We start from the raw sequence: 120,000 nt of genomic DNA on the forward strand, positions 1-120,000 counted from the left end.
TAAAAAAAAAAAAAAAAAAGGAAAAAGGAAAAAAACCCATTTGATACCTACATTGTACTAGTCAGGATCCGTTTAGGAGAGAGAAACCACGAAGGAATTTGAATACGGAAAGTTTCACATGAAGAATTACTAACTATAACAGCAGACTGGAATAACGGGGGAATGGCTAGTAAGGAGTAAAAGGAACTCTAAAGAATACAAAATAGCAGAAAAAGGCAGAAGCCTCTACACCTAGGTCTGAGACAGAGGAACCAAGAAGAGGTCCCTCATCCCAGGGCTGAGACTAAGACCTTGGGAGAGGACACAGCTGTGGCTCACTGAATGGTGAAGTCAGCTGAGGCTCTGAAGCCACCCAAGGGGATGCCAAGGGAAGCTCCCCAGGGGGAGGTGCTCTGTGCTGCTGATCACCAGGCACAGCTGGAGCTAAGAGCTGCATGCGCTGCATTAATCTGGTGCATGAGGCACGCTGGAGTGAAGAAGGGAAGCCCCTTCCTCCTCCATTGCTCCTAGAGCGCCCTCTACTGACAAAGTTTAACATTGGGCCAGCCCTCAAAAGGAAAAACAGGTACAGGGTCCACCTCCATGACTGCACAGAGTAAAGGATGGCTTTGGGAGCTGAGACACAATAGATTAATAACCTGTACATATTAATGTACATATCATGTATTAAAAGAGTACGTGATATACCAGAGAAAACTGACTCAGAATGAGCAACACCAAGACATATTTTAGTAAATATACTGGATATTAAAGGGGAAAAATCCTTTAAACATCGATGGGGAAAGGAACAAGTGACTTATGAGAGGACGAAATTAGATCATCATCAGACTTTTCAACAACAATGCTTGGTACCAGAGGAAAATGGTGTGACCCATCCAAGAGGGCAAAAGTGTGAGCCAAAGAAAACTGACTTTATATCCAGGAAAACTATCGAGTATAAAAGGTACAAACTGTTATCAGTGTACAAGAACTCAGGGAATATTGTTCCTATGAAATCTTCCTGAAGAATTTACCAGAAAACAAGCCTCAGACTGACAAAATTACTTGACACTTCAGCATAAGAACTAGTGGACAGCATTATATACATAATTACTTGGAGAACCAAAACTATATGAGGCTTAAGAGGAAGAGAATATAAATGTGGAATCTAAAAAAACAAAACAAATAGACAAAACAAAACAAAAACACACTGTTGGGCACAGAGAACAAACAGGTGGTTGCCAGAAGGGAGGCGGGTGGGGGGAAAAGAGACAACAGGGATTAAGTGGTACAAACCTCCAGTTAAACAATAAGTAAGTCACAGAGATGTCACATATAGCATAAGGAATATGGTCAATAATATTGTAATAACTTTATGGGGAAAGATGGTTACTAGACTTACCATGGTGATCATTTCATAACGTACGCAAATGTCAAATCATTATGTAGTACACCTGATCTAACATAATATTGTATATCAACTATATTTCAATAAAAAACATAAAATAAAATGGAAGAGAATATGGTATAAGAGGGCTATAAGCTCGACTGATGTAAATATAGAATAGCTATAAAAAAGGGGGTGAGGGGGCTTCCCTGGTGGCGCAGTGGTTGAGAGTCCGCTTGCCGATGCAGGGGACAGGGGTTCGTGCCCCAGTCCGGGAAGATCCCACATGCCGCGAAGCGGCTGGGCCCGTGAGCCATGGCCGCTAAGCCTGCACGTCTGGAGCCTGTGCTCCGCAACGGGAGAGGCCGCAACAGTGAGAGGCCCGTGTACAGCAAGAAAAAAAAAAAAAAAAAAAAATGGGGGTGAGAACTTTAAAACTATTTTCGCTTATCATTCTGGTGGTGGCAGCATTAGTATTCCCTGTCGTGTGTGTAATGTTGCCTGAAACAAATGAATAATTGTGGGATATTTTAACTACCATCCCCTGTGTCCTAAAAATCAGGATTCTCAGTGTGGAAGAAAGGAGATGCAGCTGTAATTTTTTTAAAGATTAAATATAAAATCTATAGTCCTGAAATTTAATTGGAAATAACAGTATGACCTTACGAGGGATTTCATCCACGATTCTATCTATACCTATTAGCTCTGACCACTGAAACGACCTAGAAACCATGACCAAGCCAGTAGCAGTGAGCATCCCTGGAGTACACATTGTGGTCAGGAAATGCCATTTCCCACTAAAAGTCAGGGCTGTGTGGAAAATGACTGACTACTGGTCTGAGGAGAAAGTGTACAGAAGGAGCCTGGAACATCTTGACATAAAGGACAGCACACAAGCCATCACAGAAAGGTTATGTGTAGACTAGGGTAGTCTCAAAAGAACACAGGAGCCCACCCACAGATGCTCCCACTGGTCAGAGACAGGCCAATTTGAGCTTTGAACATAGTAATAATTACAACAAACTACAACTCACCAAATTTAGTTAAATCCATGAGTTCACAATGATATTGAAAAACTGAACTGGTCACCTCCAGAGGATAATAAGGAGCCAGTCTATTATTTTGCAAACTGGCAAACATAGCGAAAGAGGAAAGCATTTATCCTGCCTCTCCTATGTGAGCTATACCATGGGGTAACCTCATGATAGGTGAAAGAAAGCATCTGTTTATAAAGAATTCCAGCAAGTAAATGAAAAAGAAATGATGGAATTAGAATATCATGATCATTTTGTAGCAGTGGCAGCTGTGGTTCTTTTCATTACCTTATGTAAAACACGGGAACAGTCTCATCAATGTTGCCATCATCTGTTTAACTCAGTATATTTCCTCAAAGCCTGTTTACTCATAAATTGTGTGGAGTGACAAAATTAATAGGCAATAAAATGTGAATCACAGCACAGTGAAAACAATGTATGTCACCCTTTTGGACCCCCAGGGAAGTAATGGATCTAGGGGCTGAACCTCCAAGGCTAAGAACACCCAGAAAAAGAGGCAGTTGATGAAGGAACACATCACACTAGAGTCTCGTCAAAAGGATAGAAGCTGGGTCTGGTCGAGCCTCTAGATCCAGCTGACAATGGGCAGCAAACACAGCAGGCAGCAGAGCATGCTGAGAGGCCCCATGAGTGGGCAGCCAGCAAAATCCAGACTGTGGGAAACACTGCAGTCAAATGGCCTGGATTCCTCAACCAATAAAATGAAAGGAAAAGAAAGGGATGAAGGAAGAACCTGTGGATTAAAAGAGGTAAAATATGTGGGTTTTTTTTAAGGGGGCAAGACTGAACCATAGTCTAGGGATGCACACTTGGATGAGGAAACTGTAAAGAAACAAAAGGAAGTGACTGCAGTAAAAGCCAGGTAGTGGTTACTCTGCAGTGGCAGAGAGGGGCTGGGACTGGGACAGGGAATGTGGAGGAGCTGCTGGGGGCGGGGGGGGCTGCAACGTTCTACCTCTCGGATTACAAGAGCATTTGCGGTGTTTGCCTTATTATACTTCATTAAGCTCTACGTTTGTCTTGTAGAGTTTTCTGTATCTATTTCATTTCACAATAAAAAGATTTTTAAAACAAGGAGTGTTTAAGAATTGATGCGTATCTATTAAAATACATCGCATACCACAATGGTATGAACAGCATGCTTGGAGAAATGCTGACCTTTTCCATAAACCTGAGTATCTTGGGGTGCTAGAAGCCACCCTGCCCCAGGAGAGCCTCTCTCTGAAGACCTCTGTGTCCACTTGGAATGGATGGACTTCATGGTGGTGAGTAGGGAGTACAGCAGGAAACTGTTGTCCGTACTGGACAGCAGGAGGGTACAAGGGGCAGCCAGTGGGCATGGTGTGATAGGGTCGGGGGGGTCCTATCGAAATATATCCCCAGCCCTACCGAACATATGCAGCTGAAACCCAGGATCCTGCTTCAACCATAGCATCTCCTCTGCCGCCCACTGGGCCCCTGCAGACCTACACCAGGCCAGTGGGAGTGACTAAAGATGCCATAACCAGGTTAACATCCTGAGGCGTGTGGAGATCTGCAGCAGAACGGTGTTTTAGAGACATAAACTGCTACTGTGGTAGAGACCTCCTATCCAGCAATCACTCCCCCTGATGCAAAAACTGCACACCCATCCCAGTAGTCATGTCTCTACTATATGGTCCTGTCCTCCTGGTCATAGCTGATTTGACCAGGGAGGGACTCAAGACTCCATGCCAAAGATGGAAGACGTCTGTGGTTTACTGTCCAGAATCTATTTCCCCTCTCTCTGGTAACATCACCTCAAATTCCTTTTCAGACACTTCCCCTGTCCCATGTGGTCAGGGTGGACACTTCCCATCTGAGATTAGATTAAACCAATAAATTATCCCAATCACGAAGTGTTCATGGAGGGGTTAGGAGTCCAGGCATGAGCCAACCAATGTATCTTATTCTCTTGGCCCTGCGATTGGTTGAGACATGGGCACTTGACCCAGGCTGGTCTAATCAGAATGAATCTTACAACTTCTATAGGGAATGATGAGATCGCCCCACTCCCTCTCTTATTCTGGGGTGAGGATGAAAGGTCTGGAATCGCCCCTGCCACTGTTGGGATCTTGAGGGAGGGTGCCTGAGAAAAAAGCCAGAACTCAGAGGTGCGCAGAGCAGTGGCCGGTACAGAGCAAAGGAGTGAGCTCTCTGATGACATCCTGAACCGCTGGCATCCGTTCAGTCATTCCTCTGGATTTTATTACATGAACCAATATTCCTCCCCTTCTTTTTCTTTCTTTTTTTTTTTATTTGCGGTACACGGGCCTCTCACTGTTGTGGCCTCTCCCATTGTGGAGCACAGGCTCCGGACGTGCAGGCCCAGCGGCCATGGCTCAAGGGCCTAGCCGCTCCACGGCATGTGGGATCTTCCCGGACCGGGGCACGAACCCGTGTCCCCTGCATTGGCAGGCGGACTCTCAACCACTGCGCCACCAGGGAAGACCTCTTTTTTTTTTTAAAATTGAGCCGGTTTGCATGAGGTTTTCTGCACCTTGTAATTGGATGTTAGGAATGTTGAGGCTTCAAGTAACAGAAAACTCTACTAATGATGACTTAAGCAAACATGGGTACACCTTTGGCACAGAACACAAAGTCCAAAAGATGGTGATCCAGAGCCTCTCGTATAGCTCAACAATGTCATGCGTGCACGCACACGCATGAGCACGTGGAATCCGAACAAGGCCTGAATTATATCAAAGTCAATTTCCTGGTTAAAGTTATGTGAAATGTTATAATTGGGGGCAAGTGGGTGAAAGGTACACAGAGCCTCTCTACTATTTTTGAGACTACTTCTGAATCTACAATTATTTCAAAATTAAATGTTTTTTAAAATAAGATATGTAAGTGCATAGACAATTCTGCGAATGATTTCAGGGGCTTCGCATCTCTCTGAGGCTCACCTAGCTTCCTACAGTGAAAGGCTGGGGCAGCATTCACTGGCTCTCTCCTCTCTAAAACCTCACATTCCTGCATTACCACCCAGGCCCTGCCTATTAAGTTGCTTCAATTTCCCAATGAGACAGAGAACAAGACAGCTCAAAGAGAGAGGTTGGCATATGTGAAATTTATTCAGGTACCTTTCTGGCGGGTGGGGCGCACATTTGTATGCACACACACATCCCATACTCTGGCAACAACCTGGGTCTACCATCAGACAGAATTCATTTACCACTCTGGGACCTACAGTTTTATCCCTTCAAAGTCATCTTCTTGCCCCAAGCCCACCTACAGATTTTCAGACAAATAACTCAATTTGGAGAGGAAATTAGCCACATTATCTGTTCTAAGTTCCCCTAGTCCATTGATGCCAAGGCCCCAGGGCCCAGTCTGTGTCTTTGTCCAAAATATACTGTTCAGGTTCAGGCTCCAGCACTATCCCCTTGGCACCCTGATGCACTGCTGCCCTCTGCTGGTTGTTTCTAGGTAGTACTTAAAAATTCATATAAAAAAAGCAACGACCCCAGTGGAGAAATGAGTAAAGGACAAGGACAAGAAAGTCACAAAGAATAAATGCAATGGTATAATCAGCATATGAAAAATAGCCTCACTGGTAATTAAAAAGATGTAAACTACAACATCAAGGAGATAATACTCCCCTCAGTCAGGTAGGTGTCTAATGGAAAAGAATGACAATGTCTATCTAGTGCTATCCAGGGCTGGGAACACATGGTTCGTCACAAGGCACACATAGAAGTGATCACCTCAGCAAGGCACCCTGGGCTCCACTGAGTCTCAGGGGTGGGAAGCGTTTATGCTCTTGGCACCTGTAACTCACTCGGGCTCTGGCACCCTGGCACCCTGTTGTGAAGCTCCGGCTTGCACAGTTTGGAGGGATGTAACTGAGCAAAGCTTTCTGGAGGAGTAGCTTGGTTCCCTGTAGCAATGGCCTTTAAAATCCAAACTACTCTGAATCTCAAACATTCCACTTCGAGGAATTTTTCCTAAAGCAGTTATCAGACAATTGAGTGAAGGAATTATAACCAGAAGAGCCAATCTTCATGCCTCCACGTTCTCAGGCAAGGTGCCCCCATTCTCCCAGAAGCCAACCAGGAAGCCATGTCAAAATTCACAACCAGGCATGTGGTTTCTTTAAGGCTGACCTCCGAGAGGCTGTCTTTGCTGCTTGAAACCCTTCCCCAACCTTCCCTCCACGCTCACAGGAATGGGGCCAGTTTTTAGTTATTTTTCTCTTATTTCTTGCCCATCTCCCCACAGAACAAAAGCTCTATGAAGTCAGAGATGCAGTCCAGGAGTTCCAACGGGTGATCAGCAGCGGGATAGTGACCTGAGGCCCCAGGAGCCAAGTGAGCGCTGAGGAGCTACAGTGTTAAACTGACCCAGGTGGGTGAAGGACCACGCGCTCGCCTCCCAAACATGCTAGAGGAAGGTGACAACCTGCGAAAACAGAAGCGTGACTTCTGTGTTATGTGTGTGTAAACCCCTGCGTGAACAGGGATTTTTTTCACAGGGTTATTTATAATAAAAGACAATACTGGATGACCCTTTACAAATTGACATCCACAGGTGGAATTCAAAACAAGGGAGTAGCATTATTCTTATTGACAACTATTCCAGGTAGCCAGTGCTGAGTAACAAGCCACTCCCAAGCTTGTAGCTTAGACAACAGCAGCATTTATTTTCCTCACCAATCTGCAGTCTGCAAGGGCTGGGCAGGGAGACCTCGTCTCTGCTCCATTTGGCCCTTGCCTTGAAGGCTGGATGCTGGAATCACCTGAAGGCTCACTCACTCCCAGGTGGCACCTGTACTCTGAAGACCCTTTGGGCATCTCTCTCCCTCCTTCTTTCTCTCCTCTGCTCCAGCCCTTGCCCCTCCAGGCGACGGTCCAGCAGGGTAGCTTCAGCAAAGCCAAGGGACCCCAAGGCATGCATCCCATGAAAGACAGAGCTGCATGGAAGCTGCGTCGCCTTTTCTAATCCAGCTTCAGATGTCATTCAGCATCACTTCTGCCACATCCTATTCAATAGAAGTGTGTCACTGAGACAGGCCCACATTCAAGGGTAAGGGAATTGGGCTCTCTCTTTTGTGGGAGGAGTGTCCAAAAATTTGTAGACATATTTTAAAACCACCACAGCATGGAAAGACGTTCACAATACATTAAGAGAAAAAAGCAAATTACAGAACAGTGTGAACAGCCTGGCAGAGCTAGTAGCCCCTTTGCTGTCCAACCACACCTAGTCCCAGGACCTAAACCCGGCCACCTCAAGCCTCCCTGCCTCCCAGCCTCTGGAGGTGCGGCCATGCCTGAGCTTCAGGCTTAGTCTCGGAGTGGGATCTGGATATAAACCCAGCTCCATCATGTCGTTACTCAGAGCTGTTTCCTTAGGAGTAAAACCAGAGTTATAACAGAACCGACCTTAGAGTTGCTGTGAGGGTCCAGTGAGCTACCCTAAAAGCATTTAACCCAGCACCTGGCACATAACAAGTGCTCAAGTGCTGTGGCTCCACCTACACAAGCCTCGCCTGGTGGAGGCTACACAACTGGAGCCAAGCCCCTGGTGAACAGCTTGCGGCAATGACAGGATGCCGCGCCACTGCTGTAAGCCCCCAAACGGCGAAGTGCGACTCCCACTCCCCGGAGCTCTGGGTAAGCAAAGACGCCACCCTCCATCCACAGCAGGACCAGATTGTGCGTCCGCTAGTTCCCTCCCATAGGACAGGCATTGTTCTGCGTGCTGAGCACCCCACCACGCAACGCAGACAGCAGAGGAGAGCACAGCCCCTGCCCTGGAAGAGTTCACACTCTGGCAGCGGGTGCAGATGACTGAACACAGGGCTATACTGTAGGCAACAGGCGGGGGCACAGAAAACGATGTGGGGCACCAAACGTGCAGAGGGAGGCACTATCCTCAGCAGCGAGAGGTTACAATAGGGCTTCATGGATGAGCATGTGCCAGGTGGACGAGGAGGAGGGGAGGCAGGAAACCCAGGCAGACGGTACAGAGGCACAGAGGTCATACGGGCAGATGGGCACCCAGGCAAACGGTACAGAGGCACAGAGGTCATACGGGCAGACGGCATGGCACTTTCTGAACAACCGTTCAGGGAGACTGGAGACTTGGGGTGAGGAGAAGAGGGACACGTGACACACAGCTCGAGGGATTTCTCAAGCTCTGACAAACTTGGACTTCATGGAGGGGAGGACGCTGGAGGGTGTGCAGCAAGGACTAACACTGAAAGAGGACTTGGGAGGCAGGGGGAGGCTGCACTGTCTGCAGGAGAGGCTGCCGCCATAGACAGGGAAGTACGGAGGGGCTGAGAGACGAGGGAGGCACGGGGGGAGCGGGGGAAGGGAAAGGCAAGGAGGTGAGGGTGCAGGGCTTGGGGAGGAGGGAGGACCAGCCAGCACAGGGATAGAACACTGGGACGTGGCAGATTTGGGCTTGCACAGCTATCAGCCTATTTCCTGGGGTCCACATTGTTGAAAGATCTCCATTCTAACCCGAAAGCATCAAGATAGAGGGTTCTGAAATGAAGTGTGCCAAGATCCTGACCACCAGTGGAACCCAAACATCTACAACAAAAATACGAACATCAGTTAACAACCACTAACACCTGTGCTCATGGCAAGTCTGGCTTTGCCTCCTGTAATCCTCACAATCCCCCTTAGAAGGGGTGTTACTATTGTGCTCCCTTTGCAGAAGAGGGAAGAGGCCAGAGCGGAAGGTCACACTGCCTGCTACAGGTCTCTTTCCCCTAACCATCAGGACACACTGCCTCTCACTGGCTCTGCTTCACCCAAGACTTCAGGTGTTCAAGAAACTTGTCAGGTGACTGAAGGGCGCTTTCCCTGCACCATCAGTCACCATTCAGATTCACAGCTCATTCTGAATGGCCAGCAGCACAGCATGACCACTGCTTTAGTGGGAACACCCTGGTGTATTTACCGAAATGACAATGTGGTCCCTGGACTTACTATACATAGTACTTTATCATGTTAAGGAAGCATCTTTTCCTTAGCTTCCTAAGAGATTTTATTAGGATTGTATATCTAACTTTAGAGAATTCTTTTCATCTATATTCATAAACCAGATTAAGAGAAAAAAACCTATCTTTGTTAGATTTTGGTAATAAGGCTCAACTAGAAACTTTTTTTTTTTTTTTTTTGGCCGCATGAGGCAGCTTACAGGATCTTAGTTCCCTGACCAGGGATCAAACAAACCTGGGCCCTCGGCAGAGTCTTAGCCACTGGACCACCAGGGGATTCCCTAGAAACATTTTTTTTTTTTTTGTGGTACGCGGGCCTCTCACTGCTGTGGCCTGTCCTGTTGCGGAGCACAGGCTCCGGACGCGCAGGCTCAGTGGCCATGGCTCACGGGCCCAGCCGCTCCGTGGCACGTGGGACCCCCCCGGACCGGGGCACAAACCCGCGTCCCCTGCATCGGCAGGCATACTCTCAACCACTGTGCCACCAGGGAAGCCCGAAACATTTTTTTTTAATTGAGTTTTCCATTCCTTCTTTTTTTACAAAAACCTGTTTAGCCTATGATGATGAAAGGAATCACTGAATCCTTTAATAACAAGAATTCACCCAGTAAACAACATGAACCCAGAGCCTTGTTAGATACATCCTCAGTAGCTTTTACATTTCATTTCTTGATTTTTAGCCAGTTCCAGTATTTTATTTCTTGAGTGAATTACAGTCACTCAATTTTCCAGAAAATTCTTTTTATCATTGAATTTCAGATAGATTGATAGTGGGTAACATCTTACAGTTTTAAAATCCTAACTGTTCCCTTTATTCATTTATTGTCTTTTATTAATTAGATTTTCCAGGTATATATCTTTTTCATTATTTAAAAAACCCCTTAGACTAACTTTTGATCTTGCCGGTTAATTTGTTTCTGCATTTATCTTCATCATTTCCTTCCATATACTTTCCTTAATCTTGTATTTTTTAGCTTTCTTTGGCTGCCTTCCTAGTATATAATGGGTATCCAAAGAGTATACTGAATGAATGAATGAATGTTCAAAGACGTGAAGTGGCAGAAAAATGGGAAAAGGATGGGTTCAAAAAATATAAAAATAGAATTGTCAGGATGTGGTGAATCAGACACAGGGTAGGGAGGAGTTAAGGATGAACCCCAAGTTCTGGCTCAGGTAACTGTTTTATGGACTGAATTATCTTCTCCCCAAACTCATATATGTTGAAGCTCTAACCCCAATGCGACTGTATCTGGGGCTAGGCCTTTAAAGAAGTAATTAAGGTTAAATGAAGTCATAAAGGTGGGGCCCTAATCCAATATGACTGATGTCCTTATAAGAGAAGGAAGAGACACCAGGGATGCACATGCTCAGAGAAAAGACCATGTGAGGACACAGTGAGAAGGTGGCATCTGCACTCAAGGAGAGAGGCCTCAGGAGACACCAAACCTGCCAACACCTTGATCCTGGACTTCCCAGCCTCCAGAACTGTGAGGGAATAAGCTTCTGTTGTTTAAGCCCCCTGGTCTGTGGTGTTTTGTTATGGAAGCCCTATAAAATAATACACTTGGTGAACTGTGGGCACCATTTGCTGACTATGTAAGCAGACCTGGGAGACAGCAAGTAGAAATGCCCAGTTGTCTGTTGACCATACGTGTTGGCAGAATGAGCCAGAGATAGAGATTTGGGTGTTATAAATGGAAGTGGAACACCATGGGATGTTTACACAGAAGTAAAATAAGACAGTCACAGTGAAACTCCAGCAGACATCTCCACAGGACTCTAAAGGAAGAGACGCCCCTGAAGAAATTTTAGAATAGGCAGAAAAACACATGGAAAACCTAGAGAGATTATTGGGGCCGTGAAAACTAAGAGAAGGACACATAAAGAAGTGGACTCAACATTGCCAATTGTAACGTAAAGATCAAGCCAAATAAAGACCAAAAAGGTTAGCAAGTTGGAGATCTATGGTCTCCTTGACAAGAAAACCATCAGCAGATGGCTGGCAGTAGGAGTCATGTGGCAAAGGGTTCAGGTGTGGATGAGGGAGGAGGTAGAGACAGAAAGGGTAGACAACTCTCAGGAAGCTTGTTTTATAAGAAGAAAAAAAGTGGTGGCTGCAAAGGGACATCAGGCTCAGGGAGGGTCTCCTTAACGTGTAAAGTTCTCCATCACATACAGCCACTAGAGGAGAGGCCAAAGACACGAGTGAAAACCCTTGGGAGAAGAGGTGAGGCAGATCAATACCACACAGGTGGACAAACGACACTCCCATGGAAGGAGGGTTGCCGTTTCCACTGTGATAAGAACAAAAGTGTAAAGGGTGGATGTAGATGATTCTGTAGGTGGAAGACAGAAACTGACAGTTTCCCCACCTAGTGTGATTTTCACTCTGAAGTAGTAATAGTCATCTGCTTAGAGTGAGAGGTATGGAGTAACTGGTTTTAAAAAAACAGGGAGGGCTTCCCTGGTGGCGCAATGGTTAAGAATCCACCTGCCAATGCAGGGGACACGGGTCTGGGAAGATCCCACATGCCGTGAAGCAACTAAGCCCGTGAGCCACAACTACTGAGCCTGTGCTCTAGAGCCCGCGAGCCACACCTGCTGAGCCCACGCGCCACAACTACTGAGCCCACGTGCCTAGAGCCCGTGCTCCGCAACAAGAGAAGCCACCGCAATGAGAAGGCCGCACACCGCAACTAAGAGCAGCCCCCGCTCGCCGCAACTAGAGAAAGCCCGCATACAGCAACGAAGACCCAACACAGCCAAAAATTAAATAAATTAATTTAAAAAAACGAACAGTGAAACTTAACAGCTATAGGGAATGAATGAGAGCTGACAAGGGGCATATGACGTGATGGCCCAACAGCTCTGAGGAGCCAGTTTAGAGACGAGTGTAGTGGCACCACCCTGCGGTTGTGTGATTTCTCCAGCGGTTGTATGAGGGTGTTGTATGAGGCCCCAATCTCTTTAGATCTTCCTGTGTTTCTCTGCCTGTTTTAAAATTTCTTCACGGGCATCACTTCCTTTAGAACCCAGCTGAAGGTATTTGCTAGGGTTCTGCTGTGACCTTCTTATTTTACTTCTATACATTCTCCATAGGTTATATGATTCACCCCCATGGTTCCAGCCCATTTCCTATGACTCAAAAGTTTGTAAAGGTAACTAACTGGATGAATCCATAGTAGGGTTTTGCTAGGAAAAAGCAATGTAAAGACAGGCACAAATGACCCCAAGAAGATCTGGGCTGCCTCCTATCTTGGCTCTCCCCATCACTGCATTGTGGGTTTCATCCTTAACCAAAGGACAACAGTTCTCATCCCTAATAGACCCAACATTCTTTTTTTATAATGAACACGCATTATACCCACTTTTATTGCCCTGAGGTCATTATAAATAACCTGCTTAACAGACACAGGTTTAAAAGATCCATTTAATGCCCTCAGGGTAATGTAAAGGAAATGTAAAATGAAATTTATAATAAAAAATATATTTCAGGGCTTCCCTGGTGGCGCAGTGTTAAGAATCTGCCTGCCAATGCAGGGGACACGGGTTCGAGCCCTGGTCCGGGAAGATCCCACATGCCATAGAGCAGCTAAGCCCGTGAGCCACAGCTGCTGAGCCTGCGCTCTAGAGCCCATGAGCCACAACTACTGAGCCCACGTGCTACAACTACTGAAGCCTGCACGCCTAGAGCCTGTGCTCCACAACAAGAGAAGCCACTGCAATGAGAAGCCTGTACACTGCAACAAAGAGTAGCCCCCGCTCGCCCCAACTAGAGAACGCCTATGCGCAGCAACGAAGACCCAATGCAGCCAAAAATAAATTTTTTAAATATATACATATATTTCAATCTGTAAATCTCAAGCATAACTACAAGAAAAGAATTAATAAAGCAGTCAGATGTTCATGGCTGTATACAGATCCCCAGGAAGACAGGTACAATCAAGTACTGAGCAGGGTATGCTATACTTGAAACTCAAACACAGGAGCACTGTGACATTCCATCAGGTCCAGTAAAAATCAGCCAATTGCTACATTAAAAAAACAAAAAGTGGGCTTCCCTGGTGGCACAGTGGTTGAGAGTCCGCCTGCCGATGCAGGGGACGCGGCTTCGTGCCCCGGTCCGGGAAGATCCCACATGCCACGGTGCGGCTGGGCCCGTGAGCCATGGCCGCTGAGCCTGCGCGTCCGGGGCCTGTGCTCCGCAGCGGGAGAGGCCACAGCAGTGAGAGGCCCGCGTACCGCGAAAAAAAAAAAAAAAAAAAAAAAAAAAAAAAGTTTTGAAGTCTCAAGCTATGAGAATAATGACTTTTAAGTACAAAAACTGGAATGTGGTTTGGTTTCAGGCAACCCAGCACATGAAAGATAGAGCAAACAGCAAATACGTAAAGTATCACAAGCTGTTTGTCATATTAGTTTCTTTGATAACTACCCTTTCCTGCCACTCTAAAGTTTGGGGATGGAAATCCGTGGCCAGTGGTGGTCATCTTGGATTTGGAACACAACAGCCTGTACCTGGGGGCTTTGACCACCTCCCTAATGTTACCCAAGAAGAACCATAAAGCCTCTCATCTGGAAAGAGAGTAAAGAAGGCCAAACAGGCCCTCAGGGAGCAGACAGCTTAGAGTAGCCACAGCCAGGCGGTAAGCACTGCTACCAAGCAAACTGTTCATACTGCAGTGTCTCCCTCCTGACCTAAGATGCTTCCCTGTTGCTGAGGACACCTCTTCTGAACACTGTATTTTTATGTCAAACACCTATGCACATTTCAGACCCAAGCCCAGCTGTCACAGCATACTAGACGGGAAACTGCAGAGCTCGGAGGCCAGGCCTCCTACCAGAGTCCGACAGAGCAAAGAACATTCCAGCTGTTCCCACAATTCCTGGAGCCCCACTGCCACACTCTCTGCTTTCATATAAAGGGGCTGGGTGGGTTTGGGAAGCAGAGGCTGCGATGTGTTGGGTGTCAGTTAAGAGCAAGATGAGCCCTCAGAGGAATAAGCAGCTAGAAGGGTACCAAGGGTCAGTCTGGGGAGCAAACTCTAAATCAGAATGCAACACAGAGAAGATGGCAGGGCACATAAGTAAGGAGATCCAGGAGGCTTCGTTTTACCACTGAACACCAGGGTACTTCTCACATGTAAAGTGAGGATGACTGTAACAATACTTACCCTTACCAACCTCAGGAGATTGTTTGGTGGAAGGGATTCAATGACTTATTGTAGATGAAGACATTCTGTACAGCACTTTATGAATGTTGTTCTTATTACTGTCATTACTCTTTTTTAAGGAACAGCAGACCCATGGAGAAGGTGAACCTAGAGCTTCCTAGGGCCTGGGGCAGTCAAACAACTAGTGGTCACACATTTCATACCAGTGAGTCACGCTTCCTACCTAGTCCACTCCCCAGTGGGAAAGATAAGGATGGAAGACCACTTGCAAGAGTGAGAGTGACTGTTTTGTGTCTGGAAAGAATAGCTGGAAAAACCTATAAGGCTGGGAGGTGTTTTTGAGAAATACGTTTCCAAAAATTTCCCCAAAATGTGTTCCACTAAGTATTACCAAAAAAGGATTTGGTGGTGAAATCAGTGTTGGGAACAGGCTTCCTCCCCCAGGCCTTCTTTGAGACCTTAACAATGAATTTCCAGTGAGGATATGGGATGCAGGATGTGCCGAATTTATTTAACAACAGAACCCCTTTTCCACAGAGCATCTATCAAAGGGTTTCATGAAACATACTTTGGGAATTAAACCCTCCAGCTGGGCATAATGTTATATGGGGACATAAATCATAAAAAGGGAAACAAGAGTATTTTGTTAACATTTGATCAATGGTAGGCAGCTGTTGGACATTTTGGAAAAAGGAGAAATCCATTTTTTAACCATGGCACTGAAACAGTATCACATTTTCCCTGAACCACCCTAATTCTAGCCCCTCAAGATCTACCAGCTATGCAACCTCACATTCCACAGTCACATACATTAAATCTACTTTTATTTTGTTTTCTAAAATGTGCTTTTTCTCTCTTTAATATCAGTCCAGGACCTCCACCTCCCCTTAAAAAAAAAAAAAAACACCACCACACGCACACATACACACACCCCACCCTCCAACCAGGTGAAACTCCCCGGCGATTACTCTATAACAAATATTGACACGAGGGGGGAAAAAAGCATGTTGAAATGTATTAGAATCAGAACCTGTACAAAAAAAAAAAAAAAAAATTAAAATATAACCTGAAACTGTTCAAGTTCAGAAAGGCTAGTCAAGTCCTTTTCTCTTGCCAGGAGAATGCCATCATCAGAGGGCTCTGGGTCACCAGCCAGGGAGGGTGGGAAGAAAGAAACAGAAGCAGCAACAGATCCTTCACCAGATAGAGGGGCCTCAACACCACCATCCCCACCACGGATGCAGCCGGGAAGAATTAAAAGATCTCGGGAGAACAAGTGTTGGCAGACAGCCCCAGTGGGCAGCCGGGGTCTTGACACCAAAAACCAGTCTGAGTAGTCAGAGGCAGCAGGGAGCGAGGCCAGCGGAGAACACCAAGCCGGAAGAAACTTCCGCCACCCAGCAGACCCGCAGCGACCCCTACGGGTGCTCAAATTCCAGAGGTTAATCAGCCCGGTGCTCCCAACTAATGAGAGACTGGAGCTGGGCGTAAGAGGCTGAAAACCCGCAGGTTTAGTAAACATAGCCCAGCATCACATCCCTCCATGGCCTGATCTGAGCTGCCAACAAGGGATAAGGCAGGAGAGGGAAAACAAAGCATTCTGATACCTGGCTAGAGCGCCTGCACCATGGTGGGCACTGTGGCACATGGGGCTGGAGAAGGAGTGCCTCCCGTCACTCAGAGAGGGGCCTCCTTCGCAGTCATCCCTGTGGGCCAGTTAAAGCTGCTTCCAGCTTATGACCAGCCTGACAAAATGACACGAAGCAAAAGAAAAACTGGGAGGGATACAAGCCCTTAGACAGAGACAAGAACCTCCTGGAGGGAAGCTGGGCAGTGTCTGGCCCTGTTGGGATGGCATCCGTGGAGCCCCTGAGTCTGAAGGGAGCAACTGGGGAAGAGGGAGTGGGAGAGGGAAGGGAGTTAACGGTTCTTCTGGAACAGTACCAATGTGGGGGGAGGCGCTGGTGAGGGGATGGGCAGGTCTGGAACTCATGGAAGGTAGAGAGGGGAGGAAATAGGCCCTTGGTGTCCCCTCCCCACCTGACCCAGGCCTGGTGAGTGCCAGCTGCCCCAGCCGGCCCTAGTGGCGGCTGGAGACCAGACCTTTCACTTTGGACATCTTCTTAGTGGGCTGCCTCTGCTCAGCATGGGGGGGACACTCTCGTTCAGCCAACTGTTGCTCCATCTCCTGAGCTGAGGAGGACGCAGTAGCTTTGAGTGTCTTCTTGATGTTGGTAACCTGGAGGGAGACACAGAATTGGTATGGTCAGCTTGTAAGCGCCAGAAACTCACTGCAACTTGTTCTCACTATAAGGGGGGCCACTCAAGGGAAGAAGCCAGAATCCTCTGCAAGAAAATCTGAGATTATCTTCAGAAACTCAGATGAGGAGAAACAAGCAGGGGCTGCTCATGGAAGACACATGGAAATGAGTCAAGCAAAACAGTGGAACTAATGCTTTCTTGGTTGAAAATGGGGAATAAGCCAAGTGGTAGTGGACCATTTGGCAAAAAGGTACAACACAGCAAGTGAAAGAAAGCACTGGTTAAAATGGCCATAGAAAAAGAAAGGGTGACACAAGATGCTATACTCAGCTCATTACTGTTCACATATGAAACCACAGATATTTTCACCAGAACTTTGGGAATACAATTCCCGAATTCCCACAAGCCCTTCTTGAATAAGCAACTAGAGGAAAAACTTCAGCCAACTAAGTGACAAATGAGAAAAAATGTAGTAAAAGAAAAATGCGACCACAGTACTGTTTTCAGCATTCCTTTCTTCGATTAACAGAGAGGCTCCGAAATATTTAAGCAACTCCTAAGCATATCCTATGCAGTATCTGTGTACTGCTCTAGGATGAGTGTTCTACCATTTTTTAGTTAGTTCCCAGTTTGTTTTTCACTTATGTATGGTGCTCCTGTGAACAGCCCCCCATGTTTAACCTTTGCATACTTTTGTGAACACCTGTGGAGGACATATTCCTAGAATTGAGCTTTCCACATCAAAGGGTTTACACATTTTACTTTAGTAATGATTGCCATACTGCCTTCTGAAAAATGATTGTACCAACTTGTCCTTCTACCAATCATGTACTCCTGTGCCCGTATTTATACACATTCCCCAACACCAATTCTAATGGATTGTTCATGCCTTTGCCCTTCAGCTAGCTGAGGTGTATTGGTGCAGAGTGAGGTGTATGTTTGTCGGTAAGAAAGTAAAGGCGGGGACTTCCCTGGTGGTGCAGTGGTTAAGAATCTGCCTGCCAGAGCTTCCCTGGTGGTGCAGTGGTTAAGAATCTGCCTGCCAGGGCTTCCCTGGTGGCGCAGTGGTTGAGAGTCTGCTTGCCGATGTAGGGGACACGGGTTCGTGCCCCGGTCCAGGAAGATCCCACATGCCGCGGAGTGGCTGGGCCCGTGAGCCATGGCCGCTGAGCCTGCGCGTCCGGAGCCTGTGCTCCGCAAGGGAAGAGGCCACAACAGTGAGAGGCCCACGTACCGCAAAAAATTTAAAAATTAAAAAATTTTTTAAATTTAAAAAAAATTTTAAAAATCTGCCTGCCAATGCAGGGGACACAGGTTTGAGCCCTGGTCCGGGAAGATCCCACATGACGCGGAGCAACTAAGCCCGTGCGCCACAACTACTGAGCCTCCACTCTAGAGCCCGTGAGCCACAACTACTGAAGCCCGCGCGCCTAGAGCCCATGCTCCGCATCAAGAAGCCACCGCAATGAGAATCCCGCGCACCGCAACAAAGAGTAGCCCCTGCTCACCTCAACTAGAGAAAGCCCGCATGCAGCAACGAAGACCCAACGCAGCCAAAAATAAACAAATAAAATTTTTAAATAAATAAATAAAAGATATTTGTTTTTGTTTCACTTCAGTGTATTCTGATGGCCTTGGGGGAAAGGTTAAGAAATGTGATTTCTCCGTTATCACCGCTTTATAAAATAACAAGGTTTGTCCAGTTTGATATGTTTTCTAAGCATTCATTCAAATGCCTATTTACCTCCTCAAGCAGCTTTTTCTTATAGAAACTATCTCCCAGTAAGCTATTATTTCAGGTACTCAGTGACCCTGGTAAGCCAGAAAAAGAAATGAGACTTACCCCAAGGAAAAACCTGGTTTGTTCTGCACTTCTGACACGCCACTCAAGACCCTGTACCTTCCTTCCCTTCCACAACATGTGCCCTCCACTCGAGCCACGCTAGTCCCCGGCCTCACACCCGGAAGCAGTCATTTCTTCTGCCTTGTTGCCTTTCCTGCACCCTGTTATTCCAGCCTGGGCAAGCCTCCTCCTTCGCTAGCCACCTCTGACCCTACCTCTTCCACAAACCCGTCCTGACCACTAGCCTCCCCTCAACCTATATTGCCTGGCAGCGCCCTCTCACTCTCGGATGGCGGCATCCTGTGTGCTGTGTCTCCTCTGTGTTTCAGGAGTTCACATCTAGCTTCCAGTAAGACTACGTACTGACAAAGTTGAATCCTCCACAGTCAGGTAAACATGCCATAGGGAAAAAGAGGGCTTCTTGGGCAAGTGTCTCTTAGCCTAGGAAATGAGGCCCTTTATCTTAAACAAGGCCTCAGCCTGGATGGGGGGGATGACATGGCTCACAGGGGCCCTATTATGGATATGTCATGCTCAATCAGTTTGACTGTTAGCATTTTAAACACAGGGAACTCACAAAGTAGACTGCCGAGCCAATAACAGACTCTCATAGTTGAAGGGGAGTTAAGAGTCAACTAGCTTTTTGTAATAGCTGTGCAGGTCTACCTGCAGATAGCTCCTTCCGGGACCCAAGAGTGGCCACTCATGTAGGTCCACCAGTTAAGCCCATCTCAGCTTCAAGAAACAATCCTGAGAAGTCTAACTCCTCTTTCACAGAGCCGCCCTTTAAACGACGACTAGTATCCCGCAGACTTGCCTTCTTTGGCCTAAATGCCCCTGATCCTTCTAATTTTCTTCCTTGAGTAGTCTGGCTTGCAGGCCATCCCCATCCCATTACCCCAGATGACCTAGAGTTTGTCAAGCCCCTCAAATCATGGGCCTCAGGAGTTTTCAGGTGGGACTGCGCCTGCTAACAAAATCACAGCCTAGTTCTACTAGAGACTTTAAATATTCAGGCAAAAGGAGAAAGAAGAGAGTCTTAGGGTAGGAAAACCTCTTTGAGCTATGGGGCAGAGCAAAGGGAGACAACAGAAGTAGAGTGCACAGTGGGGAAAGGGTTACATAGAAAAGAAGAACGGGGAGATGGAGAGAAGCACTCCCGGAAGCACCGAGAAGCACACTCTTGGCGCACCACACAGCCAACAGGCTCAAGATCTGTCACTAACTTAACTCCTGGGGCATTTTCTACATAAAGAAAAACAGGGCTTACTTTGTCCAATTATGCTCTATTACCTACCTGACTGGAACACAGCCTATTTTGTGAATGCAGCAAGAACTACAGATTGACATTCCAGAGAACATCAGACTTATAAGCACACTGAAATATAAAGAAAAATACACTCCAAAATCAAATGCAAACGAGGAGGTGCTTTGTGGAGGTGATCCTTACCTCCCCTCCAGGGTATCTGCTCAGAGGTAATGACACAGCTCATAACGTTATTGTTCTATCTCCTCCAGGTATGCTGGAATTGTAACTAATTATGCGCTATTTCTGTGAAAAACTAAAAGGAGAGAATATTCTTAGGCAGTTTGTGATAGGGCTGACTTTGTTAAGAGGGAAGACTCTTAAAGCTAATACTCAACAGAAGATAGCTGCTGTTATAAGATTTTGGGAGAAAAACATCAAGATTTCCCCTCTGGGAACAAGCAATCTAACTTAAGGGCAAGTAAAGAAAAGATCAACTCAGTTGAGAAAATGACTATAAAAGTTAAGTCAAGGGCTTCCCTGGCGGCGCAGTGGTTGAGAGTCCGCCTGCCGATGCAGGGGACAGGGGTTCGTGCCCCGGTCCGGGAAGATCCCACATGCCGCGGAGCAGCTGGGCCTGTGAGCCATGGCCACTGAGCCTGCGCGTCCGGAGCCTGTGCTCCGCAACGGGAGAGGCCACAACAGTGAGAGGCCCGGGTACCGCAAAAAAAAAAAAAAAAAAGTTAAGTCAAGAGTAATGGAAGCATAAATACAAGCAGAATAGGACAGAATTACAGCTGTGTTTGTGGTAGATCTGTTTTATTTTCAAGTCAACAAATACTTAGTGAGCACCTTCCATGTGCCTTCAGCTGGGGGACGGTCAGCATCCCTCACATAGTAGCCAGATCATGCATCTGTGAATGGAAAAACTGTCAAGGCTCTGGGCTTTGACCACGCTCCCACTCTTCTCATACCTGTCTGTTCTAGATTTCCTAGAAGATTATTAAATTAGTAAACTGTTTTAATGGGTAGTGGAGGTGACCTTGGAGGTTTCCTCAAATTTCTTTCTCAAACTTAATCAAATCCTTACTGCCACCTGGTGGCAGCATCAGGCTCTGCCAGCTGTGTTTTCCAGCAGTGGAGGCTGAGAGCTAATCCATGTGTGCTGGCTCTCATTTAATAACCATAACCTAAGGAGCCCACACTGTTGTCTACGTATTGGTCGTGCCTCAACATTAGGCAGTGCCTTTTTTCATCAGATGCCATTTTTTCTGGAAATAAACTTGAGCCATTCAAAATTCTAAAACTAGTATCATTCAGTTTTGCAAATGACCACAGTCAAGCCCACCACCTGCCACACAATTAGCAACAGTCCGAGCACAATGGGGCAGCCAGTAGCGATCAGACTCCTCCTCCTGCGCCACCAACCAGGTTTAAGAGTGTTTCAGGCTATCCCAGGTCAGGTGGGCGTTTCGCCTCCAAATCTACTGTTTCCAGGGTCTGATGTACAGGGAAGAATCAGTGAATACTGTCCTACTTTGCTCAGACATCAATCCCAGGTCAGAGAAGAGACCAAAATATTCAAGAGGGGGATCACAGAGCTTATTAGAGAAGCTGCAGGCTTACTTTCCTAATTGCATCTGTCTTTGACTAATGCTAAATTAAATATAGTTCACACTTCTTTGGCTAGAAGTAGAGTTAAAAATTTACAGTGGATGGAACATTCACAGCATAGGTATGCATATATATACAGGGATGTGTGTGTCTGAAATAAATGCACTCTAGTTCATGAAAGCAGAGTTCAGCAGTCCACTGACACCTATAGGGTGTGCCTGAAATATAAACACTCATTTGAGCACCTATTATGTGCTCATTAGGCATGGGACAAGGAGCTGGGCTTACAAAGACCAGGTTTTATTTTCAAGGAGTACATACAACAGAGCAGGGGAAATCTTCAAATTTTACAAATCCCCCTTAGAAAGGCACAACTACTTATTTCTTATGTTCCTTAGCTGTAACTCAGGGTCCCATTCTGCTACACTCTAGGATACCTGACTTCTAAAATTCATTAAATACCATTAAATGCTTCAAGCTCCATCACGCTAGAAAAGGACTTTCAGTGCTAAAATTCTGGTCTTCAGGGCTCCAAACAAATTGGGAGATGGCTCCACAGGTGTCCAGGCTATAGGCAGACAAACGCCCACTAACTCAAGGGCTGGAGCCTGCGTCTCTCCCAGAGGCTAAAAATGTCCTGAACAACCAGGCATCTAACACCACAATCACACACTTTTATCTTCACCTGCATTTCATCCACCAAATCGTTTCCCTTTTTTCCTTTTTCAAGATGAAACATATCATGCATTTTAAATGGTTACAACATACACATACAGATTAGAGAAGAATACAATGAACACTGTGTACCCACCACACAACCTAAGAGGCAGAGCAGCACCGGGGCCTTGAAGCCCCATGTGCCCCAGCCCAGCCGCACCCCGCCCTCTGCCCCGCCTGGTAACCACCATCCCTCCATCCATCTTTAAGACCCATCCCCAAACTCGTTTCTTTTGCTCTACAGCTGCAAGGTGCGTGTAAACTGAGGAATTACAACATTCCGCTCTCCGAGCCCGCTCACGCTCTGGTGACCAGGAATCAGAAACGAGACGGACAGCACCAAGAGGAGGGCCTGGGTCACACTCGCCTCTAGCCCAGCACCTCACCCAGTGCCCACGAGCGAGTGAGTGCTGTTTCATCTACGCCAAGATCACAAGACAAGGGACAAACAGGGATACCCTGGAGTGGGGACAGGCGTTCTCTTCCTCACCTCGGCCTCTACCTGCTGCTGAGTTCGGCTGTGGTTTTCCTTGTACTGGTTGGCTCTCAGAACTTGCTGCTCGATGCCCAGCAGGACTGCCTCGCAGCCATCGCACCTATATAAGAGATAACCAGCCCTGAGCCCCAGAAAAGCCTGGTAGTTGTCCTGCAGCCTCCCAAATCTCCCTCCCCGATTCCTTAGAGACTTCCTGTAACACTCCGTCTGCCAGGGCTCTTGCCCCTTCACTCCTTCCAAAAGACAGGTGTTTCTGAATACATAACATAGGGCATATGGAAACAAACATGGAGGATGTGGGGTGGTTTCTTAGAATACAGCTTTAATTTCCAACCTTTGTATCCCATGGGAAAGCTTCACGGACTGTGCAATTAAAGGGATTAGGAGGGACTTCACAGATGGCACTGATTAATCAGTTTTCTCAATAGAAAAATTTATTTTCTAAAAGCATCCTATTTTGAAGATTGCCCTTTTTCTCAGAAGTGTGTTACTTCCCAACTGCCACCCCCTCCTCATTATATCATTTTCCCCACGTTTTATTTTGAAAATTTAAATACGTTAAAAAAAAAGTTGAAGGTATAGTACAATAAATAGCCACATACCCTCCACTTTAGAGTCAACAGTTGGGAACATTCCACGTATTTGTGGTGCCGCTCTACATGCCAATTTTGTTTCAAATCTAACTCCAATGCATAAAAACAAGCTGTAGGAATTCGTACTAGTAAACATCCTGGAATGGGGGCTAGAATAGGCCCTCTGGATGCAAACACGTTGAAGCCAGACTATGGAGGTGAAAGACGGTGTCAGTCATCTCAAAAACGGAAAAAGACAGCCAACTTTAGCGGGACTGGAAACCTAGGTTTTGTATGCCAGACCATTTTCATGTTAGGGGTGTTTTCTAAGTTTATTTCCCATTTAGTCTGACTTCACCGTTTTAAAATCTTTTGAAAGTTACTGCTTGTGTCAGATGTTGTAAAGGGAAGGGGTCTGGAGTCAAACTTGGGACAGAACCTGGGGTAAAGGGTGGGCAAGTACATGCCTGGGGATCCAACAGTAGCTGAAGTGAGGGAAACTTAGGGGGCTGTGGACCCCCAGAGAGTCAAAGCTGGGCTGTACATCCCTGGATACACACCCCTAGAGGCTAAGCCAGAGAGTCAGTCTGTTTAAAGACAAAATGAACCCCAGCCCTCTGCACAAAGTCTGCCTACTCTGCCTCATGGCCTCCGACGTGCCATGTGCCGCCTGGGAACACACTCTCCTCACCTCCAATTATACTCTCACCCTGGCCCTCCTTCACAACTCAGCCTTGAATCACACCATGACAAATCCATGTAGAACGTGCAACAGCTCTTGCGAACATCAAATTCCATTAAAATGGAGTACATGCAAATGTTCCACTTCCTTTTATATACCAGAGTATGGTTATCAAATATTCAGTATATGAGTCTGTGTTCCAACTTAGAATAACCCATTCCTTGTCTTTAATATCCTTCACAATGTTTTACAAACACTAGCCCAATGTTACTGATGCCGAACTTGGTTCTCTTATCCAAAGAATCTTACCAACACTAATTCCCAAGCTTGGTCAAACACTGAGGGTGAGTCTGCAAAGCACAGGATCAGTGTCACACAGCGAGGCTTCAGAGGCTCCACCTGCCAACTCTGGGCATTTTACAGCCTGCTACTAAACAGCCCCCAACTGCACAGGACAAGAACTATTTTACAACCATGGCACTAGGAAGCCTGAAGTGATTCCTACTGCCACACAGCTGTAGTCACAAATGCAGCCCCACTCCCTAGCTTGCTGTCCCAAGGCCCCAGCTCCCAGGCAGCCCCAGCTGATACCTGGAGACCACATTTCCCCAAACAGAGGCATAGAGGGCATGCTAGGTATCCCCTCCCTAAAGAGGGGGGCACCTCCTTCTTTGAGCCTCACCATTCATGCAAGGTCTTGACAATATTATTGATATCTTTCTTTCGGATGTCACGGCCAATGCAGAAATCCACTTCTAGCAGCTGGTTTCGCTGATCCAGCTTGCCCTGGATGATATCAGTGTAGACAGCCTCGATGATGAGGTCTTCCAGTTCCCGGAGATTCCGCATCTCCAGGTCCTTCAGCAGCACGGAGTAGGGGATACACTATAGATAAGGTACATGTGATGTTTACAAAAACCATTGGTAAACATTAAAGAAAATTCAGGTTATTACTCAGATAGCCAACATATGCCTCAGGGCTTTGGGAAATGCAGTCTAGTGGTAATTATTAACATCTATGGCAACAAGAGATGGATAAATGAGCTGTGAGACCCGTGGGATCCAAACAAGACCCACAGCATCTAGGAATGCGTTCTCCTCCATCCCCTGCCTCCTGGACTTTGCTCAGCTTCCAGCTTTCATGCTCTGAAGCACACTCTTAGAGATCCCAAAGACTCTTTCTAGAGGAAAAAGGGATATCCTCAGTATGTGGCACTCTGCTGCCTTTTGGAAGCTGGCAGAATTTGTATAAGACGCCAGATCATCCAAAAAAACTCCAAAGAAATCTCAGACACTGGACACACAAACTGGCTGCTTGCCCAGCAGAGCACAATTAAAAATCTTACAGTCTAATGCACCCACCTACAGGTGGCCAGTGGATACTGCAAGCTCAGAGGTCATCCTGAAGTTTACATGTTTTCTTGGTTTCTGACAACCAATGTCAATTCCCCAACAGTAGTCTTGTAATGGACTGTACCGACATTCTGCATGACTCCAAGACAACTGGATATCTAAATACCAGTTTTCTGTAAATCCTATGACACATCACTATTAGTTTGAAAATTAACACAGCAATCAAATCTGCAGAAACAGGAGGAAGATGTATGAGGAGAAGAGGGCAAACATACCTGGGGGTTTTTCTATGACTAAAGGTCTGAAATCCAGGGTTGGTACAGGGGCTTAGAATGACAGGTTGGACAAAGGATTAATCTCCAATTATATAAGCAGCTCATGCAGCTCAAGAGTAAAAAAACAAACAACCCAATCCAAAAATGGGCAGAAGACCTAAATAGACATTTCTCCAAAGAAGATATACAGATTGCCAACAAACACGTGAAAGGATGCTCAACATCACTAATCGTTAGAGAAATGCAAATCAAAACTACAATGAGGTATCACCTCACACCAGTCAGAATGGCCATCATCAAAGAATCTACAAACAATAAATGCTGGAGAGGGTTTGGAGAAAAGGGAACACTCTTGCACTGTTGGCGGGAATGTAAATTGATACAGCCACTGTGGAGAACAGTATGGAGGTTCCTTAAAAAACTAAAAATAGAACTACCACACAACCCAGCAATCCCACTACTGGGCATATACCCTGAGAAAACCATAATTCAAAAAGAGTCATGTACCACAATGTTCACTGCAGCTCTATTTACAATAGCTAGGACATGGAAGCAACCTAAGTGTCCAGCGACAGATGAGTGGATAAAGAAAACGTGGCACATATATACAATGGAATATTATTCAGCCATAAAAAAGAAATGAAATTGAGTTATCTGTAGTGAGGTGGATGGACCTAGAGACTGTCATACAGAGTGAAGTAAGTAAGAAAGAGAAAAACAAATACCATATGCTAACACATATGTATGGAATCTAAAAAAAAAAAAAAAAAAGGTTCTGAAGAACCTAGGGGCAGGACAGGAATAAAGATGCAGAGGTAGAGAATGGACTTGAGGACACGGGGAGGGGGAAGGGTAAGCTGGGACGAAGTGAGGAAGTGGCATGGAAATATACACACTACCAAATGTAAAACAGATAGCTAGTGGGAAGCAGCCGCATAGCAAGATCAGCTCGGTGCTTTGTGACCACCTAGAGGCATGGGATACGGAGGGTGGGAGGGAGACGCAAGAGGGAGGAGATATGGGGATGTAAGTATACGTATAGCTGATTCACTTTGTTGTACAGCAGAAACTAACACACCATTGTAAAGCAATTATACTCCAATAAAGATGTTAAAAAAAAAAGAATGACAGGTTGCAGAAACGAGGGAAAAAGTCGCTCCTACTCTTTGCTACACTTGAGAAGTTCATGATCAGGACAAAAAAAAATTCAGGTCCTCATTTCCTAACAAAATAGGCCTCCCACCTTAAGTGCCCAGCTGAGAATCAGAAATTTGTGATTAGGCCAGATAAAATAATTTTAGCACGTGAAACAGCAATCCAAGAACAAATATACATCTCTCCAGCTCAATCACAGAGGGGAAATGCAAAAAGCAAACTTTTTAAAGGCACAGCCCCACAAAAATTTATAGACATTTAGGCTGGGATTGGGCAGAGAGCCAAAAATCAACTATAAATTAATCAAACCTGGATCTTCTTTGTTAATGGCTATAAGCAGCTGGTTGCACATCTTCTTCTAAAAAGAAGAACTCAGAGATATAGTGGAGTGGTATCTTACAGAAGGTTAGGGTCAGAAGTTAGCACAGAAGGCAAAAATTCCAATTAGTATAATTAACCTTGAAAATCCCCAGAGGAAGGCAGCATATTAAAAAATCTAAAAAAAAAAAAAAAAAAACTATCTCTCAGTAAGTTCAACATAGCAAGTTTTTCCTCCAGCACAGGAACAGTTCACTGTGCACTGAGCAACAGCTGAAGCAGTTAACTTGCCTTGAGATGCCTTGCTGTTTGAAAAATCTGTATCTTGAAACAGCAGTCTCCTTTAAGCATGGCAAAATGCTCACAGCACGTGGGGTACCATGGCATGCCAGAACCGAGACCTGCTGATTCACAATCACTCCTGGGCATACTTTTCCTAAATGGAATGGTGAGTAATTATCTACACTATTTTAACTGTTATCTTTTTCTCTCTTGTCCTTTGCCAGGCAAATTTTATGCATTTATGATGCAACTCAACTGTGTGTAGCTGGGAGTTCCCACACTGATGCCAACGTGACACCTGCCTCGAGGTAAGGAGGAAGACAGGAAAGGGTTTGGATCGTACCTTCATCCTTGACGCCAAGCTCACGATGGTAAGGTGTTTCAGCTTGTTCTGCTGAGCTGTGCTCAGTTCTGGCAGGCTCTCCTTGTTGGCTGTTCAGTCCCACCCACCACAAAAATCAAGACACAAAATAAAATTAGGATTTCTTCATGGAATAAGCACACCAACTCCCCACATCAAACCTGCTATTGAATCACTGTCATGACTCTGCACTTATTCACTAGGCAAATGTTCCAATAAGCACCTCCCATCTTCTCTGAAATACCATGTGCTACCAAAGAAGACAAAACTGAATCTCTACACACAAGAAGCTTAGTCTCCTAAGAAGCCGGGCATGAGTGCACAAAACGGCATGACAATTCTCTTACTGGAGTACTATTTTCAACATGTCTTCACTGAGCGTCTGTTATGTGCAATGCACTGTCTTAAGTGATGCAAGGGGAACAGACGGGGCTTGTCAGGGCTGCTACACTCCGCAACTCCAGGAGCACCAACTACCACCCAGAGTTGTGCAACTCAATGGCCCTGGACTTGTCCTCAGTCTTACCATCCAATGTTTCAACAGCTAAAAATGCAAGAGAACTACCAGAAGAAAGGTACAAACTACCAGAAGAGAACAAGAGGGTGAGGAGGTGGGGGAGAGGCAGAAAGGGAGACAGAGGGGGAGAGAAAAAAGAGAGAGTGCAAGTGAGTGCAGTCACACTGGGGAACTGGGGAGGTACAGGAGACAAAAAGAAAGAAAGGTGGACTATGAGATGATCCTTGAAGGACAGGCAAAACTTTAGCAATAACAATAATAGCAACAGCAATGGCACCAGCCAAGGCAACGTATATGGCAAGCTTTACTTAGTGTAAGTGCACACGCAGATCCGTTCATATACACACACATCCAGTTAGTCCTCACAACAGCCCCACAAGACAGATTCCAAATGTCTTCAATTCCTTATCCATAATGCTGGATTCCAAAAAGGTGAATCCACACTGCTTTTTCTCCCTTGAGCACGGTGCTGAAATTCATTTGGTGGCAAATCATGACCTAAATTGAGTTAGGCTTTTTATCCCACTTGTTGTGAATATTCATTTGTTTTGCTGCAAAACTGTGAATGTGTTTGACTACCGGTGCTGCCCACATCTCTCGAGGGTGTTACATAAAAAAGTATATGCATCATATTACCTTTTTAAAGTCCCCAAAATTCTAAATTATGAAACATCTAGCCCAAGAAGTGCAGATTAGGGATTGTGGACCTTTTTATTACTCCCATTTTACAGATAAGGAGACTGAGGTACAGAAGACCATTTAATTTACCAAAGAACACACAACTATTGAAGTGGACACAGAATATAATGCAAGAATCCTGGTTCTAGAGTCTGTAAAATGCTGCTCTTTAGTGAGGATGGAAACAAAGGATACACACACTGGAACAAAGTGAAGGTCAGAAAAAGCTAGCAAATGGCAAACTGTCCAGTCTGGCAGCAGCACCAAGTAAGTAGAAGTGACCATGGAGAAAGAAAATGAGAAAAAAGGGGAAGTCGAGGACATAGTAGAGAAGACCCTGAGTCATACCACTAAAAAAACCTGCCAGGCCTATGTCATTATCACTAAAATAAACTAGGGAAGCCAGACAAAAATGGCTTGGGTGGAAGGTAAGTTAGTGTCTGGACATTCATGCACCTCATTCCTGATATTTGAGATTCTAATTTATCAATACAATGACTCAAATGATCTACAAAAGAGAATGGGGTAAGTAGATTATGGAGTATTCGATTATGGAATATTAAAAATGACTACAAAGACTTAAAACATGGATAAATGCCTATGAAATAAGTGAATAAAGCAAGATATAAAATGGTATACATAATCTACTTACACCTACATATCAGAAAGCACAAGCACAAGGAAGAAAAGTCCAGCACCGTAATGCTAACAGTAGTTTAATGGGAGTACAAGTGACTTCTTTCCCTGTTTTCCAAACTTTCTTCAATATGATGATAGTATTTAGATAATATTTACAACGCTTAAATACTTTACAAAGTATTCTGACATTTCACAACACTCCAAGTGTTCTACAAACACCAGTCCTCAAGAATCTCATCTGGAAAATAAACAAGGGCTATATTTATGGATGAGCATAAACATAGTCCCCATTTACCCACTGGGAAATAAAAGGTGGGAACGAAAGTCCTCATGGGAGGTCACTTACAGAGCACAGTAAAATGAGAAACAGCCAGGTTAGGAAGATACCACCCCATGTTTTATATCCCAGACCTCAGTGACCCTCATGAAGGCAACATATCCAGACAGAGCAACAAAATTAAGAAAAGTCTTTGGAGGATCTTAACCAACTCACCTATGTAATCTGGGTATGTTCCATAGGCAAACAGATTCAGCAACTGCAAATAAGCAGCATTACCTCCTTCTGCAAGCTGAGGAAAAACAAAAGCAGTTCACAGACCGAGCTACCAATCACTGCAGTGTTCAAGAAGAGGGCAGGTGATCACATGCCACAGTTCTGACCGTTTTATTGCTTGGTCCCTGAGGTCCCTCCCAACTCTTTGAGTCTTAGGGAAAAAATAAATAAGGCCCCAAGTTTAATTTTTCTCTCTCAGGAATACATGCTTTATACTGCACAGAGCATGCCCAGGAGCTACTTCTGTCACACAGACGCGCACACACACAAAGCAGTAAGCACTGGGAGCAGTTCAGGTTTGCTCAGGATTCCCCTGCCATCAAAACAGACTGGAGGGACTTCCCTGGTGGCGCAGTGGTTAAGAATCCGCCTGCCAATGCAGGGGACACGGGTTCAACTCCTGGTCCGGGAAGATCCCACATGCGGCGGAGCACTAAGCCCGTGCGCCACAACTACTGAGCCTGCGCTCTAGAACCCATGCACAACAACTACTGAGCCCGCGCGCCTAGAGCCTGTGCTCCACAACAAGAGAAGCCACTGCAATGAGAAGCCCGCGCACTGCAACGAACAGTAGCCCTCGCTCTCCACAACTAGGGAAAGCCCGTGCACAGCAACAAAGACCCAACACAACCAAAAATAAATAAGTTAAAAAAAAACAGACTGGAGCAGTCTTGTCAATATACCAGCTTGGCGGGTACAGCACAAGCCACTATCAATCCAAACTGAAAAAAGTGTAGGGTTGGCTCCAAGCTTCAGGACTACATGTGGACTGTGAATGCTGGAGATTAGCACAGCATAAGGCGTGACAGAACAGCCCAGCTGCGACAGGAAACCAGGATACCAGCCCCAAATAAAAGTTTTCATTAGAATTACTTATTCCTCGCTAATGCTAATGGCAAAGAGCTCTCTGTAGAAGAAAAACGAAAGAGATACTGTTCTGCCAGGAACTGCTCTACTCTGCTCTGCTGCCAGTTACCGTAACTGGGTGTTTCCCTTACTCACAAATAATGTACCTGTTACTCTTCCAATTTACCAAACTCAATAAAGTCTAAACAGGAACCAAGTGGTATTCTGTGGACACCAACACCACCACTTGATTTTAACCATCTTTTAAAAAAAGCTTCCAAAAACTACATCTGTAATTTCTGACCACTGAAAGGCAGCTAGCTTATTCCCAGCTCACATATGGAAAAAAACAAACTATGGGAAGATAAGGGTGATTTGCTAAGCACTCCAACGAGAACTCTAGCATCTGAATACCCCAGTCTACTGTCTCAGGTTACCGAGAATCTCCTGAGGCCCTGAATCATAAGTGGAAGAGACCATCAAATCTAGCCCCCACTTTTCAGACAGACAATTACAAAACTAGCCATAAAAGACTATTTTCTCTAAAGCAGACACTCCAAAATTTCTCCCACTGGCCTAAGTCAACAAGGTCTTTCTGGCTTTAATTTTCATGCATCTCCTCTTACCCAAACTTCCATATGAAACAACCACCTGGCATATTCATTCAGGCTTTTCACAAGCTTGAAGAAACACACTACCCTTTGGTCATCTCTTCTTTTGAAAAATGATGAGCTACCAAGCCATGAAAGAGCAGGGAGGAAATTTAAATGCAATATTACTAAGTGAAAGAAGCCAATCTGAAAAGGCTCCATATGTATGATTCCAACTACACAACATTCTGGAAGAAGTAAAAAGATCAGTGGCCAGGGATTAGAGGGGAGGAAGGGATGAAGAGGCAGAACAGAGGACTTTTAGGGCAGTCAAATACTCTGTATGATACTGTAATGGGACATGTCATTATACATTTGTCTAAACCCATAGACTATAAAACACCAAATGTGATCCCTAATGTAAACTATGGTCTTTGGGTGATAATGACGTGCCAGGGTAGTTCCACACTGGTGGCAGGCTGTTCATGTATGAGAGCACAAGGTATATTAGAACTCTCTGTACCTTCCTCTCAACTTTGCTGTGAATCTAAAACTGCTCTAAAGAAATAAAGCCTATAAAAAAAACCCTCAGTTTTCTTAAATTTCCCTCACAGGATTCCTTTTCTATCTCTGGTAATTAAATTTTTACTGAAAGTCTACTGTGTGTCAGGCTACATAATAAGCTCTAAGGAAAACAATGGTGAGCACAATAGATCTTACCCTCACGGAGCTTACAATCTAGCAAGACAGGCTGACATTAAACAAAAATTTACAATTAAAAAATAAAACTAGGGGCTTCCCTGGTGACGCAGTGGTTGAGAGTCCACCTGCTGATGCAGGGGACGCGGGTTCGTGCGCCGGTCCAGGAGGATCCCACATGCCACGGAGCAGCTGGGCCCGTGAGCCATGGCCACTGAGCCTGCATGTCCGGAGCCTGTGCTCCGCAACGGGAGAGGCCACAACAGTGAGAGGCCCGCGTACCGCAAAATAAATAAATAAATAAATAAAACTAGGTCTTCCTGTTTCCAGCTATTGCAGGGAGAGGAAATGATGCCACTCCACACATCTGCAATGGATGATCATGGGGAACTGCTCAAGTTTACTAACCAAGAGGAATAAGCAGATGTACAGCAGCAAGTCCAGTAACGTGAAGACCCATACTCCTGCTACAACGGGCTGATTCACAGCAGGGCTACAGGCATGGAGCCGGCAGCCAATGGCAAAGGTGTCCTAGTGTCATGAAGAGAAGAACTGGCCAGCAAAAGCCAGCCACCCCATATGTGTGGACCACCATCAACAAGAATGCCTGGGCGACACTCAGTAGCATCGTGCACATGATGCGCAAGAACAAGTACTGCCCAGATCTGCACATGGTGGCCGTCAGCAGAGCAGGCACCACCCTGGGCAGCCAGGAAGAAGCTGTGATGGTGAAGAGGAAGCCAACCCACCCTACCAAGAGCTCCTGAGCACATCCTCCAAAGTAAAAAGATGTCACCAGACTTTTCAATCAATCAATATAAAAGTATCAATCAATAAATATAAAAATATCCAAAATGGGAAGTAGAGGTTGAAAAAGTATAGGTTGCTTTACATGTCTGTTCCACCTGGTTACTCTTCACCAGATCTTCTCATTTTTAAGGCACAACAACCAAAAGTGATACCCAAGGTTTTAATAACAACATCAAACAAGCAAACAAAGCAAAAAGGACTACTTCCCAGCTTTTCATGTCATTTTTTTTTTTTTTTGGCCAACGTTGGGGGAAGATGTGGAATCTTTTTTTATTTTTTTTATTTTTGGCTGTGTTGGGTCTTCATTTCTGTGCGAGGGCTTTCTCTAGTTGCGGCGAGCGGGGGCCACTCTTCATCGCGGTGCACGGGCCTCTCACTATCGCTGCCTCTCTTGTTGCAGAGCACAGGCTCCAGACGTGCAGGCTCAGTAGTTGCAGCTCACGGGTCTAGTTGCTCCGCGGCATGTGGGATCTTCCCAGACCAGAGCTCGAACCCATGTTCCCTGCGTTGGCAGGCAGATCCTCAACCACTGCACCACCAGGGAAGCCCTGTCATATCTTTTTTACACACCTTCTTCAGCACAACACTGCCCTTTTCACAGGAACAATATATTCTTTTTTTTTAAATAAATGTATTTATTTTTGGCTGCTTTGGGTCTTAGTTGCTGCGCACAGGCTTTCTCTAGTTGTGGCGAGCAGGGGCTACTCTTCATTGCAGTGCACAGGCTTCTCGTTGAGGTGGCTTCTCTTGTTGCAGAGCACGGACTCTAGGCTTGCCGGCTTCAGTAACTGTGGCACGCGGGCTCAGTAGTTGTGGCTCGTGGGCTCTAGAGCGCAGGCTCAGTAGTTGTGGCGCACAGGCTTAGTTGCTCTGTGACATGTGGGATCTTCCTGGACCAGGGCTCGAACCCATGTCCCCTGCACTGGCAGACGGATTCTTAACCACTGCACCTCCAGGGAAGCCCAACAATATATTCTTTATTCATGCCCATCTCATGTTCGATAAAAATTTTCTGCTATGTATGTACCTGACCAATTTTCAATGTCTATATTTGCACTGGAGGTTTTTTGTCCCTAAGAATGACTGAAACTACCCCTGTTAAACATCAGTCCATGCTTATACTCTACTTTTCTAATTCATCAGGTTCAGTTGGATTTTTTCCCCTATCTTTCGAATTACTAGCAACCCAATCAAAATTTGCCCCAAATTCAGATGAAAATATTGACCAGAAGGAGCCCAGGACATTATCCTTGCTCTCTTCCCCTACCTCACCAATTCCTCAAAAGGATATCTCATGGGTCCACAATGCTTCAGCATGGAAACTCCTTGGAAACCTGGAGAATCACAGGAAGGTTGAGAACAAAGAAGATAGAAAAATTGTTTAGAAACTGCTCTTACCTCCTGCACATTGGCCAGCTCCAGCAGTTCTCCAAAGACATATACTCCAGGAGCCTCCAAAACTTGGCTTATGAGAGCAGTGAGGGCTGAGCCACTGGTACCTTTGGCTAGTAAGATAAACTGTTCCAGGAGGTTACTTGAGGGTTTCTGTTCGCCTGCCATTCTCTGGTCTTGAGATCTGTCCAAAGAAAAGTATTTCATTCTTCCTTCTCCTTTGCAAAGTCTATGCCTATTTAATGCTGGATCAGACATCAGAATACTTTAATTTTACAGTAGTCAAAAAGGAAAAAACAGCTCCTCAGTCCAGATCTCACTTTGTGAGATGGGTAGCGTTTAACTGGGAGTTAAAGGGATTTTGTCCTTATTCTGAGGTTTGAAATACATTTAGTAAAAGCCACTTCATTCCATCTGGCCCTTTGCCAAAGGCAGCACCATCTAAGCCCTTAAACCTAACCAGGACCTAAAGAAACACAGGAGTATCTCAGTAGGTGTCTTATATCTACCTCATTTTTAGACTCTGGTTAAGAAGCAGAGAATCTTGCCAAAACACAGAGGCAGCAAATGTAAGCAAAAGCAATCAGTTACAGCTTCGGTGTGTCATTAGAATCCCACCTATAGCCAGATGCAGATAAGGAAAGACAAAAAGCAGACAAGAAAGATGGCCCATTTATCAAATAAGTCATTGATCAGATAGAAAAAGGGGGAAATCATCTTGAAAGATAAGCAGCAACATATTCAAACTAACAAAATACACACATACATGCTGTGTAAGTCCATGAGGAAAATCCCTTTATTTGGCCTCCTACTGATATGTGACATTTTACCAAACACGACTTCAGAATTTGTACAAAATCTCAAGAAAACAATAAAAAGATTTGAGAAAACAATGAAGATATACTATTGCCACCCTGAAGACATTAGGACAGGAGGGTTCCCTCAACTGTATAATCTACTTACTACAAGCTGGGTGTGTGAACACACACACTGCGTATCTATTCTACAGGAGCTCTCCATGAGAAAAGATTACTCCTCCAAAAATGATAATATACTGGGCAGTGTGACAAAATGAAGAAGTATAGTACAGCGAAAAAGACAATAAATCAAAAGAGGTTAGCTTCGTGAGAAACTAAGTTTTCCTCTGGAGGCAGGCACCAAGAGTGGCAGCCCTTTCACAGTACTACAAAAGCAAGTATGTCGCTTCATCCAGGATTACCTAAGGAGGTCTTGTCGGAAGCAGCAAAAATGAAGTGCTAGGGAATAAAGGTTGCTGAGGGAAGGGGAAACTGAGGGGAGAGGGTAGGAAGGAGATGTCGGGGGAAGGTGATGGTTAGGAGAGGAAAAACAAAAACCTCGCTTCCAAGTGGACACGTGCGAAGACATTGAATGACAGGGCGTGGAGATGGAGAAGGGGTAGAAAAACGGACAGAACTTCGGTCCCTCAAAAAAAAACCTCGGCCTAAGGAGCAAAGCCCGCGGGGGCAAAGAGATGAGGAGGCGCCGATAATCGCTTTCTTCTAGAGTGAGAGAGCCCGAGGAGGCGGCTAGGAACTCAGGGCAGATGAATTCCCGTCCTAGGGGGAGGCGCTATTTTGATGGACGGCAGAGGGGCAAAGGAGCAGCCTTTACGGGTGGGGAAGCGAGAGCAACCGCGGTGCGGATGCTGAGAGTCGCGGACTGGGGTGGACTTCAGGGTGGGTGGCGTGTTCCAAGCAGAGCCGCGGGTGCAGGGTGATGAGCCGCGGGTCGCGCTCCCCGGAGCGGGGGCGGGGCGGCGTGGCTGAGGGCTTTTCCCACGGCTGGCGCTAAGCCTGACGGCCCAGACGAACCTGGCACGCCGGGCCCCACCCTCTCGCCGGCCCCTACCTGTCCTCGCCGCCTCTCCGTCCTCTCGGTCGCTGGCTTGGCCTCCCGGCGCCTGCCCGCAGGTTGTCAAGCGTCCATGATCGGCCCGGCGTCCGACGCTTTTCTGCCTCCGCCGACCCGTTGCCCTTGCGGCTCCCCCGGAAGCCTCCCGCCGCTGCACTCGAGTTCCGCCCACACTAGGTTCCCCCGCCGCGTTTGCAGCCTCAGATCTCCAGGGCGGCCCCGGCCGGGGAAAGTGGGTCCCGAGCTGGGCTGTAGCCCAGGACAGGGTGGGGGCCCTGAGAAGAGGAATATAGCCTAGGCAGTACTTGGCCCCCCCCAACCATCGCCATCACCATCCTGGGCCCTAAATCCATCCTCTTTGGCCGAGCTTTACCCTCAGAAGTTCCGTAGGGCGACTGTGGCTACCCTCGGGGTACAGAGACATACTAAGCCTAATAACTACCGTTTACTGAGCGTTTTTCCATGTGCCAGGTGCTGTACATTGTCTCACTGAATTCTCATAGTAACTCTAGGCCTGTCTATATTATTCCCATTTTTCAGGTGACATAACTAAGCCTAAAAATCCAAAAGCCAGGGACTTCCCTGGTGGCGCAGTGGTTAAGAATCTACCTGCCCATGCAGGGGACACAGGTTCAAACCCTGGTCCGGAAAGGTCCCACAGATCATGGAGTAACTAAGCCCGTGAGCCACAACTACTGAGACTGCATGCCACAACTACTGAAGGCTGTGCACCAACAGCCTGTGCTCCACAACAAGAAAAGGCACCACAATGAGAAGCCCGCGCACTGCAAAGAATGGCCCCTGCTCGCCGCAACTAGAGAAAGCCCTCGCGCAGCAACATAGACCCAACACAGCCATTAATTAATTATTTATTTATTTAAAAAATCCAAAAGCCGGTAAGTATGAAAGTCTGCTTTGAGGGCTTCCCTGGTGGCGCGGTGGTTAAGAATCCGCCTGCCAATTCAGGGCACACGGGTTCGAGCCCCGGTCTGGAAAGAGCCCACATGCCGCAGAGCAACTAATCCCATGTGCCACAACTACTGAGCCTGTGCTCTAGAGCCTGCCAGCCACCACGGCTGAGCCCACGTGCCACAACTACTGAAGCCCGCACACCTAGAGCCGGTGCTCCGCAACAAAAGAAGCCACCGCAATGAGAAGCCCGCGCACCACAACGAAGAGCAGCCCCTGCTCGCCGCAGCTAGAGAAAATCCACGCGCAGCAACCAAGACCCAACTCAGCCAAAAATAATTTAAAAAAAAAAAGCCTGCTTTGAAACCCAGGCTATCTGAAGCCAAAGACCATGCTCTTCATCTTTATTCAGAAAATATTTTAAAATAAGCAGAAGATGGGTTGAGCCAACAATGGTTCTGTGACCAAAATGACATTCGTGGCGTTGCATTTGGTACTTACCAACTCCCCTGGAAGATGGATAAGAATGCCATGTAACTGAACACTTAGGCTGGTTCCTTTAAAGTATACACCACAGACTTTCAGGTCTTGAAGATGAGGAAAAAAACCCTATTACCTTTCGTGCATTCGAGTGCAGAAATTAGACAGATACAAAGGAGCCGAGCACCAACGCATTCATTTATTTTAAAATTTTCTTTAGCACATATTATGTTCTAGAAGTTTATATGAAGATAAGACAAGGTTCTTGCCCTCAAAAAGCTTCAATGTGTTAAGTGCTATGAGAGAGAGATGACAATACTTCGGAAGCACAGAAGAGAATGTGTTGAGGAAGAGAAAGTGGACATCTTATGGGCAAAAAGGGGAAGAAAAGAGGGCAGTGACCATAGTCACAGAGGCCTGCACTGTGCAGCATACACTAATGCAGAGAAGAAACCCACAGTGACTGGAACCCAGGGTTCAAGGGTAAGAAATGAGGGCTACAGAGCTGGAGTCAGGTCATCAAGGTTCTTGGAAACCACATGCACAGCCCTATACTCAGTAAAAATCTAAATACAGCAAAGTTCCTACCTGGGAGAGCTCAAGGTTCCTGGGAGAGACAGGTCCATCTGGCTAGGACAGATGATGCCACAAGGAGCCCCAGGGGTACAGATAAGGCTCTCCTGGCTGTGTCCTGGAGAGAGGTGGTTTAAGGAAGCCTTCTGGAGGAAATGAGGCTTGAGTTGAGCCTGGAAGAAAGAGCAAACTCTTTTAGAGTTTGTTTGTTTGTTTTACCTTAAGGGCACTGGGGAGCTATTTAGGGTTTTTAAGCTGTGGAGGGGTCTGGATAATTGCCATTTTGGACACTAGCTGCTATAGGAATGTATTGGATGTGGACAGAACTGGAGGCTGGGAAACCCTTGAGGTGACTGATGTATCCCAGTTAAGAGATTGTGAGATCTTGAACAAAGGTAGCTGCAGCTGGGCATGAAATAGAAGGGACATTGTTGGAGACATTTAGATACCTCAGAACCTATCAGACCTGGTGACCAGTTGAATGCAGGGATAGAAAAGGAAGATACCCCCCAGGATTCTGGCTGGGGAGGCCAGAGCTGTCTGGAGGTGGTGTTAGAGGACAGGGCTGCAGAGGAGAAGGAGCAAAGTCGGTGGTAGAAGGAGAACAACTAAGTTCTGTTTAAGTTCATAAATATTCCAGCTGTGCCTCCCCGGCCTCCAGAATAATGTCCAGACTCCAAGGCTGCAGTTAAGGCCCTTCTCAGTGTGCCTCCCTCCTACCTATCCAGCTTTGTCTCGCCCCACCTCATTAGAGCCCAAACTCCATGCCTTCCCGGCCTAACAGGACTCACATCTTCCGTCTCTGACACCAGGGCCTATGCTCAAACTTGCTCTCTCTTCCTCTTCGCAGTGCTCTTCCCTCATATTTCTCTGTTCAAATTCCACCAACCATGTAGGCAAAGATTTAAACAATGCAAAAAGCACTAATCATAAAAAGGAAGCACTGAACTACGGCACTTGACTAAAATGAAGAACTTCTCTTCTCAGAAGACACCAGTACAAGACTAAGAGGCAAGCCACAGACTTGGAGAAGATATCTACAAAGCATGTATCGGACAAGGAACTCCATATCCAGACTATATAAAGGACAACAAATCAATAAGAATTAGCCCAATTAAGAAAGTGGGCAAAAGACCTGAACAGGCACTTCACAAAAGAGGACATCAAGTAGCCAACAAGCATGTGACAAGGGCTCAACACCAAAGACAATGTAAATGAAAATTATAACGAGATACCACATTTAGCCAAAATGGCTAATATTTTAAAAACTGACACCACCCTCTATTGCCAAGGGTAAGAGTCAACTAGAACTCTCTTATGTTGCTGGTGAAGGTGAAAATTGGTACAAACATTTTGGAAAACTGGCAATATCTACTATTGCTGATCGTATGCCGTCCACACAAGCCAGCAACTCCTCTCCTAGAAATAAATGCATGAATCCACAAAAAGAAACATTTAAGAATGTTCACTGCAGCTTCGTTAATAAAAGCCAGAAACTGGTAAATGAAAACCAAAATGCCCATGAACACTAGAGAAGGTAAATGGTGCTACACACATACAATGGAATACTACTTAGCAATTAAAAAAAAAAAAAGCTACTGCTACATACAACATGGATGAATCTCACAAAAATATTGATGAAGGAAAAAGGCCAGACTCATATTGTACTTACTGTATGATTACATTTAAATGAAAGTCAAGAATAGCAAAATTGATCTATGGTAATAGAAGTCAGAAGAGTGGTTATCAGGATGGAAGGATGCAGCACTAACTGGGCAGGGGCACCCTGGGAAGGGTGCTGGAAATGTTCAGTATCTGGATTTGGGGGTTGGTGACAGGTGTATACATATGCCAAAACTGTGCTCTTGCTGTATGTGTTACACTTCATTAACAAAAAAATTTTACAGATAAAACTTTTTAACACAGAAAAATATCCTACCCATGCCACCTCCTCCATCAAGTTTTGCCAGCTGAAATATATCTTTCCATGGGGGCCTCTGTAGCATTCTAATGTCCTTTCTTTTGTGCCATTCATCACAGTTCATCTTGAATTTCAGTGGAGTCTCTTTTTTTCCCTAACTAGATGGTTATCTTGCTTGTGGCAGTGACCATGCCTTTCACCTTCTACCAACAGAGAGTCTGGCAAATAACAAAAGCTGAAAAAGGTGTTTGTTGAATTACATGGAAGGAAAACTTGGGTGGGTGCCCAGATAGGCGAAAGGGGTACAGGAAGAGGAAGGAAGGCCTAGGAAAAGAGATAGCAGATCTCCAAGGAAACCTTAAGATACCTAGTTTCTGAAATCGTATTAAATGTCACCTTGAGTAAAAAAGAACAAATCAAAATACCAAGTCTTACCTAGACTGTGGATAAACAAACATTGCACTCCTTCACTTGCAGGAAAGCCACCAAATAAATGTTTACCTAATGTCGACTGAAGAAAAATGCACAACCTAAAAGTTGTGAGTTATGTTTTATTTGGGGACCTTACTGAGGACTATAGCCCAGGAGACAGCCTCTCAGATAGCTCTGAGGAACTGCTCCGAAGAGGTAACAGAGGAACCAGGATACAAAGGACTTTTTGCTGAAAAGAAAATATGTAATTCAACACCAAAAGATTAGTACTAATCAACAAAAAACAGACATCTCAAATAAATGATTTTAGTGCTTTTCTATGTATGGGAAGATGCAAGTGTCTGAGCTCATTGAAATTATTCCTTAGATATGCATCTTAATTATCTGGGGCAAGTATCCTGTTTTTCTCCATCCTGAATTCCCCTCTGGGCCCATCTTCAAGGGTGGCTTCAGTGGCTGATGGCTTGATGGTGGCCAAAAGTTGTTGTTGTTTACTGGAATGGCAGGCAACATTGTTTACTGAAAATGGCAGACAACACCTCTGGGTGTTTCAACGGTGATGGGAAGACTTCACCAAGCAGAGTAAGATCGCATAGCCATGCTGCTAAAAATATCATCACCTTAGTGTAGTGGAAAAAGCCCAGACTGCAGGAGACTTAGAGCCGAATTCTAACTCTGCCCCAACTTGCTGTGATCCCTCAACAATCTCTTTGCCTCTCTGGGCCTCAGTTTCTTCATATATAAAAATAACAGGGGTTGGATTAGCAAATTCTCTGAAGTCTAACTGTACTGATATTCTGAGTATACAATCGATATCTCTCTCAGTCCAACGCAGGAGCACACCAGAAACCCCTGCAAAACACCTAAACGGCGCCCCAGGCCAACGAACAAGTACGACTTGAAGGAGTCATTTGTTATATTATCTTTCATAATTTAATCAGTGTTTGTGTTTGTTGTTTCGTCCTTACCATGATTTGCAGGAGATTTCTGAGTTCCATGCAAATAGAAGTTACCTCTCTGTGGGCTGTCATCTTTTGAGGCTGAAGAGGATCTTCCCGCCTGGTTTCAAGTCTAGGGATTCAGAAACCACGAAACCTACAAGCAGGTTTATGAACTTGCGCGCATTGCGCGGCACACTGGAATCTAAGTTACAGAGGAATTGAGTGCAGGGGATGCTGGGATTTGTAGTCCCTGGGCTTTCTGTTGCGTGTTGGGATCTGTGGTCCCCCGGGCTCTCCCCTGGAATTCTGGGAAGTGTAGTCTCCGCCACATCGCACAGGGCAACCTGCCGTTATCTCAGAGCCCTACTGTGCCCAGCGGCAGGAGCGGGCTCGAAGCGAGCGTCTGCAGATCTGAAGCCAACCCTCCGCAGGGTCAAACTCTAGGCAACACCACCAAATGAAAATTTTGTCCTACGGGACTTCCCGGGGAGGGCCCTTCCCATTGACGCTCTCCGTCCCCCTGCGAAGCCGCTGAATGTTTCTATTGGTTGATCAAGATGCCAATCGCCGAGGCAGGCTTTCCATTGGCTTCAGAGCGGGCGCTCCGAGGCTAGAGGGAAGGAGAAGGGATCAGGAGCGGGAGCTGAGGGAAAAGAGGTCGGTCCGGGTCTGGACGCTGTCGCTGCTCGCCCGAGGTCTGCAGGCCGGGCTGCGGCTCAGTCCTCGGCTCCTGGGCACAGTCTACGGAGGCTCCGCCGGGCCAGCGTGGGAGAGCCGCAGGCGGCGGCCGCCGCATCATGTCAACCAAGGACGAGCGGGCCAGGGAGATCCTGAGGGGCTTCAAACTGTATCCTCCCGGGAGCGGGGCTGGGCCGGGAGGACTTGGGAGGCGGCCGCTCACTGAGGAGACCGGCCGGGGGCGGGCCGCGCCAGGTGGGCACCCGAGGAGAGGGCGGCGGGAAGGGAAAAAAGGAACGCCGTCCCAGGCCGCCGGCGGGACCGGGCGCGGGAGGCGGGGAAAGGGGCGTCCGGAGGGAGGGAGGGGAGGTTGATGGGGGCCCCGTGGGTAGAAGCGGAGGAGCCGCGGAATTGGGCTGAGAGAGGGGCCGGGCGTCGGAGACAGGTGTCGAGAGGCGCGCTTGGGTCCGAGAAGAGAGGCCGGGAAGGGGCTGCGGCCCGCAGGGGAGGGCCGAGGGGGCGCGGTGGGCTGGCCTCGAAGCCTAGCTGCCTCTTTGGCGGGAAGCCCACCAGGGCAGCAGGGAAAAGTGACTTGGAGCGAGTGACCTTGTGTGGGACAAATGCAGGCGCTGGTGTTGAACTCTCTCGGGTTCTCCCCTCCTACCCCCCCTCCCACCCCGGTCTTGTTTCCACAACTTCTCTTGCTCACTTGTGGCTTTTTCCAGGGTTGGAGCGGAGGAAGGTGGGGAGTGAGAAGTCCGAGGTGGACCTCATCTTAACTCTGTCTTGGCCCTTGGAGGCACTGGACGGTCGCTGCTTCTCCCTCAGATCCTCAGTTTTCTTTCCAGCGGAATGAGAACCCTAAATTTGCGCGTGCGAAGCCTTGAGGAGTTATGGTTTTGCACTGGGACTCCTGGCAAAGGTGTCTGCTCCCTCGATTTTGTGTGGTTAACGGGTAGACATGGTGGAGCTGTCCAGCAATTATTTGATGACGTTGGGGACACGGTAGCATTTAGCAGCATATCGAAATCATTGCCTCAGGCCTGTGGTGGTGCCGCGGGTGCAACCTTCTCCCCTTCCGTAGTGAAGCTTTGTGTTTTAATGGAATGTTAATCTGTGACCATATGATGCAGATGAAAAAACCCAATCTCGTTCATTCCAGTCTTACATTTTCCTGCTGACCTTAATCTCTTCTTACATCCTATGGCTACAATATGGAACACTCTTAAATTCGTCTCTCAGTGACGATGTAGGGTTCCTCTCCTGGAGGTTTCGTCAAGCACCGTTCTCTGAGCTGCCAGTGTGTTTCCACAGTGACCATTTCACCCCTGCAAATTTTAATTGCTTTGTCATAATCAGAAACCAAGTTGGTAGTAAGTTTTAGAACACAACAGCAAAAAAGTTACAGGAAGTTTTGGATGTACAAATGAAACTTTTCAAATGGAAGCTGACCTGCTGTGCTTTTTTTTTTTAAGGGAAGGCTCTTAAAAAAGGCCTTTACATACTGCCATTCATGATGAACTTTCAGTACTTTTATGCAGTGATGTTTAGTAACAGCCTCTTTTATAGCTCCATGTACCTTCCCGTGTTTCTCTTCATAATAGTGCCTATAAGTAGATAGGCATGGCTGAAGTATTAGAAAAGCTATGACATGGATTTTATTTTTCCCTTAAGTAATTTATATTATTACTTAACGTTTATGCTGTAAACAGTAAACTGGAGACTGGAGAATTGAGAGATTTCACAAGCCATGTTTTTGTCTGGAGTTAACATTGTTGCTGAAAGTAAGAGTCTTTTTAATGGCTTTTGAACACCCCAAAAAGGGAAAGTTTGAGCTTCTCACCTTCAGTCTTGTCTCTTGAACCTTGTTCAAGAGAAACTTTGGCTCTTGAGAAAGAGGCTAAGGGACAAATATGGAAAAGAATAGAAAGCAGAATCTGTGTTGTTTAGTGCATCAAGAAGCAGGTTTTCAGGGAAAATTTGACCTGGGCTGATTAAATCACAAGGGAAGCAGCCACCAAAAAACAGTTAGCATGGGAGCAAAGGAATGCTCATCCTCTGGTGGCCTTTATTGGCATCTGAGAATTAAGAGAGAAAAGGAAAGGAGTTCTAGGATTTGTTACTACCTTCAGGAGAAAATAAAATTAACATTTTAGTAAGAAACTACCTGACTATTGTCCACCTTTTATTGCATAAATTGTTTTTCTGAACTTTCACAGCATCTGTTTCTGAAGAGTTTTTACTACAAAAAGAAATCGCCATTTTTTTATTCTGCCAACAATGTTGATAATCCTCATTTGCCACATTGACTATGTTGGGCTTTTTTATTTTTGTCAGTTTGAACAACAGATGACATCTTGTTTTAATTTGTATTTCCCTGATGCCTAGATCCCTGGAGAGGTCATATAGGACAGTGGTTCGGTGCTATACTGGCCTGTAGAGCTACACTCTCAGCATTGGAATTCTAGCCCTGCACTCCTGGTTGTGTGTCCCTGAGCAGCTTCTTTAACTGCTGCCACAATTTCCTCCACTGTAAAAAGGGATAAAAATAATACCTTATCTCCTAGGGTTGTTGGGAGGATTAAATGAGTTGATATTGAAAGCACGTAGCCAAGCTCCTGATGCCTAGTAAGCATTATGTATTAGCTATTATGGTTGTCGTTGTTGTTAGTAGAGAAGTCACGGAATCTTCTGTTTGGCCATTTCTTTTTCTTCGTGAATTGCTTGTTGATATTGAATTGTTTATTTTTCTTACTGCTTTGTAGGTGTTCTTTCTTGTAGTATCAATCCTTTGCCTGTATTGTACGTTGCACATCTTTTCTCTCAATGTATTGCTTGTCTGTTTTTTGTTGAACAGAAATTTTAAATTATCACTTCAAATTCATCAATATTATTCATGTGGCTTCTGAATTTTGTGTCTCGTTTAAGAAGACCTTCCTTATCTTCAGGTTAATTAAATAGCCTATGTTTCTTTCTCTTTGTAATGTTTAGCTCTTTAATCCATCTGAAATGTATTTACACAGATGGTATGTGGTAGAAATCTAACTTCCTTTGCTATTTGGATAGCCAGTTGCCCACTACTGTTTCCTAAGTAGTTAGGCCATCCTTTCCCCTCTGTTTTGAAAGCTATCTTTGGTGTCAAATACTCAGTCTTCATAAGACATGGGTTTATTTTTGGAATATTTCTGTTTCATCGGTCTGTTTATCTCTTCCCATTCCTTTCCTGTACGCATTAGTTCAATTATTATAGTTTTATAGTATGATTTAGTACAGTTTACAATAGGATTGATATGTCATGAACAGAGTTATGTGTTTGAAGTCATATTATAAGTTCCTTGTAAATATTCATGCCCTTTTTATACAAATAGAAGCTTGCCCATATGCCCATAATAGATACTCAGTAAGTATGAATAACATACTTCATAAATCAGGGATAGTCTTTGTGTCTGAGAGAATTCAACATAAACTTTTGTATTTGTAATAAGTCTTTTCAAAAATAAAATATTTAAAAAAATTTTTTTTTTCTTTTGGCCACACGGGCTTGTGGGATCTCAGTTCCCTGACCAGGGATCAAACCTGTGCCCCCTGCAGTGGAAGCTCGGAGCCCTAACCACTGGACCGCCAGGGAATTCCCAAGATTTCTTTTCCACATCATCTCCACCCCACTGCTTTTAGCTCATACACATTAAGAGTCTTACATTTATTTCTTGTTTGTTAAAAACATAACATTTTGTAGTTATAAACTAACGTTGTGAATGAAATATTACTTGAGGAACAAATATGATTCTCCTGCAAAGTTTTGAATTTGAGTATTTTAAGTAGCTGATATGGAGATTTTGTTTGTAAATCCTGTGTTCCCCATTTCATTCATTCAACAGAGGTCTTTCGGGAGACTTCTGAACAGGCACTGTGCGCTTAAAGGACATAAAAATGAATGAGTCACAAACCCTTATTTCCAGAAGTCTAACCATCTTTGTGTCTGTTTAGAAGGGATATCTTCAAAAGCAATGCATTTTTTAAAATAGTATTGAATTTTTCTTTTACAAACTCCAGCTACCTAGAAATGACCTTTGTTAATATTTCAATATAGCCTTCTGATGTACCTAATGTTTAATGTGTTTCCTTTTATTAAAATGGAATCATAAGTATTATTTTGAAACTTTTAAACTTAATAAATTTACCACGTTCATAATTTTCGAATATAGTTGCTTTCAGTTGCTTTCAGTGACATAGATTTGTCACTGAAAGTCTTATACTAGTTTTCTAGTATAGGCTGAAATGCCCTGTTCAGCCTGTTCAAATTACTTTTTCCTCAACATAAATCCATAATTTTATTAAATTAATACCAAGAAACTGACACATTGCCATAAGAAAGGATTATGCTTTTATGATTTCATTATTTTTGATCCATCTGGAATTTGCTTGGGTGTAAGGTATGAAGCAGATTTAATTTTTTTAAAGATTAGCTAATTGTCTCCATTTCTTTCTTTACTTATACTCCAGATATTAATATAATATCCAGAATATAATTGACTGCCTGCAAATCAATAAGATAAATATTTAACTCAAAATGGGCAAAGGATATGAACAAATAGTTCACAGAAGAAAGGTGCAAATGACCAATGAATAAATTCAGAGATGTTCAACCCTATTAAAACAACAGACTATCCCTTTTTTCCCAATTAACTGACAAAAATTTAAAAGACTGATAATATTCAGTGTTGGCAACTATTGCGGAAAAGGGATGCTTCATTTGCTCTGTGTGTGTGTGTGTGTTTGTGTGTGTGAGTGTGTGTGTGTGTGTGTGTGTGTGAGAGAGAGAGAGAGAGAGAGAGAGAGAGACCTTTATGGAAAGTAATTGATATCTATCAAAAGTTTACGTGTAAGTGCAGTAAAGCAGAGAGCTGTCATCAGTAGACTCTAGGTTCAGACTTTATTACCCCACCACTGTGACCCGAGGCAGAGCACTCAAACTCTGAACCTCACTATCCATTTCATTTCTTTAGAGGGTTGATATGAGCATTAAATGAGACTGCATATAAAATGCTTAGTACAGTGCCTCGCATACAGTAATAAATGTTAACTGCTGTATTATTTTTTTATTAATACTTAATATTATTAACGATAATAATAGCGTTAATATTTCTGTAAAACCACTTATTTTTCTGAGGTATAACCAATGACTTCATGCTATTATTCGCTTTCTAACTGAGCAACTGTAATATCTGTTTTGCCTCTGAAGAAATTAATCAATTGAGAAGCATTGTTGTGTACCTAGTGTTTAGCTTGTTTTCTAGCAACTAATCACATTCCAATTTATGGCAGGTGAGCAAAAAAAGAACCAGTTTGGCTCAGAAGGTTTCTGAAAGCACCTTTCACTTGTGTTCTTGCATTTCCTCTCCATAGTTTGCTCCTGGATCTCCCACATTCTCTTTCTCACAGCACCTTGATCTTTAACTACCTCCAGTCAAAAATAGTTGGCTTTACATCTTCTATTCACTTAGATTTCCTTGTTAAGAGTAGTAGACTGTTGAACTTTTCTTGAATGTCAGTATTGCCTGAGAGGTGCCTTGGCCAAGTGTTAAAAATGAGTCTGGGGTTTATAATTCCTAAAATATAGTTTTTATCTTATCAACCCAAATTTTGGGAAAGCAACCAAAACATACCACCCATACAGCCAGTAAATACACAGATTGTGTTGATCACAGATTGTCTAGTAATAGACTTCATGTAGATTGTGATCAGTAGTTTGTTCTCCAGAATCCTCCTGCATGGGCTCCGAGAAGTTGTTATCGTTATCCTAAATGGATTAAATGACTATAACATCCTATTGATTTTGTTATTTAGGATTTTTAAACAGGAATTGCTGCTTTTCATTTGGGGGAGGAATTTGGAATATAATTAGATACTTATAGTCTTCTTCAGACCTTCTAAATTTCTTTCCAGGATTGTGTTTCTAGTGAAATATTAACCTCTGGAAAAATGAAACAGAATATGGTAAGACTCTCATGGAAAATTCTGGTTGTATCATCACTATATTTGATAAAGGACTGTCAATAGGGCTGAGGTTTGCCAGCTCTAGATTCTTATTAGGCTTGACCTCACTTTTGCCTCACAGGCTTCACTTGTCAGCACTCTGCATCCACAAATCCCCATGTTAGAGGAGGCCTTGACTTCTTAAAGTATGGACCTGTCCCTATTCCTGAGCTTTAGCATCATAGGAAGATATTGTAAAGGCAAGGCCATCTTTCTAGTAATCTGACTGTTCCAACCATTGCTTGAATGCTTAAAACTCAAATTATCAAGATTTTAGGAGCAACATTCTTCTTTTGCTTTTGATCTGCTGATAATTTTGAAGCTGAGAGGAAAAGCAAATATATTTTCTTATAGTCCAATATCCATAAAGATCTCAGTGGATTGGACTAAATAAGCACGCTGTTTATAGAGGAATTTGCTTAGGCTGCTGTGGGCGGGGAGGGGTACAGCAAAGTGGAACTGGTCCAGAGGAGAGGCACTTGAAACATGTCAGTACAATAACTGGAGAACTGAGGAGGATTAACCTGAAGATGAGTTGGGCAAAGGATATGAGTGTTCTAAAGTTTAAAAAACTGTTCTAGGGGCTTCCCTGGTGGCACAGCGGTCAAGAATCCGCTTGCCAATACAGGGGACATGGGTTAGAGCCCTGGTCCAGGAAGATCCCACATGTCACGGAGCAACTAAGCCTGTGCACCACAACTACTGAAGCCTGTGCTCTGCAACAAGAGAAGACACCGCAATGAGAAGCCTGCTCACCGCAACAAAGAGTAGCCCCCACTCGCCTCAACTAGAGAAAGCCCGCGCACAGCAGTGAAGACCCAATGCAGCCAAAAAAAAAAAAAATCTGTTCTAAAGAAGAAAAAGTAAATGTGTTCTGTGTGGCTCTCAGAGGATACAAGGTTAGAAGTTACAGGGGACAGAGTGTAGCCCAGTTTTAATAATTAGAGTTACCTGAAGAAAAAAATTGTTTCAGAAAATATTTTAAGCACCAGATGGATGCCTGTCCATCAGGAGTATTGCAGAAGGAAATTATGTACGCATCAGATAAGGCATTAGAGTAGATAAACTCCAGAAGGACTCAAATCCTTTCAACACTGCAATTCTTTGATTTGGTGACAACCTTTCTTAGTTAACAAGGACTCTTTTCAGCAATATTTCTATTAAGGTATGTACTACACCTAAAATAGGCAAAACATTTTTTTGTGTGATTTGATATAATTAAAACATGATATTGTTTCCTTTTTGTTTTTCAGACAACTCTTTTTAGATTAATACTACTCAGTATTAATGATGTATTTTGTTTAGTGCATTGCGGATCCACTGATTTCAAAGTTAGGGAGAGCAATTTTTGCCTCTGAATTTGGATAAAGTCTAGAGAACTAAACATAAATAGCTCTAATATAAATAACACTTTAAATATAGCCACAAGAAGAAGGGGGATAGCCTAATAATATTTGACATTCTTGTAGTCTTTTTCAGTTTTTCAAAGCACTTTCACATATTATTACATTATTACAACTCTACACATTATTATCCATACTTTATAAATGGGGGTAATAAGGATTGACAAGGTTGTCACTCAGATAAAGTCAGAACCTTAATTTAAACCTTGGTTTGTCTTTCTACAAACTACTGTTTTCTATAGTATACCGTGATTCCTCTCTGGAGAATTTATTTTTGTTACCGTATTATCGATTTTGAGTTTAAAATTTTTCCTCAGTGTTTAAGTCACAGATTTATTTTTCATTTGAAAATTATTCTCTTCCATAGTGATCACATCCCCTGTATTCTTCTTTGTTTTTCCTCACCTCTCAGATACAGAGGGCAGGATTTAGCTTGGGATAAGGAAGAATTTTCTAACAATTAGCGTTAGCTGAAAAAAAGACATTTTCCAGAAACTATTGAAGCAGCATGTATTTTTCTGCTAGGGCTGCCACAACAAAATACCAAAATACAACAGACATTTATTTCTCAACAGTTCTGGAGGCTAGGAAGTCCAAAATCAAGGTACTGACTGATTTGATTCCTGGCTTACAGATATCCACCTTCTCCCTGTGTCCTCACATGGTAGAGAGTGGATGGGCAAATTGTAGGAGTCATAACTATTATACCATGTGTGGCACCGCTACCTGTCTGACTGTTCTACTTGGAAAGGGTGGTTCATAGATCACTGCAGGGAAAAGAAAAAAAATTTTTAAGGGACTAAATGTGAGAATCAAGCCTGATCACTTACTTTCATGGAATAAGAAGTAAGAGATTTAAAAGCCTTTGCTTTTGAGCCACCTTCTGTGAGAAGGATAAAGGCAGAGGCCTTACTGCTGCCACTTATCTGGTGGTTCATTCAGACATGTGTTAACAGGGTCTATAAGTGCCAGGTAATTTGCTAAACCCAAGAGATACGAAATGATAAGCCAGTTTCTATATCCTAAGAACTTTTATGAGGGAGGGAGGGAGAGACAGAGACAGAGATGATAACAATCAAAATATAGTGTGATAAGTGCCTAGTAGTATGAAGTACTGTGGAACCTCAGAAGTAATGTGGGACCCGCTGCTGAAGGTGTTCTGGAAGACTTCAGAATTATCATTTGAATCGCATCTTGGATAATGAGTAGCTGTTGAGCAGTTTAATTTTAAAGATACTGGGGAGGACTTCCCTGGTGGCGCAGTGGTTAAGAATCCCCTGCCAACGCAGGGGACACGGGTTCGATCCCTGGTCCAGGAAGATCCCACATGCTGCGGAGCAACTAAGCCCGTGCACCACAACTACTGAGCCTGTGCTCTAGAGCCCGCGAGCCACAACTACTGAGCCCATGTGCCACAACTACGGAAGCCTGCATGCCTAGAGCCCACGCTCCGCAACAAGAGAAGCTACCGCAGTGAGAAGCCCGTGTACCGCAACGAAGAGTAGCCCCCGCTCACCACAACTAGAGAAAGCCGGCGCGCAGCAACGAAGACCCAACACAGCCAAACATAAATACATACATACATACATACATAAGTAAAAATAAAGATACTGGGGAGTAAGAGAGAAAGGAAGGTGATGGCATGAAAAATGAGGGAAGAGAGGATTTCAGAGGGGAGTTGGGGTCAAGAATGAGGAAGAATGAGGATCAAAAACAAGTCCTTGAAATTGCTGGAAATTTCATTCACTCATTGAATATTTGAGACTACTGAAAGTCCCATAATACCTTGTAGGTCACTGGTGATCTTTTTGAGAATAGCAGATTTTGAGAATAGTAGCTATTTGGGGAAACAAATTAACTATCATTTGCCAGGATTAAAAAATGGATACTAGATGAGGAAATAAATTCAGCAAGAATAGATTACTCTTCCAAGAAATCTGGTGACTTGAGAAAGCAGATATTAGGGGAGTAGGTAGAGAGATTTTACTAAAGGATGGAAGTCACTTATTTAAGCTTATCCAGCTTTGTGCAAGTTGCTTAACACCTGTAAAACAAAGATGCTTGCTCTGTCTGCCTTACAGAGGTGTTATGAAATTTGAGTGGAATAATATATGCCAACTAACTTTAAAAACTATAGCTCTATAGATGTATTATGCTTACTATAACATTGTTAAAATTATTTAGTTATCTTTGTTTTGAAGTTCAGGGTTGCTTTCTATTTTGCAAATTTGTAGGTTTCAGGTTTCGGGGTGTTGATAAAGCCAGAGTCTTAGTGATCCTTTTTTTTACTCCAGATTAGACATCTGAAGCCTTTTTCACAATTCTGGGAAGTAATTATGGCTGTTGGAGTGATAGCAAAATAAGCCCCCTAGGGCTTCCCTGGTGGCGCAGTGGTTGAGAATCCGCCTGTTGATGCGGGGGACACGGGTTTGTGCCCCGGTCCGGGAGGATCCCACATGCCGCAGAGCGGCTGGGCCCGTGAGCCATGGCCGCTGAGCCTGCGCGTCCGGAGCCTGTGCTCCACAACGGGAGAGGCCACAACAGTGAGAGGCCCGCGTACCGCAAAAAAAAAAAAAAAAAGCCCCCTACATGACACGTATGTCCCATTTGAAAGCCAAAATCATCTTTGGCTTTGCTTTTTTTTTTTTAAAAGATGGTTGTAATTTGAGGAAGTTGATTTCTCAGTACTGTAGCATTTTTAAAGCTAGGTAAAATTCAGGATCTCCAAATGTGGATTTCGATAGGATTTAAGGTAATATCCCCATTCTTCTGAATAATGTATAAGAAACAGTTGCTGACCCTTTTGGGAATGCACCTCAGGAAAGTGCCTTCTGTTATCTCTCCTTCGATCAGGTAGTTCTGGGAAGCAAATAAAAATGCAAAGGGAGTCGCTATGAATCTCTTTGGTTATGTCTATTCTAGTTTGTTTCTGAGCAGTTTCAGGCACATAACTGCACATATATCAGTAGAATAATAGACCTACTAGAAAAAGAAAGGTTTGTTTCACTGTTTGACTTTGCTAGTGAGAGGACTGTGTTATGTTTCAAATAGCGATCTTTTTCTCATTACTAACTTTCTTGCCTCCACTGGTTCCCAGACCAGTTTGAATTTTGATTGTATGCTTTCCAAGCATAGTACCTCTGCCAGGGCCAGAGTATCATTTCACAGGCATATCACCACTGATCACGGTGCTGCATATTATGTTTCAAGGATACTGAAACCAGGTTTCTCAGGGATCCGTTTATATTTTCTCACCTTGTCCCCATAAATAGGAAAAGTACCACAGGGAAAAATCACTGGGAACTTATTGGTCAAAGAAAGATGTTTAACTGCCGATCAATTAGAACTGGTTCTTAAAATATACCAAAAAATAAGATGCTCTGTATAACCAATGCTAGTGCAGGAGGAGCCTAAGAGGAGGGCTTTGATATTTAAGAATTAATGAAAGTGGGAGTAGGAGAAGGAAGTGAGTTCAGAGAGTGAACAAAGAAGAGAGAGTTTGAGAGGGGAGAGATCATAAAGGCAGAGTGTTAAAGGACAGAGAACAAGAACAAAAAGAAAAAAACACAACCAAAAACTAGGTAAGCAGAGCCAAGGAAGGCATTCCTGTGATGAAAATGTTCGGGATACCACTAAACAGAAACTCCCTTTGTTTACTGCTGGTCATTGCAGCTGCTTCCACCCCAGAGGAATGAGAGGGGGAAGTTTTTCTTCATGCCTGTGACCTTGGTATTGGAGCTTTGCCTCCTATTACTCAGGTCTGCCATAGTAGACATTAGCATATGTCATTTGTGCTTAGTCAGCCATTCTGCCTGAAAATTCTAGCCACCTTGAAACTCCTCAGACTACAGGTAATGAGCCACATGCCCATGTATAATTTACAGGTACTCTGCCAAGTCGTGAATACAACTTCAGAATGGGCTTTTAAACTCGAATGTGTTTTTACCTGCAATTTAGCTTCCTGACTTAACTGTCCTCCTTAAGGAGAATGGGGGTTTTTTGGTTTGTTGGTTTTCGCTGAGCTCCATCTCTAGTCTGGCCTTTCCGTAGCCTGCTGAACCCTGAATGAGCAGCTCTCCTTGTTTGGCTTCTAGACACTCTTCAGTGAGCCTTGATTTCTGGTTGCTCAGCCTGAATGAGAATTCTAATCAACCCCTCTGACTCGCTCTCTGATGCTCAGTGTGGTTCAACACATATTTGAGAGGCAATTACGTGCTGAGCACTGAGAAGAGAAGGATAAATAATATAGTGCCAATGGAATTTGACTTGCAGACTTATATGCATGGTACGTTCTGATAAGTACTGTGACGCGAGCATAAACAAGTGTGCAGGTGCACTGAGGAGGAACCAAAGCTTTGCCTCAGGGTGTACCAGGGAACGTAATCAGAGAGGTTGACAATAGCACTGGGTTCTTAAGGAGCGTACTGGAGGGTGGGATGCCCATTCTGGTGGGAGCGGAGCAGCGGTCTGCTAAATACTCAAGCAAAAGAAGATCCTGTCTTTGGGAAGTAGAGCAGTTAGGGATGGCTGGAGGATAGGCCGTGCCTAGGAGCTAGGGTAGGAGGTGACCGGAGAATGCAAAGGATGGCAGAGACTAGACTTGGTGTCTTCCTCCCTCCAGTAAGGCTTGAGTTACCCTCTTAACTTCTTCACTCCAGACTTATAGCAGTTCATTATACCTGCTACCCTCCTGGTTGCCTGTTGATTTCCTGTTCTTTATTAAATTGTCCTTTCTACTTGACCTACCTTCCTATCTCACCCTTCTCCATTGTTCTTTTAACCTATTATTAACTTACAACCTTTTTTAAAAATCAGTATTCCCAAACCTATTTACAAAGCCTGAACTTACATGTTCCTCAGAAATGTGTGTGTCTGAGGATGGAAGGATTTTTTTTTTTTTTTGGACAGTCACATAGGATTAACCGTGCCCATGTCAAGCAAGAGCAGAGGTCTTTCTGTCCTCTAGAACAGAAGTTTAAAGCTTCTTAAACTATTACTGGTAGCAAACCAGGTTTTTACTTCTAATCCTTTACAGATTGATATTTTTATAAAATAACTAAAATGAATTATTAGAAAAATGACATAGAAAATAAAAGTCAAAAATTTTATTATTAGAATCAACATTCAAATTACTCTGCTAAATTGCTATTAAAATTTTTAAATACTTGTCACATATATGCACTACCAAATGTAAAATAGATAGCTAGTGGGAAGCAGCCTCATAGCACAGGGAGATCAGCTCAGTGCCTTGTGACCACCTAGAGGGGTGGGAGGGAAACGCAAGAAGGAGGGGTTATGGGGGTATATGTATACGTAGAGCTGACTCACTTTGTTATACAGCAGAAACTAACACACCATTGTAAAGCAATTATACTCCAATAAAGATGTTAAAAAAATAAAATTTAATTTAAAATAAATAAATTAATACTTGTTGCAAACTGGTAACCAATGCCTTCACAAACCAGCACCAGTCTGTGGACCATATTTTGAGTAACACATCTGTAGAATCCCCAGTACAACGAGTGCCTGATACACAGTAGAATTCAGTGCATGTTTGGGGAATAAATATGTGGATGAGATGGTTAGCGTGATTATAGTATAGGAGGGGAAAAATGATAGTGGCAGCTCTCTTTGGAGAGTTGAAGGGAAATGATTTAGTGAGAAAGTAAAGAGTACTCTAGTAATGTTACCCTCCATGTAAAATAAACTTTTTGTCATCACTCTCAGAGCATTGTTCCTTTGGCTCTCTCGTGAGGCAAATATGTACTAGTAAATCACCTTTGTGAATTTATGAGAAATATTAGTTTTGATCTTGCCAAAAAATATAAAAGTTACTCTGAATGTTTGCAGAAAAAATGTCAACCTGCTTATCTGAACTAGGTTTTAGGAGCAATTCTACAGTTGGCAAGGATTGATTTCAAATACTAACCCCTGCTCTTTAAATGAAAGTATTTCTCTGTGTTATAATGTGGACCATACTGCCAGATGCTTTGCCTGCCTGAGATTTTCTCATTTCCTTTTGCATGTTCTCAGAAGATAAGCTGAATAGGATAAGAAGTCTTTATATCAAAAACTTTGTAATAAACAAGACTTCTATGTCCATTAAGGTAATTTCAGATTGCTTATAACACTGCAAATTTTCAGTACTTAAAAGCAAATTGTAAGGTCTTGAATCCCTTTCAAATAAGGAATTCATGGCATCATTCAGGGAATAGAAAAGCAAGAGGTGTACTTTTTAGTATTTGAACACATAGCTGCATTTCAAGGAGATCATTAATTTGAAATATTTAATTAATTGAATGCAACTTATAACAGGGAAGTTTTATTATCATAAACAGAGTTTTGTTTCCATTGTGGATCAGTAAAGTCAGCCCTCCATATTTGTGGGTTCCACATCCTGGGGTTCAACTGCATATCAAAAATATTCAGGAAAAAAAATTCCAGAAAGTTCCAAAAAGCAAAACTTGAATTTGCCATGCCAGTAACTATTTACATAGCGTTTACATTGTATTAGGTATTATAAATATTCTAGAGATGATTTAAAGTATGCGGGAGGACGTGCATAGGTTGTATGCAAATACTATGCCATTTTATATGCAAATACTATGCCATTTTATAAATAAGGGTCTTGAGCATCCACAGATTATAGTGTAGAGCTATGTTTACCAGCTGTGAGTTCCTGAGAAAGGTGTTTAACTTCTGAGAGCAGTAGTGTTTCATGTGAGTGTCATTATTAAGTGAGATAAGATTGAAAAATAGAAAAGAGAGGGGCTCTTAGGACAGTGCTTAGCATGTGCATTGAATGTGGGTACTCAGATATTAGTTCTTTTACCCTGCCTCCTCTTTCTTTGAAAGACCAGCTTTAAGCGATTAATGTAGCCAGATGCCAGATAAGGCTGGAAATATTATTCACCTTTTCCCTGGCCTTGTGTCTGCAGTTATCAAGTTGAACAAGACTGCTAGGAAGCTAGCTCTGAGAAAGGCAAGAGTTAGGACTTTCTTTATCTGTCTGCACTGGTAATGAATCATAGATTAAGAATTATTTGACCTTTACAGCATTGTTAGGCTACTATAATCAGTGGGGTTTCCCTTAGCCTTTGGAGATTTTATAGAAACTCAGAAGAGAGACAAGAACCTCAATCTGAAACTGATTTCCCCCAATCCTGACTGGACTGGATTGTCCAGCAATACCCCTTATCATTTGAATGTAGAAGAGACCAACCCCTCAACTAGTACTAGATCTGTTATCTGGACATTCTTGTGCCTTTATTGATTTTATATAGTTAGAGTGGTTCAGTAATTTCTGGAAAGCTTGCCTAAGCTAAAAAAAAATTGTGTCTCTAGGCACAGAGCCTATCCTCTGTAATAGGTCATCTATCCATCAAGGATATGTAAAGGATCAAGAATCAGGGACCCCCAAAAGTAAATGAGTTCTGACCTGTGGAATACACTAACAGCATTATCTGAGCTGGCGTTCCACACCAGAAGGCATCCTGTATTCTGCAGTGTTTGAAGTGCCTTTCTAGCCTCGTGTCCTGGAAGAACTGCTTGTCCTGTACCACAAGCTTAGGGATCATGACTTACTCTTCTTCTGTCCCCCAGTCTTGAGTGTAGTTTCTCCCTGGTACAGACTGGGCATGCAGGAGGCCTGTTTATGTCATATAGATGTTAAGAGAATGGTTGTTGAAATCAGGTACTCAAAAACCAACTTTATGACTTATTGGCTTTGTGACCTTTAAGCATGGTACTTGCCATCCCTAAACCACAGATACCTCATCCATACAAGGGCTATAATAATAATACCTATTTCATAGGGTTGTGAGGATTGATTTAGATGTGGATAAAGCACTTAGCCAGTATCTGGCACTCAAGACATGTTAACTATCACCATTATACAGTAAATAAGTGCTGAATACAAGGATCAGTGGGACTATTATGGTTGTGCGTGATTCTGCCAAAGATTCTTACATCCAAGAGATGTGTAACATGAATCATCTGGCATCAGAATTCTTGCATTTCTTGGTAAAGTCTTCCCCTTTAGTTTCTTCTGTTTATTTAAATAGAGGTTTTCTCAGATATGGCCCATTTGATAATGTCTGATAAAGTGTACCAGCTGATTCATATAATGCCCCAGATAATTTTATATGAAAGTTTTCCTATTTTATTGGTTTTAGAAATTATTTTGAAGGAATAACAGTCTGATGGTGACTTATGAATACTTTTATATTAAATACTTACTTTGTCATTCTAAAAAATATGCTAAACATTTCTAATTTTCATGGGAAAGCCCTCAGGAAAAAAAAAATCCCTCTGCCGCCTTTTTGTTACGTCTCTAGTGAAGTTTAGAAATTCGAAGAAGAGTATTGCCAAGAAGCTGCAAAGAGACCCCATGTTTGAGCTTCCCACGTTCTTTCTGCACACAAAGAGAAGCATTTGGGCAAATAGTCCACTGTTTGTTGTTGGTTCCTAAAGCACTGCCAGGGGAGACTTATGCTCCTGGGGTCTCTTATGTCCCAGGAGGGAGATGATGGAGGATGATTATTAATCTACACCAACTTCAGTTTATTAGCTGTACTGGTTCCCAAACATGGTTTTTTTTTTTGGTGTTTTTTTTTTGCGGTACGCGGGCCTCTCACTGTTGTGGCCCCTCCCGTTGCAGAGCACAGGCTCCGGACGCGCAGGTTCAGAGGCCATGGCTCACGGGCCCAGCTGCTCCGCGGCATGTGGGATCTTCCCGGACCGGGGCACGAACCCGTGTCCCCTGCATTGGCAGGTGGACTCTCAACCACTGCGCCACCAGGGAGGCCCCCAAACATGTTTTTGACAGTGAAATATTCTGCAGGTTCTCTTGTGGTGTTTCTCTATCCATTTCCAGCACGGCAGCCAAAGATTTTATTTTTTCCATAACAATGTTTTACACATTTGATTTTTTTTTCTCATACTGCCCACCTCTCTTGTCTTCTAAGCTTGCTTGCCCTTCTTTGTGCACACAAACTATATAAGCTCCAACGACTGTTTTCCCCTGAAAAATGTAGTTATTCCAAACTTTCTTTCAGTCCCCTAAAATCTTATTTCCTAGAAACATCTTTTTCTCCTCATATCAATTCTTTGTTCATCCGCTGTAGATTACCCCTTCCTGGCTGGCATAGAATATGGGCTTCAGTGGCTATAATTTTTTCTTTCCATTCTTTAAAAGAGTTTTCTTTCCCAGAACCCTACAGCTACTCAGAGTATGATCCCTGACCCAGTGCAGAATCTCAGGTCCTATCCTGAACCAGAATCTATATTTTGACAAGATCCGCACATGATTTGTATGCACATGAAAGTTTAAGAAAGCACTGCTGTAAATCATGTTTTGCTCAGAAGGGGGAAAGCTGGCAAGTAGTGTTTCTCAACCCTGGCTGTTCAGTGGAATCACCTGGGGAACTTTGAAAAATACTGATGCCTAGGTACCATCTTCAAAGATGCTAGTTTAATTGGTCTGGGGGGTGGTCCAGAAATTGGGAATTTTAAACGTTCCCCAGGCAATTCTAATATGCAGCCAAGGTTAAGAACCACTCTAGTGCATGAATCTTAAAATTTGCCCTAGTTTCCTAGAATAGCATTATATGTAAATCAGTGCAAAACTAATGACTAAGTAAAAGACTATGTTTTTTACATTTACATTTATTGGGAGGACATATATATACACATAGAAAAAATTGGAAATATAAACACTAAAATATTAAATGGTAATCTCTGGTTTATAGGATTACAGCTATTGTTTTTTTGTCCTCTATTTTCCAGACTTTCTATAATAACCATGAATTCTTTTGGTAAAAAATCCTCATATGTGTATATATACTTTTTAACAAATGTGATCACATTATATGTATTTTGTAAACCTCCTCATTTAAAAAAAAAGTTTATCCTTTTTCACACATCAGTATATTACAAATATTTTCTCATACCATTAAATATCATTTACATAGGCTTTTATATTGTTTAAAGTGAATCTTGACCCAGGATGACTGGATTTTTACTTAAAAGGTATGTTTATATACTGATTAGAGTCTTTTGAGAGACTGACTGTTTAACTCTTGGAAACCTTTAGTGCTTGGAAGCTTTCCTTGTCCACAGAAGGGAAGATGTTTAAATGGAGATGTCAGAACTGCGGTGAGGTCAGATCAGACCTTCCCAGAGGCTTTTGCAACTGTCATCAATTGAGTACCAGCATTTTTCTGAGCACTTAAACCTAACACATAGAACTTGACTTTACCATCCCAGAAGATGCTGTACCCTAGGGAATCCTTAATGACGTTTGTCTCGCAACCTATGTGTCCTATTGGAGGGCATTATATTTCTGAACTTCCTCTTCAAATCGTTTTTGGTTTAGTTGGAATTGTGCTTCAAGACAACTAATATCTATTACAGTTTGAGTTTCCTCTGCATTAATGTGTACATTTTGATATGAAGAGCTGGAATATCCTTTGAGCAACATCTTGAAAACATCAGTGGTATATAGTTGGCCAGGCTATGTTGTAATTAAAGAAAGTCAAGTACCTCTTTTTTCCTGAACTTGGGAATAAATACCAGTCCTCCAGCTTCAAAAAAAAATGATCTGCCTTTTCCTCTTGGCTGTTCTATTCCTGACCCAGTCCAGTTGCATTGTATGGGAAAGGAATAATTTTGCTAGTGGTCCTTTACAATCAGAAGAAAGGAGATACATTCTACAGTTGGGGAACCTTTTAAAAGATGCACAGTAGCTGACTCTGCAGGGGAAGAGTTCTGCTTGTCATCTTTTTTACTTCATTTAACCTTTTCTCTACCAGAATCTATATATAAAAGGTTCAGAAATATACAGTTTTTAATTTCAGAGAAATAGGCTAAATGTTTTATTCACAGATTTGTAGTTCTGACTAACACAGCTTTTAAACTTAGCAGTTCTTCTGAGGAGAAAGATTCCACAACACTTCACAACCTAAAGACTTCAGGAGCTGTACCTACTGACTAAGGTCATGAGGGGATGTGTGTTCCTTTGAGTAGTGTTTGATCTGAGGTTGTGCCTAACCTGAGACAGTAGTGCTATCGACCTTGGCTATCTTGCCTGGTTATGCAAATCAGGAAGAGAGGCGACACCTGGGTATGGCACAGTATTGAAAGATGATACAAGTTAGTGAGTGGATATTCAGCTTTGGAGGCATGTTTTAGACACTGATACTTATCTTATCTCACAAGACCTGATCACAAGCAAGCCAAAGACGATACTTTGTACAAGCCTCCATTATAGATAGTACTTCTCACATTGCATTGTAATTATTCTTTTACCTGGTGGTTTTCCCTACCTGGAGGAGAACTCCAGAGAGCATGTACAGAGTCATGTCTTATTAATCATAGTATACCCTAGCCCTGAGCCTAACACTCATAAGTGTTCAGTAAATGTTAGGCAAATGAAATGTCCAGTCAGCCATGTTATAATCCAAAACCCTTTGGTCATTCAAATGTGGATTAACATTTTTTTTTTTTTTTTTTTTACCAATTGTAAGTTGATCATTACTTCACACCGGTAACTGTTTAACAACTGTATAGTAGATGACTATTCTGGACATTCTGGAGGGAAAATAAAGAGGAAATAATTAGGAAAACTTCTATCTAAAATTACATCAAAATTTGGGGATTCAATTTTTAGACCACATTTATTTATGTTCAGAATGGCATTGTGTTTTGGAGGATGTGCATATACTGCACTACGTGTCATTATAGTACCTTAACTCTTAAATAAGATACGAAAATACAAATTAAGAAAAGAATATTTCCCTGGCCACTGATGTTAGTATATAAGGTAAATTAAATAGATGAGACACATGTTTGATGTTTGGATGCCTAGCAAAATTATTGCACAAAAGCATTATTTTGACTTCTTAGCTATTAGTCAGAAACACTGTAGTAGTCAGCTTAGAATTTGTTCATCCTGAGTAATTGTTTTTTTTGGTCATGCCATGAGGCTTATAGGATCTTGGTTCCCCAACCAGGGTTGAACCTGGGGCCAAGGCAGTGAAAGCACTGAGTCCTAATCACTGGACCGCCAGGGAACTTCCCGAGTAATTGTTTTTTTATTTTTTAAAAATGAAATATATGATTGAGATTAGTGTAGAATAAATATATGTTATAGTACATATTAAACTATGTTTCAATATGTACCAAATTGCTATTTTAAATTAGTTCCTAACACTATATATAAGAGAAAATTCAACAAGAAAAAAAGTGTATTTACTAAAGGAATATTACTAAAGGAATATTCTATACAAAAGAGCAATTCCTTTTATTTTATTTTATTTTTTTTGCGGTACACGAGCCTCTCACTGTTGTGGCCTCTCCCGTTGCAGAGCACAGGCTCCGGACGCACAGGCTCAGCGGCCATGGCTCACGGGCCCAGCCGCTCCACAGCATGTGGAATCTTCCCGGACCGGGGCTTGAACCCGTGTCCCCTGCATCGGCAGGTGGACTCTCAACCACTGCACCACCAGGGAATCCCAGAGCAATTTCTTTATAAACTTAGAAGGTGGCTTAGTAGAGCAAGACCCGGGTTCTAATCTGTCTATACTTCTCACTAGCTGTGAGGCTTTAAGTGCCTGTTAATGTCTCTGAGGCTGTTTCTTCATCTGTAAAATGGGTGTGATACCTGCTTCAAGAGGGTCAGCTGAGATAATAGGTATAAAAGTGATTTATGAACTTTAAGGTACTACACAAATGAATGATGGATTTCATTGATGGCCTTAGTAGATTTGATAGCCTAATTCTGTATTTTCTTTATTATTAAAGTAATGGTTCAGAAAACATTAGGGTGGAAGGTGGATTTGGCATGAGAAATTACTACTAGGCTTTTCCTATATCTAAAGAGTTCATATGCAAACCATCCCTTTTTTGTCATTTATAAAATAAAACTTCAAAAAAAAGGTAGAACAGGTTGTGTTAGACTCTCCCGCTCGTGTTTTTTAAATTTTTTTCTAAATTTATTGAGATAGAATTGATATATAATATGTTTTGGTTTTTTTATTGAAGTATAGTTGATTTACAAAGTTGTATTAGTTTCAGGTGTACAGCAAAGTTATATATATATATTCTTTTTCAGATTCTTTTCTATTATAGGTTATTACAAGATGTTGAATATAGTTCCCTGTGCTATACAATAGGTCCTTGTTGTTTATCTCTTTTATATATAGTAGTGTGTATATGTTAATCCCAAACTCCCAATTTATCCCTCCCGCCATGTGTTTTTTTGTTTTTCAGAATAGATCCAGACCAAGAATATTTTAACTGTCTGCTGGATCCTTTCTAGTCCTACAGATTCCTTTTCCACATACTTACCAAGTGTCTCTCTGATTCTTTTCTGGATTTTTGCTTTTTGAAACATTTTATGATCCTTTCATTAATTTTGAAGGCTTTTTCTGATATCTGTATAGTTCTTTTTAAAGTACGTATTTAATAGCTTTATTAAGATACAATTCACGCATTTAAAATGTACAATTCAGTGGTTTTTAGTGTATTCACAGTGTTGTGCAGCCATCAACACAATCACTTTTGGAACATTTCATCACCCTGAAAGAAACCCTTGTACCCATTAGCAGGCATCCCCTGTTTCCTCTACCCTCCCACTCCAGCTCTAGGAAACCATTAGTCTACCTTCTGTCTCTATAGATTTGACTATTCTGGATATTTCATGTAAATGGGACCAAAGAATATTTAGTCTTTTGTGACTAGCTTCTTTCACTTAAGATATTGTTTTCAAGGTTCATCCATGTTGTAGCATGTATCAGTACTTAATTCCATTTTAATTCCAAATAGTAGTCCATTGTGTGGATATACCACATTTTGTTTATCCATTCATCAGTTGATGAACATTTGGGTTGTCTTCACTTTTTTTGGTTATTATGAGTAATGCTGCTATGAACATTCATGTACAAGTTGTTGTGTGAACATATGTTTTCATATCTCTTAGGCATATACCTAGGAGTGGAATAGCTGGGCCGTATGGTAACTCTGTTTAACCTTCTGAGAAACTGCCAGACTCTTCCAAAGTGGCTGCACCATTTTACATTTCCAACAGCAGTATATGAGGGTTCCAATTTCTCTACATCATCATCCACGCTATGTCTTCCTGAGAATACTTATCCTAGAGGGTATAAAGTAGTATCTCGTTGTGGTTTTAATATGCATTTCCCTGATGACTAATGATGTTGAACATCTTTTCATGTGTTTTTGGCTATTTGTATATTTTCTTTTTTTTTTTTATTTCTTTTTTTAATAAATTTTTTTTTTTGTTACTCATTTATTTTTGGCTGCATTGGATCTTCGTTGCTGCGCGCGGGCTTTCTCTGGTTGCGGCGCACGGGGGCTACTCTTCATTGCGGTGTGCGGGCTTCTCATTGCGGTGGCTTCTCTTGTTGTGGAGCACAGGCTCTAGGCATGCAGGCTTCAGTAGTTGTGGCTCGCAGGCTCTAGAGCACAGGCTCAGTAGTTGTGGCACACGGGCTTAGTTGCTCCATGGCATGTGGAATCTTCCCGGACCAGGGATTGAACCCGTGTCCCCTGCATTGTCAGGCGGATTCTCAACCACTGCACCACCAGGGAAGCTCCTTTTTTTTTGAATTTTATTTTATTTATTTTTTTATACAGCAGGTTCATGTTAGTTATCTATTTTATACATATTAGTGTATATATGTCAATCGCAACCTCCCAATTCATCCCACCACCCCCACCCCGCCACTTTTCCCCCGTGGTGTCCATACGTTTGTTCTCTACATCTGCGTCTCTATTTCTGCCCTGCAAACCAGTTCATCTGCACCATTTTTCTAGGTTCCACATATATGTGTTAATATACGATATTTGTTTTTCTCCTTCTGACTTACTTTACTCTGTACAACAGTCTCTAGATCCATCCACGTCTCTACAAATGACCCAATTTCGTTCCCTTTTATGGCTGAGTAATATTCCATTGTACATATGTACCACATCTTCTTTATCCATTTGTCTGTCGATAGGCATTTAGGTTGCTTCTATGACCTGGCTATTGTAAATAGTGCTGCAGTGAACATTTGGGGTGCATGTGTCTTTTTGAATTATGGTTTTCTCTGGGTATATGCCCAGTAGTGGGATTGCTGGGTCATATGGTAGTTCTATTTTTAGTTTTTTTAAGGAACCTCCGTACTGTTCTCCATAGTGGCTGTATCAATTTACATTCCCACCAACAGTGCAAGAGGGTTCCCTTTTCTCCATATTTGTATATTTTCTTTGGAGAAATGTCTGTTCTGATTCTTGTCCATTTTTTAATTGGGTTATTTGTCTTATTATTGAGTTGTAAGAGTTCTTTATAAATTCTGGATACAATTCCCTTATCAGATTTATGATTTGCAAATATTTTCTCCCATTCTTTGGGTTGTTTTTCCGTTTTCTTTTTTTTTTTTAATACTTATTAATTATTTATTTGTTTTTATTTTTGGCTGCGATGGATCTTAGTTGCGGCACACGGGATCTTTGTTGAGGCATGCAGGATCTTTCCTTGCGGCATGTGGGCTCTTCGTTGGGGCCCGTGGGCTCCTCTCTTATTGTGGCGCATGGGTTCCAGAGCGCATGGGCTCTGTAGTTTGCAGCATGCAGGCTCTCTAGTTGAGACGCACGAGCTCAGTAGTTGTGGCACACGGGCTTAGTTGCCCTGCAGCACGTGGGATCTTAGTTCCCTGACAAGGGATCAAACCCACGTCCCCTGCATTGGAAGGTGGATTCTTTACCACTGGACCACCAGGGAAGTCCCTTGTTTTTGCATTTTCTTAATGGTTTCCTTTGAAGCATAAGAGTTTTTAACTTTGATGAAGTTCAGTTTATTTTTTCTTTTGTCACTTGTGTTTTTCTAGTCTGTCATATCTAAGAAGGCTTTAACTAGCCCAAGGTCACAAAGAGTTACTCCTATATTTTTTCTAAGAGTTTTATAATTTTAACTCTTACATTTGGACCTATGATCCACTTTGGGTTAATTTTTATGTATGGTGTGAGAGTTGGGGGTCCAACTTTATTTTTTTTTTTGCATGTAGATAGCCCATTATCCCAGCACCATCTGTTGAAAAGACTATTCTTTCTCCCATTGAATTGTCTTGGCACCCTTGTTGAAAATCATTTGACCATAAATGTGAGGTTTATTTATGGACTCTCAGTTCTAGTCCATTGATATATATGTCTATCCTTATGCCAGTACCACACCATCTTGATTACTGTAGCTTTGTAGCAAGTTTTGAAATCAGGAGGTGTGATTTGTCCAACTTTGTTTTCTTTCTCAAGATTGTTTGGCTACTCTGAGTCCCTTGATGTCCATATGAATTTTAGAATCAGTCTTTCGATTTCTGCAAAAAAAGCCAGCTGGGATTTTGATAGTGATCAAGTTGAATTTGGGAAATATCGCCATCTTAACGATATTTGAACAGTCCTCGTAATTCTTTTGACCTACAGGAGAGAATAACAAAAAGCACTGTAGAGAAAAAAATTCTTTGCCCTCCTTCCACAAGCAAAGAGCCTCTGAGCAGAATTTGACAAGTGGATGAATGAAGGGCAAAACCTCAGAACCCCTGTTGGTCGTCCATCAATCCCAGTCTCCCAGCTCAGGGAGTTAACATACACTGAGCCTTAGCTCAGTGTATGTTAACTCTCCGAGACATGAGAAGTCTGCTTTTTGTTGTTGTTGTTTTGTTGTATGGCTGTTGGTTTCTTTTCTGGTTGTTTTAGAGGAGTTCTTTAACCTTTATCAGCCAAAACAGTTTTATCTTTAGTTAGGGAGATAAAATTTGCAGGTTTCACTCAGAGGAAATGCTTTTTCACAGTCTGGAAACTATAGGCTCCTAAAGAGGCCTAATGTGTAATGATTCCACTGGAAATCAGTTTGTAAACATAATTATAGTATCAGTTAATATAATGGTTCATTTTTGTCTTTCTTCAATTCTTACCAAAAAAGAAAAAAGAAATTCTAATTGCATGTACTGGCACTGTCATGGGAGTGAAGAATAAATTAATAGTGAGGTCTGTCCTTCCCTTGCCCTTTAGGGTTTTGTCTTTCTGACTCTTATGACTCACACTCTTTTAAACGTTACCTTTGGGAAAAGTTGGCCTCTTCTGTACTCAGAAGGCTTGGCTCTTTCTATTAAGAGCCTCCCTTTTTTTCTCCTCAGAAAGGGTGCTTTTTGCTGATGGAAACCTGGTTTTTGTTCTTGATGCCTTATGGCATGATTTCTGACTCTGGAAATGATCTTCCTCTCTTCTTGTAACAAAACATGGGGCTGCTAGTATGCTTTCTTTCTGAAAGTCAAAGGGTCATGGTGGTCCCTGGAGGAAAGCCCAGGCTCTGGCTGTTTGGAGAGTGATGCTGAAGCCGGATCTAGTGACAGTGCTCAGTTCTCCCTGGGAGAAATCTCCAGGTGAGGGAAAACCAGACCTGACTCATTAGGACTGCCCAACCATCATTCATGAAAATCCTAGGCAATTTTCCATCTTAAAAATAGACCAATCAAAGAATCACCTGCATCTTCCTTCTACTCTTTACTAGCTGTTTAATATTAGGTAAGGGTTTTTTGTTTTTTGTGTTTTTTTTGCGGTACGCGGGCCTCTCACTGTTGCGGCCTCTCCCGTTGCAGAGCACAGGCTCCAGACGCGCAGGCTCAGCGGCCATGGCTCACAGGCCTAGCCGCTCCGCGGCATGTGGGATCTTCTCGGACCGGGGCACAAACCCATGTCCCCTGCATTGGCAGGCAGATTCTTAACCACTGCGCCACCAGGGAAGCCCTAGGTAAGGTTTTTAATATCTCCAAACTTAGTTTTCCCATCCAGAAAGTGAAGTGATAGAGCGGTACCTAACTCATGTGGTTTTGTGTTTGTAAAGCCCCTAACACAGGGCTTGGCACATTGAGTGTTAAGAAGTATAAAAAGTTTAAATATAAGAGAGAAAACAGCAGTGCTCACAAGCTATTACCAGCTAGTAAGAAAAACTTTACACTCAGAGAAAAGAGGGTGTTTGGACAATAATAATGAATACTAATCTAGTGAGTTTCCAGGCACTACTACTAATCTACTCTGTTCCAGGCACTGTATTAGTTTTACATACATCAGTTCTTACTGAATCTTCACAAAAGTCGTAAAAGTATTTATTACATTTTGGAGTTGAGGCAAACTAAGCCTTAAGAAACTAAGCCCAAGGTCACAAAACCATTAAATGACAGAGCCATGATTATAACCAGGGCTGTGAGTTTCCACGCCTGTGCTTTAACCACATTGTATACTGATGAGGGAATGAAACTGAACGTGAAAGGTTGCTAGACTATGGAGAAGTAAAAAGGAAAGGGTGTTTGAGTGTGAAATCAGCTTAGGAAAAGCACAAAAAAGGTTTTGGGGGTGGTGTCACATATAGGGACAGGTCTGTGATTGAACCACTTTGGCTGGAGCAGATGTTTTTGAAGTGAACCGGAGACACCTCAGGGTGGCGGATGAGTGTGTGTGTCTATACTTGATCCAGTGACAGTAGAAAACACTAAAAGGTTTTTGAGCAGGGAGGAGACATGATCCAAGTGATACTTTAGAAACAACAGTCTGGCAGTAGCATGCAGATTGGATAGGGGGGAAAAATATGAAACTGCATTTTAATGGAAGAAAATAGCAGGACTTGGTGACTGACTGGAAAGGAAGGTCAAAAAGGTCAGTGCCCGAAGAAACAAAGCCCTTGGGCAATTTTGGCACCAAAATAATTTTGTAAAGTCAGAAACCTTGAGAATAGGCTATAAATGACTCAGTGACTCCATAAACTTCCTGTACCCTCCCAAAATGCAGGCTCCTCCAGGCACCAGTCCTTTCTGGTAGTCTCATCCCCTTGCCTTACACTCCACCCAGTCCTCCCCAACACCACCCTGTCAGAAAACCCTTTTCCATCCTAAAAACAGTCTCTTCCGTCCAGGAGCTCTTCCTGGAGCCCCCACCACGTCCTGCCTGCTTGCCTCTCTGAAACCTGATCCTCCCCCAGGGAGGCACCTCCCTTGGAAACCCTGGGGAGACAGCTCTTTCTCCCTCACCTTCTCTGAGGGCCAGGCTCAGGGGGCCCGTTTGACAGGTGAAAACTTGCATTTCCCCCATGTTTTGCCTAGTGTTCTTTTGAGCCATTTTGTCTTTTTCTTACATACGTGCTCCTTGTATAGTAAAGACCTTGTCCCTTTGCTTGTCATATTATAATTTTCTAGTTTTTCATTTGACTTAACTTTGTTTATGATGATTTTGAGGTAGCAGGTGTTCTATGGTTTTACTTTCTGAGATACTTTTTAAATTAACTTAACTCAAGTAATAAACAAATATATTCATCTTGTAAAAACTTAAAACAGTTTGAATAAACTAGTCTGCTTTAATCTCTGTCCCCAACCCTAGTACTCTCCCTCTCTGGCTGAAACCACTGGGGTCTTGAACTATTGTTTTTCAAATTGTATACTCTTTACTCCTTTTATGATTTTTTTTCTTTTGCATGTCTGTTTAGAGGGCTTTTTCATCCTTAGGTCACATAAATATTCACGTATATTTTCTTTATATCTAATTCTTGAGGCCAGTTGTAGTGTGTTATAGTAAAGAATGTGAGATAATTAGTCATTTTTCTTCAGTGATTTGGAATATAGCGTATAGTATAGAAGTTTTAATATACGCTGGGGTCACGGCTATGTTTTCTAGTATATCGTTGTGCCTATTTTTATGCTAGTTCCATAACTAATTATTGTAGCTTGAAGTATTCGTTAGTGTACTTCCCACCTACATGTTCTACATGCTTTTTCATCCTTGAGGTTTTTGAGGGGCCTCCGTGTTGCATCCTCCTTTGCCATACCGTTACCAACTCTTTTCCCCTCCTCTCGAAAATAAAATTCTTTTTTTCTCTTAAATTTTTTTATAAGGTACCATTACTTTTCTAGTTACCTGGGTCCAAAACCACCACCAGCTGTTTAACTCAGCAGCTGGTTAACTGGTTAACTCTTCTGCATCTTTCCCCCACCCCGAAACCTATAATTCTCAGCATGAGAGATAAACCACAAAGGAGGACAAGAAATCTCCTCCTTGTGACCCTTTCTACAGTTTCTCTTTAACTTCATTTGGAAATAAGGCCTCTGTTTGCCTTATTTCCCTATTGAAATCTTTGTTATATTACTGAATATCATTTACTTCGTTATCACTAAGGAAAAAAACTAAGTGATAAAGTTTAAACATAAGTAAAGTAAAACAACAATGGAATATTGAAGGCCATAAAGAAAAGCACAGCCTTAGAGTCTTAAATGCTGTCTTAGAAACTAGTAGTGTGGATGTACATATGGGTGTCTGTTTTTTTATCTTTAAACTTCGTTTTGAAATAATTTTAGCTCACAAGAAGTTGTGAAAATAGATCAGTGAGTTTCCTTGTACCCTTCACCCAGTGACCCTCAATGATAACAGCTTACATAGCCACAGTATATTACCAAAACCAGGAAATGGACATTGGTACAGTACCATCAACTGTTGTTTCCCCGGGTAACATACGTTCTAGGATTACCCAGAGAGTCCATTTGGTGAATAACCATGCAAGACAGTTGTGGAACCAGCTGCTTTTCAGCTATCGTATTTACAGTCAGACTCAGCAATGTGTATTAGAAGAAGTGAGAAGTGGAGCAAAGAAACATAGAGGGTAACAAGGAAGCTAGTGGACCTTCTTGTCAAAGCCAGCTCTACAGAATTTCCTTATTTTCCTTCCTCTGACAGACATCTCCATGTTCCCCAAGTGGCCAACCAAAAGTTTCATGGAATAGCAGATTGCTCGTCCTGTTTGGTATGTTCTGTCCCCAGTTTTACCCTGTTTCCAGGAGAGGAGCCAGTAGTCAAGTTAGGCAGGGGAGGGAATCCATAATCTCTGCTGTTGTTTCAAGTGAAAAGCAAACCCTGTAGCCTCCCCTGTGGCTTCTGTCTGAGACAAAAGAAAATAATGTGACAGGAGCAAATTGACAGCAGCCTCCTCTGCCAGCAAATGCTAATACAGCAGAGAATTTCAGGTTCTCTTGGTTGTATAAAGTTAGTGCTGCCCTGGAAGTTGTTTCCCATATAGATAATTTGGTCTTGGCCCTTGCTTGAGGCCATATTGAAAGTGTATGCTAATTATGAGGTGTCATTGATGTGACAGTGATGCACTCCAGGTTCTTTGGCTTAAAAACACACAAAAAATGTAACTTTATGAAGACATCAAAGGAATTCTTTTTTTAAGAGAGAGGTCTTGTGCGGTAGGGAAAGATATATTACAGTGGTGTGACAAATTAAGTTCTAGCTTTTAGGTGGTTCAGATCTGAAATATGACTGTATCTAAGTGGGGTATAATCTTCAGAAGTTATCCAATATGACTGACATTCTTTCCTATCACAGTGAAGACTTACCATAGATGTGCCCTGCCTGAAGAAATCACAGTAAACAGAAATTCACTTATAACTCTCAAATTAGGGCTTTAAACATTAATATTACAGAAAATTTACTCCATTTATAAGGTAACTTATTTGGTACCTTTAAAACAGTAAATTCCTGCAGAGCGTTTTAAACCACTTAATTTTTTTTCATTAAAAAAAAATACCCTTCATTTTCACACAACTGTTTTAAATTGCTAACATTAAATTCAGATGTATGAAAAAGCAGGCTCACTCTCTGTTTTTCTTTCTTTTTCTCTCCCCCTCTCCCCCTCCCCCTTCTCTCTCTCTCTCTCCCCCCCCTTCTCTCTCTCTTCTCTCTTTCTCTCTCTCTCTCTTCTCTCTCTCTTCTCTCTCTCTCTCTCCCTCTCTCTCCCTCTCTCTCCCTCTCTCCCTCTCTCCCCATTCCTCTCCACCTCTCCTCTCTCTCTCTCCCTCTCTTCTCTCTCTCCTCTCTCCCTCTTCTCTCTCTCTCTCTCGTCTCTACCTTTCAATCTCTCTCTCCTCTTATATTAAGGAATCTCACAGGATCTTAGATGTGGTACCTTTTTCTAGTTAAATGTGTGCATTCAAATGACCAGCAAACATATTTATCTTTACAAACTATCCAATCTCTAAAAATAGTATGAAAATATAAAGGAGACTGTGCTATTTATTTATAATAATAATTGCCCATTTAAAAATGATTCCTGGGCTTCCCTGGTGGCGCAGTGGTTGAGAGTCTGCCTGCCGATGCAGGGGACACGGGTTTGTGCCCCTGTCCGGGAGGATCCCACATGCCGCGGAGTGGCTGGGCCCGTGAGCCATGGCCGCTGAGCCTGCGCGTCCGGAGCCTGTGCGCCACAACGGGAGAGGCCACAGCAGTGAGAGGCCCGTCTACCTCAAAAAAAAAAAAAACGAGAAAAATGATTCCTTATTGTAAAGCAATTATACTCCAATAAAGATGTAAAAAAAAAATTATTCCTTTGTACTCGGTCACATTTCAAGCTAATAGAGCTAATGGTCTTTGTTGTTTTCTCTGGCATAGTTTAGGAATGTGCCCTTGTTTTGACTTTGGTAGCATCTTTAAGAGATTACATTTTCCAAAGTTTATAATTCTAAATTGTTACTACAATGGCAGGAAAAGATTATTTCTAGAATTTGATTATTTTTTAAGGAAGACTGAAAACGATAACCAAGTTCTAAGTAAATAAGAACAGTACAGTAGGGACCCTCCTGGCCGTCCAGTGGTTAAAACTCCACACTTCCACTGCAGGGAGTGGTAACTAAGATCCCGCATGCCACAAGGCACGGCAAAAACAAACAAATTTTTTTTGTTTTTTTTTTGTACCCAACTATACAGTAACTCTAAGATACCTGTTAATAAGTGCCATGAAAAAGAGATAAATTGTACTTTACAAAGTAGAATAAAAATAAAATGCTAATTAAGAAATTAGTCCCTTTTTTGCCTTAATTCAAGCATAATCCTAAAATAAAAATTCTTCCTAAGAAAATGTACCCTATAAAAAACTAATATTGACTACCATCATGTAGAGTACCCTAGACCTAATAATTTGTAAGCGATTTCTTCATTGTTCATCCTTCTTAGCCCTATTACCCCCCCTCCAAAATAAAATTTTTGCTAATTACTTTTGGCACACTGGAAAGGTACTGATTGATGTGACACAAAAGCCAGGAACTCACAGCCAAAGATTTCCCTGTTTTTGCTATAAACTCAATGAGTGGGAACACTTCTGCCCTCAAGAAACCCATAATCAAATTAGGGAAACAGCAACTAGTACACAAAACACCTGCTAAAAGCCTATGAGAGTTCAGAATAAAGGGAAGTGTAATGGGGAGCAAGTACTAGAAAATCAGACAGAGGAAGACAAAAATAGGCATTGAGGAGGGCCGTTTGGCAAGTAGAAGCTCATTTTTAACTCTTGATTCGTTCGGAGATGTCTGGTTATAGTGTCTGTTTTAGCCAGGAGGTACAAACGTGTGGCCTGGTAATTCTGCCCCTCTGTTTAAAGAAGCCGCACACACTGCCTTTAGTGAAGTGAAACTAGTGACACCAGAGTTGACATGGCAGAAGCTGCTGCAAAGATTAATCTGATCAAATTCAATAGATCCTACTGGAATTCTCTCCTTCTGCAGAAGTTATTATATATTAGAGTAGTGAGGAACCCAGGTCCAAATCATCACTAAAGAGAAAAGCTTCCAAAGAAAGAAAGAAATTCAAATGACCTAGAGCATGAAAAATTAGGCCTGTCCTTTGGTTAATAATTAGGAAGTGATTATTACCAAAGTTATTTGTGCTTTTATTTTTAAGTAATATACAGATTAAAATTTTTTCAAACAGTATAAAAGGTTATATAGTGAAAACTAAAACTTTCTTGCAGTTTAAAAGCTGGACTGTTTTTTTTTTAAATCAAGTGGAGGAATAAATTATATATGAAATAGGGAGCCTCTACAGGCTTTAAGTGGGAGGAATATAGCAATGACAGAGGAAGTGAAGATTTCTGGCAGTTTGCAGGTTTGGTCAGAGAAGGAAGAGAATTCCTATAAAGCCTTCTGGATTTTTCATCACATTAGACCTTTCCCACTCCTAGATTATAAAAAAGATTCCCACATTTCCCTCTGTATTTTTCCCCTTCCTTCCTCCCTTTATTCCTTCCTTCCTTCCTTTTTTAACTTTGATCTATCTGAAATACATTTTAATGGAAGGAGTGAGTTAGAGATTTAATTTTTCTGTATGGCCACCCTTTTGTCCTAACACTATTTATTCACTAGTCCATCTTTTTTGCCACTGATTTTAAATGTCTCTATTAATATATACTAAATTCCGTATGATTTTTTCTATTCTCTTCCATTGGTCAATTTTCTGTTCTCTTCCATTGACCTGCCTAGTCACGTTCAGCTCTACACACTATTTTAATTACTATAGCTTTATAAGTTTTAATATCTGGAAGGATGTATTTCTTGTTACCTTTTGCTTGTAACTCTTCAGGATTTCCCTGATGATTCTCATATTGTCCATATGAATTTTAAAATCAGTTTACCTGGTTTTTTAAAAATCCTATAGTTAAACTTATTTGGATTGCATTAAATTTACAGATTAATCTTCATGACATTAATTTTTCCATCCAAAATTAGGGTCTTTCCATTTATTTAATATTTCTTTTGTGCCCCTCAGTTGCATTTAGAGGGTTTTTTTTCTTGCAGAGCTTACAACTTTCTTGATATGTTTCTTCCTAAGTATTTAACTTTTTTGTTCCTTTTGCTTTGAGATTTTTCATTCCATTATATTTTCTGCTATTTGTTAATATAGTATTAATTTGGGGCCAAGCATCCTTATTTGTTTATTATTTACAGTAGGTTTTCTTTTGATTCTTTTGGGTTTTCCAGATATATAATCATATCACTTGCAAATAATGATAATTTTATTTTCTCTTGTCCAATTTTTATATTTCATATTATTTCCTCTTATAATTGTATTGTCTAGTACCTCCAGAATAAAGTAAATAATAGTGGTGCTAGAAGGTATCTCTGTCCTACTTCTGACTTCAAAGGGAATGCTTCTGGTGTTTCCCCATGGCTTACTTTATACTAGCATCTTTATTTCTCCTTACTCAACACTTCTTGACCCATTCTCTTCCTTGAAAACAAAATATTTCTTTTCATCCATTGTTAAAAATGTATATTCCTCTTCCATAGCCTAATAGTCACCCTCAACTCTGCATCATCCAAAGACTGCAAACTCAGGGTATAGGAGAATGAGCAAACTAAGGGAGACCTGAACTACTAATGGTTGAAAGAATTAAAAGCTGTATTTTACCTGTGAATCACTTCATGAGCAGTCAGCTTCACCTAGAATAGGAACCAGTGACTGAAACCAGAATTGCCATTGGCTTAAGCAGTTTGGTGTTTCTAGAAGTGCTGAAGACTTAAGAGTTTTTCTGAGTCTTTTTACAAATAAGTTGTTTTTCATTTCATTAAGAAAAAAACATGGTAATTTTTAAAGTTGTAATAGAAACAAGGGTGAATTTTAATCTTTGGAGGAAAGGGTAAGAAGGAGCACGAAGACTAAGACAGTTGTTTTATCGTTGCTTTATTCCCTTTCATGGGGAGGCAGCGGGAACAGTGGAAGAAGCTTAAGCTTCAGAGTCTGACCATCTTTCCAAATCCTGGGCTGCTGCCTCTCAACTGTGTAATGTTGGTTAGGGTACTGAACAGCTCTGCTTTGTTGCCTTTCTCTTAGTCCCATCACATGATGAGAAGCTGCCATTTTTGGGAACAAGTTTTGCTCTACAACATTTACAGCATTATATGAAAAGGACAAAGGATGTTTCCTTCTCTCGATGGAAGTAAAGACTGGTCACACTTGATGTATTTTAGAGAGATTTTCTTGAGGTGATATGGGTGCCTTTGCTCTGCAATTGGTACATCTGGGGCAATTATAGCCAGCTTCTGCCAATGATAATTATTGTGTCTTTGTTACTCCCATTTTCCTCCATCATGGTTACCTCCACAGGGGTCCTCTAAGCTAAAGAAAGGTTTCTTCCCACCTCCTTTTATCAGCTTGTCTGGTGTGGCCTTGTGGTGATCATAACACTTGATTAGGTCCCCAAAAGGCCACTCAACTCTCTTGATCTTTCTGGTTCCTCTCCTGAGAGACTTCAAACAAGTGCCCAAGCTGACCAGAGAGCGTAGAGTTGCATGAGGCATAGTATATTCACTATGCCTAGATGAGAATGGGGTACAGGAAGGGATAGGAAGGGCTGTGAAGCAGAAAGGGAGACTAGAGAGATGTTTGTGCCACAATGTAAAGAATTTTAAATGCCAAGCTAAGAAGTTAGGAAGTTTTCTCTGAAGTGAAAGTCTTTTGAAGGTTTATGAAGAGGAAGTAATGATATGATCCAGCTCGTACTTTAGGAATGTAACTCTAGTCACAGTGTATTAGATTGTAAAGGCTAGACAAGTGGAACTTCAATTTTATTGCACATAGAATTGCTTTTTTATTTATTTATTTATTTTTGGCTGCATTGGGTCTTCCTTGCTGCGTGCAGGCTTTCTCTAGTTGCGGTGAACAGGGGCTACTCTTAGTTGCGGTGCACAGGCTTCTCATTGAAGTGGCTTGTCTTTGTTGGGGAGCACAGTCTCTAGGCACCCAGGCTTCAGTAGTTGTAGCACGTGGGCTCAGTAGTTGTGGCTCGCGGGCTCTAGAGCGCAGGCTCAGCAGTTGTGGTGAACAGGCTTAGTTGCTCTGCGGCATGTGGGATCTTCCTGGACCAGGGCTCGAACCTGTGTCCCCTGTATTGGCAGGTGGATTCTTAACCAGTGTGCCACCAGGGAAGTCCAGAATTGCTTTTTAAAATGAGCATCCCCTGGGACTTCCCTGAAGAACAAAAAAACCCCAAAGTTAGCAGAAGGAAAGAAATCATAAAAATCAGATCAGAAATAAATGAAAAAGAAATGAAGGAAACAATAGCAAAGATCAATAAAACTAAAAGCTGGTTCTTTGAGAAGATAAACAAAATTGATAAACCATTAGGCAGACTCATCAAGAAAAAAAGGGAGAAGACTCAGATCAATAGAATTAGAAATGAAAAAGGAGAAGTAACAACTGACACTGCAGAAATACAAAAGATCATGAGAGATTACTACAAGCAACTATATGCCAATAAAATGGACAACCTGGAAGAAATGGACAAATTCTTAGAAATGCACAACCTGCCAAGACTGAATCAGGAAGAAATAGAAAATATGAACAGACCCATCACAAGCACTAAAATTGAAACTGTGATTAAAAATCTTCCAACAAACAAAAGCCCAGGACCAGATGGCTTCACAGGCAAATTCTATCAAACACTTAGAGAAAAGCTAACACCTATCCTTCTCAAACTCTTCCAAAATATAGCAGAGGGAGGAACACTCCCAAACTCGTTCTACGAGGCCACCATCACCCTGATACCAAAACCAGACAAGGATGTCACAAAGAAAGAAAACTACAGGCCAATATCACTGATGAATATAGATGCAAAAATCCTCAACAAAATACTAGCAAACAGAATCCAACAGCACATTAAACGGATCATGCACCATGATCAAGTGGGGTTTATTCCAGGAATGCAAGGATTCTTCAATATACGCAAATCAATCAACGTGATACACCATATTAACAAATTGAAGGAGAAAAACCATATGATCATCTCAATAGATGCAGAGAAAGCTTTCGACAAAATTCAACACCCATTTATGATAAAAACCCTGCAGAAAGTAGGCATAGAGGGAACTTTCCTCAACATAATAAAGGCCATATATGACAAACCCACAGCCAACATCGTCCTCAATAGTGAAAAACTGAAAGCATTTCCACTAAGATCAGGAACAAGACAAGGTTGCCCACTCTCACCACTCTTATTCAACATAGTTTTGGAAGTTTTAGCCACAGCAGTCAGAGAAGAAAGGAAATAAAAGGAATCCAAATCGGAAAAGAAGAAGTAAAGCTGTCACTGTTTGCAGATGATATGATACTATACATAGAGAATCCTAAAGATGCTATCAGAAAACTACTAGAGCTAATCAATGAATTTGGTAAAGTAGCAGGATACAAAATTAATGCACAGAAATCTCTGGCATTCCTATATACTAATGATGAAAAATCTGAAAGTGAAATCAAGAAAATACTCCCATTTACGATTGCAACAAAAAGAATAAAATATCTAGGAATAAACCTATCTAAGGAGACAAAAGACCTGTATGCAGAAAATTATAAGACACTGATGAAAGAAATTAAAGATGATACAGGTAGGTGGAGAGATATACCATGTTCTTGGATTGGAAGAATCAACATTGTGAAAATGACTCTACTACCCAAAACAATCTACAGATTCAATGCAATCCCTATCAAACTACCACTGGCATTTTTCACAGAACTAGAACAAAAAATTTCACAATTTGTATGGTAACACAAAAGACCCCAAATAGCCAAAGCAATCTTGAGAACGAAAAACGAAGCTCTAGGAATCAGGCTCCCTGACTTCAGACTATACTACAAAGTTACAGTAATCAAGACAGTATGGTACTGGCACAAAAACAGAAAGATAGATCAATGGAACAGGATAGAAAGCCCAGAGATAAACCCACGCACATATGGTCACCTTATCTTTGATAAAGGAGGCAGGAATGTACAGTGGAGAAAGGACAGCCTCTTCAATAAGTGGTGCTGGGAAAACTGGACAGGTACATATAAAAGTATGAGATTAGATCACTCCCTAACACCATACACAAAAATAAGCTCAAAATGGATTAAAGACCTAAATGTAAGGCCAGAAACTATCAAACTCTTAGAGGAAAACATAGGCAGAACACTCTATGACATAAATCACAGCAAGATCCTTTTTGACCCACCTCCTAGAGAAATGGAAATAAAGACAAAAATAAACAAATGGGACCTAATGAAACTTCAAAGCTTTTGCACAGCAAAGGAAACCATAAACAAGACCAAACGACAACCCTCAGAATGGGAGAAAATATTTGCAAATGAAGCAACTGGCAAAGGATTAATCTCCAAAAATTTACAAGCAGCTCATGCAGCTCAATAACAAAAAAGCAAACAACCCAATCCAAAAATGGGCAGAAGACCTAAATAGACATTTCTCCAAAGAAGATATGCAGACTGCCAACAAACACATGAAAGAATGCCCACCATCATTAATCATTAGAGAAATGCAAATCAAAACTACAATGAGATATCATCTCACACCAGTCAGAATGGCCATCATCAAAAAATCTAGAAACAGTAAATGCTGGAGAGGGTGTGGAGAAAAGGGAACCCTCTTGCACTGTTGGTGGGAATGTAAATTGATACAGCCACTGTGGAGAACAGTATGGAGGTTCCTTAAAAAACTACAAATAGAACTACCATTTGACTCAGCAATCCCACTACTGGGCATATACCCTGAGGAACCATAATTCAAAAAGAGTCATGTACCAGAATGTTCATTGCAGCTCTATTTACAATAGCTAGGAGATGGAAACAACCTAGGTGTCCATCATCGGATGAATGGATAAAGAAGATGTGGCACATATATACAATGGAATATTACTCAGCCATAAAAAGAAACGAAATTGAGCTCTTTGTAATGAGGTGGATAGACCTAGAGTCTGTCATACAGAGTGAAGTAAGTCATAAAGAGAAAGACAAATACCCTATGCTAACACATATATACGGAATTTAAGAAAAAAATAATGTCATGAAGAACCTAGGGGTAAGACAGGACCTACTAGAGAATGGACTTGAGGGTATGGGGAGGGTGGAGGGTAAGCTGTGACAAAGTGAGAGAGAGGCATGGACATATATACACTACCAAACGTAAGGTAGATAGCTAGTGGGAAGCAGCCGCATAGCACAGGGAGATCAGCTCGGTGCTTTGTGACCACCTAGAGGGGTGGGATAGGGAGGGTGGGAGGGAGACGCAAGAGGGAAGAGATATGGGAACATATGTATATGTATAACTGATTCACTTTGATATAAAACAGAAACTAACACACCATTGTAAAGCAATTATACTCCAATAAAGATGTAAAAAAAAAAAAACTACCTAACTCTTAGTTAATACATATCAGTGTAAAATGTGAGTGAAGTAGAAAACCAGAAAGAATTAAAGTTAGGTTTTATTTGAAATGCTAAATCTAAGGGAGCCATCCCTGCCTTTATTTTTTCCAGGTTAAGCAACTCAAACCCCTAAATACAATTTCTGCTCTCTGTATATCTAATATTTAGTATAAACATATTTAGAAGTATAGAGTAGAATTAGGTCTTACCTGTTCTCTTAAACAGATGAAGATGGGAAAAGAAATGCTGATTAATATATGAGCAACAAAAAGCACTGCAACAGATATTCTGGGAATTATAAGGTTTTGAGTGAGTAAAACCAAAATCAAACATTAACTAGGGCTTCCCTGGTGGCGCAGTGGTTGAGAGTCCACCTGCCGATGTAGGGGATGCGGGTTCGTGCCCCGGTCCGGGAAGATCCCACATGCCGCGGAGCGGCTGAGCCCGTGAGCCATTGGCCGCTGATCCTGCGCGTCCGGAGCCTGTGCTCTGCAACGGGTGAGGCCACAACAGTGAGAGGCCCGCGTACCGCAAAAAAAAAAAAACAAACCATTAACTAATACCACTAACTTTTAGTTTTTCCCTATTGAATATTATACAGCGTTTAAGATAATGTGCTTTTATTAGAGAATTTGAAATAGCTCAGAAGAACTTCCTTTTTTTTTTTGCTTTTTCCAATCCTGAATAATTATGATATAATAATGTCCTACATTTGTATCATGTTTAACAATTTATAAACCATTTTTGTAGGCATTTCATATAATCCTGCAATAACCTTAAGGCTTTGGTATTATCGGTAGTTGACAAACAAAAACTCAGGCAGGATAAATGACTTATCTAAGATCACACAGCTATTATGTGGTAGAATTGAACCCTAATCCAGGTGTTCTGCTCCAAACTAATTTTGTTTTCTTCTCTGTCAACTTTTCCTTGTGACTATATACTAATATACATTGTGGTCTCTATCTTCCCCCCCACAGTCCAAATGAATCCCTGAGACTTATAGGTGAACGCCTTAAATAAATATTTTTAAATAGATCACTTAGTGTTGAAACATTTTCATGTTGCAGATAAAAATTTGGGTATCAGAGCACAGTCATTTGATAATAAAACCAACTGGACTGATATAAATAAATAATTGGATTTAAAAATAAATGGGAGAAAAGACCAATCTCCACTGCATAATTCCAAATAATTTATATAGTTAGTCTTACCATGGGGAGGTGGAGTATAACTCCCACACCATAATTTAGGCTGTGTACAGCAGCTACCTTCTAAGAGTAAAATATGGAAAGAAGGGAAAAAGACTGTTTACAATGGAGAAGACTGACAAGCACTGCCTCAGCCAAGCGATTGAGGTCAACATCATGTTGGTAGTATGTGCCCTTGACACGATGTGATGAAAATGGCACTTTACATCAGTGATCTTCCTCCCCAAAACCCACAATCATGAGAAAAAACATCAGACAAACCCCAACTGAGAGACTCTCAGGAAATACCTGACAAGTGCTCCTCAACAAGGTCATCAAAAACAAGGGAAATCTGAGAAATTCTCACAGCCAAGAAGAGCTTCAGGAGACATGACAACTAAATGTAATGTGGGATCCTAGGACAGAAAAAGGACATTACATTAAAACCAAGGAAATCTGAACAAACTGTAGACTTTAATTAATGATAATGTATTAGTGTCGGTTCATCAGTTGTGACAAACGTAAATGTTTATAATAAGGGAAACTGGTGTGGGCTACATGAGAACTCTACTATTTTACAGCTTTTCTGCAAATCTAAAACTATTCTAAAATTAAAAGTTTATTTAGGGACTTCCCTGGTGGCGCAGTGGTTAAGAATCTGCCTGCCAATGCAGGGGACACGGGTTCAATCCCTGGTCCGGGAACATCCCACATGACACGGAGCAACTAAGCCCGTATGCCGCAACTACTGAGCCTGTGCTCTAGAGCCTGCGAGCCACAACTACTGAGCCCGCGTGCCTAGAGCCCGTGCTCTGCAACAAGAGAAGCCACCACAGTGAGAAGCCCGCGCACCGCAACGAAGGGTAGCCCCTGCTCTCCACGTGCAACAACAGAGAAAGCCCACGTGCAACAACAGACCCAATGCAGCCATAAATAAATAAATAAAGTTTATTTTTTTAAAAAAGACTAGAATAGAATAATACTTGGTAAACCAATTCCCTTCTTGATGAATTGCTATGAATCAAAATGTTATATATCTTCCATCCTTAGATTGGTGTCAGAATGGGAGTTAATATCACTAGAGAATTATCTCAATATCATTGCAAATTATCCAGCTTGAGTATGAATTATCTTGAAGGAAATGAGTAAAGTTCTTTGGTTTTAAGTAAAGAAAACCCACAACATTATCAGAATAATGCCCAAATATAAGGTGACCCTGAGTATAAGGCAATTTCTTATCTTTCCAATGAAAACATATTTTTACATACATATTTAAGATCATAATTTTAATAAAATAATATATGAATTTAGAAATATTATTTCCCTCCACTTGTCCCTTTTTATGAAACAGTGTTGCCTAAATTTTTTTACATGCAACTTTGATGTCAATATTTGGCACCTAGTAGGTTGTCAGTAAGCATTTATTGAATGAATGATAGTTTGAGATCATTGAGATATATGGAGAGCCCTGGATCACTCTGAGGATCCACTGAAGGTTTTTGACCAGGAAGCTAATACACAAAGGCGGAGTGGTATTTAGCCTTTTCTCAGGGGAAGTGGAGATATCACAAATCTGCTTAAGGGAGGCCAAGGTGTGGCCAGGTGTTGGCCTAGGGGCACAGACTTAGGAGTCGGGCAGATTTGGATTTAGAAACTGCTGGAACCTGAGTGGTCCCAAGAGTCTCTCTGAGGAGGTGCCACTGAAGCCAGTACCTGAGGGTGTAAAGAGTAAGGGCAGAAGCTCTTGGACGGGCATCACCCAGGCAGAAGAGACTACTGTCTCGGAGACAGAGGAAGGAGCCCACTGTGACCAGAGGATAGTGACTGGGGACCTTGGAAACCATGGAAAGGACTCCATTTTTTTTTTAAGTGGAAAGGAAAAAATGGGATTGACATCTAATTTGCAGTCCTAAAAAACCACTTCCTTCTGTGAGGAGAATGGGTTGGAGGAGGAGTCAGGAATGGAAGCAAGGAGGCCAGATTGGAGATGATAATTAATAATAATAATAATAGTTAACACACTGCTTACTAAATGCCCAGGGACTGTTCTAAGCACTTTACATGAACCAACTCATTTAAGTGTGCTTCCCCGTTAGCACCCTCTTTCATTCTCGAAAGTACCACACATTTTTTTGAAGTCTAGTTGCTGCACAATATTATATAAGTTACAGGCATACAATAAATATAGTGATTCACAATTTTTAAAGGTTATACTCCATTTATAGTTATTATAAAATATTGGCTATATTCACCATGTTGTTCAATATATCCTTGTAGCTTATTTTATACCTAATAGCTTGTACCTCTTACCCCCCCTACCCCTATATTCCCCCTCCCTATTCCCTCTCCCCCCTGGTAACCACAGTTTGTATGATAAATTCCAGGAAACTATGAATCAGCCAATTAACATTTTCAGAGGGGCTGATAGTTGGAGTGTTCAGTCTCCTCTACCCATCATTTTCAAATCATCCTATGAAAGCCACTAACCAAGACAACTCTACAGTACAATATGAAGGTAGGAAAAGCTGTGGAATCTCATCTCTAAACTTCCTGAGGCCCTTCCTTTTTGTTCCCTTCTGTCTTAACCCTGTCTCTTGGTTCTGAGTTTATGTGGGCATTTCTATTTGTCTCTTTTTCTCAGTGTCTTTTTTTTTTTTCCTTTAACTCTCTCCCTTGAGTCTCTTTCCCTGTTTGTGTGTGTTCTGTGTTTCTTTCCTCTTTACCCTCTTTGCCTTCCCCATTCCCTCTCTCTATTCTCTTCCCTTCCCCTAATCTCATTCATTCTTTCTTCCTCCCTCAACTGGCCGGTGAGGTACTGGCATGTACAGTGAATGTGTTCTGCTTGATATATAAAAATTGATATTGACAATTTCCGTTTAAAACTAATTAAGGCTCCCAAAAGCCAGTGTACTCCTTCCAAAATGCTTCTATAGATGATTGTTACAAAGTATTTTAAATCTTTTTATCGCAGTTCCTGCATTCACATCTCTGGAGGAAATTTACCTAGTACCCCACTCATCTAACTGGTTTCTTCCAATCCCCACACCTTCCCTTCTTACTCCACCACCACCTCCCGACTGCCTTCTCTACCTCAGGTCTGTCCCCAGCTCCTGCTCTGGACTGCACCTAAATCATACCAGACCACATGTTGAGCCAAGTGTCTCTCATCCTTCCATAATGTTTGTCTTGGTTTCTTTCCTTTGTTACCTTTCTGAGGCTTGATACTTTACAAACTATTGCTTTTGCTCTGAAGCTTATTTTTAAGCTGCTCTTACTTTTACGTATGAGTGCTTCCTTTGCCTGCCTAGTTCCGAATAGCGGCTACCAGGGACAGCTCTCTTCCAAGCAGAGGCTCCCTTAGTAACGGGCATTCCTTTGTGCTCATCCTGCATATAAATCACCAGGGAGCTTTTAAATGAGAAAAGACCTGGCTGACCCAGAAGGTGGTATTTATAAATAGTCCTCCAGCCCCCCCTCTTTAAAGCTTGTCCACCTAATCCTCTCCTCTCTCAAGATTGGAAGTGACTTGACCTTTGAGTCTTAAAACTCAGGCTCTTTTTCTTTTAAAAATCTGGTTGGCAAAAAGCTGTTAAAACAAAAATGTTCTCGGCAGGATGATGATCAGTCATGAGAGCTTGCCTTTCATTTCTGACATTTTCAGCCAAATATGCTTCCTCTTCTGTGGACCAATTTTTCACATTGTTATTATTTTAAGACACTTACCTCAATAATTTTTATTTCTTTTTACTGATAGGCTATCATGGATTTGTATTTTTATGATTTAGAAAGCTGTTCCCAAATGACTGCATCTCTATCATGAACTAAGAGCCTTCCTTTTCACTCCTAAAATCACAGAACTTGGAGGGGCTCTAAGTAGCCTCAATCCCAGCATCACTGGATAGAGCTCTGTTATATTTCCCTAATGTTGTATTATTTACTGAAGCTAAAATCTCATAGGTTTTTGTTAGGATTATGAAATGAAGCACATGATATAGACACTAATAGATAGTGTCTATTTACCTAGTACCCCACTCATCTAACTGGTTTTTTCCAATCCCCATGCCTTCCCTTCTCACTCCACCACCACCTGCCAACTGCCTTCTCTACCTGAGGTCTGTCCCCAGCTCCTGCACTGGACTGCACTTAAATCATATCAGACCACATATCTGATTAGGGTACATGCAGGAACTGCCTAATTGTTGAATTGGCCAAAGATTTTCTTTTTACTATATTTCCCAAAAAGATAATTAAGTCCTTAATCTGATTATTTATAAAGAGAAGAGTTGCTTATATTAGATATACCATGTGTTTTTAGCAGCCTCTCTCCCTTGTTATAAAATGGAGGAAACTTAAATTCACTATCCACTATCAGAGAGAATACTCTAATTTAAGGTTGTTTTCTTTTCATCCCCTAACGGATGGAAGAGTAAGTCCTGGTCCCAGGCTTTTCTTTGCTGACTTGGGCCAGGAGTAGTAATTCTTTTTCTAGAAGCTACTAGGTCTGATCCATCTGTTGCTTTGTGGGGAGAACCCCTTCCCCAAGGCTTTTCTTGCAGTAGTTTTGCTGGAATGTCCTACTTGCATGTGAGCCTGGAACTTTAGAAGTAATTTTAGTTCTGTTATTTAATTTAAGAAAGTTTGGTGTCCAGTGTGGCTGTATTTGTACATAAGAGACTATCTGTAGAAAAAGAATAAAAAACGTGTACACAGCAGGTTGAATAAGTACTGTGTCTTCTGAAAACCTTGGGCTTAAGTGTCTAAGGCAGTTCTGTTTAGACCAGCGCTCAGCGTGGACTTGCTAGAGCGTAGTATCTGTTGTTTTATTTCTCCAGTTGGGGAAGCTGTCTCTTAATATATGGAGACTCTAGAATGGGTAAGAATATGTGTTAAAAAAGAAAAAGAATATGTGTGGTAATTAGAATTGTAAGACATGGCCTAAGCAAGTATGGATACTTTTGACTTGCTTTTGGATTTAGTTGTTAAAAAAAAGTGGAGTGTAGAAATATGAAACAGAGGAGAGAAAACCACGTAGGTACAGCAGAGCAGCAGTATTCAGCAATACAGTGAGCATACAAGGAGGGTTTATTAGGATTATACACGTGGAGAGGAGAGTAGCACAACGAACACAACTTCAAAGCAATGGTGGGTTCATGTCGGGGGACAGTGCACAAGCAGACCAAGGGCATAGGAAGTTTAGGGTACCCATCACATTCAAGGCACACTACTAGATAACCCTTGGTTCTCTTTTGTGACTTTTTTTTATATAGCAGCAAAACTTAGAAAGAATCTCTCCAGAGGGTTAAATGTAGTACCATTAAGTACGTAATGATGCTAATCAACTGTGTTGTTCAGGGTTCTTCACTGCAAGCTACCAAACAGTGGGAAAGGCCCTCAAAGGCTCTCTGGTGCTTTCAGAACTGACTGCAGTTGGAGGAACAGGGGAAACACTGCAGAAAAGGTGGGGTTGGCACTACCTGCTGCCCCACCCTGAAGAAATGCTGACTTTTCCTCAAATCCTTGTGTGACTACAGCTTCAGGGTCCCAAGTGTCCAAGCCTAGGTCACGTGCTTGCCCCCAGCTGCACCATGACCAGGAGAGAAGGATCTGGATCTTCTAGTTGCTGTAGTGCAAAGCAGTCACTGCCTCCCATGGGGGAAAGGAGGCTGCAGGGTGCTGGTTGGGAAGAAGTTTTGGTTGCTAGACAGCAAAAAAAAAAAATAAGGCATGTAAACTGTATCTATCTGAAGCTCAGTGTCTTCACAGATATTAACCATCTTTCTCAGGCTCAGCCAGCATGCATGGAGAATATTAATTTCATTTTCCTTTAATGATTTGTTCATTGTTTTTAAAAACAAAGACAAAATAACTTGGGACTATCTTTTTAAATTCAATCTTTATCAAAGTTGTATGTGTACATCATTTAGAGTCATAGTTCTACCCAGTTTCTAATGAAGAACAGCATTCCATGTGCTCCCATTCCTATTTTCTACTCCCCAGAGAAAACTATTTTCAATTCTTTCTAGCTGATTTATTTGGTATTAATCTTGATATTTCTAAATAGCACACTGTGGTTATGTCTTAATGTTTCCGTTTTGGGCATTATTTATCAACTTCCCACAATGGAAATGAGTTTTGTTCTTTCTCAACACTTTATGCTTAATCACACATACACTCTCTTCTCCTTCCCCCATCCTCCCAGGATAATTGTATTGGATCCATAGCCTGTGTTTTTATTATCATTACATCAACACTGTTTGCAATGAAGCCATGTAGTATAATGTGACTACTACTTTCTCCCAGGACCACCTTTGATTTTTCCCTGATGTTAATAATTGTCTTGGTTTTTTAATTCATTTGCTTCAATTTTCTATACTTCTCACTGATGTGACCCCCAAATCTCCCCTAACTGAATAAATCCTCTTTCCATATAAACACATTAGATATTCTATGAATTTCATCTTTTTTTTTAAATTTCATCTTTTAATTTTTTGGGTTTTTTTGGCTGCACTGGGTCTTCGTTGCTGCGCGCAGGCTTTCTCTAGTTGCGGCGAGTGGGGGCTACTCTTCGTTGCAGTGCGCGGCTTCTCATTGCAGTGGCTTCTCTTGTTGCGGAGCACGGGCTCTAGGCGTGCAGCCTTCAGTAGTTGCAGCAACGCGGGCTCAGTAGTTGTGGCTTGCGGGCTCTAGAGTGCAGGCTCAGTAGTTGTGGCGCACAGGCTTAGTTGCTTCGTGGCATGTGTATCTTCCCGGACCAGGGATCGAACCCATGTCCCCTGCATTGGCAGGCGGATTCTTAACCACTGTGCCACCTGGGAAGTCCAAATTTCATCTTCTTAAAAAGAAATCTCTTCCTAAGTGTTCTGACTTGCTCCCCTCTGGACCCTGGACCAGTCACCCTCCAAGCCTGCTAAGGAGCTATTGTCTTGGGGTCTCCTTCAACATCACTCTAAGGACCCCTTTACCTGTCTCTTGTTTTAGATCCCTTGCTTCCTCGATTCAGTGTCATCCTCTTCCTTGGTCTTCCCTGTCATTTTGAAGGAGCATGTTACCATTCGTTTCTTTTTTTTTTTTTTTTAAATTAATTAATTATTTATTTATTTTTGGCTGTGTTGGGTCTTTGTTGCTGCTTGCAGTCTTTCTCTAGTTGCAGAGAGCAGGGGCTACTCTTCGTTGTGGTATGCAGGCTTGTCATTGCGGTAGCTTCTCTTGTTGTGGAGCGTGGGCTCTAGTTGCGTGGGCTCTAGTAGTTGTGGCCCATGGGCTTAGTTACTCCGCAGCATGTGGGATCTTCCTGGACCAGGGATCGAACCTGTGTCCCCTGCATTGGCAGGCAGATTCTTAACCACTGTACCATCAGGGAAGCCCACCATTCGTTTCTTGCGAAAGTAAAGGTTTTTTTAGTTTTAGGAATCATTTCCTTGAGAATTTTAAAGGCACTGCTCCATTTTTTTCTGTCCTCCAGAGTCCCTGTTGAAAAGTCTCATTCATTCTGATTTTGACCCTTTGCGTAACAACTTATTTTCCCTCTGGAAGCTTCTCTTTAACCTTGATGTTCTGCAAGTCCACAATGATGTGAGTTGGGCCCTCGCTGGACCTTTTCTTGAATTCATTTGTTTGATGACTTCCTCTCCTTGGTGTTTTCTGTTCTTTCTCAAATTCCTGCTAGTTAGATGTTGAACCTCTTGTACTGATGTCCAGTTTTTGCATCTTTACTCTCCTGTTTTTTATCCTTGTAGTCTTTTTCTTTTTCTTTCTGAAATAATCTCTCAACTTTGTCTTCCAAACCTTGTGTGGAGTTGTTTGGTTCTGCTATCAAAATGTATATTTTCCTAGAGTTTTTTTTGTCCTCTGAACATACTTTTTTTATTTAATTGGTATCGTTGATGCATTTATTGTATGATGAGCAATACAGAAACAAGAAAATATAAATATATAAGTTAGAAGGCATTTTCTGACTGAAAGAGATAATCAGTTGACCAGTCTCAAAAGTTGTAACCTTGAGCCAAAGAAAAATCACCTAAAATACACAAAATTCAATGGTATACAATTTTTAGTACAGTATTTATAAGGATTATGTTTTTTTTAAGATTTTTTTTTTTTTTTTTTGGCTGCTTCGGGTCTTAGTTGCAGCACACGGGATCTTCGTTGAGGCATGTGGGATATTTTGTTGCGGTGCACGGGCTTCTCTCTAGTTGTGGTGCGTGGGCTCTGTAGTTGTGGCGCGTGGGTTCCAGGGCACGTGGGCTCCGTAGTTTGTGGCACTCGGGCTGTGTAGTTTGTGACACTCGGGCTCTCTAGTTGAGGTGCATGCGCTCAGTAGTTGTGGTGCACTGGCTTAGTTGCCCCACAGCGTGTGGGATGTTAGTTCCCTGACCAGGGATCGAACCCATGTCCCCTGCATTGTAAGGTGGATTCTTTACCACTGGACCAGCAGGGAAGTCCCTGTAAGGATTATGTTTTGCTGGTTGTTTTTGTGTTTGTTTTTAATGCTCATTTTTAAAAGTTTATATCTTCCTCTGTAGTCTTTTTTTCCCTCTAAGTTGCTTTTCTTCCTCTTTGTTTTGGTCTGTCTTTCATAGTAAATGCTTTCTTGAGTTTCTAGTGATCCTTGGTTATCTTCTCACATTTAAGAGCAGGCCACTAAAAAGTTACTTGAGAGGTCTGAACTTGTGAGTAAAGCTTATGGACTGTGATCTTCACTGTAGGGCAATCTGCCTGAGTCATTTACTGGAATTTCTCTCATATCTGTTTCTTTAGGTCTTTTATCTTGGCTGGTCATATTCTGTTGGAAAATTTTAAATTTTGCACTGTTCATTTTCTACCTCTTTCTTGCAATTTCTAGATGTGTACAGTCTGAGTTTTCATGTTGTAGACAAAAATATCTCCCCTGGGTCTCTGCTTTTTCCTTTAAATGCCTTTTGTACTCTCCTAAACATTCTTTTTTTTTTTTTTTTTAAATATTTATTTGGCTGTGCCAGGTCTTAGCTGCGGCAATCAGGATCTTCATTGCCGCATGCGGCATCTTTAGTTGCGGCATGTGGGATCTAGTTCCCTGACCAGGGATCAAACCCGGGCCCCCTGCATTGGGAACATGAAGTCTTAACCACTGAACCACCAGGGAAGTCCCTCTCCTACACATTCTTATTTGCTTTCTTGGCACTTAGCAGTTAGGCCCACTTGCTAAAAAATAAACAAGAGTTGATAGGAGCAACACCTAGAGTACAAAGTAGGAGTCACTTCAGTGCCTTGTTTTTCCTTAATATATTGATCAGAAATTGGATGAACCTTCGGGATGCTGAGACAGGGAAGATACTCTGGCAAGGAACAGAAGACCTGTCAGTCCCTGGAGTGGAGCATGAAGGTACTTTCCACCCTTTGTCTGCACAGGGCTGATGACGCAGAGCAGGCCTAGGCATCAGGGAACTGAGTTAATGGAGACCCACCAGGGGACGGGCCTCTGCAGGCATAGCACGTCAGTCCACGTGGTGCTGAGATGTCTAGTTTCTTTCTTATGTTTCTTTCTCCTACTTCCCAAAACCCACCTCGTGCTGAAATTTTAGCATTAGAACATACCCAAAGATACAAAGATCTCAACTTTTTTCTGAAAGAAACTTTGTGTTTTTATCTCCCTGAAATAAAAGAAAAACCAAGGGAACCGAATAGAAAGAAGGTTCCCATTCAGCCCCTTTCCTGATAAGAGGAGCTGGGTACGGCCTTTAGATGCACTAAATCTATTGTTCCTTGAAGATCTTTCAGTCAAATGCACTGGACCAGTTTGGGACCTCTGCCTTTAATTAAAGTGTAATTCTGTTACCAAGGCATTTTATGAAATTTAACATAGATAATATACGCTCTAAATCATCTCTAAGAAGCTCCCAGAAATGCTTTCAATATTTCTTTTTCTTTACCAGCCCGTGTTCCCAAGAAAATCCTCAAGTGCAAGGCAGTGTCTCGAGAACTGAACTTCTCTTCAGCAGAGCAAATGGAAAAATTCCGCCTGGAACAAAAAGTTTACTTCAAAGGGCAGTGCCTAGAAGGTATTCTGCTGCCAACATGCCTGAAATCTGGGCTTAGGGACAAAATCTGGACAGGGACAGAAGTCAAGACCCAGTGAACTAAAGCACTGCTTTGATAACATTTATTTTGCAACTCAGTTTGTGATAGGGTTCCTACACCCTGGCAGACTGGGGAGCCCTGGCGAAAAGAAGCAAAAACAAAGCTGGCAACTACAAGGGGCTCTGAGCCCAACAAAAGGGTTACTGACCCTGGAGGGCCTGAGGGTGGTGCCTGCTTTGTCACTGGCGTGGTATTATAACATGGTCACAAGGAAGCTGCTGGTTAGGGCCTGGTACAGTGCTCTCCATACCGTCTTGTACAGATTTGACTGGCAAGGCCACTCTGCATTGAGTTTTTACCGTGAAGTCTAAGAGTGTACATATGTGTCTTAGAGCTGAAATTCCAAGTGAAAAGGCCTGTTCTGTACTTCCATACTTCCTGGATGTATATAATTTACATCCAGCCTACTGCTAAGAAAATATTGCTGGCCCTAGTGCTTTAGATCCCAGAGCATAGGGAGCAGGCCTCTAGTGTGGTTCAGGGGACACAGCCGGAAGGGGGCTTCCATGTCCTTTCTTATGCCTCTGGCCTGGGAAGTTTCTGATGGCTTCAGTGGTGCTTCCTGGGGTAGGAAGAGGCTTGCCCTAAAGGATGGGGACATGGAGCCCTGAGACTCTGCCCAGGGTGCCAGCTCACCTGCTTTTCCTTCTTCCTTCAGAATGGTTCTTCGAGTTTGGCTTTGTGATCCCTAACTCCACAAACACCTGGCAGTCCCTGATAGAGGCAGCGCCCGAGTCCCAGATGATGCCAGCCAGCGTGCTAACGTGAGTGAGCGGGCCGCAGGAACTGTGGAGGTGTCTAGAAGCAGGAATTCCAGGCACGTGGGACTCGTGGTCCCGTTCAACAGGCAGGCAATCTAGGTTGAGAACAAGGGTAAAAGAGTATCCAGTGGTATCTGAAGTTACAGCTTACTGACTTTTGTCATGTGAAAAAGACAGTGTGATAGAATGGAAAGAATTAGAAACTTCAGATTAAACCTTTAGACTAAATTCCTGATTAACCATGACTAGCTGTGTAATCTTGGACAATGTACTTTACCTCTCTGGGCCTTATTCTCCTCCTCTCTAAATGTAGAATTAATAATTATCTCTTACAGAGGTATAGTGCAGATAAAATGAGATGATATGGAAGGAAACTGGCATATAATATATATTAAGTCTATGCTAATTGGCTCCCTTTCCTTACTATCAAACTTCTGCTGCTCTGTACTTTGTTTGAATGGCCTTCGGTGGAATCTGGCAAAGTCCTAATTCTGTTTTAGAGGATAATATTTGGTTATAGTTTTTCAGAGACTAGCTTACAATTTTAATAGATATGCTTCCAGCTCAAAGAATAATTAGTTTGTCCTTTGTCCCCAAAAGTCAGTCAATAACTGCCTACCTACCATTTTTCTCTTGGGAAAAGATTTTAGTCTTTTAAAAGTTTTAGCAATATTGCCTAGTAACAAATTATTCACACAGATAACTGTGCAATATTGGATCATCTCTTTAAACAGGTCCTTTATGAAAGCCACATTGAATTTGTAAATAGAGGTTATTTATTTTATAAGTCTTGAATAGATTTTTAATTTGTATAATAGTACGTATTTTTATATTCCATCAACCAGTCAGATCTTGAGTTCCTTATTTACCTATTTTATAATTAATTACTAGCAAGAAGATATCTGCTGGATATTAATTACCCTGGGAAAGTACAGTGTCATATGTAGAAGGGCATTTTTTAGATTTTATTAACCATTATTTGACTTATTCTTGTCCAGGCCTGATTTCTTTCAGGTATTAACACCACTAAGTCTGTGATAACATATTTAGTTTATTTAAGTTATGTCTTACTTTTTAGAACCCCAGAGTAGTACCACTGTTGCCTTTAACTTAGTACAAGAGTAGTTTGATTTGGAAACACTGAGGTAACCACCAAGAAAAATGAAATTGCACACTGTATACAATACAGGTGTATTGTTTGGGGTTCTTAAGCCATAAGCCATAGAAACTGACTCTGGCTTACAGGACAGCGTTGAAAGGGTAGGGCCGAGACCTGAGAAACTCGAAAGATGCAGGTGGCAGGAACTGTGGATGGTTTCCTCAAGGAGCAGCTGTGGGAAGGATCTTGCTCAGGGGAGAGAGTCTGATTGGCCCAAATTACATCCTGTGCCCACCCCTTTGCCAGGTGAGGGGGGAGCCACTTGGTTGACCCATGGACTGGGGATAGGGTGGTTCCCCAAGAGAAGAACAGAGTGCTGTTACTCAAAGTGAGGAGAATAGATGCAGGACAGGCCAACCCACAGCTGTCCACCAGAGTAAGTTTTATAGGAAAAGATACGTCCGCAGGTTTCCATGTGAATCAGAAAGTCAGGCATATTTATAGGCACTGCTGTGTGCAAAGCACTCTAAGGGCCTTAGGTATACTGTGGATTAACACATGCTCCCTCTTATGATTTCTGAACTTGAAGAAGACCTACCTAGTCACATAAGTTAAATGTCATGTTAGACATCTAACCCCAATGGACACAGATTTTAACATCCCCAAGCCAAGGTTATAGGTGAGTGCATGTCCACAGGCCCAGCAGACCCAGATTGAAACCACTTTGTGGAAATGAGATCTGTTGTCTAACACGCTCACTCTTTCGCCCTCTCTTCTTACTTATAGTGGAAATGTTATCATAGAGACAAAGTTTTTTGACGACGATCTTCTTGTAAGCACATCCAGAGTGAGACTTTTCTACGTTTGAGAGAAGAATATGTGTGCATTTCAAGAATTCATTTTTTTAGGGGGAAGGAGGAAACTGTTTACTTTTTTCCTCTATACATTTGATTTTTGACACTTCCACCCCTAATTCCCTCTACGGCAAAACCCACCTGTGGCCACCAGGGGACCAGCTCTGTGTAGGTAACCAGATGGCTTTTTTCTCTCAAGCCACCATCTTCAACTGACCAGATTAAACTCCCAATCCCGGACCAGGGCAGAGGGCATGCCTCAACTCCTTCTTGGAGTAGACACGGGGACAAACACATACCACAAGCTGTTCCCGTCACCCTGCCTCCTTCTTGGGCCCTGCAGGCAACACATCTTCCTTTGGCCCCTGGTTTTGGAAAAGTTCAAGTTCCTGACCCACGTTTAGTTTTTTCCTACCATTTCTATTTCATACATTCTCATACATTTAACTTGTAAAATAGACTGTGATATTATTGTTACATAGTGAATTAAAACATATGAATTAAAATATTCCTATGTCTTTAGCATGGCATTGCTTTCATCTCTCCTTTTTTTGGAATGTGAACCTGGCTCCATGATGGGAAGAAAGACATTTAACAGACCAGACAGTAGGATCACAGCTATATTTTACTCCAGAGATCAACTGATAGATCTTGTGGTTCCTGAGTGCTTCAGTTGCTGCTTTCCAAGAAGGTACAACATACCTGAACAAGACCCATGACCTTGACATTTGTCTTTTAGATGTGATATTTCATGGTTCTCTTCCACAACATACATGCACCCTCTGCTTGTTTGTACTGTTTTTAACTTTTTCCCTTCTTTTATAATGTGCATTTGTTCAAGAAGTTTCCAGAAAGGTTAGAAGTTCTAAGTTGGTAGAGTAAGGACTCTTATTCCTAAATGAGAAACTAGAATTTTCAAAATGAAGAAAAGATCTCCCTAAACTCAACTGGAGAACAATGGGAAGGCATCCAGGATGGGGTGGGATGCTGAGAGGCCTTAAAACCAGTGGTCAGAGGAAGCCCATGTGACAGAGAAGTAGTTATATCTGCAGTGCTTCCAAGTCTGACAATAGAGAGAAAACTAAAAAGGGCTCTCTTTCAGGAACTTAGCTCTGAGCTACCAGTAGCCTTCACTGTCCTTTATAAAATACCAACAATTAAGTTTTCTGGTTCCTCCTGTAGTAAGGTCTGAGGCCAGAGGAGGGAAAATACACCGAGAGATGGGCTCTCCTTGGTGTAGCCCCTGCTCCTAGATTCCTGCTCTCCTTCCATCTGTTACCGCAAAGGGCCTGTTTGCATATGTGGGTGGGGAGGAGAAGCAGTACATTTTTAGTACACTATCGCCATCTTTCAGTGATGACTCCATTCTTCACATTAGATCTGTTATCTTCAAAAACTAATTTTTAAATACCAAAGGTTGGATAAAAAAACAACAACAAGGTAAAAGTGAATCAAGCTTTTCTTTTGCTTTCCAAAACTGCCATGTCTTTTCTCAGAGTGGACCTGTCTCCTTCCCTTTTCCTGGACTATATCTTCTCCCCAGAGTCCCATCAAGGAAGGCTGTCAGGGGCCTGGACACATGCTGATGGAGAAAGGACTTCCCAGGGAAGGCTTCTCCACCCGCTTAGACCTCCTTCACTGCCCTTCTCCACTCACTCACCCAGCCAACAGTCAGGGACACACTTCTTTGCTAGCCGCTCTGAGAAAAACAAAAAGAATCGTAGTCCAGTCGTTCTTAGAAGCTTGCCATCTCTCCAGGTACATGTGCTCAGGCAAAATTGCTCATTTTATCATGAAACAAGCAAGACAAAAGAAGCGTGTGCCTCAGGCACAATACTGATCAAGGGGTGCAAGCGTGGGTGGGATTTGAACTGATGGGAAGGATCGCTGAATGCTATGGTGGGAGGAGAAGGGAAGTGGTACAGGCCAGGGAAGAAGTCAGGCAAAAGGAGAGGGAGGACACGGGAGCTGCAGGGACCAGGGCCCTAGGTAGGTTAAGGTCAGCCCTTGTAGGGTGGGTGCTGGTCCAAATGCCTGAAAATATGGAGGGTTTGTGGATATATTAAAGGCCACAAAATGTTATTGGAAGGAGAAGCATACAGATCAGGCCTGGCACAGTGACAGCCACTGGTTCTCAGACATCTATGGCACCTGCCCACACCCAGAGATTCTGACTCAGTATGTGTGGGTCCCAGAAATCTGCCTATGGAAGCACCCCAAGTGATTCTGCTACAGGTGTTCTGTGGACCGTATTTTGCAATACTGGTAGAGGCATTTAGTGAATATTAGAGACATACCTGTGTACACTGGTGGCCATAAGATAAACTGAGATCTCCAAGCATGCTTAAGGAACAAAGGGTGGTCCCAGTTCTGCCCTGTGCCAGGGAGGGGAAGCTTTCAGTTGCTCAGGGCAATCAAGAGGAACTTTAGCGTCTTCAGAGGAGAGGACAGAAGAATCCCAGGCAGCATGGCCTTGGAGAAAGACTTGAGAGAACTTAGAGGATCTGTCAAACATAGATTTCTATTTAGAGAGTTTTGGTTAAGGTTTCCTGTGTGATGTGAGTAAACAGTCTCGTCCATCTTCCCATCTGTTCTACTGGCCAGTGTGCTGAGTGACTTCTGTGATGGAGCACATGGGGAAGCACTGAGTCTGGCCCTGGTTGGGCATGAGGGGTGGAGGAATCACAGTCTACCGAAGAGGATCTAGCCACATTCAGGCCACACTTACAGGCCTGTTATGTATATCAGTAAGATGTCGTGTGAGGCACAGGCCGGCCTTTCCTGAGCTTTGTCCCTAGTTGAGCAATTATAAGTGCCTGCCATAAGAGAAGGACAAGGTGGGCATTTAAAGGAAGAAGAGATTACATGCAGTTCAGAAAAATCAGGAAAGCCCTCTCTTCTCTGGATCCTTCAACTCTCAGCCTACAAAATATGTTCAAGTTGCCCTAAAAAAAATAAGCTTTTATAAATAAGGCTTTCCTTCAGTCCCGCATGGCCTTCAGCTCCCGCTCCCTCCTTTTCTTTCTCCAGATTCAAACCTCTTGGAATTGTCTCCACTCACTCTCTGCACCCCCTACCTCTCATTGACTCCTCAACCCACGGCTTTCTGGCTCTGGCCTGTGGCTTCCTCTCCTTCGAGGCATCAGTGAACTCCACTGAGCCACTGCCCCCGTCCAGTCCTTCTTGCTTTATCTGCTGGGACTCTGGGAGCCCCTTTGCTGAGTGTCTGTTCCTTACCCCTTTGCAGGCTCTTCATTTTCCTCCAGCTGCCTTGTCCCTAAAATGTTTGTTGGTGGATTTGGGATTTTTTTTTTTTTAGCTATTATATATTGAGAAAATGCTTGTGCAAATTCTTCTTCTTTATTTTTTTGGCCGCACCTTGCAGCATGCAGGATCTTAGTTCCCCAGCCAGGGATCAAAGCCATGCCCCCTACAGTGGTAGCTCGGAGTCCCAACCACTGGACCACCAGGGAATTCCCACTTGTGCAAATTCCTTAAGCATTATACATTCACTGCATGCATATTTATTGAACACTTTTTATGTACCAGACACTTGTTGGACAAGATGAGTGAAGTCCCTACCATTAGATTCTAATGAGAGGAGACAGAAAGCAGATAATTTCAGATAGTAGTCAGTGCTCTGAAGAAAACAGGACAGTGCAAGGGCAGCATGTCTGAAATGAGGAGGTGAAGAAACAGAAAGAAGTCAGCATTCAGCTTTTGACCCCAAAACAGGATTGACGAGTCCCCAGCAAGTCAACAGTCTGGAAAGCCAGGATTTACTCAAAGGAAAAGATTTTTTAAATCCCTTAACCTATCATCAGCAAAGTAAGAACCAGATGTGCCACACTTGATACTACAAAGGACTCAGGGTATGACAGGGAAGGCCCTGCCTTGTGGGAGGAGTGACAGCCTCCCCTTCCACCCTGCGAAGGATGGAGAGGAGGAAGCAGGGCAAAGAGGCCCAGTGCTGATGTCCTCGCTTTCCTCCACCCATCAGGCCTGGGTGGAAAGGCTGGATAGAAACATCTGCCCAGGTGTGGGGGAAAGATGAGAACTTCCTAGAGGTTAGTGGGGAGGGTTGGCTGCCCAGCAATCCAGTAGACGGAGGCCTATTCACTTAGCTTCATAACCATCTCCCCTATAGTGTCCTCCATGCCTACCACCCCGGCCGCAGTTCCTATATCCATCTGGGGCGAGTCTAGCTGATGGCATGGCCTCCCCTTGTGATTTATCCTTCACATCACAACCAGAGAGCCCCAGGATGTGCATCTGCTCACCAATTCCTGGGTATTGTCGAGTTTATTTTTAGAATTTCTTGCTAGTGACCTGGTAATTGTTTTGCAGCATTCAAAATGCACTGTTAAAATGGTCCTCAAAGTGAAAACATTAAATGGATTAGCAGTTCTTTTTGGTGCTTTTGTTTGGTCTGAAACTGAGCAGCTTCAACTATAGCTTTGAATAAACTGAGGGATGCAATGCAGTGGACTGAGAAGCAGAAATCTGGTAAATATACTTGGTTCCCAAACCATATACACCAAGGCACCCCGGGCACTGCAGCAAGTTCACAGGGCTGCCGTAGGATCGTTTAGTTTTTTAAGGACATGCAGTGATACGGGACATCTGTCATACACTGCTCAAAATCAACGTGAACAGGAAATGAGGGGAGTGGTGTCCAATCTGATTCCAGGTTTGAGAAGCTGTGCAGTGCCCAGCAGGCACACACACTCCATTAGTAAGTCACTGTGATGATAAATGAAATAAAAATATTTTTTTCTCTCAATCTATGTGGCTTTTCTTTTTCCAAAATAATACAACAGCTACTAAGTTAGGACATAAATACTTAATAAGTTGTTTGGACCTAACTACTTAAGTAGAATTGTTAGTTATTTGTTTTGACCTAGTTGCACCGTGAAAAAAATTGCTGAGACACAAAGATTACTGTAAACAGAGAGCGTTCGGGGATCTCTGATAAAGCCCTTAGTTTAAAATTATGCCTTTCAGAGGATTAGAAACACACATGCAGGGACTTCCCTGGTTTCCCAGTGGTTTTCTGTGCTCCCAACCTCGGGGGCCTGGGTTCAACCCCTGGTCAGGGAACTAGATCCCGCATGCGGCAATGAAGATCACACATGCTGCAACTAAGACCCAGCACATCCAAATGAATTAAATAAATAAATAAATTTTTTTAAAAAGAAAAGAAACCACACGCACACAAACATCACTGGCAGCAGTAGCATCAAATGCATATTGACCACCCAGCTCTGAACTCTGAGACAGCCTTTGGTTCCATGGAATGCTTTTTTTTTTTTTTTAATTTATTTATTTTGGCTACTCGGTGTGGCATGCGGGATCTTAGTTCCCAACCAGGGATTGAACCCAGGCCCTCTGCATGGGGAGCACAGAGTCTTAACCACTGGACCACCAGGGAAGTCCCCCATGGAATGTTTTTATTTTTTTTTAATTAATTTATTTTATTTTATTTATTTTTGGCTGTGTCAGGTCTTCATTGCTGCACACAGGCTTTCTCTAGTTGCGGCGAGCAGAGGCTACTCTTCATTGTGATGCGCGTGCTTCTCATTGTGGTGGTTTCTCTTGTTGTGGAGCTCGGGCTCTAGGCACACAGGCTTCAGTTGTTGTGGTGCATGGGCTTAGTTGCTCTGCGGTATGTGGGATCTTCCTGGACCGGAGATCAAACCCGTGTCCCCTTCATTGGCAGGCAGATTCTTAACCACTGCGCCACCAGGGAAGTCCCCCACCATGGAAGTTCCCCACCATGGAATGCTTTTAAATTGTTGCACTTATTGAAGGAAATGTATTCAAAGTTAAAAAAAAAAAAAAAGGCATTTACTCAAATTCTTAGAATGACTTTATAAGTGACTTGGTTTATTCAAATCATCCCCCAAATAACTCCTCTCAATTACAAGAGGATAAGCAAGATTATTGTCACTTGAATGTTTCAAATATATTATAATGATTACTTTTGTGTTGGGCTAAAGTGTGTATTTTGAGCTATACAGTACGCTCTCTGAATGGTGCACAGGACACCCCTGTATAATCAAGCCGTACATGATTGGTCTACCTATTTACAGAACTGGAATTTCATTTCACTGTTTTGTGTTATTACAGAAGCTGATAATAGTCATTGGTTTTCTTTCATGGTACATTGTTGGTCATACGTATTGGTTACTTGGGGCCCAACCCTTGGCCAGAGTTGTAATCCACATTATCTCTTCTGGCAGATTGTCTACTGATTATTACTCTTTTAATTGGCTTGTATTCAGCAACGATCTATAATGCATCTGGTAGAATTAGGCTAAGGTTTTTCTTGGAGGGTTCACATTTACTTAAAAGTAGACGTTTTATGATATTGAAATGATTTTATGACCATAGTGATCCTCAAGCATTTCCAGGCTCAAATGATATCATTATGGCACAGAATTCTGGGAGCTCAGTTGTGGATCTGGTGGCATTTTGAAGGAGGCGCACAGTCATTTGCAGAGGAAAACCTTGCCTCTGTCCACAAACACCTCCTCTGCCTCCCAGGCAGTCAAGTAGCCACTGGGAGTACCCACTGAAAAATGTCATTGCATAACAAGAGACTACCATTCAGAAGTCAAGGGACTTCCCTGGTGGCTCAGTGGTTAAGAATCCTCCTGCCAACGCAGGGGACATGGATTCGATCCCTGGTCCAGGAAGATCCCACATGCCGCAGAGCAACTAAGCCCGTGCGCCACAACTACTGAGTCTGCGCTCTAGAGCCCATGAGCCACAACTGCTAAAGCCCACGTGCCACAACTACTGAAGCCCGCTCACTCTAAGGCCCGTGCTCTGCAACAAGAGAAGCCACTGCATGGGCTTCCCTGGTGGCGCAGTGGTTGAGAGTCCGCCTGCCGATGCAGGGGACACGGGTTCGTGCCCTGATCCGGGAAGATCCCACAGGCCGCGGAGCGGCTGGGCCCGTGAGCCATGGCCGCTAAACCTGCGCGTCCAGAGCCTGTGCTCCACAACGGGAGAGGCCACAACAGTGAGAGGCCCGCGTACCGCAAAGAAAAAAAAAAAAATGGATTCAGACCACACACACTGTCTCCAAGGAAAGGAATGAGCTCCTGGGGAGACGTGCTCACCCGAGGTTGACTAGTAGAGCAGCTCACCAGGGACAATGTTGACAGAGGGGTCAGAATTGTAGAAACCACTGTCACTTCCTCCTGCGACTGGAACCCACCCTTCCTCAGCCCCTTCAAGGCTAGGTGACTGCCCAGCATCGTTATCCAGCAGGTCACGGCCCTGGGCTCCAGTGGAAACCACAAGAGTCAGACTTGGGACATTGGAGGGAAACTGGCAAAAAGGACCCAGAGAATAACTATGTGAGAAGGTGTAGAAGTTTTCCTAGGATACAGAATGGCATTGAAGCTGAATTTCTATGTCAGAAAAGTACGTACATATTTTGTGAATCTTGATATATAGGGTCAAATGCTTTCTAGAAAGGTTTGTATCAGTTTCCACCCTTTGCTGTCCCTCAACCTACTGATACCAGTCACCTCCTGGGCTGTGTTGACAAAGGGCACTGCCATGAGCACAGGGCCTCCAACCACCTGGCCACCTGCAGCCGAGGGAGCCTGCGTGAGGCTCATGCAGGCCTCTAGGAGCCAGGCTGTGGAACCGCTTCCCAAGAATCCTTTCCCAAAGTCTGCTTAGTTCAGCAAATATTCCCTGAGCCCTGGTGATGGTCCTTGTGCAAGATCAGCTTTTTCTAGACATGACTGTCCTTCAATATGTTAATAGGCTTTCTGTGAAAAAATTCCAGGTCAAAAAAACTTGGGATGAGCTGCATGCTAAACCTTATTCTTGGCAACTCCTTGGTATATTAAAAACCCAGTGAGTTCCGTGGAAAGAAGACACTTTTTAACACTGTTTAGCCCAGCACTTTTCCAAACAGGGGATCTCACCTCTCAGGCACAACTTGGGGCAGAGAGACAGTTGGGAGGCACCAGGCTGCATAAAGATGACGGGTCTCACCTCTTATCCAGGAGCCTCCCAGAGCAATTGAGTTAGTTAAATGAGACTGTTTGGCTATGAGGCACAGCTGGGAACACTGGAAGTTCAATGAGTCCCTGGGAGATCAGAGGACCAGAGAGTACTGCGGTTAGAGATGAGGGAAGGGGGTGCTCCAGGCTGGTGATGCAAGAGGGGCAGCTCAGATGACCCTGGGCCCTCCCTTCCCCCCTGGCTGGGAATGAGTGGAGCAGTACTCTGCAGTCCTGCTGAGAGATGAACAGCTAGCATCATAGCCTCTTCTGAGGCTGATTCACCTCCCTCTGTTCCCTCTCAACCTGGAAACCACACCAGAGAAGCGATCCCCCACACATATGTGCTCCTCCCTCTTCAAGCTGTCTTTGTTCATGGAGGCCTGTTTGGCCTTGGAGACTGGAACCTGGAGCCCTGTATTCTCCTGTTTCCTAGTATGACTCAGAGACCACAGAAAACCCACCCTGAACCAGCCCAAGCTGGGAAGAAATTTACTGACTTGTATAATTAAAAAGTCCAGAGATTGTTCTAGCTTCAGGCATTGCTGGACTCGGGCTCAAGCGATGTCATCAGAACTTAGGGTTCCTCTTCCTCTTGGCTCAATTCTGCTCCTATGTGTGTGGGCTGCAGCCTCAGCTTCTCACTCAGCTGCCTAAGTTCAAGGCTCAGGCCCGAGTTTTTTCCCTTCCCAGCAACTCAATCAAAGATCTCAGGGCTCACTCTGATTGGATCAACTTGGGTCATGTGCCAGCTCTGAGCCAATCAGTAGGCATTGGGGGGTGGGAAGGCTTCAGGTACTGTTTGGCCAGGACTGAGTCACATCCTGCCTGTGGGGCATGATTATGATTGGGGGAGAGGAAATTCTCCAGGAGGCAAACTGGACAGTTTCAGGAAATTATTGCCAAGAGAAGGGTGAAGGCTGCTGGTGGCAAAAACAACAGATGTCCCGAGTACCTTCTGGAATTCTCACCAGCATCTGCTTCCTGCAAGGGATCTGCTCCCTGCCGAGAGCCTCACAGCTGGGCCCCAGCATGGGTGCCTGTGAAATGAGCTTGTCTCAAATGACCACCTGGCACTTCTTGTTGCCATGGGCAGCAGGCTTGATGGAGAGCTCATGAGGGCATACACCCTTCCAAGCTGGGTTCTTGGCTATGCCGAGGACTTCATGGAATCCACACCAGCCACTGGCTGCTAGGCCCTCTCCATAAATAATGCACACATCATTCACCCAGTATATAAGGTCAATGTCCCAGGCAGCCTTAGAATGTTTCAGCCGCATTTCGTAATTTGAGCTTTCATCATCTCTCTGAGCTCAGATCAGACCCAGGCTGAGGTCTCTGGAGAGGAGGTACCTGAGGACAGCCCTGCCCTTGCTTTCAAAGGCTTGAGGTTGGGAGGGACAAGCAGCCACACTGCAGAACTGGACTGCCCCAAGTAAAGCTGTTACCGGGCTTTTCATCCTCCTGAAGCAGCTCCCACCAGGAGGGAACCACAGGGTGGCCAGGGGCCTGAGGCAGGGCAGGGCTGGCCTGCATCCGGGACACAGGAAGCCACAGCGGAGGCTGGACATCAGGGCCCTGGTAGGACTGGATCTAGGAGGGCTTTGGGCCCCTGGGCCAGCAGTGGAGCTGTGGAGAGGTGACCCCAGATGCTGACACTCAGGTCTGGGGCAGACTGGCAGGCAGCTCAGAGTTCCAGGGAGTGCAGCTGGGAAGCCCGGACCCCCACCCCCAATTCCAAGCAGCTGAAGGCCCTAAGGCTGCACTCAGGGCAGCAGCCACTGTGAGCCGTCCTACCATAGGGCCCAGAGACAGCCAAGAGCCGGGCCTGCCCAAGGCGGGTGTTCTGCACACGAAGCCTTTGAACAGAACTAAACAAGAGGGAGCCCAGGGGTCCAGAACCCAGGGAAGGTCCATGGCTCCACAGGAGCCAACCCTGGCCTCAGCTCTGGCTCTGTCTGGGGAGGCCTGGGGTCTCCCCTCCAGGAAAAAAAGGACCAGACCCCTGAGACGGGCCATCAGCGGCCCAGAGGGAAGGCTTCGGAAATGAGCACCGACTTTCATGTCTGACTGAGGTGCCAGCAACAGAGAGGGAGGAAGAGCATGTTGCTGGGGGCTGGGAGTTGCTGTGGCTGCGTTTCCTAGGTCCAGGGGCCACTGAAGGTCTCTTTCCTGGACTGAGCAGAACGCAGGGGAGCCGCATGCAGTTCCCTATGCCCACCAGAGGGCGCCTGTTCCTCACAAATCTTCCAACTTGGGCTCCTTGGGCGCCCTGTCTGCCCTTGGAGGGGACGTTAGGAGTAGGATCAAGGTGACCCTGGGCCCTGAGGGTCCCAGGTAGTGATAAATTGTGTACTAAGCTCTGGACTAGAGACAAGTGGGTTCTGCTGAAGGCAACAAGGGCCGTTCCAGACCAAACCTTTGGAGGTATGAGGCAGTGCAGATGGGAAAGGGGAGCTTTCCCGGGAGCTCAGCGCAGACGTGAGACCCTCAGAAAGGCAGCTCTGGGCCATGGCACATGCCTCATGCTATTCCCTTCCTGAAGAGGAGGAGATGATAGAGGCCCAACAGAGTTCAGTTACTTGCTCCATACGAACATGGCTGCATGTCTGTGTCTGGACAGGGCTAACTAAGCTTCTGTCCTCCTTTCTGGGGGGTTTGGGGGTTATAGTTCCAAACTGGGTTACACCTGATCCCAGCTCCATATGTCATCTGTTATGTGGTCTTCCTAGACCCCTTCCCCTGCCTTGGAGACCGCCTCTAGGCCCCCTCTAGGGCCTGGGGAACATCCTCAGGACGAGCCGCCCTGGGCAGCAGGACAAGGAACATCTGGTCTTGCCTCGAGGGGCCAGCAGCCCAGCCTGGCAGGGCACGTGGGATGGGCACACAGGGTCAGAGGGTCCCTGGTCCCAAAGCCTTGGTCAGGCCTTGACTCAGCAGTTAGGGGATAGCTCAAGGGAACACGTGCAGCCTGGGGCCTCCACACTGCATCCTCACTCCACACTCCACAGGCTCCAGCTCCTGTGAAGGGCGAGGCCCTCCCAGAACACGGGTGCCTGGCAGAAACCACAAGTGTGGGAGAGATGAGGTGTGGAATGCCATCCCACCACCAGGAGGTGTCCTGCTCTGGCTTTCCTGCTCCTCTCTGGATCTCTGGAGCCTAGAACAGCGCCTGGCACAGACAGAGCATTTGGTAAATAAGTGAGTGGGGGGATGAATGAACAAATGAATGGAATGGACAGAATACTTACCATGTGCAGGAAAACTTGGTGAGTAAGAAGTGGCCCCTGACCTCAGTGGCGGACAGCCAAAAAGCACACAAACAGGTAAACATACAAGCTCACAGTGCTTGTATGAGAATTGCTGTGCGGCCAAGGGAGAACTGGGGACTAGGGAAGGCCTCTCTGGGGAAATAACGTTAGTACTGAGGCCTAACACGGAGCAAGTAGTGAGAAGTCTGGGAGCAGGCATTCCTGGGGCGGAAAGAGCAAGTGCAAAGGCCCTGAGGGAGGACCAAGCTTGCCACGGGCACAAGGAGGCTGATGTGGCTGGTGAGTAAGGGAGGCCGGGCAGAGGGAGAGGTGGCCCTGGTGTCGGAGCTGTCACTTACTGGGAGGGACTGTGCCCAGTTTGGTGGGCTCCCTGGTGTGACTAGGCTTGTCTCTCCTGGCTATGCCCTCGCCCTGGCCCACTGTGTTCACACCTCAGCCTTGGTTACTCTGGCCTGCCCAGGCCTCTCTCCCGCCCTCCAGACCTGTGCACACAACAGCCTCAAACACAGTGAGGCCACCACGTGGCACCAGACCTTCAGTTCCTGCCCCTTTCAGGTGTGCCAGAGGGCTCAGGCCTGAGCCTGGGATCCTTGGTGGGAACTGCGTCCAACATCCAATTATGTCATCCGAGTCTAGACGCTTTACCCCACATGATGACCCAGTTCTCTCCCTCCCAGCACCTTCCCTTAATCCAGTCCCCTCCCCAACACTACCTCCGCAGATGTCACTTTAGTGCTTCCCAGCGAGTTTTCCTATTTAAAATCTCCACGCTTCCCCAAATCCTACCTCCGTACCTGGCTCAGATTGCCTGTCCCTGCCTCTACCTTTTGCCCATGTGCCCTCTGTGGCCTCCTGAATCAGGGCTGCCCACGCACTGCTCCTCCCCCACAAAAAACAACCCCCACACGCATCTTTTTTTCATCCTCCTGACCCTTCCAGTCTCAGCGTCAATGCCACCTCCCCCGGGAAGCCCTCCCTGCTTTGTCAGTTCCTCTTGTCCTTGTGCCGAGAGCACCCGTATCAATAGCCCATCTTAAGGAGTTGTAAATTGATACCTGGTTATTAACATTTGCTCCCCCCCATTCACACACCTCACCAACTTGTCTTGAAGACAGATGACTCCTTAATGCAAGTGGTGGGGGCCTGAGAGGGAGGGAGGGAGGGAGGGAGAAGGGTGTAGATGAAATACCCCCCAGTCTTCTTCCATCAGGAGGCGCTGGGGTCCCAAGGCTATGCAAGGAATGCCACGTGGCCAGTGTCAGAGGGCAGGGGTGAGGAGGGAGAGTGTGCAGCTTCTGGGTCCCTACCCCATCCTCTGCCCAGTCAGCCCCCCTGCAGGACAGACTCGGGTACTCCAGGCTGAGGAAAGTGCATTCAGGAGGGACAAGAGGCAGCCAGTGTCATCCAGCCGGCAGAGGTGGGTCCTGCAGCCTCTCCACCTTAAAATCAAATTCCAGGCTCCAACCCTGCGGTTTCAACCCTCCCTGACCCCTGGAGAAGGCATACCACACACCATGGGTGCTTGCAGGGAGCTTCAGCCCATGAAGCTCACCTGTGGGCCCCAGAAGTTTCTTAGAGTGCTCTGAACAGTCACCTCTCTCCCTGAGGGCCTGAGTTTGAGGTCACACTTCATTTGCTCTGACTCACTGCTTACCTATCAAAACAGCTCACCTACCACCCCTGTGTTTAAGAGGTAGGGTGCTGCCCCCTGCCGCCTCACCCCACCAGACACCAAGGTATTTGTTTCTCCTGGAGGCCAGAGTTTGGAAAACGAGGGCAAGGCTGCATTATTGCCCTGGAACTATATCCTAAGGGACCAGAAGGTACCACATGTCACCACCAGGGGGAGCCATTCTGTGGCCAGGAAAATCCAGTAAGGCCTTTGAGGTGAAGGACCAGCTACCAGCTGCCCACACTGGGAGGTGGCATCTCTGGGATCTTTGGCCCTGGGCTCACACACACCCCACCCCACCCCCTGGTTCCACAGAGGGCAGCCCCACTCATAGCTCGTTCCCCCAGAGTGCCTGGAGACGTATACACCTCCTGCCAGGGCAACCGGGTTAACGTGGCAGCACCCAATGACAGGGTCCTAAGAGGCTCCCAGTACAAATCAGTAGGAGGGGACTAACCTGGTAAGTGGCTCCCCTTCCAGCCCAAAGCCCCAGCAGTCCCACCACATCCCACCAGCCAACTGCAGCTCAGTCTTAGACTAGCATGGCCACCCACCAGACCCTGCTGCCCAAGGGGCACATCTCCCCGCCCCCCCGACTGGTGTCTTCAAATCCACTGTCCCCAGGAAGGACAGCTGGGCCAGAGGTCAAGATCCTCCCCTCTTCTCCTTGCCCCCGAAACCAAAAGAAGAAAAACAGAAACCAGAAGAAACCAAAACAGAAAAACCAGGCTTGAGACAGCTTTGTTAGAACAACTCAGCAAAATAAAATTCCGGTTTATTGTTGGACAACATTGTTTCACACATACATCAAACAGGCCAAAAAAAATAAACAGCAACTTCATAGACAAAAAAAGGAAAAAAAAGAAACCTTTTATCTTTGGCCTTTTTAACCATCTCATACAAACCAACTACTTATAGTACAGCTAAGTACATACACAAAAAAAGTTACTGGAATGCTCGGAATAAGATTGTTTTTTTGTTGTTGTTTTTGCTTTTTTTACAAGGTTTTTTTTCTCCTTTGAGATTATAATGAACATGGTCACACCACAAGTAAAGTCAGAAGTAGGACAGAGAACGCTCCGAAGGCTGGTTTGGTCATCCGAGATCATTAAAAATGGCTGACCCCCTAACAATATGTACAAAAATATAAAATGTAAATAAAAAATACAAACAAATTTTCCTTTTTAAAGTACTTTAAGAAAAAAAGCAGGGCCTTGGAAGTTTTGGTTCTTTTTCCCTCCCCTGTTGCAAATTCGCGTTGTGGTTTTGGTTGGGTGGTGGAGAGCGCGTGTCATCTGCGGTGGCACTGCCCGCAGTGGGCGGGCGGGCAGGCGGGACTCTCTACTCGAAGGTGACCACGTTTAGATTCTGAGACGGGAAGTGGAGGGTGAATAGGTCACGGTGGCCTTTTAAGTTTAACTTTTCCTTTTTTGCTGTCTAGTCATCCTCATCGGTCTTCTGCTTCTTGGTGTCAACATCGTCATCCTGGGAAGGGAAAGATGGTCAAGGTCCCTTTTCAACCCACCGGGCCCACCCACCAACTGCCTCAGCTCCTGCTGGCAGAGCCAAGACAGGCACAAGCAGCCCCAGAGGCCTCCGGGAGGCTGGGCCCATGTTCCTTCCTGTTCCTGCTCAAGATGAGAAGGGAACCACTCGGGACCACCCACCACACCAACTACAACTACTCAAGTCCCATCAGCCCCTCCAGTTTTAGTGCCTCAGATCCCAACCCTCTCACCGCGTCAAGCCAGACCAGACCCACCTCGTCATCTTCAGCTGCCCGTTTGCCTGTAGCGGCCTCAGCCTCCTCATCTTCATCTCCATCCTCTTCCTCACCTGGAGAGAATAAAGCCCAGGTAAAGCACTCTGCCTTCCTCAGCCAACCAGGGAGGGTCTTGGTGTTCTCCCACGCAGTGGCAGCCAGAAACGGGGAGGGGATAGCAAAACTACAGCTCCTTGGGCAAGCTCCCAGTAACAGTCTTGGCAGGATGGAGTGCCCCTGATCCGTCTCTGCTGCCCGACAAACTGGGCCGTCAGGGTACCCACACTGCCCATCGCAGATATCTTGTCTCCAGAGAAATGAAGGCACAAGCAAAAGCCAGAGAAGCCGACCAACCGATCAGTGTGTGGACGGCACTCTCCAGTGGGAGTGTGACCGTGGTGTTTGGGGCACAGCTCCACACCACTAACCTAAAGCAAGGAAAAAGATGCCAGCTCTGCGGGTGCAAGCCCCGTCGTAGGTGGTCCATTCGATCTGCCCCCCTGCGGGGAGCCCCCAATCCCTCCCCACTTGCTAGAGGACAGAAAAAGGTACCCCCCCAAAAAGAGACAAAGCTACTCACCATCACCTTCCTCCTCCTCCTCCTCTTCCTCCCCACCTTCCTCCTCTTCTTCATCTACCTCATTGTCGGCCTCCTGCTCCCCATTTTCCTCGTTCTCCTCGACAGAAAACAGACCAGCTTACAGATGAGGACAGAACATCACTCTGCCCCATCCCTTCTTCCAGACCCTGCCCAATGCTTCTACAGACCAGACCACCTAAGACACGCCCCCTGAAGCTCCACCGAGAGATCCTGACACGTAGCTGTCCAAGGCCTCAGCCCCCCCCCGCCCCCGGATTAAGCCCAAAGTCTAAGTAAGGAATCTTAGCCAGGAGCTGCTACGGGGTCATGTCCAAGGTAGACACTCACAGCATTTCCGTTAGCAGGTGCCTCTCTCCCATTCTCCGCCTCCTCCACAACTTCCTTCTTCTCTTTTAAGTCCTTCAAAACGGAAAAGGAAGCCAGTCAGTCTTTTGGGCAACCCAGGGCTGCCAAAGGAGCCCAGGTCTTCAAGTACGAAGGATGCGGTGCTGATCTGGATGGCCAAAGCTAAAAACTGAATGTTACAGGTGGACGGAGCACAGGATACCGAGTGTCTATGGTCAGGATTTCGTCCTACTTCTCAACCCTTAAAAACAAACACACTTTAAAAAAAGGAGCCCACCACGGCTGTTCCCCCTGCGGCTTTACTCATGCTCCTTAGGAAAGGAGCCATGTGGCACCACAGCCCGAAACCTGTCTGGCCGGGCGAACGAGCCTGGGAACACTTCACTCACACTCATCACGTACTTGTTTCCAACCAGAGGGAACTCCACCTCTCACAAATCCTTCTTGGAAGACACCAGGTATGTGCCGTAAATAAATAAGGCAATGGGGGGGAGGGCCCTGACACTGCGGGAGGACTCCCGTGGGTGGACTAGCCTGGGAAGGGGATGGGAGGGAGCTAACCGGCAAAACCGGGGCAGCAGCCTCACCAGCCAGAAGCCCCGCAGCCGAGCTCGAGCTCCAAGCCCTCGGCAGCGCAGGACCTGGCAAGCGCAGGTCCTGTGCTTTTTTTTTTTTATCTGAAGGAACCGGAATCCCACCAATCCCTCCATACCCAACAGCTGTCCCAGGAGGTGGCAGACCGATGCCTGGAAATGGGCGCGGTCTCAGGGGACGCTCTCCTCCTGGGCCCGAGAGAGGCCTTTGGGCACTCAGAGGCGCGCCGCCCGCAGCACCCTATTTCCGTCCCTGCCTCTCTCGCCCGTCCGCGGGTCAGCTCTGTGTCCGTCGTACCGCGCCTCGCAAGGCGGCCACGGCCCGGGTTCCAAAGGGCAGCGCCGCCGCGGACACGCCGAAACCCCTTAACTTTTTCAGTGCGGCAGACTCCGCCGCCATCACAGACGTCGAACGGCGCGCGAGCGGAAGGCGCTCAGCCGCCGTCCTGCGAACAGCCCCCGGGCACCTGCCGGCCCCGTCCTCCAGCTTCTCCCCGTGCAGTCCACAGCGGACCCCGGCGCCGCCCGCTCCCGCCCCCTGGTGGCCGGAGCCCCGGGGAGCTGTGGGGGCGGGGAGGTCGCGGCGCGCAGGCGCGCACCCCCGCCCGGCGGGCTTTGCGCGCGGGCCTCTGCACGCACCGCGCGCGCGGAGCACGTGGCCCAGAGCCGCCGAGTGCGCCCCTGACCCCGGAGACCCGGCGCCCGCGGGCGGCACTGGCACCGCCGAGCGCGCACCAGTTGGTCTCCTGTCTTTCCCGGCCTCTGGACGCCCCCGCCGCCTCCCCGCGCAGACCTAGATGCGCGGTATCTAAGTCTCTGCATTTGGCGGGCAAAGTCCCGCGGGAAGCTGCCCCGAAGTCCGCGGGGCCTTTTCAGTCCCACAGCCCGAGGCCGTCGGAGACGCACTCCACAGGGCTATATTGCTCTTAAGGGGAAATCACCTTAGAGGAAAACGAAAGCCCGCGTTGGGTAGGGCTGACCCTCCCCTCCGAACTAGTTCCCCGGCTGGGCCCAGTGAGGGCCGGAGGGAGCCCCTGCGGAGATCCGGGTCCCAATCTCCGCTCCTTCGGGGGAGTCGCTCCTGGGAAAGAACCAGAGGTGACGCCAGGGGTACAGGGGTTAAGGAGACGCCAAGGTGACTCGCGCCCGTCCCTGCAGGGGCACGACAGTGGCGCGGACAAGGGCCGAAGGATAAAAAAGCGATCCCTCCTGAAAGTACCGTGGTCCCGCCGAGGGCGGAGACACTCCCCGGGGCAGGCAGCGGGACCGATGCGGCGCGCCAGGAGCGGAGCTGCGCCAAACGCGCAGGGCCTCAAAACCGAGGGCAGTGAACCCGCAGCACCGGGCCCCAACAGCCTCTGGTGCCCGGTTCGACTCCGCAACAAGCCAGTCGCGGCCGCAGCTTTTGTTCGCCCGCGTAGCCTCCGGAGCAGCCGCAAATACGGTGCCCCCGGGCAGCCGCGGGGGGCGCCCATCATCGCCCCGGCGCGCCGCTCCTTCACTTTCCGTTTCCTCCCCTCCGGCGCGTGGGCTCGCCTCCTCCTCAGTCAAGCCCGGTATTGCTGAAGAATTATTGAAGCTGGGCGGCTGCTCCCGGCACACTGCCCCCAACCCCGGACGCCCACCCCCACCTCCCCGAGGGCACCCAGGGCGGAGAAGACCTTCACACCTCCGCGGAGACAACCGACGTCGCGGCCCGCCGGCCCGCCGCCCCACTCCGCCTTATCAGAGCTTAGTCCAGATAAGCCTCCTCGGACCCACTACAAGGCGCGAAACGCGGCGGTCCGGCGCCGAACAAAGAGCAGCGCCACCGGCGGGCGCTCGCCGCGGAGCCGCCACTTCCCGCAGCCGGTCTGCGCCCGCACACGCGCCCCCCCCCAGCACTTCCGATTCCAAACGCGCCGGAGTTTCAAAGTTATTTCCGTGCGCCCCGCGGGCCGACGACCCCCAGCCCGGACCCTATCCTCCCGCCGCCACTCAGACGAGTCCCAAACAAGTTTCGAGAGCCGTGGAGCAGCCTCCCCTCGAGCCTCTCAGCCTCCGCGCCAGCCCCTCCGGGTCCCTGAGGGGCCCCGGCCCACTCCCCGACGGGCATCACGTTTGCCCGCGGTGCTTCCCGCCCCCTCCCCCGCAAGCACAAAGAGTGGGCTGCCTGGGGGCCTAGGCTGGGGGCGGGCGGGCTCCCCGCAGAAGGGAGCAACAGCGGGCTCGGGGTACCCAGGTGCCGCGCGCCAAACACCGCTCCGGTGGTGGCGGCGCGCGAACCCCAAAGGGGCGGGCGGCGTCTAACCTCACCTTGGTGGTGATTTCGGAGCTGGTGTCCACGGCCGCGTCTGACATGATGGGGCACGCCGGTGATCCGATGCACGGATTGAAAAGAAAGCGGGAATTCGACGACTCTGGCAATAAAGCTGCCGGAGTCCGCGGCGGCGGAGGAGGCGCGCGGCGGAGGTGGCTGCGGCGAGCGCGGAGCCGGACACAGGAACAATGCAAAGATGGCTTTTCAGAGCAGCCAGTGGAGAACTCACGCGGCGCCAGAACCTTTAATATAGATTAGTGGGCGGCGCTCGGCCTCCCTTGCCCGAATGCTATTGGCTTGCAGCAGGGAGCGGGCGCTCACTCATTGGCTCGATTCCGAACAATGGGCAAGCGTGCTTAAAGCGGCAGTGCCCTCGTGCGTCCCGCGCTGCGCAGTCGCCGACCGTACTGTCATTCAAGGCCCGAGTTTGCTGGGTCTCGTCGGCACCAACGCCGTGGGGGAGGGGCGCGCGCTCGCGCTCGGGGCACGCGCTCCCGCCGCTGTTTTGCTTGGGGCTGCTGACGCAGAAAGCCAAAGCGCGGCAAAGCTGCGCGCCCAGCCCCCGGTCCTCACCCCTCCCCGCGCTTGCTCGGAAGAAGTGGGGGAGGAAAGAGGAGGAGGCTGCCGGCCCACACGACGGCTGCCAGCGAGGGGGAGGGGAAGGCCGGGTGCTGGGCTGTGCTCGCCCCGGGCGGTGCCCTGCACATTGCCCGTATGCCCACCCCCCGCGCCTTGGCACATCCCACCACGAGCTGTCCCAGCGCAAGTCGGCGGAAGCCCCACGACGAGCAATGAGGGCGTGAGGCTAAGACCCGCGTACTTGGGGCGCCCCGTCTTCTACCAAGTCCACCTCCTCTGCCCAGCTCCCGGCGCCCGGAGTCTGGGGAGGTGACCCCGTCGTCCACTCCCAGCCCCGGCGTCTGCCGCCTAAGCCAGCCTACGAGTGGGTTCCGTGCCAAGCACGCACACTCGGGGATTCGTGCATCGAGGGGACTCGAGAGCCTGTGTAGGCTCTGCCCTCGAACAGGACAGCCCGCGGGCGTCGCACCACACAACGGTCCCCGCACTTTAGGTTTCTGGTTTGCGCCTGCCCCGAGCGGTCACTGCCGTCGTGACAGCTACTGGGATCCTTCCAGGGCCCGGCCTTCGAGTCTATCGCTCTCCCACACCGCTTAAGACTCTGCCAAGGGCACATGAACTTATTCTTTGCGGGGTTATTCGAGGGAAAATAATCGTCCCTTACACCAGTTGATCTAGTCCTTGGGGGCTCCATGAAGTTTGGGGCGCCATTTAGGGAACACGCGGAGCCCGAAGAAGGGAACCATTAAGACGCCACACTCAAGATGGCGTTGGACTCGGCAAGCCTGGCGTGACGTGGCGACCCAACCCACTCGGACTATCTGAAAACCGTCGGCGACACTCTCCTTATCACCGTCGCATTTGGCTGTCGAACTAAGAAACCAGCTGTGTGGGAGGAAAGATTAGAATAAGTGGAAAGACGGTCCAGGAAAATACCTGTGCCACACACAAGATGGCGACAGATAGGGTTCATCCCCGTGTTGCCAGAAGGGGGCGCCCGACACGGAAGGCGGGACTCGGGAGAAGCGAGTGCACACTGGCTGAGAGTGGCGGGCGAACACAAAGTTGACGCTTTGCGTCTTGCCATTGGCAGGTTCCGCTGTCTGTCTCTTGGGGCCGCCGATTTGGGAATGGAGAAAACCCGGAGTCTGGGATTATGGAAGAGGGACGGATGCCAAGTCCTGCAGTGCTTGAAGTCGGGGGCGAGAGGAGAGGCTGAGTGGGTCGCCCTTCTTGGCTTTCTTAGCTCAGGGGCCAAGTGGCCCCATTCCCACCGCGAGACCCCGTTAACTGAGCTCACCCCACACTCTCCCGGCTGCCTCCCCAGGCCCCGGACTCGGCTGCCCAGCCGCGAGCAGGCGCGTAGGGCCACCCGGATCTGGGTCCCCTCCCACTCCCCCTGTCCCTCGCGCCTCAGGCCCGCATCCCCTTTACATCTGCCAGTCTGGCCGCTGGCCTGTGGGGGCTTTCCCAAGCGAATTGTCCTTTAGGGAGGGAGAAGCCCGGGCTCCCTGTCCTTTGGCGGGGAGAAACGTGGGGCAGGTGCTGGTCAGGGCAGGAGCACGGCGCCACCTCCCGCTGCCTGGCGGTCGCCATCCCGTCCCTTTTACGCAGCGGCGGAGGGGGCGCCCTCCGGGTCCCCGCCCTGCCCCAGGGCGCCCCAATGGCTGGAGGTGGGATTTTCCCCAGGGCGGGCGCGCGCCAATCCAAGGGACTCGCAATGGTGAGGACCACGAGTCCAAACCTTTTGTTCGGTCCACTCCCGCCCGCCATCAGTTGCCTTCATTGCGACGCGGACCTGAGGCCACCCTTCGCCCCAGAGGAGGAAGGTTCTCCTTGGCTGCTGCAGCCGCGACCCTTCCTTTGTGTCACATTATCCGAGACGTGGAGGGATTGTGCGGTATCATAAATGGGGTAGAAGAGCGCCTTTTACCTGCGGCGCAACCATTAAACTCTGGTTACCCTGGAGGGGATTGTTTGGTCCACAAAACCCAGATGCACTGAGAGCTTGTTCTGTGCCGCATTTAAGCGATTGAGCCTTCTTCCCTGTCTGGATAGTGGCATCGGGCAGTCTTCTCTGTGTCCACGGCTGAAGACTGGACGTGACTCTTCTGGGTTCTGGCCATTATGGGGGGCCAGGGGTGGGGGTGGATCCAACTGGATGAATGTGAATTTCCCTCGAAAAACTGCTTTGCCTGGCCCTGTGCCTATGCAGCTAACTTTGCTAGAAGTGGGTAAGGAAGGCTCATGTCCACCTGGTTCTGGAACCAGCATTTACCTTCACTGAGCACTGACTGCCTGGTGTGTACATGGCAGTAAGCCTTTGGCTCATGCTTCAAGCATTTTCATTTATTCTCCACACCTTCCAAAGTAGGTAGGACAATTATAGGGTTGAATTATATGAAATTGATGTTTTTTATAGGTCAAAACCAGTTGAAAATCGGCAAATTTATAGGTTCAGCCTCTAATATTATATCACTCTCCTTTTAACAAGTCAAGAAAGCCGACCAAGAGGGTACTTCCCTGGCAGTCTAGTGGTTAAGACTCTGCACTTCCACTGCAGGGGGCACGGGTTCGATCCCTGGTCAGAGAACTAAGATGCCTCATGCCAGGCGACTGGCCAAAAAAAAAAAAAAAAAAAAGAAAAAAGGAAAGGAGACCAAGGGACCTGGAGTAACCAAGTGAATCAGTGACTAAGTTGAGGCTAAAAGCCTAGAATGGAGGAATCTGCGTTGTTAGATGAGCGATGGATCAGAAGTGGCCTTGGAGGACTTCCCTGGTGGCGCAGTGGTTAAGAATCCACCTGCCAATGCAGGGGACACAGGTTCGATCCCTGGTCCTGGAAGATCCCACATGCCGCGGAGCAACTAAGCCCATGCGCCACAACTACTGAGCCTGCGCTCTAGAGCCCACAAACCGTAACTACTGAGTCCGTGTGCCACAACTACTGAAGCCCGCGCGCCTCGAGCGTACTCCGCAACAAGAGAAGCCACTGCTATGAGAATCCTGCGCACCGCAACGAAGAGTAGCACCCACCCCCCACCCCCCGCTCGCAACTAGAGAAAGCCCACGCACAGCAATGAAGACCCAACGCAGCCAAAAAAAAAAAAGTGTACTTGGACCTCCATCTTGCCATAGAAGTGTGGTATTTGACAGCTCATAAGTGAAGGAGTTATTTAGGCTAATCAAGAGCCTCATTCCTCCAGTGACACGCAACCCCGCCCCTCCTTTGCTGTTTCTGAACGGGTGTTCTTCCTATCCCCTATCACTTTCACTTACTGGATGCATCTCTGCCCTTTGCTGCTTCTGTAGCCTTTCAAACTCCCCCCCCACCCAAAGACAAACTGGTATGCCCTGGTAGCCCACATTTCCTGTCCCTGGTCTGTTTACAGCCTGAAGTGCACTGGGCTTAGGTTAGAGCTGCTCTAAGCCAGGGGACCCAAATGGCCTCCAGGCAAGTTTTGTTTTTAGGGAATTTGCATTAGGGACACTCTCAGTTGGACAACAGGCCTCTCTCTGCCGGCCTGAGGCACACATTTATTTCGCTTGCCTGACCCTGTAGGCACGTATGTTTGCAATTCTTGCTCCTAAGCCATTTCCAACATATTCCTAATTGTTCATCTCACAATTTTGATTCCCAAGAGATCAGAAAGACTATAAATGCTGTTAAAGCTGCCTGGGTTCAAATCCCAGCCCTGCCACATGCTAGCTGTGTGAATTTGGGAGAGTTACCTCCTCACCTCTAAAAAATGAAGGTGACAAAAATAGTACCTACCTTCCACAGTCATGGTGGGAACTGAACAAGTTAATATTCAGAAAGTGCTTAAAATAGGGTCTGGCACATCCAGGAAAACTGTCAGTGTTCTCAGGATTCCATCTTCCAGCTGCCATCTGTACCTAAGTGGGCTGGTTTCACAGTTTCGGCAGGACTCTGGACAAAGGAACAATGTCTTCAGAAAATTCTTCCCATACTCAGTGGGAAATGAGGGCACCAGCCTAGCTGAGTTTCTGGAAGCCTATGATTCGGTGCCCAACATGTTGGCAGCCCCTCTGGCCTCAGAGGAATGACAGAGTCTGAGAGGCACCCTGAATGGAACAGGCCTCAAAAAAATCCCGCCTTTAGAAACCCAGGACTTTCAGGCTGTGGTTTCCTTGCCCAGGCATCAGGGCCTGGGGAGCTTCCAGGGGCCTTTCAACTCTCCCGCCCTGCTGAGCCCAGATGGGATTGTGTAAGAGCACCCCCCACATGCCTGCTCTCTTGTGCAGCACGCCTGGGCCTGCCCGTTCTCCTGGGGAGCTCGGCCAGAAGGCCCTGGTACCCACACAGGTCTGGCCACCCAAAGGCTCCTTCCTGGCAGGGAGAGGGTGGAACATCTCTTGAAGTTCAGGGCCTGCTCCCAAACTGATGGCAAACTGGAGTCCTGGTTGGAGGCGTGCCAAGGACGCAGGGGGAGGTGTGCGTGCTCTGTACAGTGCCACTGCCGCCCCCTGAGCACACTCATGCCATGGTGTCTCCAGGAATCTTCTGCTGGCCTGTGCCATTTCCCAGTCCCTCTTCCCTGCATCTATCGAGCGTGTGTGGGCCTATCTGCATAGCTCGAGTGGGTGTTTTGCTTAAGCTCTGGGTACCGTTTGTGAGTGCGTGGGCCCAGCATCACGGTGGCAGGTGAAGGTGCCAGCTGGGGGAGCACGTGTGTGGGCGCATGCCCTGTAGCCCTGCCTGGGATTGCCTGCGAGAGCAGTGCGCCTGAAGAGAGGTTAAACACGTACGAGGAGGCAACCCTGTGCGGCAACACTCAGTGTGACCACGAGGAGGCATTTTACGAGGCGTCTCCACACCTCTCCCTTCCTGCCACCCAGCCCTGCATGGAAACCCAGCAAGACAGGAGCCAAGAGCGGGCCCCAGCTGAGGGTCTAGGTGCTCTAGGCCAGGCCAGAAATCCCAGTCCAGTTAAGCTTGAAGTTGGGAGAGGCAGGCTCTTTGACATCTTGAACCTTCCTCTTTCCTCTTCTCTGTTAAACTCAAATGGGGGGCTTCCCTGGTGGCGCAGTGGTTAAGAATCCACCTGCCTGTGCAGGCGACATGGGTTCGAGCCCTGGTCCGGGAAGATCCCACATGCCGCAGAGCAACTAAGGCCGTGCGCCACAACTACTGAGCCTGCGCTCTAGAGCCCATGAGTCACAACTACCGAGCCCACGTGCCACAACTACTGAAGCCTGCGTGCCTCGAGCCCATGCTCCGCAACGAGAAACCACCGCAATGAGAAGCCCGCGCACGACAACGAAAAGTAGCCCCCGCTCGCCACAACTAGAGAAAGCCTGCGTACAGCAGCGAAGACCCAACGCAGCCGAAAAAAAAAAATTAAAATTAAAAAAAAAAACTCAAATGGGTCTTTTCCACCTTTCCTTCACCCCTGGCGGAGGAGCCCCCCGAGTCTTGTTTGGGAGGAGAAGGTATGAGGGATGGAGGACCCACCGCCAGCCAGGAGTTGCTCACTGTCTTACACCAAAGGGAGGTACAGACAGGGTGACCAGCTCTCCGAGAGGCAGAACTCTCAGTGCTACAACTAGGAAACTCCTGGATGCACCACCGGACACACTGATTACCCTGGTCGGGTCCTTATTCACACACTGGTAAGTATGGCATTTCTCAAGAAACCTATGACGCACCGTCAGGAAGAAGGGTCCTGTAGCCCTCAATCCCAAAACAGCTTCCCGCTTGGATTCTGCTTCTCTACCGTGGAGAAGCCAGGGTGGCGCTGGGAGCGTTTGGTTTGCACATGGTAGAGCAGAAGGACTGAGGGGCTTAGGGAAGACCACAGAGCAAGCTGGTGACACTGGGACCAGGACTTCCCGCACCCTCCCAGGAGGGCTTGCAGATGCCACGTGCAGTGATGGTCGCGAGCATAGGAATCTGTTGGTTTCCAGGTCCAGGTGGGAGCAAGGGTCTCTAGAACTGTGGGAGGAGATTTCAGTCTCCTTTAAAAAAATGTTCTCTCCTCCAAGAGGTTTTCTGAGAATTTCACAGGGGACAAAAAGTGAGGCTTGGGCTTCCCTGGTGGCGCAGTGGTTGAGAGTCCGCCTGCCAATACAGGGGACACGGGTTCGTGCCCCGGTCCGGGAAGATCCCACATGCCGCGGAGCGGCTGGGCCCGTGAGCCATGGCTGCTGAGCCTGCGCGTCCGGAGCCTGTGCTCCGCAACGGGAGAGGCCACAACAGTGAGAGGCCTGCGTACCACAAAAAAAAAAAAAAAGTGAGGCTCTCACTTGGACAATTCTATAGGAAAATCTCAAAACAGGACGAACCATTACCCCAGAACTCAAACCTCCCCAGGGAAGGGAAAGAAAGTTGGCAGCACCTTTTCTAGGGAAGTGCAAGCCCCACGTGCATTTAAAGCCTGGGAGGAAAGCCAGAGCTCACGCACCTGAACTGAGAGCTCCCCAGGCCTCCTCAGCTGCAGTGTGTTCTCAACACGCTGCATCGTGGCCAGGCCTGGAACTGTACCGTTTACTGGCTCTTAGCAGCTTTCTCCAGGGCAGGCCACTCTCTCTCGCCACTTAGGTGCTTGAAGAGTGTTGCCTCAGAAGCATAGGCCAGACATCTCTGCATCCACCTGGCTGCTGGCAAGGCCTCCGTTTTCCCACTCGCTAAGTGGAGGGTAGAATATGACGCAGGTCCCAGGGAGACAACAGCATGGCTGTTGGTCCCCACCCCGTCCTGGCTTGTTCACAGGGCCACAGTGCTCTGAGGTGCAAAGTCCTTGGCCAACACATGGTTTTGAGACCCCCTGAAGTATTTATCACCTTGGTAGTAATCAGTCTCCTCTTGGGCCATATGTGATAGGTTGGAGGCTTCCTCAATTAAGATTTTCGGGATGATAAAATGTATTCCAGAATGTTCTTCAGAAGCCACCAGTACTATTAAACAAGGAGCATTCCATGATGGAAGTAAATTGTGCTCTGAATACCTGTAGAAACAGATAAAAGGGAAATTAGAAATTAATGATTAATGTTAACAAGTGAGCCTGCATGAGATGAAACAGCTCTAGAGCAGAGCAGGACA

At 45.0% G+C, this 120,000-nt stretch overlaps 3 protein-coding genes, 1 long non-coding RNA gene and 1 pseudogene across 12 annotated transcripts; 2 read left to right on the top strand and 3 right to left on the bottom strand.

Annotated features, from left to right (window-relative positions):
* Positions 1–4,906: 4,906 nt before the first annotated feature.
* On the bottom strand, positions 4,907–9,645 carry LOC113626718 (uncharacterized). Its single transcript, XR_003435221.1, has 2 exons — positions 7,095–9,645; positions 4,907–6,843 (listed from the first exon to the last, which is right to left on the bottom strand). It is a non-coding gene; the product is annotated as an uncharacterized LOC113626718 (long non-coding RNA).
* Positions 9,646–15,055: 5,410 nt separating this feature from the next.
* COPS7B (COP9 signalosome subunit 7B) lies at positions 15,056–41,753 on the bottom strand. Of its 7 annotated transcripts, XM_027118454.1 has the most exons (10): positions 41,621–41,752; positions 38,315–38,472; positions 37,748–37,833; positions 36,335–36,612; positions 34,472–34,649; positions 30,069–30,144; positions 27,724–27,812; positions 24,680–24,882; positions 22,738–22,843; positions 15,056–16,804 (listed from the first exon to the last, which is right to left on the bottom strand). In XM_027118454.1, the coding sequence occupies exons 5-10, from the start codon at positions 34,631–34,633 to the stop codon at positions 16,646–16,648; spliced, it is 795 nt and encodes a 264-aa protein (XP_026974255.1). In that variant the 5' UTR covers positions 34,634–34,649; positions 36,335–36,612; positions 37,748–37,833; positions 38,315–38,472; positions 41,621–41,752; the 3' UTR covers positions 15,056–16,645. The 7 variants fall into 7 exon arrangements, with proteins under 7 accessions (XP_026974255.1, XP_026974231.1, XP_026974220.1 ...); XM_027118430.1 differs by lacking the exons at positions 36,335–36,612; positions 37,748–37,833 and having other exon boundaries at positions 41,621–41,753; XM_027118419.1 differs by lacking the exons at positions 36,335–36,612; positions 37,748–37,833; positions 41,621–41,752 and having other exon boundaries at positions 15,056–15,595; positions 16,173–16,804.
* On the top strand, positions 32,634–33,319 carry LOC113626745 (60S ribosomal protein L28 pseudogene; annotated as a pseudogene).
* Positions 41,754–42,181: 428 nt separating the features above from the next.
* Positions 42,182–94,315, top strand: PDE6D (phosphodiesterase 6D). Of its 2 annotated transcripts, none has more exons than XM_027118493.1 (5): positions 42,182–42,440; positions 90,230–90,318; positions 90,869–90,994; positions 91,732–91,837; positions 93,720–94,315. In XM_027118493.1, exons 1-5 carry the CDS (start codon positions 42,391–42,393, stop codon positions 93,799–93,801), a joined length of 453 nt encoding a protein of 150 aa, XP_026974294.1. In that variant the 5' UTR covers positions 42,182–42,390; the 3' UTR covers positions 93,802–94,315. The 2 variants fall into 2 exon arrangements, with proteins under 2 accessions (XP_026974294.1, XP_026974306.1); XM_027118505.1 differs by lacking the exon at positions 42,182–42,440 and adding an exon at positions 83,342–83,472.
* A 13,183-nt stretch (positions 94,316–107,498) lies between these two features.
* Positions 107,499–112,582, bottom strand: PTMA (prothymosin alpha). 2 transcript variants are annotated; one of them, XM_027118521.1, is made up of 5 exons: positions 112,355–112,582; positions 109,449–109,520; positions 109,101–109,197; positions 108,521–108,594; positions 107,499–108,243 (listed from the first exon to the last, which is right to left on the bottom strand). In XM_027118521.1, the coding sequence occupies exons 1-5, from the start codon at positions 112,397–112,399 to the stop codon at positions 108,196–108,198; spliced, it is 336 nt and encodes a 111-aa protein (XP_026974322.1). In that variant the 5' UTR covers positions 112,400–112,582; the 3' UTR covers positions 107,499–108,195. The 2 variants fall into 2 exon arrangements, with proteins under 2 accessions (XP_026974322.1, XP_026974332.1); XM_027118531.1 differs by having other exon boundaries at positions 109,101–109,194; positions 112,355–112,577.
* Between the last annotated feature and the right edge of the window lie 7,418 nt (positions 112,583–120,000).

Source organism: Aethalodelphis obliquidens, unplaced genomic scaffold, assembly GCF_003676395.1.
Source record: "Aethalodelphis obliquidens isolate GAN/ISIS:26980383/991018 unplaced genomic scaffold, ASM367639v1 scaffold2, whole genome shotgun sequence".
NCBI classification, from domain to species: domain Eukaryota; kingdom Metazoa; phylum Chordata; class Mammalia; order Artiodactyla; family Delphinidae; genus Aethalodelphis; species Aethalodelphis obliquidens.

Excerpts from the sequence above, each read along its gene's own strand:
- COPS7B (XM_027118430.1), bottom strand. The coding sequence starts at position 41,683 with ATGACAGCCCACAGAGAGGTAACTTCTATTTGCATGGAACTCAGAAAT. Across the intron at positions 24,883-27,723 it reads GCTTGGCGTCAAGGATGAAG|TGTATCCCCTACTCCGTGCT; the intron begins GTACGATCCAAA and ends CCTTATCTATAG. Across the intron at positions 22,844-24,679 it reads GTCAAGACCTTGCATGAATG|GTGCGATGGCTGCGAGGCAG; the intron begins GTGAGGCTCAAA and ends TCTCTTATATAG.
- PDE6D (XM_027118493.1), top strand. The coding sequence starts at position 42,391 with ATGTCAACCAAGGACGAGCGGGCCAGGGAGATCCTGAGGGGCTTCAAA. Across the intron at positions 90,319-90,868 it reads CCCTGGAGTGGAGCATGAAG|CCCGTGTTCCCAAGAAAATC; the intron begins GTACTTTCCACC and ends TTTCTTTACCAG. Across the intron at positions 91,838-93,719 it reads ATGCCAGCCAGCGTGCTAAC|TGGAAATGTTATCATAGAGA; the intron begins GTGAGTGAGCGG and ends TCTTACTTATAG.
- PTMA (XM_027118521.1), bottom strand. The coding sequence starts at position 112,399 with ATGTCAGACGCGGCCGTGGACACCAGCTCCGAAATCACCACCAAG. Across the intron at positions 109,521-112,354 it reads GCTCCGAAATCACCACCAAG|GACTTAAAAGAGAAGAAGGA; the intron begins GTGAGGTTAGAC and ends TCCGTTTTGAAG. Across the intron at positions 108,244-108,520 it reads GGGCAGCTGAAGATGACGAG|GATGACGATGTTGACACCAA; the intron begins GTGGGTCTGGTC and ends TTCCCTTCCCAG.